The sequence below is a fragment of the Bos grunniens genome, chromosome 18, assembly GCF_055505025.1.
Source record: "Bos grunniens cultivar Pamir isolate PY7600 chromosome 18, Bosgru_T2T1.0, whole genome shotgun sequence".
NCBI classification, from domain to species: Eukaryota; Metazoa; Chordata; class Mammalia; order Artiodactyla; family Bovidae; genus Bos; species Bos grunniens.
The window spans coordinates 17,070,386-17,214,564 of NC_141182.1; the positions used below are offsets into that span (position 1 = coordinate 17,070,386).

Below are 144,179 nucleotides of genomic sequence, written 5' to 3' on the forward strand. Positions count from 1 at the left end.
ATAGAATTCTCCAGGACAAAATACTAGAGTGGGTAGCCAATTCTCTTCTCCAGGGAATCTTCCCAATGCAGGGATCAAACCCAGGCCTCCCACTTTCCAGGCAGATTCTTTACCAGTTGAGCCACCAGTAAAACCCAAGCTTCCTGGTGCAAGCGTCTTTTAATATCATGGCCGCAGTCATTGTCCACAGTGATTTTGGAGCCCAAGAAAATAAAGTCTGTCACCATTTCCATTATTTTCCATTTATTTGCCATGAAGTGATGGGATCATATGCCATGATCTTAGGTTTTTGAATGTTGAGTTTTAAGTTTTTCACTCTCTTTTTCATTCACAAAGTGCTTTTTCACTCTCTTTTTTCACCTTCATCAAGAGGCTTTAATTCTTCTTGGCTTTCTGCCGTAAGAGTGGTGTCATCTGCATACCTGAGGTTATTGATATTTCTTTCAGCAATCTTGATTCCAGCTTGTGCTTCTTCCAGCCCAGTGTTTTCTCATGATGTATGCTGCATATACGTTAAATTAGCAGGGTGACAATATACAGCCTTGACGTACTCCTTTCCCAATTTGGAACTAGTCCCTTGCTTCATGTCTGGTTCTAACTGTTGCTTCTTGACCTGCTGTATTGCTGTATCTCACTGTCCACACTGTTCACTGAAGCCAGGGCAGGCAAGGCATGAGCTTAAGAGGCTGGGAGACTCAAGGAGCCATAGGAGCTGCAGGCACGTTTATTCTCTCCTGGCTGACACAGCAGCCATAGCAGCAAACACGCTGTGTTCTCTCCTTTCCTGGCTGACGCAACAAACACAGCTATAATAAAGCAGTAATTCCCATGGCTTTATGGGTGGAGCTGGTACAGGGGTACCACACAAAGTAGCCCACAACCAAGTGAGTACCTCGTGACACACATACGCAGTGCTACAAATGATCTCAGCTGTTACATAGTCATTATTTACAAAACGTGGGGCAAGAAAGCCTGAACATGCCATCTTGGCCAATTTCCTCTCTCCCCACACCTGTGTACAAGTTTCCCTGTATGTTGTTATCTGTTCTCTGCGTAAGGTGGTCTGGTATTCCCACCTCTTTCATAATTTTCCAGTTTGTTGTGATCCACAGAGTCAAAGGCTTTAGTGCAGTAAATAAAGCAGAACTAGATGTTTTTCTGGAATTCTCTTTTTCTATGACCCAATAGATGCTGGCAATTTGATCTCTGGTTCCTCTGCCTTTTCTAAATCCAGCTTCTACATCTGGAATTTCTCAGTTCACATACTGTTGACACATAGCTTGAAGGATTTTGAGCATTACTTTGCTCGCATGTGAAATGAGTGCAATTGTGTGGCAGTTTGTACATTCTTTGGCATTGCCTTTCTTTGGGATTGGAATGAAAACTGACCTTTTCCAGTCCTGTGGCCACTGCTGAGTTTTCCAAATTTGCTGACATATTGAGTCAATATGTCATTATAATAGCATCATCTTTTAGGATTTGAAATAGCTGAGCTGGAATTCCATCACCTCCACCAGCTTTGTTCGTAGTGATGCTTCCTAAGACCCACTTGACTTCACTCCAGAATATCTGGCTTTAGGTGAGTGATCACACCGTCATGGTTATCTGGGTCATAAGATCTTTGTACAGCTCTTCTGTGTATTCTTGCCACCTCTTCTTAATATCTTCCTCCCCTGTTAGGTCCATACTATTTCTGTCCTTTATTGTGCCTATCTTTGCATGAAATGTTCTCTTGGTATCTCTAATATTATTCAGTCCTAAAAAGTAATGAAATATATATGTCACAACATAGATGAAACTTGAAAACATTTTGCCAAGTGAAAGAAGCCAGATAATAAAATATTATATATTGTGTGATTCTATTTCTATGAAATGTCCAGATGAATCAAATCCATAGACACATAAAGGAGATTATTATTTGTCAGCAGTTGGGGAGTGGAGCAATTGGGAATGACTGCTAATGAATAATTTTTGGGGGGAGTGGATAAAAATGTTCTAGAATCAGATAGTGGTGATGGTCACGCAACATTTCATATATACAAAAAAAACCCCACCTAATTGTACTCTTTGAAACAGTGAATTTTGTTACATGTGAATTGTGTGTCAATAGAAAACAAAACAAAAACAAGAACAGAAAAAGCTGTGTAAGTGAAGTATTGGAGATATGGAAGGATTCATGGAAAGGCAGACTTCAAAGTAATTTTTTATTAGGAGCATGAGCAAGAAACAATTGCTTTTCATTATTAGACCTTCTGTATCTTTTTTTTTTTTTCCCTTAACATGTTTGTGTTACTTTGGTACAAGAAAATTTAAAGGAAAAAAGTGGCATAAGAATATTTCTTTCTTTATAGACTTGGCTAAGCTAGTGACTCTAGTAAGGAAGAATTTTCTCTCATTTCCAGGCAGGGTGCCAATTTACATCCCTTTCCTTTCCCTCTGGTCTCTGCCAATATGGTGTCAGACACTGAAAACTAGCTTCAAATTAAGAAAGCGTCTAAGGAAAATAAAAAGCACATTCTTAACTAAAATCACACACTTGTAATTCTTCAGGTCCATGACTATCACGATGTTTTTCACAATGGAGAAAAAGTGAATCTCTAACTCAAAAATAAACTCCACATCTCTTGCTTTACACAAAAATTTTAAAAAGAGCATGTTGAATAGCAAAAACCTATCACCCCAATCCAGAGCTCAGTTCCAAACCAGTAAGGACCAGTGTACGTGGACATTAAAGACAGACCTCTGCAGATGTCAAAGCAAAAATGCAGGCTCCTCCTGGGCGATCTATTTTCCTGAAGAAGGTACTTTGCCCCTGCAAATAACTATGGAAGTTGTATAATCCAAGGCTTTTAATCAATTGATCCTTAATGAATTCACAGCCTGAACTTCTTACAAGCTGCAATTCTAGAAGGAAAAAAAAAGACACACTTTCATAAGATACCCTATGATTTCAGCAGCTGATTGAATGCTTGATGGCTGGGAGTGACCATGGAGTGGGAGGGTGTGTTTCTCCTCACCCCTCACCCCTGATTCTGTCTCCCTGTGACTTCTGCCACATCCATAAGTAGAACCTAAAGCAAATGGATTCAGATGTAGATTTAGTTTCTCCTGGCTACTTCTGGTGTTTGCCCAACCCAGAAGCACAAACGACTCCCTGCTTAGAGTGAGGAGCAAAAATCTCTGGCTTCTAACATGGATGAAGACTCCCCTGAAGTCAGTCTGTGCCATTTTAAATCTTCAGGCCCAGCAAGATTTTTTTTTTTTTCATTCAACCTGCTTTTTATATCACAGTCTCACATTTTCTCTCTACTTTCTTTAAACATCCTGACTCTCATGTGCCTTTGCCACCCCCACCCACCCAAGGGAATTTTTCATATTCTCAAGGAGTTACAGGGGATAGACCGAGGAACTCGGATGCTGTCAATCGGTCCCTCATCTGCCAACCTCACTGCCTGCCTTGGTCTTATTTTCATCACACACCACAGCAAGCAGGCCCAGATTGGAGGATTCTGGTCTATTTTAGTCACTAACCCATATAATGCTTCCCGAGGGCATCGCCATTTGAGTCTAGAAAGCCTATATGAGGCACAGGAAAAATGATGGTAGAATGTCCCATGGTGTGGTTAATAGTCGGGCAGAATTTGGCTCCCATTTCGCACAGCAGCCCTCATAATGAGGAAGAGGGTAACCCCCCTACACACACACCTGGAATGAGTGTCAGGTTGGCTGCGGACAGCACCAGGCTCACCTGCTAGCTTCGTAACAACTGTGAAAACAAGCCTCTCTTTCCCAACGAAAGTGAAAAAGAAAGTGAAAGTCGCTCAGTCGTGTCTGACTCTGCGACCTCATGGACTATAGAGTCCATGGAATTCTCCAGGCCAGAATACTGGTGTAGGTAGCCTTTCCCTTCTCCAGGGGCTCTTCCCAAGCCAGGGACCAATCTAGGTCTCCCGCATTGCAGGTGGATTCTTTACCAGCTGAGCCACAAGGGAAGCCCTACAGAAGCCCTCTTTCCCAATAGTTTCAAAATCGAATCCCCTTGGCTTAGTTCAAGTCATATGAACTAATCACTGTGGCCAAGTCAGAGGATCTTGATTGGCCGTACCCAGGTCACGTGCCTGGAATACAAGAACTGACTGAGTGGGAGGGAAACCAGGGTTGAGTTATCAAAAAGGGTGGGGATGAATGTCAGACTAGAACATTGGCTTTATATATATCTACTTAAAAAACAAGGAGAAGAACTGAGGACATGCTGGGAACATGAAAGACATTCATGGTCCCTAGACAGATGTATCTTTGGGAACAGTCTCTATATACCTTTTTGTAACATGGTCTTTTTCACATATTTATTGAACATTGAGTGTACGTAGTAATCTAAGCCTAGCAAGAAGTGTTGCACAGAATTGGTCTCTTCCCAGGAAGCCATTTTCAGGAGTCTCTCTACCTTCACCTCACATCTCTGAGGCTGACAAGTTGGGGAGGCTGGAACAAGAGCCTTTCACACCCTTTCACCTCTTTGTGGGAGGTAGCAGGTCCCCTTCTGGTGACCTTCCCTCCTGTTCCCCATCCCAGGTTGGCTGGGAATGGTTTAAGGGGGACCTTTCCCATTTACATTTTAATCACAAGACCTGAGAAAGCTAACTCGTGGAATTTCAGACATCAGAACTGCCATGGAGGAAACCTGATCATTTGATGTCAGGCAGCCCTGAGTTTGAGTCTTAGCTTTGCCACTTTTTAAAAGTTTGTGTCTTTGGGAGAAATGTTTAATCTCACCAAGCCTCCAGTTATTCTGAGGATTAATTTAAAAGAATGGCTGTATTTCAAATACTCATCAGGAGATTTGGTTTAGACTCGGCACCCAGTAAGAATGATGTTATTTTCTCATTAATAGTATTTATTTACAGTGGAGTACACTGGGATCTGAACCTGCTTTGCTGATTGACCTCTGCCAAGTCCCTGCCCGTCTCTGGGCAATGAGGCTTGAGCTAGATGTGTTGCCTCCTCTGAGAACCTGGGACTGCCACGTGCAGGGCGTGATGGAAGCCCAATGCCAGAGGCTGGCATGGTGCACCTGTGTGTGTGTGTGTGTTTTCGGGGATAATGAGTATACGTGGGTCCTTTTGCACTGGGTGGATGGAGCTGTTACTCCCAGAAACCCCCAAATCCGTGTAGACAGAGAGCCATGGCAATCACTTCAGTGTTTGGGAAAACCTGGGAGGCAGGCAGGGAGATCAGTGTGTAGAAGACAAAGGTTGAGTTGCCAGTGAGTGCTGGTTGCTCCCTTTCCTTCCCTGGGCTGCTGGGAAGGTGCAAGGCGGCTAGGTGGGTCAGGGTGAGCCCTTAGCAACTCTATCTCCGTGGAAAAGGGAATGGCAGGCTCAGGCCTCCTGCAGGGTGCTGGCAGGCAGCCAGGCCTCTCCCTTGATGTTCCACAGCTAAATTGGGTCCAGCTGTTGCCCTGGAATCTGATATTAACAAATGTGTTCCTAGGGCAGCCCTGAGCTTGCAGCCCAGTTTTGGTAGTTTTAGAGGACCCTGGGCCCACTGGACCCCATGTGGGTCATTCCTTCTGTGGGCAGTGTTCCCCAGCTGGGCTGGTATATGGCCAGGTTATCATATTCATCAAGTATCTGGTCAAGATGATGGGCTGGTCTCTTTCAAAGGTGATTGAATCTCACTTCTTCATCTTGGGAGTCAGCTCCAGACCAGCTTGATTTCTTATTTCTTTTTTTTAAAATTCCACTATCTTTATAATCTTATATATATTACATATATAATACGTATTTTTTCTTAATTTTTATTTATTTATTTTTGGCCACACTGGGTCTTCGTTGTTGGTCAGTCTTTCTCTAGTTGCAGAGATTGGGGGCTACCCTCTAGTTGCAGTGCTCGGGCTTCTCACTGTGATGGCTTCTCTTGTTTCAGAACACAAGATCTAGGTGTACCAGCTCAGTAGTTGTGGCCACAGGCTTTGTTGCTCTGTGGCATGTGGGATGTTCTCAAACCAAAGATCAAACCCATGTCTCCCACACTGGCAGATGGATTCTAAACCACTGGACCACCAGAGGAGTGCAACTAGCTTGATCTCATGTGTCATTCAATGTGCTTTCTTTCACGCAAGGCTCTCTCTCCACCAAGCTTGGGAGCATCAGGCTGCTTAGAGCCAGGGGTTTGGAGTGGGAGTGTGTGTGAATCCAGGAGCCCTGAGGTGATCAGGGTTGACACTCCATTGCATGCCTAGGTTGTGAGCTCTACTGGGCATCCTTCTTCTTTCTCACTCCCTCGAATCCTCCCTCCCTTTTTTATTTCCTGCCTTCCTTCCAGGCCATTATGTGCCAGTACCTAAGTCAATACTCATAGTGCTCCTGCAGGGTAGGTTGTATTATCTGCTCAGAGCTACTGTTGAATAACCTGATGGAGGGCATGATGGCAGAGGCTGGTGGGTCCACAGTTTAAACCCAGGTCTGGCTGACTCCAGGTAGGTGTTTCTTCTACTCTTCTTGATGTGCTTCTCAAGCTCCGGTCTGGCAGCGGGGATAACAAGATGACTCAGATCCCTGCCCCAGGGCACTGGCAGTGCAGGGAACAGTGAATAACCATGAGATAGAGAAGGGGGCAAAGCAGGGCCAGAGATCATGGTGCAGGTTCAAACCCAGGGCCGTTTACACATCCATGTGACTGAAGCCACTTCTGGGCTGCCCTCGGCGTTGATGGCTCTCTGAAGGGGAGCAGGACATGATAGCTCAGTGCAATGTGAGGTTCCAGGTTGGCTGTTGGATCAGGAGAAAAATGTTTCAAAGGACATGAATTAGGGCAATTAATGGTTTTCCCAGTAGTCATGTATGGATGTGGGAGTTGGACCATAAAGAAAGCTGAGCGCCGAAGAATGGATGCTTTTGAACTGTGGTGATGGAGAAGACTCTTGAGAGTACCTTGGACTGCAAGGAGATCCAACCAGTCCATTCTAAAGGAGATCAGTCCTGGGTGTTCATTAGAAGGACTGATGTTGAAGCTGAAATTCCAATACTTTGGCCACCTGATGCGAAAAGCTGACTCATTTGAAAAGACCCTGATGCTGGGAAAGATTGAGGGCAGGAGGAGAAGGGGATGACAGAGAATGAGATGGCTGGATGGCATCACCGACTCGATGGACATGAGTTTGGGTAGGCTCCGGGAGTTGGTGATGGACAGGGAGGCCTGGTGTGCTGTGGTTCCTGGGGTCGCAAAGAAGTCAGACACGACTGAGTGACTGAACTGAACTGAATGACATTTAAATTTGGACTATAGTTTCAATGATTGTAAAGTTTCAATATCAAATTCCCTTAATTAATATTTAAATTGTGATTACATAAGAGAATTTCCGCTCTTAGGAGATACAGCTGAAGCATTTCACGATGGTGGGTCATGATGGCTCTAACCTCCTCTCCAATGGTTCAGCACATACTAGTAGTAAGTATACACATGTAGAGATAAAGCAAAGAGGCAAAATGTTAACAATTGGTGAATTTAGATGAAAGATATACAGGTATTCACTGTACTGTTCTTGCCACTTTTCTGTAGATTTGAAATTCTTCCAGATGAAAAGTTAAAGAAAAGAAGGGGGAATAGTGAGAGGAGGCAGCAAAGGAGAAGAGCAGCAGGGAGAGGGCCGGCTCCTGGCAGCCAAGAGGGGACGTGAGTCCACAAAGGCAGCAAAGGCTGCAGGTAGGTGGGAAGGTGGGGGGCAACTGAAGAGCAAACTGAGGGGCTGCGGAAAGGACGCTGCAGTCTCGGAGATTAGAGAATGTAGGAGAACCGGAGGCACCAGGAGTCGTGAGCATGTTCTCAAGGGTTTCTCCAGAGATGGGATGGTGGATGGCTGGGCAGGCAGGATTGGGCAAAGAACTTCTTAGATTGGGAGAGTCTTAAGCCATTTGTTCAGGAGAGGCTAAAGGGCTGATGGGGAGAGAAGTGATGAAGAGCCAAAGGAGTCCACATTTTATTGCCTTCAGAGCTTTTATCAGTATGGAATTATTTCATCTTAAGATATGTATTATCTTCCTGTGTAAGCCTCATGAAACGTAAGCTCCTTGAAGGCAACCCGTTCACGTTATCTATCATTTGCCCCTTATGTTAATCTTCACTGCTGTATCCCTTGCACACGTCAGGGGCTCAGTGTTTTTGAATAAATGAATGACAGGGTGTGTTTGTGTCTGCAGTTACCATAGCAAGGACCACACTGGGAGTTTAAACAGCAGGAACACAGTCCACTCCTGGAGGCTGGAAGCCTGAGGTCAAGTCTGAGTCGGAGGGCTGGTTCCTTCTAAGGCCAGTGAGGAAGCACTGCTCCGGGCCTCTCTCCTTGCCTCACAGATTGGCGTCTTCTTCCTGTGAATCTTCAAAGCCCCTTTCCTCTATGTGTGTTCTCCTCTGGGTCCAAATCTCCCCTTTATATAACGCCACCAGTCATATTGGATTGCTACTGCTGCTAAGTCGCTTCAATCGTGTCCGACTCTGTGCGACCCCATAGACAGCAGCCCACCAGGCTCTGCTGACCCTGGGATTCTCCAGGCAAGAACACTGGGGTGGGTTGCCATTTCCTTCTCCATTGCGTGAAAGTGAAAAGTGAAAGTGAAGTCGCTCAGTCGCAACTGACTCATGGACTGTAGCCCACCAGGCTCCTCCATCCATGGGATTTTCTATGCAAGAGTACTGGAGTGGCTTGCCATTGCATATTGGATTAGGACCACCCTAATGACTTTGTCTTAATTCACTTTCTCTGCTACCACCCTATTCCCAAATAAGGTCACACTCTGAGGTACTGGTGGTTGGGACATCACTATATCAGTTATGTATTAGTTGCTCAGTCATGTCTGACTCTTTGGGACCCCATGGACTGTAGCCAGCCAGGCTTCTCTGTCCGTGGAATTCCCCAGGCAAGAATACTGGAGTGGGTTGCCATTACCTTCTCCAGGGGATCTTCCTGACCCAGGGAATGAGCTGGGACCTCCCATATTGCAGGCAGATTCTTTTACTGTCTGAGCCACCAGGGGAGGCCAAACAACGAACAGAGGATGGTTATGGGAGGATGCAATTTAGCCTGTAAAGGGAAACGGGAAGGACGGGGGAGGGAGGTGGAAGTGCGTTAGGGTGAGAGGACAGGGGGAAGGCGGGGCCTGGAGGGGAAGCCAGGGAAGCTGGGGGTGAGGCTGGGGCACCCACCTGAGCCTTAAAAGAAAAGACGTTTTTGTTGTGTGTGGCTCCAGAAAGTTGAACTAAAGCCGAAGGGAGAATGTTTGGGTTCAATTAAAGGGAAACCTGTAAGTTAAGAGGTGTGTATGTGAGCTCAGTCGTGTCCGACTCTTTGCTATTCCAAGGACTGTAGCCCACCAGGCTCTTCTGCTCATGGAATTTTCCAGGCAAGAATACTGGAGCAGCTTGCCACTTCCTTCTCCAGGGATGTTCCCGACCCAAGAATCAAACCTGTGTCTCTTATGTCTCCTGCGTTGGCAGGTGGGTTCTTTACCACTAGCGCCATCTGGGAAGCCCAAGTTAAGAGACTGGACCCCGCAAAAGCAGAGGCAGGTGCTCTGAGAGTGGGAAGCGAGCACCCCATCTCTAGGAAGGAGGAGGGATTGGTGGCACACCGGGGCCAGGGAGGCTGGCATTCCAGCCTGCAGGCAGTGGATTGACTTGTTCACGCCTCAGTACTGTGCGCACTGCTTTGCGCCAGGCTTGGGCTGTGCTGAGGGAGCAGCTGCAGACTGACACCCCTAGGCTCTCCGGGGTCTGGGGAGAGGTGACTGCAAAGGTCCTTTCTGGTTCCTTTGCTGCTGAGGTGTGGCTGGTAACGCTGACCACACTTGGGCAGCCCTGCAGGGAGCAGAGGGACAGGAGCACCAAACTAATGAGGCTCCACTCATATATGCCTTGCCCATGAATGCCACCTGGTGGGCCGCTTGCCAATTGCCCCTCAGACCACACCCCAGTGCCCCAACACTGACCCTGGGTGGATCAGGACACCTGGACTCTGTCCAGGTGCGTTGATAAGGCTGGTCTGGGCCACTGTGAGCCTGGGTTTCCTCATCTGTATACATGACACCAGTGGTTGTAAGTTAATGTGCATAGGGGGCTGTGTAATAGAGAAAGCCTGGAACTGAGTCAGGTCATATCTGGATTCTGAATCTCCATTTTCTCATTTCTCAACCTTGTGACTGCACGAGTCACTTAGCGTCAGTAAGCCCGTATCTCATCTGTGAAATGGGCATGTATTGGCCTGCTCCAGGGCTACTCACAATAGCTACTTGACCTCAGTGCTGGGCTCTGGGGCAGCTTTTCTAGTGATTCATTTTGTTATTAATAAGAACCCTTTGTAAGCTCTGAAGGGCTGCACGCATGCCATCCATCGTTATTAATAATCAACTTAAGGTCATGAACTTGAGTCGCTTGGGAAGGAAGTGTTGGGGGCAGATGTTGCCCTGGGGGATCTCCAGTCTGGCAGCATCCTTTTTCCTCTTCTCTGCTGGTCTGAGAAATCAGCTGGTACCAGGAGCGTCAGTAGGAACCAGACAAGCTCCTTCTCTTAAAGGAAGTCCCAGTTCTTGGTTTTCCTCTACCTACTAGATGTTGCCTCTTCCAGAGGGGCTCAACCCCCACCCCATAGCCTCAGCCTCATCATGAGAAAACCTTGAGGCAAATCCCAGCTGATGGACATTGTATAATAAGTATGGCCAGTTCTCAGAACTCTCAAGTTAATTGAAAACAAGGGAAGTCTTGAGAAACTATCATAGCCAAGAGGAACCTAAGGAAACATGGCAGGTAAATCCTGGATGGGATCCTAGAATGAAATAGGAGTTGGGGAAAACTAGGGGGGGAATCTGAGGGAAGTATAGGCTTTAGTTAATCATGCGTTGGCTCATTAGTTGTAACAAATGTGTGAAACATACAAGTTAGATATTAACGATAATAGGAGCAATTGCTTGTGGGAGTGTATAGACTGAATATTTGTGTCCTCCCCAGATGGGATGATATTAGAAGGTGGGGCCTTTGTGGGGATTAGGTCATGGGGGTGGAGCCCTCCTGAAGAGGATTAGTGCCTCATAAGAAGACACAGCTTGTTTATGGTCTCTGCTCTTCTCCAGCTCCAGTACTCTTGCCTGGAGAATCTCATGGGCGGAGGAGCCTGGAAGGCTGCAGTCCATGGGGTCTTGAAGAGTCAGACACGACTGAGCGACTTCACTTTCACTTTTCACTTTCATGCATTGGAGAAGGAAATGGCAACCCACTCCAGTGTTCTTGCCTGGAGAATCCCAGGGACAGGGGAGCCTGGTAGGCTGCCGTCTATGGGGTTGCACAGATTCAGCTACGACTGAAGCGACTTAGCAGCAGCAGCAGCAGCTCTGCTACAAGGGGAAGACAGCTGTCTGCAACCTGGAAGAGGGCCCTCATCAAGACACTGGATCTGCCAGTACCTTGATCTCAAACTCTTCAGCCTCTAGAACTGTAAGATATAAATGTTTATTGATTAAGCTACTGGTCTATGATATTTTTGTTATACCATCCCAAACCAAGACAGGGGCAATATATAGGAACTATCTGGATTATCATTACAGACTTTCTGAATATCTAAATCCATTTTTGAACAATTTATTTAAAAAAAAATGCTGGTTTTTAAAAGAATAAGATTGTCACCAGAATGGTAATTATCTCAGGGAGGGTGGGTATTAAGAGATTTTTATTTTCTTCCTTATTCTTTTGGGTTTTTTTTTTTTTTTGTATTTTTTATACTAAATTTTTAAAACTTAAAGAAAGAAAGGGAGGGAGGGAGAAAGAGAGCAAGGGAAGCAGAGAGGGAGAGAAAGAGAGGAGGGGGGAAGGAAGAAAGAAAGGGAAGGAGGGGGCAGATGAAGGAAGACAGAAGGGAGGAAGGAAATCTAAAGTTAATGCAGTGGCAAACACCAGCCAGCTCATCCATCAGCTGTCTCAGGTGAGAGGCAGGGAGGCCCGGGTCCCTTCCTGCCAGATGAGTCCTCAGAGGTTCAGAGGTGCCTCAGCTGTCCTGATCTTGGGCTCTCACCCCAGGGCAGGTGTGTTCAGGGGCCTGATGAAGCCTTAACTCAGCATGTCCATCCTAACTACAGCAGTATCCTGGGCGTTCTCCTTCACCTTGCCTGGGAAAGCTGCACCCCCGGTGCCCAGAGGGCTGGGGGTCCAGCCAGTGCAGGTAGATGACTCAGGAGTGCTGAGAGGACCAAACGCTCCATCAGTCTGGCCCCGGGGCTTTTCAAGTTTTCCTAAATCCCTCTCCCAGCCAGTGACTCACCCTCAACCCCCACCTACTAGACAGGCAGCTCAGAGCTGCATCACTGACTGTGAGCAGGGAGGGGGCATCTGGCCTCTGAGGTCCAGACAAGCCAGCTCACAGCCCCACCATGCTCTGGGGAGTCCAGTGTTCTCGAGTTTGGGGCAGATTCCCAGAGGCCTCACTTTCTTGTGGTTGGTTTTGGCCTTGGCTGTCCCTTCTGTCTGCTGTCTCTCTTCTGCACTTTGGGGACCTCAGAGAAGCCCTTTGTCAGTTTCTGTGCGAAAAGATAAAAGGACAATCTCACCCAGGGCTCAGGAGTGAGAGCTTGTCCGAGGCATCAAGAGAAAGGGTCACACAGGGGCCACAGCCCAAGCCCTTAAAGTGACCAAGGGCCTTCCTGGCCCTCTCCCCGCTCCTCCCCTTCGCCTCCTCCAGGCCTGTCCTCTTCATGCTCTGATGTCTTCCCCTCACTCTGCTGGGCTGGGGCTCTCCTGCACCCCAGTTCTCCTGTTACCGTCCCATCCTCGCAAAACACACTGCAGACAGCCTGGCTGCTGCTGCGCGCGCACCACGCACCCCTTCCCAGGGACTGTCCTCCGTATTGCTTTGAGGAGCAACGCTGCATCTGCAGTGGCTGGTGTGGCCTGGCCCTGCCTCGCCTCACGTCGGGCGGTCCCAGCTCTGCCCGTGGCCTCCCTGTCCCTCTTCTATGGCCCCTCCTGCCGCACGGTGTTTCTTTATGCTGCAACCATCTTCAATTCTCCACTTGCTGGTGAATCCTCTCATCCTGCAGATTGCTGCTTCCGTGTGGTTCCCTCAGAAATCGTGCATCGTCCACCCTCTGGGCACATCTGTACCTCTCACTTCTGTGTGTGCTTTTCTCATTGTTTCTGGCCTCCGCCAGACCGGAAGCTTCAGGAAGGAAGGGGCTGCATGCAGTTCTACTTTGTTTTATCCCCAAGTCCTAAGTCTGGTGTGTAAATGGCTCTCATGTCAACTAGGATTGGGTTTAACAGTGAGTGACAGAAAACCCAGAATAATAGTGACTTAAAGAAATATACACTCATTCTTGTCTCATGTGATCAAAAGCTGCTGGTAAGGAGTCCCATTGCTTACACCATGATTGTGGAATGGTGACCCCATGTTGGTCAGGAACCCAGGCACCTTCTACCTTGACTTCAGTGCCATGGTCCATGATGGCCACTCTAGCTATCACGGCCAAATTCTAGCCAGCAAGGAGGAGGGAATGCAAATTATGCTCTTTTGTCAGGCTTCTCAGAAGTTTCATACACCACTTCCACTTACCTTCCTAAGTCTCATCACCACACATGCCAGGGAAATGTAATCTATGCCAGGCAGCTGTGTTCCCAGCTAAAAGAGGGGTTCTGTCTAGGGAGAATAACTAGCAGAATCTGCCATGCTGCTGCTGCTGCTGCTAAGTTGCTTCTGTCGTGTCCGACTCTGTGCGACCCCAGTAAATACTTATTGAATGGGGGAATCATTTGATACAGCAGTCCTCTAAGGTAGATATTATTCCCATTTTATAGATGAGTGCACCGAGGCTCAGAGAGGTTAGGGCAACCTTCTAAAGGTAGTAAGTGGGTGGCCCTGGTGTCCTGGGACATTGGAACCAGGTTCAGATTACCTGCTGCCTTCCTGTGGCCCCCTGGACTTTGTCTTACTCACTCTAGGCCCGTTTTCCCATCTATACATTGAGCCTGTGGGTCTCTGGGCTTCTGTGTTGCCACAACAAATCTGAGGTCTCATACATGGGAAGAGCCAGAACCTTGCAGTCCACAGCATGGGGCTCCATCCACGGGCTGGCAGAAGTCTAGACTAGCTCCGTGAGAGCCCGGCCTCCATTCCTCCCTCTGAGGGCTCTGACCCCCCAAGGAGGACCTGCTCCTGACCTCAGCCTCCCCCACCAGGATCCTAAGGCCCCCATGAGCCTTCATCATCCTGTCAACGTTTGCTTCCTACAGCCAACTAGGATACGAAACTCCCCACCAAAGCAGGACCCCAGACGCTGGATCTGGGGGGCCCATTTCTGCCGCTTGCCTAGAGGCTGCCCATGAGTCAGTGGCTGCTGGGAACACTGACTGGTTTCTCGGTGTTTGGTCCCAACAAGCTTTCTTCCACCCGGGCCTGCCTGCTCTCCCCTAGCCTGCCTTTGACATGAGCTGCAGACTGGGGTAAAACACTTCCTTTCTCCACCACCCCAACACATCCACCAAAAAATGCTTTTGCATAATCCACAAGGTATTTGGCCTCCAGGTGCAAGCTTGTCTTGCTGACAGTCTCCCCAGAACACCAGTGAGTTCATCCCCAAACAGTGCTTTCCCACCCTTGCCGCTGTGTATGTGACATCGCCTCCCAAACACGTTTAAACTCCTCTGTTCCATGAGGACTCAATTCATCTCTCATCATTTATCCACCCATCCACTCATGAACTAATTGTTGATTGACTACTATTAATACATACCACATCAGGCTAAATGTAGAGAGTTCAATGATGAAAAAATAAATCCTCATGGCCTAAAGGGAAAGATGGACATTATATATAATAACCTCAATGAATGTTTGATTACAGCAGGAGCTACACCCACTAAAGGAAGGAAACACAGTTCTATGCACTCATTTCTATCACAAAGAATTTTTTAAAATATTTATTTATTTATTTTGGCTGTGTCAGGTCTTAGTTGGGCTTCCCTAGTAGCTCAGCTGGTAAAGAATCTGCCTGAAATACGGGAGGTCCCAGTTCAATTCCTGGGCTCTGAAGAACCCCTGGAGAAGGGATAGGCTACCCACTCCAGTATTCTTGGGTTTCCCTCGTGGTTCAAATGATAAAGGATCCACCCGCAGTGTGGGAGACCTAGGTTCAAAAGATCTCTTGGAGGAGGGTATGGCAGCCCACTCCAGTACTCTTGCCTGGAGAATCCCCTGGACAGAGGAGTGTGGCAGGCTATGGGGTTGCAAAGAGGTGGACATGACTGAGCGACAGCATAGCACAGCGGGTCTTAGTTGCGGTGCACAGGATCTTCGTTGTGGCAGGCGGGCTCCAGAGCGCATGGGCTCTGTTAGTTTGAGGCACATGGATTCTCATGCTGAGGCATGGGCTCAGAAGTTGTGGTACATGGACTTAGTTACCCTGCCACATGGGGAACCTTAGTTCCCCAACCAGAGACTGAACCCATGTCCCTTGCATTGCACAGTGGATTCTTAAGCACTGGACCACCAGGGAAGTCCCTCTGCCACAAAGATTTATTGAAGGCCTTCTTCAGTCAGGCTTTGTTCCATGACAGTGTATCAGAAAATCCCAAACTAGGTTGGGGTCCAATCTGAGTTATTCTGGAGGCTGAGTCAGAGCTAATTAGGAAAGTTAGGAGGGAGCCTGGGGTGGGTGAGTGTGTGTGCAGAGTACTTTAAACTGAGAATGTACAGGTCCTAGAACTTAGTACCTCCCAGAGGAAGGCAGTGGAGCCCAAGGATGGAGAGTGGAATGGGACTGGGCGTGGTGCTTGTTCTGTGTACCACCTGCCGGTCCATCTCTCTGGTTAGATGTAACCTCCCCAGCAAGTGCTCTTCCCTTTTACCCTTGAGGCCCCAAAGATTCACCTGCATGGCCTGTCCATAAGCAGGGAGGAGTTGCTGGAGGGCAGGCATTGGAAAATTCTGAAAGAGATGGCAATACCAGACCACCTTACCTGCCTCCTGAGAAACCTGTATGCATTTCAAGAAGCAACAGTTAGAATCAGACATGGAACAATGAACTGGTTCAAAATTGGGAAAGGAGTACATCAAAGCCATATATTGTCACCCTGCTTATTTAACTTATATGCAGAGGATATCATGCAAAATACCAGGCTAGATGAAGCTCAAGCTGGAATCAAGATTGCTGGGAGAAATATCAATAACCTCAGATATACAGAGGACACCACTCTAGTGGCAGAAAGTGAAGAGGAACTAAAGAGCCTCTTGTTGAAGGTAAAAAAGAAGAGTGAAAAGGCTGGCTTAAAGCTCAACATTCAAAAACTAAGATAATGTCATCTGGTCCCAATCGCTTCATGGCAAATAAATGGGGAAACAACAGAAACAGTGACAGACTTTATTTTCTTGGACTCCACCTGCAGAGGGTGTCTGCAGCCATGAAATGAAAAGATGCTTGCTCCTTGGAAGAAAAGCTATGACAAACCTAGAGAGGATGTTAAAAAGCAGAGACATTACTTTGCCAACAAAGGTCAGTCTAGTTAAAACTATGTTTTTTCCAGTAGTCATGAATGGATGTTAGAGTTGGACCCTAAAGAAGTCTGAATACCAAGGAATTGATGCTTTCAAATTGTGATGCTGGAGAAGACTGTTGAGAGTCCCTTGGATGGCAAAGAGATCAAACCAGTCAATCCTAAAGAAAATGAACCCTGAATATTCAATGGAAGGACTGATGCTGAAGCTGAAGCTCCAATATTTTGGCCACCTGATGTGAAGAACTGCCTCATTGAAAAAGATCCTGATGCTGGTAAAGATTGAGGGCAGGAGGAGAAGGGGGTGACAGAGGATGAGATTGTTGGATGGCAGCATTGACTCAATAGACATGAATTTGAGCAAACTCTAGGAGATGGTGAAGGACAGGGAGCCTGGTGTGATGGGCTCTCAAAGAGTTGGACATGACTGAGTGACTGAACATAACAAAGGCATTGGAAAGCAGAGGAAGGAACTTTGGGTTTCTAGTCTGGCACAGAAGGAGCTTGGAAGTTGCCACTATGTCCTAACAACAAGTTAAAAAACTAAACAAACTGAAAAATCAGCAACTCTTCTTAAGACCATCAGAGAAGTGAGGTTGCAAAACTGGAGACTCAGACAGGTTGGATACAGAGAATTACAACTTATTAGAGCAGAAATGTCTGCAAGAACCAGTGTCAAGGAAAGGAAACCTGAACTGTAATTAGTGAATTGTTGGAGGCTCAATGTGAACAACTCTGAGGGTTAAAAACTCCAGGGGGACCCTGTCATGGGGGATCTACCACGCTTTTGTGAATTTTATCTCCAGGAGCTCTATCAGGGTCTCACAGTGAATGTTGGAGATAAAAAATCCCCTGTGCTCCTGGCAGGGGGAAGGGAAAAGACATCATTTTGAAACATACCACAGCACTCTGTTCTCAACAGGCAAGGAGACTCTATTTGCCAGACCCTGAATTGGGGGTTTTATTAGAGCCTAATCAACCTAATCAATGTATCCAGGAGATAGTGGAGGAAAGAGGAGCCTGGTATGCTACAGTTCATAGTGTTGCAAAGAGTTGGACATGACATAGCAACTGAACAGCAACCACCAACCTGGGAGAAGGGAAATACCTGTCTCAGGCCCACTCTAGCCTTCCATTCGGAGGAAACGAAACACACAACTCCAGCCCCTTCCAGCCATTGTGCCACCTAAGCAGGGGGTGGGGGACAAATGAGAAGCACTGATAGTTCATAATTCAGGGCGCAGGGTCGCCAAAAGACCAAGATTTAATCACAGGACTACAGAATACTTTCCTCCTACATCTCACCGCTACTTTACTAAAGGCCTATTTACCACAGTTCCTTTTACCCAGTATATCATGTCTGCCTTTCAACAAAGAAAATACAAGACACATTAACAGGCAGGAACCACAGTTTGAAGATACTGACAAGCATCAGAACCAGAGTCAGATATGGCAGGAATGTTAGAATTACTAGAACAGGGATTTAAAAAAAAACTATGGTAAATATGGGAAAAGTAGACAACATGCAAGAACAGGTGGGTAAAGTAAGCAGAAACATGTAGTTTTTAAGAAAGAACCAAAAAGAAATGCTAGAAATTAAAAAAAAAAAAAGTAACAGAAATGCTAAATGCCTTTGATGGGCTCATTAGCTAAGGAAAGAATCTCTGAGCTCGAAAGCATGATAATGGAAACTTTCAAAATTAAAAAGCAAAGAGAAAAAAGACGTAAAAAAAACCCACAGAACAAAATATCCAAGAATTGTGGAACAACTTAAAAAGTGCAATGGGACTAGCAGGAAAAGAAAGAGACAGGAACAGAAGCAATATATGAACAATAATGACCCAGACTTTTCCAAAATTAATGTTAGACAATAAACCATGGATCCAATAAGCTCCCAAAACAGCAAGCATGATAAATGCCAAAACAAAACAACACAAAAAAATTACACCTAGGCTTATCATATTTAATCTTAAGATAATCAAAGACAAACACAAACTCTTGAAAGACACCAGAGGGAAAAAATCCTGCTTACAGAGGAGCAATGATAAGAATTACATCTGACTTCTCTCCATGCAATCTAAAAGAAAGTAGAGTTAAATATTTAAAGTGTTGAGAGAGAAAAGACTCCAACCTAGAATTCTGTGTCCTGCAAAATTATTCTTCAAAAGTGAAAAAGAGATTAAGACTTTCTCAGATAAATAAAAATTGAGGAAACTAGTTATCATAGAACTGTCTTAAATATTAAAAGAAGTTTGTCATAAGAAGGAAAATGACATAGGTCAGAAGTTCTGACTTACATAAATCAAGAGCATTAGAGAATGAGAAAGTGAAAGTGAAGTTGCTCAGTCGTGTCCAGCTCTTTGGGATCCCATGGACTGTAGTCTACCAGGCTTCTCTGTCCATGGGATTTTCCAGGCAAGAGTACTGAAGTGGGTTGCTATTTCCTTCTCTGGGGGATCTTCCTTACCCAGGGATCGAACCCAGGTCTCCTGCATTGCAGGCAGACGCTTTACCCTCTGAGCCAGAATGAGAAGGTGGATGTAAAAAAAACTTACTATTTAATTGATCTAAGAGGCAACAACTTGCTCAAAATAATAATAACAACAATGCATTTGAATATATATATATATATATACACACACACACACATTATATATTTTTGACAGCACTGGGGCTTCTCTGATGGCTCAGTGGTAAAGAATCTGCCTGCACTGCAGGAGACCCACTCCAGTATTCCTGCCTAGACAATCCCATGGACAGAGGAGCCTGGCCAGCTGCAGTCCATGGGGTCGCAAAGAGTTGGACATGACTGAGTGACTAAGCAGAAGCAGCAGGACAGCAATGATACAAGGGATGGGAGAGAGAAATAAAAACATTATAATGCCCTTGCAGTACCTTAGGTGAGGTGGTGTAGTGTTGTGGGCTTGGATTAATTGTAATTAATTGTAAACATATATTGCAAGCCCTAGGCCAACCATTAAAAAAAGAAGTATAATTCATACGCTAAGGAGAAAAAATAGAACTATATAAAATGCTCAATTAAAACCACAAAAGGTAGAAAAAGTATAGAAGACAAAGATAGAAACAAAGAGCAAGAGCAACAGATAGAAATCAGTAATAAATATGGTAGATATTAATCCAATTACATCAGTAATCACTTTAAATATCAATGACTTAAATATAATAAATCAATTAAAAGAGATTATCAGAGTGAAGTAAAAAAACAAGACCCAACTATATGTTGTCTACAACAAACCCACATTAAATATAAAAATACATGTAAATTATAAGTAAATGAATGGAGAAAGTTATACCCTTCTAAAAGGTGCTTACTCCTTGGAAGGAAAGTTATGACCAACCTAGACAACATATTAAAAAGCAGAGACATTACTTTGCCAACAAAGGTCCATCTAGTCAAGGCTATGGTTTTTCCAGTAGTCATGTATGGATGTGAGTGTTGCATTGTAAAGAAAGCTGAGTGCCAAAGAATTGATGCTTTTGAACTGTGGTGTTGGAGAAGACTCTTGAGAGTCCCTTGGACTCCAAGGAGATCCAACCAGTCCATCTGAAAGGAAATCAGTCCTCGGTGTTCTTTGGAAGGACTAATGTTGAAGCTGAAACTCCAACACTTTGGCCACCTGATGCAAAGAGCTGACTCATTTGAAAAGACCCTGATGCTGGGAAAGATTGAGGGCAGGAGGAGAGGGGGACGACAGAGGATGAGATGGTTGGATGGCATCACCGACTCAATGGACATGAGTTTGGGTAGACTCTGGGAGTTGGTGATGGACAGGAAGGCCTGGCATGCTGCCGTCCATGGGGTTGCAAAGAGTTGGACACGACAGAGTGAAAAAACTGAACAGTAATCAAAAGAAAGAGTAACTATATTAATTTCTGAAGGAGCACACTTCAGAGCAAGGAAAATTATCATGGATAGAGAGGGGTACCACATAATGATAAAGAGGTCAGTTCTCCAAGAAGACACAGCTATCTTCTGGTATATGAATCTAACAACAGATTATTGAAACATGTGAGGCAAAAACTAATAGAATTACAAGGAGCAAAGGATTATCCACTACTATAGTTGGAGACATTATCACTCCCTAAGAGAAATGTGCAGATTCAGCAGGAGGAAAATCAGTAAGGACATAGTTGGACTCAACAGCACCATCAGTCAACTGGATATAATTGACATCTATAGACTAATGCACCCAACAACAGCAGATTTTACATTTTTCTCAAGGTCACATGAAACATTAATCAAGATAGACCACATTCTGGGCCATAAAATACAACTTAACAAATTTAAAGGAGTATAAATCATGCAATGTCTGTTCTCAGACCATAATAGAATTAAACTAGAAATGAATAACAGAAAGATAGTTGGAAAATCCCAAAGTATTTGGAGATTTAACAACACACTTCTAAATAGCACATGGGTCGAAAAGGAAATCTCAAGAGGAATTTTAAAACATTTTGGACTAAATGAAAATGAAACCACAATTTATCAAAATGTATGGGAAGTAGCAAAGGTAGCGGAGAAGGCAATGGCACCCCACTCCAGTGTTCTTGCCTGGAGAATCCCAGGGACGGGGAGCCTGGTGGGCTGCCGTCCATGGGGTCGCTAAGAGTCGGACACGACTGAGCGACTTCACTTTCACGTTTCACTTTCATGCATTGGAGAAGGAAATGGCAACCCACTCCAGTGTTCTTGCCTGGAGAATCCCAGGGACGGGGGAGCCTGGTGGACTGCCGTCTATGGGGTCGCACAGAGTCGGACATGACTGAAGCAACTTAGCAGTAGCAGCAGCAGCAAAGGTAGTATTTAGAGGAAAATTTATAGCATTGGATGTATGTTTTAGAAAAGAATAAAGATTTAAAATCAATAAGATAATCGTCCGACTCTTTGCAACCCTATGGACTGTAGCCCATCAGGCTCCTGTGTCCATGGGATTCTCCAAAGGCAAGCTCCTGTGTCCACGGGATTCTCCAGAGGCAAGAATACTGAAGTGGGTTGCCATGCCCTCCTCCAGGGGATCTTCCCAACCCAGGGATTGAATCTACATCTCTTATGTCTCCTGTCTTGGCAGGCAAGTTCTTTATAATTAATGGTCCCTGGGGACCCCCACAAGTCATTATACACTTGTCCAAACCCATGGAATGTCCAACAGCAAGAGTGAACTATGGATTTTGGGTGATAATTTAGGGTCACTGATTGTAATATATGTACCTCTCTGGTGGGGGCATAGGTAGGTGTGTAGGGAAAGGGAGTATATGGGAAATCTCTGTGCTTCCTGCTCAATTTTGCCTTGAACATAAGCTGCTCTAAGACATGAAGCTTATTCATTGATAGAAGAAGGAGGAGGGGTCGGGGAGAGCGAAAAGGTGCAGGAGGAGAGACAGGCAGTACTGTCCCATCTCAGGGCACTAGCAGCAGCCACCCCAACTCCCTGGACTATGGGGGCCACCTCATTCATCCAGCCAACGCTGAATGAGACTGAAGTGCCAGCCCTGGGACAGATCAACATGGATCAGCTCCAGTGTGCTGTAGCGGCTCTCAGTCCTGGCTGTACACTCTAGTCGCCTGAAGAGCTTTGAAGCTGCCCAGGCCCAGGCCACACTCCTGAACAACTGGATCAGAATCTCTGGGGGTGGGATCTGAGCATCAGTATTTAAAGTTCCTCAGGTGTAATTGGGCTTCCCTGGTGGCTAAGATGGTAAAGCGTCTGCCTGCAATGCAGGAGACCCGGGTTCAATCCCTGGGTTGGGAAGATTCCCTGGAGAAGGAAATGGCAACCCACTCCAGTATTCTTGCCTGGAAAACTCCATGGACGGAAGAGCCTGGGAGGCTATAGTCCATGGGGTTGCAAAGAGCTGGACACGACTGAGTGACTTCACTTTCACTTTCAGGTGTAAGGACACAAATGAGCTTATTTACAGAACACAGACAGGAAACAGGCTTCAAAAACAAACGCACACAAATGAGCTTATTTACAGAACACAGACAGGAAACAGGCTTCAAAAACAAATGCGGTTACCAAAGGGGAAACATGGGGGTGGGGTGGGGATAAACTAGGAGTTTGGGGTTAACATACACACGTTACTATATATAAAATGGGGCTTCCCAGGTGGCTAAGTGGTAAAGAATCCACCTGCCAATGCAAGAGATGCAGGAGACTCGGGTTTGACCCCTGGGTCAGGACCTCTCCATTATTTTTGCCCGGAGAATCCCATGGACAGAAGAGCCTGGTGGGCTATAGTACATGGCGTTGCAAAGAGTCGGACATAATTGCATGACTGAGCACGCACTCATGCATATAGAAAATGGATAATCAACAAGGACCTACTGTATAGCACAGGAGCCTCTACTCAATACTCTGTAATAATCTATATAGGAAAAGAATCTCAAAAGGGATATATGTAGATATATAACTGAATCAGTTTGCTCTACACTTGAAACTAACACAACATTGTAAATCGATTATATTCCAATATAAAGTAAAAACTAAATTTAAAAAAAGAGATAGAAAAGTAATAGGGACCTGGCAGGAGACTGGTTTCCAAATTTGAGGAAGGGAAGTTAGGAACAGAGTTTCGTGGTGTGCAGGGAATGAAGTGGGAGTCCGTTCCCCCACCACCAGCCTTCCCCGGGGGCAGGAGGGCAGGGCCCAGTAGCAGAGGGAACCAGACCGCATAGTGGAAAAGCCACCTGGAAGCCAGCAGGGCCTGGTGGCTGCAGATTATCTGGCTGACAGCTCTTCCTGGAGCCTGTCCTAACCTACAGGGGGTGCTGCTTTCTCCAAAGGAGGCACCTGGCCACCATAATAGCCAAGCTGGGGTGCAGAGGGCTAGGACTTAGCTGAGGCTCAGGGGTGGGTTGAAGTGAGGAAAGGCTGTGCAGAAGAGAGACAGAAAGGGAGCCTGGCCTTTGGGGGTCAGACAGACCTGAATTGAATTCCCATTGTGTCTTCCTGGGAGAAACACTTAACCCCCTGAGCCGGGTGAAACAGGAATTCATAAGACATAAGTGGTCATCACTTTGTTGATCATCAGACACATGAGAGGCACTTGAGACATGAGGGTCTGTTATTTGGTCCCAGGAGAGGGTCTGAGGGTGCTGGCATTGCCCTGAAAGCCAGGAGCACTTCCAAGATCCCCAGTTGGAAAGACACCAGGGCTCCAGGCAGAAGCACTGGGTGGGAGGGTGAGTTTTGGTTGAGGGTGGAGTGGGAGTTACCTAGAGGGGCGATCAGTCCATTAAAGGAGAGGTGACAAGGATGAATGAAAGGTCAAGGGGAGAGAGGAGCCTTGGGCTCTAAACTGTTCAGAACCTCGGAGCAGCTCAGGGCTCTGGGAAATCAGTCCTAACAGTAAGGCTTGGCTAGGAGTCCAGAGCAGAACTCCAGCTCAGGGCCCGCCATGCTGAAGACAGACCCGGCCCTGGGAGGGTAGCCCCCGGCTCCTGGCTCTGATCTAAGCTGCCCTTCGTCTTAGGCAGGGAAATATTCAAGTGACCTCTGCTGCCAGGCTTCACCCAGCTTCAGGGATGCTGTTGCCGGCCTGACTCCCACCAGCTTGGAGCCCTGACTCCCCACTCCAGAGCAGCCTGGCTGGATGCAGGTCTTCTGGGATCCCTAGGGCCTCCAGGGAAGGCCGCCTTGTCTGGCATCCAGGGAGGTGACTTGCAGGGGCAACCAGGTGGCTGGAAAGAGCCTGTTGGATTTTGTTTTGTTTTGGGATCGCGTGTGGGAAGACAAGAAATGGCAGCCTTTTTTGGGGAGGCGAACTCTCCCTGGGCAGTGGCTGTCTGAGCTTTGGGAGCCCCTGGGGGTGCTGTCTGCAGCCCTGCCCAGCAGGCCTGGGGGAGGGGCTCCCTTTGATGCCATGGCCTCTGCATGTGGCTCTATTGTCCTGGAATCTCAGAGCAGCAGGGCTGGAGGGGATCTCTGAGATCAGATGGGCCAACAATTCCCTCCACCCTTGGAAAACCTGAGGGCCCACCATGCTGTCCTCTAAGGGCAAAGCAGCAGGAGGATTTATGTAAACATGTAGCCTGGGGTCTGCTCTCCACTGCTGTCTACACTGGAGGATGTCTAAGCATCCCCAGAATGCAAAGGTTGGGTCCATGACTCACCTGAAGCCCAGGGGAGGAAATGAGTGGCTGTCTGATTTCCAAGCAGAGCTCCTCAGAGAGGCTTTGTGGATGAATAGGGGGCTCTTTGGCAGGACTGTGCCAGACGGTCGGCCAAGGAGGGGAGGGGCTGGGCTGTGGGCTTTGAAGGAGGAAGAGGGAGGGTCCCCAGAATGGGAAGCCAGACTTCTGGAGGATGGCGTATTCCCCTCATCCTGGAGAACCAGCTCCAGGAAGCTGCTGGTCCTCTGTGGCCCTACTGCGGGGCCGCACTGTTTTTGGCATGCAGACCTGGGTCTAGAGATGTGGGTCTGTCTTTGAATGGCCCTCATCTTCCTAAACCAGGGCCCCCAGCAAGGAACACCCCAGCTGGGTAGTGGGACCTTGTCCCCGTGGATCCAGATGGCAACATTCTGCAGTTTTTGCACAACCAGAGGCAGGGGAAGACACCTTGAATCATGGCAGATAATCTGGTCTCTGCAACCTTAGCAAATGGGGCCCCAAAAGGATTTAATTTTATTTAGAAAGACCAAGAGATGTCATCACGAAGTGCCAAGAAATACAGTATTCCTTTTACCCAGAGGGCCTTGGGGGATTTGCACCTGTCAAAGAGATTTTACCAGGTTCTTCACCAGATCCAGGTCAGGGGGTTTCTCGGGGCTGCTGTTAGCTCATGCTTAGCTTAGGTTCCCTTCTGGGATCTCCCTCTTTGCCTGGCACTACCTTGGTGTCCCACCCCCTGCCTTCTCCGGGGGTCTTTTTCACACCCCTGGGTGGGCTCAGTCCTCACTCCACTACCTCTAGGCAGGTGGTTCTCAGACCAAGGGGCACGGATGCTTCTGTCTCCTGTCACCCAGTCTTGCCCCATCCAGCCCATCTCCACTCTGCAGCAGATGAAGCCTGTTGGAACATTTGTTTGATTGGGTCACTCCCTGGCTTCACAGTGCCCTCAGGCTCAGAGCCCAAGCCCACACACCCGACCCCAGATCCCCGTGTTCTCTGCCCCACCCACCTTCCTGGCCTCACTTTCTGACCCCGCACACCCTTGTTCTAGGAGCACAGGGCTTCTCCTTGGTGCTCACATGCATTCGACTCCTTTCTACCTCAGAGTGGTCCCTATGCTCTCCCTCTGCCTGGAGTGTTCCTTCCTGGAATCTGGCTGACTCCAGAGCATCCTGCAAGGCTTGCTTCTGGGATGTATTGACTATTTTCCAAAGAAGGCTGCGTCTATATATCATATACATACATATATATATTAATATTATATATATATAAAATAGGCTTCCCTGATGGCTCAGCTGGTAAAGAATCTGCCTTATATGCAGGAGACATAGGTTCAATCCCTTGGTTGGGAAGATTTCCTGGAGGAGGAAAATGGCAACCCACTCCAGTATTCTTGCCTGGAAAGCCCCATGGACAGGAAGCCAGGCAGGCTGCCATTAAAAGGGTTGCAAAGAGTCAGACTGAATAACTAGGCATGAGCATGCTCTATGTATTATATATACCCATCCCTCAGGTTCTTACCAGATGCCACCGATGCTTCTTTTCCAAGGGGTCAGAGTCTCTGTCTTCTGCACTTGGACCTGGCTCCATCTTTATAACTGCTTCAACCAGAAGAAAATGTCAAAGTGACACTATATGATTTCTGAAGATCCTTTCAAAGCCATGCGGTTTCCTCCTGGCTCTTTCTCTCTTGGGCTGTTTGTTCTTAGAACTCAGGTATCATGCTGTGAGGAAGCCCAGGCCTCAGAGAAAGACCACAGGAGTGTCCTAACCAACAAGACAGGCTCACATAGGAGTGAGTGAGCGTTCAGGTAATTCCAGCACCCAGGCTTCAAGTCCTCCAGCTGAGTCCCCAGGCATCATAGAGATAGGCCACCCCCACTGGGTCCTTTCTTTCTACATTTCTGATCCAAAGAAACCATGAAAGATAGTAAAAGATCATTGCTGTTTAAGCCACTGCATTTGAGGGTAATTTGCTATGTAGTAACAGATGCATTGGCCAACTCCGTGGTCCTGCCTCCCCGTCACGTGCACACAGCAGCGCTGTCATGATGGCTATTTGCATGTTTTTGTGAGCGATGCTTCATTTTCCCACTGGAACGTAAGCTCCACGAGGCCAGAACCCTGTCTGCTTTGTCTGTTTTGTCCCCGCAGTGGGCACAGTGCTTGTCTCTGTGTTCACAACATGAGGCTTGAACGAAGCTGGTGAGAGGCAGGGGCTTGCTCCAGCAACCTCTGGGCAGAATGCCGATGCTTCCAGGAATCTCCTGGGCACCGGCAGGTGACAGTGAGTGAGGAGGTGCCCCAGGATGGCTGGGGACCAGTGGGTGGCAGCAGACGGCAGACCCTGATGGCCACTGGAGCTGAGGGACTTCAGGCTCTGGTCCTCTTGGCAGCTCCCCCTCATGGCTGAGGATCCTTTGGTCTCTTCCCAGGGCACTGCACACAACTTGCTGATTCCTGCAGGGGCCTTGGTGCCCCCTCACCCTGGAGTGCTCTGTCCCTCTGCACGCTCCCACAGCCCATGGCTGTTACAGCCTGGCCCAACCTACATGTGTCTCCTCCAGGAAGCCTCCCACCATGGAGTCCCTTATATTTTGGATCACCCTTGTCGCTTGTCACAGGATGGTTCATGCACCCAGTGGCCCCTGGTCAACACTAAGGGGAGGCCGGGTAAAGTCCTCAGACCATTGTGGGGTACACAACAAGAAAATAGCCTCCCCCAGCATCTTCCCTTGAGACCTTTTCCCAGTCTCCTCTCCTCGGTTGGACCTTGCATCCCCCTATCACCATGGCAACCTGCATCTCATGACAAGCAACAACAGCATCGCAGGAGGTCTGGGAGTCACAGGCCTTTGCCTCCATCTGTCCTCAGAGGTTTCTGCCCCATCTCTTACCTCCAAGGTCTTCCGAATGGTTGGATGCCTGCCTGACATCTTGTTTAGGACCAGGGAGAGCACGGTGACCCCTTCTCCTGCATAGTCCCCGTTTTCTTTCTTCTACTTTCCTAGCTTGATGAAGGCCACAGGAAAAAACAAACTGAGATTTACTTTTTGTGATCGTTGCGACAGCTTTTGTGTCCTTTGGACATTCGAGGAGGAGTCATGGTCCCCACCCCACCCTGCTGCCACCCACTGCCCATCAGGAAGCCAGCTAATCCTTCTATTCTGTTCTTTCAAGGCTGTGCTTATACAGACTTGACTGAATCACCAGCCTGGGAGAGAGGGAGGCAGAGTGTTCTGAGAACCCTAGGGGGTTTGTCCATGAATGAAAAAACACAGGAGGGTGTTTGTTGCGGGGCTGTGTCAGGGACTGATCTGGGTAGATTACCCAAAGCAGTGTAAAACTCAGCCCCTCTTAAATGGGGAGCCCAGCACCCTCTACCTAACTTTGGTTCCACAGGACCCTCTTGCTCTTCCCTCCACAAATGGTGACTCTTGCTTGGCTCCTGAGCCGGTTCTCTTCAGTTACTTGAGTCCTCCCATCTCCCGGGCCCTGCATCGCTCTTGCACACAGACGTGCTGCTGAATTCACTCCGCCCAGAGGCCCCTGGGAGCCGGCTGGCGGTGGTGACTCAGGGCAGCCTATTTCCCCAGAGCATCTTCTTAGAAAGGGATGGCCCTGCCCATCCCGGGTAGCTTTCTGCACCACCCCCGCCCCAGCTTCTAACACCTGTCTCTGGGTCGCTTCCCAGCCTTTTCAGCGGGGCTTCCAGCAGCTGCAGCTCGCCTGAGCTTGCAGCGCAGCAGGAGTAAGGGCATGGGAGGGCACCAGAGGACCATGGGATCTCTGGTCTGTGTCCCTCTCCAGGGAACCTCAGAACCATGGCACAAAGGGACTTAGGCACAGAAATGTGTCTTTCTAATGAGACAGTCACAGCATCTGCATCATCCAGTGTCCCTCCCGCGGCCCCACTGGGAGGTGGCAGTGGTTGGCTGAGCTCAGGGGTGGAAACTGAAAGAACTAGGGTGGCACTGAGCCAGGACTGTGCATCCATAGGTTGGTCAGTCACCTACGACGCGGCAAAGAACTCTGACCTGTCGGGGTGGTGTTAGCGAAACCGATCAGATTTGGACTACATTAGAGAAAGCAGTAGGACTGGGCAGCTGGGAGCAAGAGGAGACCAGAGATGCCCCCAGAGAGATCCCAGGGCTGAAGCTGCTGCTATTCACGTGACACCTGGGCAGCTCTGGACCTTGAGTCCTAGTGGGTCACAACTGCACTTCCCTCCATCACTGCCTCTGTCCTGCCCCGTGGCTCCTACCTTGTCCACTGTCTGGCCAGTGTTCAGTGTTTGTTTTATCTGGAAGTTTTATGCTTTTGCATTGAGAGTTGATTTTTGTATATGATATGAGATTTAGGTAGAGGTTTTATTTTTAAAAATTCATTTATCATTGTTGCTGCATGGGCTTTCTCTGGTTGCGGGGAGCAGGGGCTACTCTTTGTTGTGTGAGAGCTTCTCACTGTGGTGGTTTCTCTTGTTGCAGAGCACAGGTTCTAGGCACACAGCTTCAGCAGTTGCAGCGTGTGGCCTCAGTAGTTATGGTCACGGGCTTAGCTATTCCCAGACATGCTGGATCTTCCCAGACCAGGGATGGAACCCATGTCTTCAGCATTGGCAGGTAGATTTTTAACCACTGGACCACCAGGGAAGTCCAGAGGTTTTATTTTTTGGCTTATGGATTTTCTGTGTTGCATCATAAATTATCACAAATTTAGAGGCTTAAAACAAAACACATTTATTATCTCACAGTTTCTGCGGGTCAGGAGTCTGAGCTCAACTTAGCTGGGTCATCGTAGGGTCTCATTGGGCTATGTTCTCATCTGGAGGCTTGACTGGAAAGAATATGCTTCCAAGCTCATCCAAATTGTTGGGGGAATTCATCTTGCTGGTGACTTTCAGCTCCTAGAGGCCACCTAGTTCCTAGAAGTCTCTCTCCTGCAGTTCCTTGCTTTGCAGGCTTTCCAAACACAGCTGCCTACTCCATCAAGTCATCAGGGAGAGCCTCTGGAGCAAGTGGGCAGCAAGATGGAACCTCATACAACATGATGTAGCCATGGGAATGACATCCCATCACTTTGCCATATTCCATTGGTTAGAAGCAAGTCACAGGTCCCACCTACACTCAAGAGGAGGGGTTTACACAAAGCTGTGAACATGAGAAGGCAGGAGTCATGAGGGGCCACCTAAGACTCCATCTGTCACACTGTCATATCATTTAATGAAAACATGATCCTTTCTTCATTGAATTCTGTTTGAACTTTTGTCCAAAATCAGTTGATCGTATTTGTGTGAGTCTAGTTCTGGACACTCTTCTATTCCACTGATCTACCCATCTGTCCTTTGGCCAGAAACATAATGTCCTGAGACTGTAGATTTCTACTAAATCTGGAAATCAGGTAGTGAGATTCTTCCAACTTGGTTGTTCTTTTCCAAGATTGTTTTTGGATATTCTAGGTTCTTTTGCTTTTCAACATAAGTTTTAACCTCAGTTTGCAAATTTTTTACCAAAAAAATCCTGCTGGAAGTTTGATTGCAGCTGCTCTGAAGTGATTTATAGAAGTGATAAATCTATAAAAGTGATTTTAAAATGTGACAAGAGTTGAAAACTGATTTGAGTTCACATTGAAAAAACTCCAGATTTCTAGGTTTTCTTGAAACACAAAAATAGGAAAATGGGACCACACCAGGCCTGTAACAACTGCCGCACGGCAACGGTCGCCGCTGCTTTGTCCAATGCTCTGCTCCAGCAGTGCTGCTGCCCGCCTGGCCCCTTCGGCCCTGGGGTCTGTGGTTCCTGCGTTAAGTTCTGGCTTTGGGGAAAGATGCCCTCTTCAGTACTCTGCATCTGGTTAATATCTTGCAGTCGTTCAGAACTCAGCTCTAAACTCAGGGTTCCTGAGTGACTCTTCTGGACCTGAACAGGGGGAGGACTCGAGGCTGGTGATCTGGGAGTTCCCTGTGCTTTCTCAGTCCTCGGTCCAGGGCTGAGGGGCTTGTTGGTATGATTCACGCAGCTCAAGGTCTCTCTCTCACAGAGCTCCCAGAGGGCAGGGACCACGTCTTCTGGTCACTGCTGTACCTTCAGTGCCTGCCATGGTGTCTGCATGGGGAGAGCTCAGTGAGCGTCCAATTCAAGGACAGATGAGCCCTTCTCCTGGGCTGTAGCTAATGCAACTTTAAGCTGCTCCTCACGTCCCTGCTTCCCCTGCACCCCCACCCTCTTGGTCTCACTTGATGACATTGTGCCTGTGAAAATGGCCCACCAGGATCCTCGTGTCTCCAGCCTGCAAACTGTTAACTTCTAACAAGACAAACTGGACTCCCAGCCTGCGGCCTCCCTGCCTGACCTAAAGGTTTTAGCTGCTTTTCCTTCTTTTCTTTTCCTGTTTTAATTAATTTTTAAATTAAGGCAATATTTATGTACATTAAAACGTAAAAATCTTAATTGTTCAGTCAGTGTTTTGACAGTAGTATACACCTATATACCCACCACTCAAAACAAGATATAAAACAGTTCCAGGGGACTTCCCTGGTGGTCCAGTGGCTTAGACTCCGAGCTCCCAATACAGGAGGCCCAGGTGCCATCCCTGGTCAGATCCTGCATGCCATAACTAAGATCTGGGGCAGCCAAATAAATATTAATATTAAAAAAAAAAGAGTTCCATTGCCCCAGAAAGTTCCCTCAGGGCTTCCCTTCACCACTACTTTCTGATGGCTACTCCCATAGAGTAGTTTTGCCTGTTCTAGAACTTTCTATATGTAATTCATGCAGCATGTACACTCCATCTGGCTTTTCTCACTCAGTGTAATGACTGTGGGATTCATACATCCTGCTGCATCACCTGTACAGCCAGAATGGTATTGTCTGAGTATCTGCTGAGTAATATTCCATCGTCTGGATGTTCCACAACTGGTTTGTCATGTCACCTCTTGGACGCTTGAACTGCTTCCTGTTTGGGTGATTAGGAATAAGGCTGCTATAGATGTTCTTATACAAGCCTTTTTGTGGACATATGTGTTCACTCTCTTCAGTAAATACCTGGGAGTGGAATTGCTGGACCATAAGGTAGACATTGATCTAACTTTTAAGAAACTTCTGCTTGCTTTCTAAAGAAGTCTCAGTTTATTCTTTCTGCTCTTGGCCTCCTGTTCTCTGGACGAGAAAAACAGATCCCAAGAATCAGCAAAGATCAGAGCTGGAGGAGTTTTCAGAGGTCAGCTCCCCACTGCTCACCCTGAAGTGGGGGAGGGGTGAAGTTTGTCCAAGGAAGCCTGGTGAGACCTGAAGAGCCAGAACTGGACTGATGCTTACATGTTAAGTCGCTTCAGTCATATCCAGCTCTTTGCAAAGCTATGCACTGTAGCCCTCCAGGTTCCTCTTTCTCTGTCCATGGGATTCTCCAGGCAAGAATACTAAAGTGGGTTGCCATGTTCTCCTCCAGAGGATCTTCTGGACCCAGGGGTCAAACCCAGGTCTCCTTAATCTCCTGCACTGGCATGTGGGTTCTTTACCACTAGCGCTGCCTGGGACTGGTAGCTCCTGAAAAATTTGCTCCTATTTTCAGCCAGGTTGAGCGCATCTGTTCTTGGAACCAGGTTTCTTGAGAGAAATATATGAATAGAATTGCAAGCTCAAGCTCCGGCCTACTACTCACATAACACTCACCCAGAAGGAGTAATGGGAGATGCAGCCAGGTAAGAGACCCAAGTCACAGCTCCAGCAGGACAGACGCCATACCGCCTTGTGCACAGGTGTGCTCTCCCTGCAGTGCATGTAGGACCTGCTGAGTACACAGGACTAGCTGCCAGACGCCAATGTGCTGAGGGACAGGGGCCTTCCTGGGAGACTTCCTGGAAGAGTGGGCATGGAGCTGATGCCTGGAGAACTATCCCTCCCAAATCTTGCAGCAATCTTACTTCCATGGGTCTGTCTCACAGAAGACCAGTCCAGTAGCAGGGTGGGGGCTCACTTGTTTTACATCTGGGGATATTGATACTCCAAGAGGCAAAGGGACAAGCCCAAGGGAGTTCACAGAAGAGCTGGAACCAGAACTGGTGGTGGTGGTGGTGGTGGTGGAGTTCCTTGACCTGAGAGGAGATGGGCTTGGGGGTGGCAGGGGACTTCTGCCTTCATAGACACCGAGAGCAGCCTGCATGGACCTGGAAGTGTGAATTTCCGCTCTGGACAGCTGGTTGCAATTACCAAGGGCAGGACGACAGGCAGGCGAGGGGCGCCCTGCCTTCAGAGAAGGGTGACGGAAGGCAGGGTGCTGAAAAAATGTCCTGGAATGCAAGCCAGCTGGATGGCTCTTCCTTGAATGTTCCAGCTTTTAAAAAAATGAAACTTTGCTACTTTTCTCTGGTCCACACCAATTGGGCATGTGATTCTGAAGACCTCATACAATTTTTAAAAACAAGAAAAAAGTGCTTTTTCTTGGAAAGCAATGGACAAGTGTTTTTCTGTAGATTCACTTGCCAGAGGGGACTCCTGGGTACTCCTGAGCTCAGCTGGCTGGAAAAGCCCCAGAGTCCATGGGGCCCCAACCAGCTCCAGGGCACGAGAGTGCACAGGAATCCTGGAAGCCGCCTTTCTGCTCTCTCTCCCCTTCTTTTTAAGGGTCCTGGTCTACCTTGTACAGAAGGAAGAGGGTGATGCCTTCTTAAAGCCCACTGGAAGTCAAGGTCGTGGTTACCTTGGTGGGATGGGGAGGGCACTCGGGGCTCCTGGGAGCTCACATGTTCTGTTTTTTGTCTGGATGCTGGTGGCATGGTATGATGGGTTTGGGAACACTCAGCAAACTGCCTGTTTATGACTTGTGTGCTTATCTATATGTCAACCACACTTCAAACAGTTAAAAAAGAAAAAAGAAAAAAAAAACAAAAACAAGGCCTGAGTTAAATCAATAAATGTTAGCTTCATTTAAAAGAAATAATAAAGTTTCAACATGAAAAAAATCAGATTTAAAGTATTTTATTAACAAAAGCTTATCTGAAATCACTTGGTTTGCAAATTTTGCAATGAAACTGCTTTATGAATTACAGTGATCTCTTTCTTGAGCTTTTTATTTCCCTCATGAATTATACTGAATTTAGCAAAACATGCTGCTTGGCACATAATAAAAACCCAATAACTTAATAAACAAATGAATTTGGTTAAAACAAAAAGTTTAAATAAAGGACAAAGGAATTAAGTCTGTTTGATTAATATAAGGCAGACAACAGGCATTATCTTGCAAAGTGGAGATGACCAAAACCAAGGCATGCAGGAGTTAGGGAGGTTATACACTGTCGTGATTAGGAACGAATCTCTGCCCCTAGAAAAGCCAAATTGCCCTTTTCCCAGAGAGGAGCCAAAGTGCCTTTCTTATACCAGGGAAGGCCCTGCAACTCTGCAGTCACAGGCGACTGGACAAAACAGCCCTCGGTCCCCGCTCTTCAGGGAAGCGACAAATGGAGGGCTCGAGGTGTTGCTGCCCAGCCGTCTTGGGGGAAGATCTAGGCGTGAGCATTTGGTGAAAGGCCACCACATGCTGCTAACAGGTGGGGCTCCCGGGGTGTCTCCTGGGAGCCCAGTGGGGATTCCTTGGGTGGAGCCCATCTCCAGTGACCCTCTCTACCCACCGCAGGAGCAGAGCTGGGTCAGCCAGAAACTTAGGCCAACTTTCCGTTCCAAGAGCCAGGAAAGGCTGGGGCAAGGGATGTCTGCAAGGTGCGGGAACAGGCTTGGGAAAGGCTTTTCCAAAGAGTGGACTGTGTACCCCAGCTGGCCCCAAATTCAGAGAAATAAGAAGGCAGAACACATCCCTTAGGACAAATCAAGCCCTCTTCCCTGACGTCTCCAGCCTCCCCTATGGTCTTCCTCTCTAGCTGCTGTTCCCCTGCCCTGAGCGCTCTCCATCCACAGCCCCACCCCCTCCACCAGGCTGACCCCCATCCACCACACTCACACTTCTGTCTCTGGTCTCCTCGCCCAGGTAGGCGGTCAGCCCCCTATCATTGCCCATCCCAGCAGAAAAATCGTACTCAGAAGGGACTAGAGACTGACATCAGTGAGTGGATGCATGGACACCCCACTGTGGCTTCCGGAATCATTCACTGGACAGTCATTCACTGGACAGTTATTCACAGGCGTGTGGACACAAGGGTTCAAGTCTGGGCCCTGCAGGTCTCGTCTCAGAACAGCCCTGCCTCCGTTTTCACATCTGTAGGATAGGGGAATCATTCTTGCCTGCCCCACTGGGGAGCTGTAGAGACCCACCCAAGTAGGAAGATGGTGAACAGCTGTGGGTGGGACTGTGAAGGACACTTGGAAAGACCAGACAAATGGGGTCTGGGTTCAGTCTGGATGGGGCCGTGGGAAGGGAGAGGGTCGAGGCTCATGTCGTCAAGTCACTTCCTGTTGGGAGGGCTCTCAACCCCAGGCCTCAGACTTTCCTGGGAGTCACCTTGACAGTGATGGCGGATATGGAGGCCCCAAGGTGGGTGAAGCTGGGACAGTAATTCTGACAGTAATTCTCAGGTGGCAGTGGCAGACGGCTTCGAGCTGGGTGCTGAGACTTCCGAGGCAGGAAGCCCCCTGATGCCACCAGCGCTGTGGCAGATGAGGGCCTCTTCCCACCAGCTGGCTTATGCCATCAGCCAGTCACCTTCCACTGTCCCCACACAGCACAACTTCCATCTGCTGGTGATGCTCAGTGCTCATGTTCAGGCCCTGGGCCAAGACAGCTGGAAGTGTCAGACGACTAGAAACACTCTGAAGGAAGACACCACCTCTCCCAGCGGGGCAGCAGACTAGATCTGGATGAAAGCTTGCTTCACCTAGTGCCTGGGGGCTGCTGGAGCCCAAGCCCGCTGGCCTCTGCTTGTTGAAATAGGAGGTCTTCATGTGGTGGACTCCTCCTGTCTTCAAGGCATGCACTGACCCCGCTGGGCTCCAAGGCCCTGTCAGCACGTGTGGAGCAGTGACAGGGGTCTACAGGGTGGGTAACGGGTGGCAGGAAGCCCCTTGCTTGGTAGAAAAGAGGCTGATGTGCTAGGAGGTCACCAGGAGCTCCACTCTGTCCTCGTTCAAAACCGTCCCCAGGTTTAAGTAGAGCCGGGAAGTGAGGACACACAGCTGAGCTGGTGGTGGGAGAAATGGCCAAGCCAGCTCCAGCCACTGGTCACAGGAGAGAGGGCCCCATCCCCCTGCTCCCTCTGCTCTCCTGCTCCGAGTGTTGCCTCTGCGGGAACGAGGATTTGTAAAATACCGGAAGTTGGATGAGACGTTGAGGACGAGCCCTTGCTGGAGCCACATGAGGTAAGGAAGGTGGGTGTCAGGAAAGGGAAGAACTGTCAGGGGCCAGGCCCTTGTCTTGGGATTTCATCCTGGTGGGACCAACTCTTCATGGGATGTCGGTTCTCAGTCAGGGGCTCGCTGGGATCCCTGGGCTTCTGTTCACTGATCTCCCCAGTCCGGGTGAAGCCTGGGCGCCAGCGTATTTATGGCCCTTCCTCCAGGTGGCTCTGATGCACATCAGGATTGAAAACCACCCATTGTGAGGGTGGCGCCCTCACTTTCATTCAGAGATGAGGGGACTGGCCTCATCTGAGAGGGTGAGTAACTCCCTCTAGATCACACAGCAAGAAGGGCCAGAGCCAGGGCCCACACACCTTCACTGCTAGGGCTGGGGGAGCATGGGGTACTTTGGAAAGGGCCCTTCTGGCCTCCTCCCCTCCCCCAGCACTGCCCCAGGCACGCAGCGGCTGCTCGGGACAGCTGGGTGACGGGGGAGAGGGGCTGGCAAGCAGAGCAGAGGATTTGGTGCTGGGGTTCCAGCCCTCCACCCACCACTTACCACTGGGCCTCAGGTTCCTTAGCCTTAAAATGGGAGTAAGCGGCAGGGCCCTGACCACCTCAGTGGGAAGGGGCTGCAAGGTGGGGGTGGGACCTGCTGTCGCCGTCGAGGGACCCTCTGGTCTGGGAGGTCGTGTGATCCAGTGTCCGCAGCTTCTCCCGGCCAGCCGCAGGAGGCCCTCTCCTTCCTGCAGCCTTTTTTGGTGGCTGAAACCCTAGACTGATCCCGGAGCCAGACAGGCGGGCAGACAAGCGCATTCTTTTCAGGGGAGGCCCCCTCCCCCTCTCTCTGAGAGCCGCGAGGGGAGAGGGCAGGGCCTGCCCAGGCCTGACCCCAGACTGGGTTTCAGGCTTCGAGGCCAAGTCGGGCTTGCTGGGGACCAGTGGAGGGAGTGGGAAGGAAAGCCCCAGAGGCCACCGTCTGCGGCGCGGAGTCTTGTGGGAGGAGGTGGCAGGGGGGTGATTCCAGAAGCCCTGGGGCTCGGGTGCTGCAGCTCCAGGGCTTATTCTGCGCGCTGATGACCAGTTTCTGGGCAAACCCCCTGCCTGCCCAGGCTCCGTTTCCCCGATGACTGTCACCAGCCCTGGAACCACATATGACACGAGACTGGAACCCGAGCTATAAAAAAGGCTGCTTTCAGTTTCAAAAACCATCAAAGGTCATTCTACTGCTCTGCGTCCCCGTAAAGGAAAAGAAAGGAGGGTATGACGCACACAGAGGCGTACTCCAGACAGCGCTTCTACAGTGCTGGTCAACTTAAGAAAAAAAACAAAAAACAATGTGTTCCCAGCACCTCCCACAGGAACCAGGCTGGACAAGGGCCCCATGTCTCAGGAATGGGGGAGGCAGCTTCCTTCCACAGCCTCCCTCTGGCCAGCGGGCTGACCACCTTGACCCAGGTCACAAGCCCTCTACTCTGGTCACTGGATGGAGGGAGGCAGTCCATCTCGGGTGCCATTCTGGTGGCCAAGTCACCTTGGCGGAGTCTGCCTCTTGGGGAGGTGAAATGGCCTGTAGGAATTCAAGTCCTGCATCCTGGGCATACACACACATGCTTTGAGACACACAGATGAGTCTGAAATGGCCTGCAGGAATTCAAGTCCTGCATCCTGGACACACAGACACATCACACACACACACACACACTTGCTTTGAGACACACACACGAGCCTCCAAGATGGAGACTTCAAAGGAGCGTGGGAGGGGCGGATGAGTCAGGACGCAGCCTGGAGGGGCTGTGTCAGCCAGGGGATCAGCGCTCCCTCACTCTGTGGCCAAGCAGTAGTTCTGCTGGCATCCTCCTGGGTCCCTCCCTGCCGAGACCCCACCAGGCACTCAAGGGCATCGAGCGTTATCAGAGGACTGACGTCCTGCCCGGGGGACAGCAGGACCTCTGCGGCCCTGAGGAGGGTCTGGACCACACTCAGGATGAGTTGGCAAGAACAGAGAACATTCAGCATCCGGAAGACAAGGTCTCTGCCTCTGGGATGGCCTACAGGGTGTGAAGTGTCCGCCGGGCTGCGGGGCAGAGCCGGTCGTGACTGTCACTGAGGTGGTTCTGTCAGGCGCTGCTCTAGGCCCGTTTCTTCCTCGCGGCAGCCCTGGACTAGCAGGGCTGGCCTTGTCACGGCTGTCTTACCAGTGAGGGCATGGCAGAATGTGGAAGGCCTAACTCCCAAGCAGCCGGCCTGGCCTCTGTCCAGATAGGGGACAGAGCAAGGAAATCTACATGAAGGCGTTTGTGAGACACAACCGCAAGAGGATGAAGATGCCCGGGAGGAGCCAGTCTGTGTTGAGTGTGGGGGTGGAGTCTCCTGAGATTCCTTGAAAACTGACCAGGGGGACACTTCTGCAGCACCGATGCACTGGTCTTGCTGTGTGTGGTCAGTCGCTCAGTTGTGTCTGACTCTTTGTGACCCCCATGGACGGTTGCCCGCCAGGTTCCTATATCCATGGAATTTTCAGGCAAGAATATTGGAGTGGGTGGCCATTTCCTCCTCCAGGGTGTCTTCCCAACACACGATCAAACTCGGGTCTCCTGCTTGGCAAGTGGATTCTTTACCACTGAGCCACCTGGGGAGCACTGGTCTTTGGGATCTCCCTAAAGATGTGATGAGCCTCCCTTATTTAATCTGCCAAGTGTATGGACACTGATATGTATTTCACTTAAGAGTCTTTGATTTCAAGGGATATAAACCCAACATAAAGAAAAAGTGAAGTGTGTCAGGGTAACAGGCTTCTGGGGAAGAGTGTGAGTGCCATCATGTTTCCATGACAACAGGAATCACACTGTCATGCTTCCGCTTCTCTCCACCCTGCCTCCCACCCAGGGCAGAAAACAGCCTACATCAGATCTGAGCATGACACATCTTAGCCCCCACCACCAGAGGGGGCAATCACAAGGCGTACTCTGACTGGCCTAGATTGGCCACCGTGTGGGCAGCAAGTCAGAGCACACTGCTTGGCTCAGCCGGGGGCAGGTGCCCATTCCCGGACCTGGTGGTGTTAGAGACTTGACAAGAAGGAAAAATGAAGAGTAGTGGGTTCCAGGGAGCAACTGCAGAGAATCTGATACTTGAAGGCCTTGCTGGCTGCTAGATGCCGCTGTCAAGAAGGCACCATCCTCCAGTTCAACTGAGCAGACTTTATTGAGCACCTATTAAGTGCAAGGCACTGCGCTAGGTGCCGTGGGAAACACAGAGAGTGAACACAGAAAGCCCTGCCCACGAGGAGCTCACAGTCTAGAAAGAGAGGTAAGACAGAGCACACAATCAGCCGCAGCGACACCAACCAGAGCGGCAAGTGCCGAAAGCAAGACAAGTGCTGTGGGGTCACAAGACACCATGAGGCTGCTTCTGCTCAGAAGCTTTAGGCAAGGGTACAGAGGACCCAGGGCCGGGCCTTTGAGGGGGAAGCCATCTGGGAGAAAGGGCATTTTTAGCAGAGAAGAGATTCACTCGGAGTGGGAGCCCACAGGTAACTGAGGAAATTGTGCGGCTGCAGTGAGTGGACAGATGGGCTATACAGAGTGGGCCATCATGTACAACTGGGAGGTAGACTGCCAAGGATACTAAGCTCAGGAAGGTCTAAACTTGATACTCTGGTCAAGAGAGCCACTGGTCACTGCAAGAACAGGGGTGTGCAGAAGCGTATCTTCAGAAGATAAATCTAGCAGCTGTGCAGTCTCAAGGGGGTAGTTAGAGGCGGGAAAGCTGTGAGGTGGGCTGACAGGTCAGAGGCTGATGCCCACAGGGAGGCCATAAGCACAAGATGCGGGGTGGGGGGCAATGGCCAAAAAGGGACAACGGTGGATGCGGGGACCTTGTGGCAGAGTGGGTGGGAAAAGACAAGAGAACAGATGCAGGCAGAGGGTCTGGGGGGCAGTGGGTCTGGGGATGTCTCAGGGCTTCTAGGTAGACCTAAATATGCACTCATAAGGGGCAGGGCTGGAGCTGGGAGTCACTTCAGCAAAGAGGGGGCGGTTCGAGTCAAGGAAGTGTGCTGATCTCTAAGGGTGAGTGTGTCTCAAAATGTGGTCCATGGACCACCTGTGTGGGAACCATCCAGGGAATTTGCTGAAATGGCAGATTTCCACGCTTTGCGCCAGAGCTACTAAATAAACCTCTGGGTAGTGCCCAGTCATCTGTATTAAGAACTGCCCTCCCCATCATGCGTCCCATAGCTGGTCTGAAGTTTGGAAACCACCTGTTGAGCTGGTCTTTCTGCTGAACTGGCCTTTAAGTAAAAGAAGGAAAAGGAATGAAGACTGTTTAGGAGTGAGGGAAATCTCAGAAAATAGGGAAAGTAAGGGTCAACAGATGCAAAGAGTCGGACACGACTGAGTGACTGAACTGAACTACTCCTTGGAAGGAAACTTATGACCAACCTAGACAGCATATTCAAAAGCAGAGACATTACTTTGCCAACAAAGGTCCATCTAGTCAAGGCTATGGTTTTTCCTGTGGTCATGTATGGATGTGAGAGTTGGACTGTAAAGAAAGCTGAGCACCGAAGAATTGATGCTTTTGAACTGTGGTGTTGGAGAGGACTCTTGAGAATCCCTTAGACTGCAAGGAGATCCAACCAGTCCATTCTAAAGGAGATCAGTCCTGGGTGTTCTTTGGAAGGAATGATGCTAAAGCTGATACTCCAGTACTTTGGCCATCTCTTCAGTTGACTCATTGGAAAAGACCCTGATGCTAGAAGGGATTGGGGGCAGGAGGAGAAGGGGACGACAGAGGATGAGATGGCTGGAGGGCATCACCGACTCGATGGACATGAGTTTGAATGAACTCTGGGAGTTGGTGATGGACAGGGAGGCCTGGTGTGCTGTGATTCATGGGGTCGCAAAGAATCAGACAGGACTGAGCGACTGAACTGAACTGAACTGAAGGGTCAACAATGTCATGCTATGGTTACTGAATGTGGACATGCAGATTCAGGATTGGGAAAAGGTTTCCGAATTTGGAAACTGACTGGTCTCCAATGACTTCCCTCGATTCATCCCATGTGATGGGGTGGAGGCCAAGTTTGCAGACACAGAAGTGAAAAGTGGGAAGGGGAAGGAAGGTAGCAATGAACAGAGATCCTTAGGGAAATCAGGTTGTTTTAATCTCAGGATGTGAAATATGTAGGGAATAATGAGAGAGGTAGATAACGAAGAAATGGGGTAGTCAGAGTAACTAACCAAACAAACTATAGCTGGGAGATGAGAGGAGATGGGCTAAGGGACACAGGATGGAAGAGGACAGGTGGGGACATAGAGGGTTGCTGGGGAGGTAGAGGTGGGGAGAAATTCCTTAAGGAAGGCTGTGTCTCAGACATGTGTGGGAGGCAGGCTGGGCCTGAGGTGGGAGTGGTGCCAAGGCCCAACTCCAGGGGGCCCAGTGCCATTTGCCATGGTGGGGGGAAGGGCATGAGACTCAGTGGGGGTGGGGGTTCAGAGCATCATGGATTCTATGTGTGGATCATATTCCACAAATGCCACAATAAGCCTAAGCAATAAAGCAAGATTATCCCTCCTCCTACTGACACCAAAAGCTACAACAGGTCAGCGGAGTCCCTGGTGACAGTCACACCCTGCTAAGCCTGCCAGAACAATGCTGACCCTTCATCCAGGACGGCCGAGCCTTCTTACTGTTTTTCTAGCCACTGGACTGTAGGGTCTCAAACGCTGGCTACTTGACAGAAAGACCAAACCAGTCTTTCTGCTCCCAGGTGGCAGTCTGGGGTGTGGGGAAGAATGTAGGCCCAGAGATCATTCAGCATCACTGCCTACTTATTCTTTTCTGGACAACTTCTCCGAGTCTACTGAAGGAGGGTGGCACCCTCTGCCCTGCCTCCTGCTTCACAGGAATGCCATGGAATACAGGATGCAGAGTCACCTGGAGGAGTTACAGGAAACACTGCTACAGACAGTCCCCAAGGTGGTTCCAAAAACCTACCAGGGGAGGTAGACCGGGAGTATCAACACTGAGCCTAGTATTAAGAGGAGTCTGAGAACAAGTCATGACTTCTTGAAATAATGGTTTGAGAATTGAGCTTTAAAATATTAAATTTAACTATACTTGACAGATTTCAGAAAGAACTGTGGATTCTGTTTCATGTTATAATTTACCAAGGTAAGTCAGTAATGCTTTTCTGAAACTCTTCCCACTTACCTTCCGCACTCTTCCTTCCTGCACCCAAGAAAGAGGAAAGGGCTGGTGGAGCTCTCAGAGACAATACTAAGATCACAGAGGCTTATGTAATTCAAAGGTCAGGTCACTTCTAGAGCCTAGAAAACTCCTGACCTCTAGGCCTAGCCAGCTCTACTCAGCATCAGTGGCGCCTCAGCCCCCCTCCCAGGAAGACCAGTGGGTAAGTCCTGGCAATCAAGGCATGCCCCTTGGGTCCTTCTCTGAACAGCAGCAGTGCTGGATTGGCACGGCCACTTGACCTGGAAGGTAAAGTCACTGTGAGGGGGACCAGGCCTCACACCTCTGCTGTTGTTTTTTAAAACCATCATTTGTGAAGCTGAGGCACAGGAACTGTGACTGAAGTTGCCTTCTGTCCTCCACGTGCACAGCTGGATGACTTGGGTATCCTACCCCCAGCTGACGACCAGCTCCACACCAGAATGCATCTTAAAGGCATCCAAGAGAAAAAGTGACTGAAGTCCGAATCTGGCCACCTGAGGACTCTGGACTCATTCCTGGAGGGATGCAGGATCATATGTGCCTAGAGGGAGCACTGGGGGGAGCCAGCCAGGTCTGCTCATGGCTAACTAAGTCCCTTCACCATGAAGAACGAACTGGTACTGAGTCCTCTGGAATTGTTTCTGGGGGCCACAAGAGATGTGATCTACAAGGCAGATGTGAAACTGATTGTGAGCAGCCTGGGGAAAGAGCAAGTATTAAATACAAAGCCCTTTGAAGGTCCAGAGAACAAGAAAGATGTTAACAGTTAATTATCCAGAAAAAGAATTTTCACTGACACAGAATTTAGGCAACACTGAAAACACAATACTAAGATATCAATTCTGAGACAGACCCATAGGAAGGGCAGCTTAGGAGAACACTAAAGAGATTAACACAGGAAAAATAAATACAGGGCTCTGGGCCCCCACAGAAGCTACTAATGCTATTTATTGGCTTGGGTCATTCTTGAGAATAGAAAACCAGTTTTTTGGCAAAGCTGCACAAACTTCACATGGGGCATCTCCCAAGGCTGTGGACACCAAACTACTGTAATAATGACGCTCTTCACTGAACTTCCTCACGTCCCACTAGCATCTTCAGAAGCTGAGATGGGACTTCTAGAGCCAGTCAGGGACTGAGTGCTGCGTGTCCCAGCCATGCACGAGGGATCCAGTTCACAGCTGTGGACTTGGGCGCGTCCAGACAGAGGGCACTTGGAGCCTCAGTTCCCTCTTCTGCCCGGTGGGAAGGGAGGAAGGGCTGGACTACGTGGGCTCTAAAGGTTCTCCCAGCCGGATACTCCGTGCGTCTAGCTCTGCCCTGGTCATTAACGATGGCTAGGCACAAGGTGCCACCTAGTGGCATCACCTGTCCACTCTCACAAATGGCTCCAATCAAAGACCCCAGAGGAGCAAAATTAACTCACACGGACTCTAATTCCAGGGGCGAGGGTAGAGGAGGCTAGGAGGGTGAGCACACTTCATGTCAGTGGACGTGACATAGTCATCTCAAGAAAATATACTTTAAGAGTTCTTGCTTTCCCTAAGAAAGCAACTTTTTTTTTTTTTTAAGAAAGGCTAATCATATCCATTTGTCAATATTTTCAGCATTAAGGAAAATAGTTTAAAAAACATAAAAATGTAAGTGCACTCAAGAGTAACTGCTATTAAACAGTTCTGAACAGGCAGAAAATGTAGACTTTCCTTTTACAGAAAATGTTAAATCCGTAATAGCAGCATAATGTATATATATAAAAAAGCTGGTTTTGAAAACCCAGATTTTTTTTATACACAAAACATCTGTGTTTTTTTTTCTCCTATACACTACAACAGCATTTCCACTGGGAAATTGGTTTTTTCACATTATGTCACTTCCTGCTGGCACATGCAGATACTAGCTTGAGTGTGTGTCTTCAGCCCAGAGCCCCAGTTCCCAACAGCCTTCAGTCCAATACCATGGCGGAGAGTGCGTTCAGGTCTTTCATGTATGGATGAGCTGCCAAGATCTGGTCGATTTTCAGTTTTTGCTCCGAGTCAGGGAAGATCTTCAGAAGGGCTTCCCTCAGCTCGTTGGTTTCTGCAGGAGATCTCTGTGCTGGCATGGGCAGATTCTGCTGGATGTTGGAAAGGTTGGGCAAAAGTGGGAAGCGGGGTTGCTGAGGAAGCCAGTGGCTGGGTGGGGTGCCCTGAATCCGGGTCGGAGGCTGGTGGCTGGTGCTGGCTGCCTGGGCGCCAGGGACTCTGAAGCTGGGGTCAAACATGCCCACATTTGGCAGGGCGTTGAGTAGGGGCTGCATATCTCTGTGAATGGAAGCAAGCCCTGGTGAGCTAGGTTAGGAGACAAACAAGAAATCTGTCTAAAAATATCTGCTTCTGACTCCAAAACTCAAGGAGCTACTCCCTGGCCTCTGAAGGCAAGAGAAGACTGCAAGCCATGGCAGGGAGGGCAACCACCCACAGACAGGCCTGTGGGGATGCCGCTAACACCAATTCCAGCCCAGTCATGACAGGGAATGCTGGCTCTTTATGAGCCACTCCATTTCCTGGCCTGCTGCTGTGAGGACTGACCCCATCCAGCTGCTTGGCTCTGAACCAGGGTGTACCAGGAAGCTTTCAAAAGATCTGGACTCAGGACCATACTCTCTTGCAGATTCAGATTCTCTGTGGGGCCAGGCTGATGGGGATCTTTGGGCAGAGAGGCTGCCTCCCCAGCCCCTCAAGTCTGAGTGAGATGTTGGTGTCCACAACTTGAATGCACATGAGTGTGTCTAGGGCATCTCTACCATTAAAAAGCCCCCCACCTGATTCTGCTTGCAGTAGAGAAATGGGGCTGCTGAACACTTTTCCCAACTTCAAAAGCTCAGTCCCTCCGTTGGAGGCGGGGGGTGGGGGGGGGCGGGGGCGGAGCGGTGCGGCAGAGGGTGCAATGACTAACTTTGTATTCAATGCGTCTTATGTGAGTAGGCAAGACTGACCCTGCTGCCAGGCTGCTGAGGCTGGAGAAGGAGACAGAACTCTCCTTCCATTAAGTTTGACCCATGGACCCTGATGCTTGCACACAGGTCTGAGGTCTTAAAGCCTAGCAGAGAATTTCCAAGTTAAGACTTTGGAAGAAAAAATAGGATGTATGGCCATTCAGCAGGTGTTCAAAATGGCTGCCATTCTCTTGGTGGAGGTAGGTAGAGAAGCAGGACCTGTGGGAACGGAGTGTGTAATACAACACAAAGGCTCAAAAGAGAAATGATTCACAAGACCTGGGAGTGAAATCATGCCAGTCTCGTGTGCTGAAGACACTTCTGTGTGAGCCACCTGCCCTTTCCAATCCAAACCCAGAATCCCCCAAAGGCCCTGTCATAAACGGAGAGGATCAGCTCTGAAGTCTCACTGTCTTGAAACGCTGGGGGAGCTGTCTCTCACTTCTTTCAGCTTACACCCCTTTCAGCTGAGAAATACACAGAAATGTAGCTTATTTCACTTTTTAAAAAGAGAAAAGGCCTATCACTGGGGAATACGATCTGTCCACTTAAGAATGGACAATGTCCATTCTTGAGAATTCTGAAAATGGAAACATGTCTTTAAACACAAACAAAAAAACCCCAATCTACAAGAAAGAAAACCTAAGCTATCAAATTAATTTCAGACAAACATAGAATACTTGCTTCTCTACTCAGTGAGGTAGATAGCAACAGTTTCCCAGGTAGTGACTCCTGAATAGTAAATAAATTCATATAAGCATAAAACATTCAAAGTAAATGACTTGGCAAAATGAACTGAAAAAGATACTCTCACACACACAAAGAACCTAATTAGCATTCACTAGTAAGTGACCACTAGCAAAATCTGCTCTGTCTTCTTTGGCCTACAGAAAGTCTGGCTCTCCATCCTCTCTTCTGGGATTAAAACCAAATGGACCACAAATGAAGATTTGGTCTCTGGAAGACATTCCACCTGTATTTCACCAGCACTAAATTTACGGCTAGTTTTTAAAATAAAATACCATTTATAATACTCAGGGAGAGAGTGCACTTGCACTTGAAGCACAAACAACTGAAACAAATTTGTAAACACAAGACAATCTGGAAAAGGAAACAAATACCTAAGGAAGACTTCCTTCCGAAGAAATTCTTCTAATCGAGGTCCACTTCTTCCCAGAGGGTCATCAGGAACCATAAATATGTCCCCCACAAAGGTATACTGGAGCAATCTACAACAGGGAGAATAATTACAGTGTGGGAGAAAAAAGTAAATTAAAAGACTGCTTAACCGAATCCATCTGCAACGCAAGAGAGCCCGGTTCAATTCCTGAGTCGGGAAGACCCCTAGAGAAGGGATAGGCTGCCCATCCCTTCTTGGGGTGTTCTTCTATCAGTATTCCCTTCTGTCAGTATTCTTGGGCTTCCCTTGTGGCTCAGCTAGTGAAGCATCTGCCTGCAACGTGGGAGACCTGGGTTTGATCCCTGGGCTGGGAAGATCCCCTGGAGAAGGGAAAAGCTACCCGCTCCAGTATTCTGGCCTGGAGAATTCCATGGACTGTATATGTATAGTGCATGGGGTCACAAAGAGCTGGACGTGACTGAGACTTTCACTTAACCACTAAAGCAAAGAAAACCAAACACACCCCAGTGAAACCACTTTCTCTTTTGCATACAAATACAACAGAGTAAGAAACTTTTACCTACTGGCCCTCTTATTTCTTACCAAGACTTTCAGATTTTTATCTGGGCTTGGGAAGCAGCTTCTTTTCCTAATATAATGTTCAATATAACTTTGAAAAACAAGATGGAAAGACTGTCACCTTAGGATACAATGGGTGCTCAACAAAGGTTTAATTTTTCAATAAATGAGCTCATGAGCAAACCTACTGATGTTCTTTTAAAAAAGGGAATTAGTGTATGAAGAAATACTGAAGGTCAGTTGAATATGATTTATCAAGTCTAGAAAAATGTTTTAAAAAAAGTCCAAATGCCTGATTTGCTGCCTGGATCTTGGTTTCTGCCTTGCTTTATGACTTCTGAAGGCAATGGGTTGGTGTGTGACTGATTCTTCACTGCACTTAAACCTTCTATGCATACACAGATGAATGTCTGATAAATACTGACAATGAGCTCAGGGCACAAATCCAACAGAAACATGTGCTAGAAGATTAATGGCTTGTTAACTGTGCCCAGAAGGTCAAAGACCAATTCTTACTTCAGCTATCACCAAAGTTTCTTAACAGCATATGGGTCAAATGCATATAGTAACTAACTTTCACCTGGGTATCATATTCTAAAACCCTCTTATGATTCAAAAAACATAAATATCAGACAAGAGGCAACCATGAAACCCCCTAGACAGGTAAGTATGTAGTTACACTGGTTATATACCAGTTATACACAATCTCAAGGTATGTCTTTTAGATTTCCGGCATTTATGACTCATCCCTGGCACTACCATAAGACTACTGGTTTTTGGTAAGTACTTGTCAGATGATGCTTGTTTACAGAAAGTCCTGGAAGCCTGTGCTCACTGATCTTAATGTAGCTGAACACACTCAGGGTGTCATCACAAACAGAAAACTTTGTTATTTTGGATATTCAATGTGCTTTCAATTCAGATGACTAAACTTTGATGGTAAAATGCTCAAGAAAAGTATCAGATATTAAAAACTAGAAATATTCTTTCCTTTCCCCAAAGTGAAAACCCAGTCAGCATACTGATTTTGGGACTATCCTCTTGCTGAAATCACAGCTGTTATCAAACTTAGCCTTCATATTTCACTGTTGAGTAAAGCCTGGGGGAGGCCCAATGACTTGCTCAAGTGTCCCTCGGCATCAGGCCATGGTCAAACTAGGTAGTCATTTCTGCTCCATCACACAGTTAACAGAGCTAACTGGACCACAAAGATACGCCTCTTGCCAGGGGACATTGGTCTACAGAAGACACCTGTGGGCACCAGAGCACGTTCACACATCACTTGCTGGTGTTGCTGCTCTGTGCTCAGTCCTCCCGCTTCCTGACAGGGGCCAGCTACCCTGTGGATTGGAAGCATAGTCTTATGATACCTTTGGTCTCCTGAACTGCTTCCAAGGTGGACAAAAAACAAACAGTAAACAACAAAAAACATCTCTGACCAAAGACAAAGAAAAAAGTATTACCTTTTTGTAATTATTTCTCTCCAGGAGACTGACTCGGTCACAAATTCTCTGAAGTTATCATTTGTTACAATTATGCCACCAGTTTTGTCCGCTAAGTGTAGTAGAAACCTATGGTAATATAAGAGTGGTTAAAACAGGCAAGCAGGCAGCCCTGGTTCAGAGTAGCTTTACTATAAAAAACAAAAGCATTTCCTCTTCACAGAAAAATAAAACAATTTAACCAAGGCTGGGATGCAGAAAAGTTAAGCCCCTGTCAAGTGAACATCAACTTGAAATACTGAACACCTGAAATTACTAGAATGATTATAAATGAAGGCCTGGTTTTCATAAAATCTTTTTAAAAAATAATCTTAAGCATAATTTATACATTTTTCTAGACAAGTTGTATTATCAATAGAGTGGTAATATGATAATGCATGAGGACTAGAGAAGGAATGAATCAGAATTGATGCCTGTGAAATCACTATTCAGTTTTCAGTTGCTAAGCTATGGTACTTTGGTTCTAAGATTAGCCTTGCCACAGTCAGCCTTCCATTTTTTTTTTTTAGCCTAATGCACATTTTCTGCCCTGACTTAAGAGATGTCCAGAACTGCCATTAGGTTTAGTCCAAGTTATAGATCCATGCAAATGCAAATTATGAGAAGATATATGGTGATCATATGGGCTTCCCTGGTGGCTCAGAGGTTAAAGCGTCTACCTGCAATGTGGGAGACCTGGGTTCGATCCCTGGGTTGGGAAGATCCCCTGGAGAAGGAAATGGCAACCCATTCCAGTATGCCTTCCTGGAGAAGCCCATGGACGGAGAAGCTTGGTGGGCTACAGTCCACGGGGTCGCAAAGAGTCAGACACGACTGAGTGACTTCAATTTCACTTTTCACTTTCATATGGTGATCAAAAAGTGTAACAAGTAAACATTACAGAGAATTCTATTTCATTATTCGAGATTATTCATGTTCAAACCCTCTCAATGAGAGATCTGTGAGGACAATATGAGTTTCATCCCCTAGTCAGGATGACCACATTTGTCTGAGGCAATGCAGATAATGAAACAATAAATAAGTGAAATCACTGAATTAAAGGTGCAAAACAACTGCTTTTATTATCAGTAGGGGGTACTTAAAAGGAGATCAAAAAAGCCTCATTAGTTTCAGAAATCTTAGGAACCTTGATAAGTAAATATGATTTAGCATGAGTATCTTAAATTATTTCTAATTGGCATGAACAGTGAGGAGTAATGTTTGTCCACAAGTATTAACGAAAATAGGCAGTAAAGCTTCTGGGCGTGTACTGTGAATCAGGACACATGTTCACATCCGCTAAAAACCCAGAGAGCCATATAAATTAAGTGAAAACATAGTTGACATACTTGTGTATGCATTCAAATTCTGTAGGTGTGAGAAGGAAGCTGCTGCGTTAAAACCATCTGAAGGCGCTTCGTGAGCCTGGCAGTCCAACCTGCCTTTTCACGTGAGCTCTCCAGGGTCCCTGCCCAGAATCTCTGGAGCAAGGGTAGTCCCTCCACCCCAATCTCCCAATACTTTCTCACCTACGCCCCTACCCCCAGGTGCTTCCTCCTGCATTCTTTCATGCCATCTCGGATTCTCCCCAGATCTGCTCTCTCATACCAGCCTGGTGAAGGGCAAGGGGTTGTCAGTGAGGAGGCCCTTTGGACCTTTTGCTGAATGTCTGTTCACTCCAAGTTCTCTTCCCCTGCCAAGCTCCTCTTTTCATCTCTCACCCATCTGACCATCATTCACTACCTTGGGTTACAAGCTAAGCACTGTCTTCAACGTGAGGGAGCACTGCGGTAGAACAATGAGGCAAAAGCACCAGGGAGCTGTAAGTGCTGGAGGTCAGATGAAAAAGGGTGAGGGCAGGAGAGTAAAGAGCAGGAGGCCAGCACTTCAGTTCCCAGACACTCGTCTCAGCACCTGCTCTCTGAGCAGTGTACCAACCTAAGAAACGCAGCTTATTCCTTTAACATGAGGGGCAGCTGAGACCATCTTCTATTATATGGAAGAAATACTGAGGGCTCAGGCATCACAATGACAGACTAAGTCACCAGCCAGATATAACCAGGAGGAGACAGAGGAAGTGTAAAAAGCACTCTTGAGGCTGCCACACTAAGACAAGACAAACATTACTTCTAGGAAGTATTTAAAAAGACTACAACTCAATATGGGCTTTTTACTTACAGATTCTCAGCCATGTTTTATTAAAAAAGTTTTTTAACTCAATAGCTTCTTTGGTAATGTCCCTGAGTGTATTAGTATAACCTTAAAGACTATGAATGTTAAAATTCTCAAACTCGGGTCAAGCATGTCCTTTTAAGAGGTAGATTCAGGTGCCTGATGAACTGTCTGGTGGAGCAGGTGGCTGGCTCCTCACCACCCCACACCCACTTTAGAAAGGAAAACAGCCTTTCATACCTGTCATCATGAGAAGCAATTCTTTCTCCAAAGACCATCCGTGCAGGAGTTAAAGATAATATTCCAAGCTCCTGGAGCTGGGTTAAGAAGTGCTGTTCTGTTTATGGAATAAGTTGAATACACATTCAGAAAAAGGCTATCTACCCAGATGTTTGAATAAATGAAAGCATCCCAAATGTTTCACTTGGAGACTTGTGGGTAACTTTTTTTCTATTGACTCACAAAGATTGCATTTTATGAACTTACTGGGAAGGGGGGAAAATCAAGGAAGACATATTCCAAAACAAATGTAATGTAAAAATTGACTTTAGCTATTTTTTAAACTTAAAAATGTTCAACTTATCTGCTTCGTAAGAAGAATAAACCATAAACCTATACATAAAGGATCTTACTATTAAGAACTTTTTCTCCGCTACATTACAAGCAACAGAGGACAAACAGAGTGAGGGCCAAGTCCCTGAGAGAGGGCAGAGGTTGGAATAGAAGAGGGATGCCAGAGAGGCAGACAGACTGTTCTGTCCTGATCACAAGAAAGGTCTGCTTGGTCCCTATTCCAAGAGTCTGTCAAATCTCCCTCTGATTGCTACCCTATCTAAACTCTTCTCTGTTATTGGTACAAATATTTACTGATTTTCATGGGAGTGGGTCATGACAGAGAATAAAAGAGGGCCAAAGCCACAAACGAGTAATAGGCAAAATAGCAGCTACAGGCTCAGGGTAATCACTACTGCATTCCCTATGATGGTACTCACCACTGACTTAGGCTGAAATGTCCTAACACAGTGCTTTATGGCTCTAGAAATGCAAGCACATAAGGCTTACAAGACTCTTTCAGGGATCCTACTGCAAAATGACTGAAATGAGTAGTTCTGCCTCATTCTCAAGGACCCTCTGCTAGGACAAATACACTTCCCCTGAGGAGGGAAGTTGGGATACCTGGGAAGTGTCCTTTTACCATTTCTACCTCAACAGCGACTAAGTTGTATTACTTCCTGCTGAATGTGCTGGGTGGGTCCTGTTCTCACCCTTCCTCCTCCCAGTCTACCTTTATTTCCAGGTAGTCTGATGCATCAAGCTGCTTGGCACAGCCCTTTCACCAATCTTCCTATTAAGACCCAAGAAAAGAAAAACCTTAACTTTCTCTGGATATTTCAGGATCCACAATAAGTTCAAATCTTTCGTGTGTGGCCTGCAGGTCAGCCATGCAGTACCACACAGTGAACATAAATGACTTATATTAAGCTATTAAACAAACTGTTAAAAAGACATCCTATGGGAGGGTTCCAAATTTATCAAATGATCATTTTCAAAAATACTATTTAAAGAGGAAGAAACCTAGCCTCGTAGAAAGACATATTTAATCAACTTTTTAGAAAGTCAAAGAAAATTTTTGTGATATATAATGAAGACTAACATAACTTTTTATATAAACATCCATTAAACTTTCCATCCCTCCCCCAAGTATGTCTTATGCTATAAAACTCTCAACTGATTTTTTTTTTAAACTGGATGCAACAAATTTAGTTTTGTTTTTAAAGCTGCTGCCTATGGCACATGGCACTATTCTAAGTAGTGTGTGTTGCAATTAAGAGCCAACTGATTACCTAATTATTAGTAAACTGGAAAAATCAGTTTGTCTCACCTGTGACATTAGGATCCCGCCTTGTTCTCCACTGTGGAACAAATACAGTGATGTTTCTGTTGCCGAGCTTCCAAAAATATTCAACCGCAATTGCAATTCCACGACAAGAAAAGAACTTTTTCAGACCATGGCTATATGAAAATAAGTAAAATTTATTTCAGTTGAAAGCATGTTTAAAGCATGTTAAGTTTTACCAGGATAAAGTGAAAAAGTAAAATCCACAAACAACAAAAACAATTAGGACAATATTTCCTTTAATAGTTTGCTGCTTTGCAAAGCCAAGAGAAACCACGACAGGAGATGTGACTCAACAGCTTCGTGATTTCGGTTGTATTTTATTTAGTTGATTTGAGTGTGCTTCTGTGGTAGAGGGCAGTTTGAGCTTCGGGGCTATACTTGTTTACTACACCTTTTATGTTTGGTTTAGATGAAGAGCCCATTCTAGAGAGTCCTAGTCCACTGGCCTCCAAGAATCTTTGATGAATGTTAGAAGGAATTTGTGGCCGCAGCAGAAGCAGCTATGATCAGAACGATCCCATGACATGTTCTCACCACCACAGCTTCCAGGGGTTTCAAATACATCTGCCTCCATCCAGGAGGGCTGCATCCCCTCTCTGGACAACTGGGAAGCCAACTCAGTTTACAGCTTCCAGGAAACGAGCTGATGGCAAGGCTCACATGGAACTACCTGGGGGCCATGGCACGTGCTTCTCGTGACGGAAGCAGACAGCAAGGGGAAAGTAATTAAATAAGGGACAGTACTGAACATGAGTGAGCGCCAGACATGCCGCACCACAGAACTGCCAACTCTAAGAGAGGGGCTGGAGCTACATTCCATGTTTACCAGAACATGGTGGCCAGATCGGGCCCTTACTTTGTAACTCATGGTACAGAGGATTAAAAACTGTTTCCCCACCCCAAAACCAATTTCAAAACAAATGAAGAAAAATATTTTAAAATTATTCTCCAGCAGTTAAGGAAAAGCAGAGGTTTTAACCCTTTCAACTAGCCCCAGCGGTATGGTCCCCAGCTAAATCTACGTTTTCATGGAGCAAGAATGGGCTGGACCTGTAACAAGCATCTAACATCCAGAAGAGTGGCTCAGAAATGCCTCCTTTTAGAGGCTAAAACCCACTCTTCTCAGTCAATCATAAATCAGACTCCACAGGCATCAGCTCCACTCCAGGAAATGTACACAAGTAAACAAACCCATTCTTGATGAAATAACTTAGCAGTGGCTTGTTTATCTAAAAGCGTTTAAATATGGCAGGAATGTAGCAATATGACACTTGTTACTGGAAAATTGGCTTGAGGCAGGTAGTTTTTGTACAGAGGGTCTTAGTCTTGAGAGACATGCACTAAAAAAGCTTATTAAGTGCCTTCTTAGCTAATTCATCAGACACAAATGTATATGAACTCTTTTTCCTCTTTTCCTTAAATGTTTCTGTTGACAGCAACAGCAGAAACTAAGTGGAAATAAAGTCTCAGTCCATTCCTTTGGGTCCTGGTGGTTCAGATGGTAAAGAATCTACCTGCAATGCAAGAGACCTGGGTTTAATCCCTGGGACAGGAAGATCCCTGGAGAAGGGATAGCTACCACTCCAGTATTCTTGCATGGAGAATTTCATGGACAGAGGAGTCTGGTGGGCTACAATCCACAGGGTCATGACGAGTTAGACACGATCAAGCGACTAAAGCTTTTGAAGGAAAAGGAGGGAAATGACAGTAGATAAAATTCTACTGCCCTGGAACTCCTCCCAAGCTTAGAGGGGGAAAGTGGAATTTCTAGAAACATTAGCACGAAAACAAAATTCCAGGGGCTTCCCTGGTGGCTAAGTGGTAAAGAATTCACCTGACGAAGCAGAAGACACGGGTTTGATCACTGGTCTGGGAAGATCCCACAAGCCTAGGGGCAACTAGGCTCTTGACCCTGTGCTCTAGAGCCTGGAAGCCGCAACTACTGAGCCCACGTGCCAAAACTGTTGAAGCCTGTGTGCTCGAGAGCCTGTGCTCTAACGCAACAAGAAAAGCTACCATGACGAGAAGCCTGCACACTGCAATTAGAGAGCAGCCCCTGCTGTCCACAGCTAGAGAAAAGCCTGCGCAGCAAAGCCTATCAGCACAGATTAAAAAATAAATGAAAAAAAAAAAAATTCAAAGGGTTAGTTATCCTCAGTGATTAGAGCAAAACATTTTTAATACCCTGAAAAATTTCTAGAGCTGATTCAGGAATAAATAGCAGTTCAAACTTCCGGTAAAGAACATATGGACTAATTCAGAAGACAAAACAACAGAAATAAAATCAAGTAGAGCCAAATTATTGAATTTAAAATAATAAGGTCCCACTTTTATTTTCATATTATAATCAAGCAAAAAATGTGCTGTCTCCTAGCCTCTCTGTAATCACAGAAAAGCAACTTGCTGACAGGTAAACACAGACCAAATGTCTTTTTTGACTCAGAGACAAAGGGTACACATATAATAATACCTCTCTACCCTGGTGAAGGCCAAAGCTCTAGGGCTCCCAGATGCAAATAGAGAATTAACAGATATTAAGCCTGAGAAGCCAGATGTGCAGGCTCTCAAGGGAGATTTAAACTTCTGTTTCCATATACTTGGAGACAAGTTACACCATTGTGTTGTTTTCCTCTTCTGTATTGTAGCAGACACTCAACTAGAAAGAAAAGGATTCAAAGCAGAGAGGAGATGGGTGATAAATACCTGATAAAACAGATTAAAATGCAGGGCCATCACAGAACCAGGCAGGGCAGTGTGCGGAAACAGAGAAAAACCCTTTCTGAGTTACCCAGGAAAGAGGAATTCTTTTCTGTAGCCTCCATTTAATAACAAGAGCCATGGAACCCTGATATATAAGACTACCATGAAAAAATGGTTACAATATATAGGCAAGTGAACGGACAAACCTCATCTACATGGAAAATGATCTATTCAGATAAGTCAGGTGCTCTTTGCTGAAGTTTCAGACTGACAGAGACCAAATGTTATCTGGCCACTGCGGTGATGTCTAGCCATACACCACATACAATTTCCATTTACTCATCGTTTGACTCATTCATGGTGACAAAGGGGAAAAACCAAGTAGAGATATGCATAATCAGCAGCATTAAATGGGGTATTTCGGAATTTCTCACGGTGTGTTAGAAACTGCAGACATCACACTGGCCTGGCAAATAAATGAGGCTTTGCAGAAACCCAGGGATGAGTGGGCTTGAGTGGCTTTAAGAAAGGGTTCAAACCTATTGCTCAAATACTCAAGTTTCCTTTTTAACTACTTCCCCAACTAGCTGGGTCAAGCTAGTGAGGTTTACTCAGCAGTGCTTAAGCAACTCAGGAGTAATGTATCCAATGGCTCTAAGGTCTAAAAATTTAATCTCAACTTCTGTGGGAAGAGGTGGGGTGTACGATGGCTCTGGAGAACTGTATCATGGGTCAAAATTTTGTAGCTGCATAATCTTGGACAAGACTTTCAAGCCATTTCATGTTATGTATATTACAGATAATTTTTACCTCACAAAACTGGTGTAAAGGTTATGTTTTCAAAGATAAAGTCAGTACCTGATATATAACAAGTGTTTCAGTTTTAAGATTCCAAATATTTGTTGAAATGTAATCCAAATTGATTTACTACAGCAACTGGAAGACCAAGCTATAAATAGGTGGTGAAAAGTCATTTAAATAATCCTAATCTTCATTAAGTCTTTAATTCATTCATTCATTCAACACATTGTCACCGAGTGGTTACTATGTGCCAGGCACCATGGAACTTGGGGATAGTTCAGTGAGCCGAATACACATGAATCACTTTTATGGAATTTATAGTCTGTAATTCCCATTTAAACTGAAGCAGCTGATTTAGAATGATAATTTTTTTTCTGACTCAAAAAAATTGAGGTGAAATTCACACAATGTAAAATAATCATTTTAAAGTGAATTTAGTATATTCACAATGTTGTGTGACCATTTGTATCTTGTTCCAAAACATTTCCATCACTCCAAAAAAAACCCCTGTACCCATTAAACAGTTTCTTCCCAGAATAAGAGTTAATTTTAATTACTGACATTTTGAGATCAATCTCCATCAAATTAAGTATAAGTCTGTCTGCCTAGGATAATATATCCTTTGTAAAAGAGTTGCTTTTAATTGAGACATCTATGAATTCAAAGTAAATTAAAATCCTCTCAATCAGCCTGTAGTTTCCCTTAGTGCACTAATCCAGTGGTTTTCAAAAGAAATGGCACTGTACTGAACGAGGTTAGGAATTATGTAACAGTGTTTTGGGGTGTCACAATGGCTTGGGGGCATTATGGGCAAAGTAGGAGGGACCAGATATGCAAAAACATCCTGTTCTGTACAGCCAGTGTGACTATAAATTTCAACAGTAACTCCTCTGAGAAGTACACTAGTTACTACAAAAAGGCTTTTTAAAAGTATCATTATCATTGTTCATTCTATCTTAATTTGCATTTCTTAGTCTTTGAACACCAATTTGGGAAATCTCTCCACATACAGAAAAATGAAAAAGGATTAATATTACTCATAATCGTGACCTAAATTTTATATCATCATTAGGCTCAAGAAATTGTAACAATGAGGAACTGCTGTAGGGCTTGGGCTGTGAGTAATTGAAATTGTACTTTACATTTTTACTTAGATAATGCCATACAGTTGTGGGCCATTTGCTGGGTTCCCCCCAAAAGAACTGCCAAAAGACAAAGTGAGATGGCAATAAACAGCATTATTTGGAAATGAAGACAACCAGATTACATATTTTTACTGCCTATATTCACTTTTACATGTGAAGTGCTGGCATTTTCTTTTCTTATTTTTGAAAGCAAAGAACAGCACCATTCAAAAAATAAAAATCAAGAGAATCTTTATATTTAAAAAATAGATACTAAAATATTAAAATATTTATAGATGGAAATGAGATATCTGAAAATTCCTTCAAAATGGGTGAAAGGCAGCAGGTGGGGCACAGATGAAACAAAGTGAAAGGACAGAACGAGACAGGCCTGAGCTGATAATCACTGAAGCTAGGAGACGGCACATGCGAATCTCAAATGAATGTGAATTCCAACATGTGTGGAATTCATCATATCATCTTCTTGTGAATTTCTCTGAAAATTGTAACAAAAAATAACAAGTATGTAATAAATGCATAATTTAATAATAGTTTTCAATTCATTTTTCAATTTTATCAAGTATTCCTGAAAAATCAGGGGATTAATTGATGTTTTAGAACTCCTAGGAAAGAGGTCATACAAGCATCCAGCAATTCAGGAAAGTACATATGACCCTTAAACAACACAAGTTTGAACACAGGGTCCACTTAAACATGGACCTTTTTTCAAGAGTAAATACTACAGTACTAAAAGATACAGAACAGCTTTATGGAGGGCTGACAATAAAGTTAATTCTGACCATGCAGGGGGTCAACGGCTCCCAACCCCACATCATTAGAGGGCCAACTGTATTTCAACTTCTCCTTCATTCCATGTCCAGGTGCCCCTTTTCTTGAATTGCAGCTACTTAAAATGCTAATCCCTTGGACTACAAAAAGATCCAACCAGTCCATCCTAAAGGAGATCAGTCCTGAGTGTTCATTCGAAGGACTGATGTTGAAGCTGAAACTCCAATACTTTGACCACCTGATGTGAAGAGCTGACTCATTTGAAAAGACCCTGATGCTGGGAGAGACTGAAGGTGGGGGAGAAGGGAACGACAGAGTATGAGATGGTTGAATGGCATCACCAACTCAATAGACATGAGCTTGAGTAAGCTCCAGGAGTTGGTGATGGACAGGGAGGCCTGGCGTGCTGTGGTTCGTGGGGTCACAAAGAGTCAGACACGACTGAGCGACTGAACTGAACTGAACTAAAGACATCTTCAAAATCAGTAGAGTGACTGGTTTTGAAAACCAGAGAGAGATTTTTACCTAGCAGTTGTTGAAACAGCATGATAAAGATGTCCTTTATCTCAGGGCAAAAACTTGTATCAAGTGAAACCAAGCAGGCTGAAACCCATCTGAGGTCAAACAGCTGGTTCCCAGTGGGCGGAAACTCTGACCCCTACATTCTCCTTATATCACACTGCCCCTTAGAGTTCTAAGACAGGCTAAATAGAAATGATCATTTAACTTCTTTAACTATACAAACTTTCAGTAAGAGCAGAGGCCCATAAAGAAACACAAACTGAAGAATTCCTTTGAAAGGAAACTGCTGTCACTCTTATCAACAAAAGTATAACAGAAGTACATCATGCCTATTATCACTGCACATTCTAGGGTAAAGACCTGGCATGTTGTACAGAAAAAGAAAAAGAAATCTCATTTTTGTTTTAAGCTTCATCCTTGTATTCAGAACCCAGTGGTGTTAAGACAGCATTAAGAACCTGAGGATTTAAGTCTCTATACTGCTTATCACTGGGAAATGCAATGTGAAAAGCCAAATTTTCTGTCATTCCCTGTCCTCAGAAATATAGGCTCAGCAGAGTGAAGAAAGAGTCTACAATGCCAGAGAATGGGGTCAACTACACACAGGATAGTTCCTATAAACACTGCAATTCTGAGACACGGCCAAGAGCCCTATTGAAAGCTATAATTTGAAGAGAGTGGACTTACGTAATCGCAACATTGCTTCCATCTATAACAATGTGCTTCAAATCCGTCCTCCCTGGTTCATTTTTTAATTCCAGCTTGTAGGGCACTTTCAGAGTATCTCGAAATCTTTGAACCCCCGTAACTGAGCAATCAATATGCTCAGAAGGTCCCGCCAACCTAGCATCAGTAACTGAAGGTAACAGCTGGGAGAGCGGCATCGGTGGAGAAAGGGGTGGACAGCCGGGCTTAGACTGAGGAGAGCTACAACACCTCGAGCGGTTTTCACAGGCAGACTTCATACTATTTGGAAGCAAAGGTTCTGCTTGCTGCTGCAAACCATTTTCAGGAAAAACCGGAATTCTGGGCTGGTGACTTGAAGCTCCTCTTGAAACAAAACTGACAACTTCTTTGGGACTTGAAGGGACAACAGCGGGTAAAGGGCCATCGGTCTCAAGGTCTATGTTACAAATGTAGTTCTGATTTGAACTCCAGATTTCTTGTTTCTGTTCTACTGGCACTGTTCTGAAAGTATTAATTTTGCAATTTGAGGTACATGGTTTTGATTCAACTCTGAATGGTAACTGAGAAAAATTTTCCACCGTATTTTGCTGTGTGTGAGTTTGTGTTTTCTTTGGAGTGGAATCTGCTGTAAGCTCATTTATGCTGCTACAGACACCTTTATTTTTGGTTCTGCTGGTCTCTGGATACACAGTACCAGGTGAAAGTTCTCTGTCTCCTTGGAATCTTTTATTTTCTTTTTCAATTTCCTCCAAGAGTAATAACGGTTCAGTAGATGGCCCATACTCCCTAATGACCTTTTCAACAATTTCTTGGGAATAGCCCATGGTTTTAAAAAAGTTCACGAGAATGTTGTACTCCATTTCCTCAGTAGTGTCTTTTACGTCTGGACTTAAATTTTCGGCTTCAGTAGAAGAATCAGAGACGTCAATGATTACACTTCCAGCTAATGTCTTACCATCATGTAGAAGCTCTCCCTCTTCAACATTTTCCAAAGAAAACTGTTTCTTGGTATGCCTTTCTTCAGAATCAGAAAACCTCCTCTTGTGACAAACTCTGTCTTTGGAAAGTGCCTCTTCATCTGGGGTTACACCATTTATTGGAACAAAAAGTACATCTTGTGAACTAGAAAAGACTGTGTCCATTTGTTTTGTGAGCTCAGAAACGGGAGTCCCCGCTTTATTTCTTGCATCTTCCTGCACAACAATTTCATCTCTGGAAATAGTCAGCCCTGTGGCAGCATTCTGTGTAAACTCTGCTTGTGCAGAATCTCTAATTTCAACAACATCATCATCTCCTGTTTCAAATAGATTCTCCTCACCTTGGGTGAGTGCCAAGAGTTCTTTTTTCAAGGAAGTGGGTAAAATTAACAAATCCATTGTGTAACTGTCTGCACGGGCTTCAACGAATTGTTTAAATTCCCTTTTTACCTCTGATTCTTTCTGGCTGTTGGGTAGGTTCTCATTATTCTCAAAGAGCTTTACAAACTGCTGAATGTGACTCCGAGCCATGACCACAGCTTCGGCACTTCCCCTGATGCCAAGGAGACCGATGTCGAGAATGCAGAGATCGGCACAGGTGTCCTGAATCAAGCTCTTCAGAAACAGGCTCTGTGCCCCAACAAAAATGCAGTGCATGGCCTTGGGATAACATTCTCTTTCTTCTAGTTCAGGTTCACAGATTCCTTTAATATATTCCTGTAAAGAGAAGATAAGAAATTAGATCAATTTATAAAACCACTTTACAGCACATATTATGTTACATACAAAATACAAATACCAAACCTTACAAAAGTCAAAAGCCTGCTAATATCTTTGAAAAAAATACCATGTTTTTAAAATAAAAGATATAAGCTGTTTAATTGTTTTCAGAGGAACTGAAAACTCTGCATTTAAGCGTAAAAGGCAGGTATTTGTAACATTTTCAATAGTGTATCTTGCAATGCAATCTTTAGGAGTTTGCCCAGCTGCACAGTTGATAATGACCAAGACTGGATTTATTTACACCTATAAAGAATAAACATCTTTGCTTGCTACAAGCTGTCATTTATTACTACTATGACATAATTCAGAAAGGAGTTAAGTCAAAGGATTTACTCTAAAACAAACCTTGGCTTTTTCTTTGCGACTATTGTTTCCAGATAAAACAGACTGATTTTTGAAGGCATTTAAAACAAGATCAGTTTAACAACAAAAATTTTTCTAGCTGGCTGGAACAATGTATATACCCTATGTAATTTTATGTCTGTTTTCTGTCATTATTAGATGTAGATCTAAATATAAAGAACCAGAGAATGCTGACTAGTACCACCATTCTCAGATATAAAGCTATAGTTTCTAGTGAAATCTGGTACTGAAAGAGGCCTGTACGAGGTAAGAAAGGGAACTGGATTCTTGAGCAATTTGGTTGCCAGTGGAGGGAGAAGTGTGAATCAAGTAAACATGTGAGCCCTCAGACCCACAGTGGAACACAGTTATTAGTAACTTGGGCACTGGAGTCAGTTCCCAGGCTCAAATTGCAGCCATACAACTGGTGACCTTGCTCAAGTTACCTAACCCCTCTCAGCCTGGTTTCTTCAACTATGAAAGAAAGAGAGAGAGAGAGACTAGTGCAATTTCAGAGGTCTGTGAAGAAATTCAATTTAATAATGAATGTAAAGTTCTAACAACAGGGTGTCATAAGTGCTTTCCAAACAGTAAAAACACTGTTACTTTAAATTACCAGTGAAAGCTTTCTGGACAGACAGCCTGGGGATACCCAATCTAAACTTTAAACTAAAATTAGATTGGTGTTATCCAAAATGATGCCATTTAAAAGTTCAATCTATGTAGTTATGAGGCTTTACAAACCCGCACCTACCATGTATACGTGTTACCACGGCCACATAACTTCTACTATAATTTATATACAAATGTGTACATATTCCATGCTTAAACAATTAGAATACAAAATTCCTGATGAGGAGATGAAACATAAGGAATACAAGGAAAACAACAAGGGGAAAAGCTCGACCCAAGTAGTATAATGTTCAGTCATGAGTTCTTTACTTCCTTAGGCTCCTTTGGATAAGCCTGGAATATTTGTGGGCTTGTTAGTAAAGAATAAAAATAGCTGATGCTGGACAGAGGAGCCTTAAAAAAAAAAAAGAACAATTTATTAGAGCTACTTTTGTGAGAGCTGGACTATAAAGAAAGCTCAGTGCTGAAGTATTGATGCTTTTGAAGTGTGGCGCTGGAAAAGATTCTTGAGAGTCCCTTGGACTGCAAGGAGATCAAACCAGTCCATCCTAAAGGAGATCAGTCCTGAATATTCATTGGAAGGACTGATGCTGAAGCTGAAGCTCCACTACTTTGGCTACCTGATGTGAAGAGCTGACTCCTTGGAAAAGACTCTGATGCTGGGAAAGATTGAAGGCGGGAGGAGAAGGGGACGACAGAAGATGAGATGGTTGGATGGCATGACCGACTCAATGGACATGAGTTTGAGTAAACCCCGGGAGTTGGCGATGGACAGGGAGGCCTGGCGTCCTGAAGTCCATGAGGTTGCAAGGAGTCGGACACAACTGAGTGACTGAACTGACTTTTGTACCATGGTAATTGTGTTAAACACAAAATACAGTTATCAACTGTCCTTTTTCCCTAGATGTACAAGCAGTGTTAAATATTAATGTGAGCGTCTTTTTAAGATTTCCAAATGGGCAACATTTTACTATCACTTGTTTGAACTTATGTTGCATGTAGACTGCGGTCTGAAGTTTTTATTTTGAAATTGCAAAGATAACTTTATTTTGAAATTGCAGAGGAAGTTGTAAAGATAGTACATACAAGTTCTGTGTACTCTTTACCCAGTTTCCTCCAATTATTACATAATACATATTAATAACTGCAGTACAAAATCAAAACCAGGACATTTACATTTATACAGTGAGTGCATATAGTTCTATGCCATTTTATCACAAGTATTGCTGTTCAGTCACTCAGTTATGTCTGACTCTTTGCAATCCCATAGACTGCAGCACGCCAGGCTTCCCTGTCCTTCACTATCTCCCAGAGTTTGCTCAAACTCATGTCCATTGAGTCAGTGATGTCATTTAACCATCTCATCCCCTGTCATCACCTTCTCCTCCTGCCTTTAACCTTTCCCAGCATCAGGGTTTTTCCCCCTATTGGGTCAGCTCTTCACATCAGGTGGCCAAAGTATTGGAGCTTCAGCTTCAGCATCAGTCCTTCCAATGAATATTTGAGACTGACTTCCTTTAGGTTTGATCTCCTTGCAGTCCAAGGGACTGTCAAGAGTCTTCTCCAACACCACAGTTTGAAAGCATCAATTCTTTGGCACTCAGCCTTCTTTATGGTCCAACTCTCATATCCATACATGACTAGTAGAAAAACCATAGCTTTGACTATACGGACCTTTGTCAGCTAAGTAATGTCTCTGCTTTTTAATACACTGTCTAGGTTTGTCACAGCTTTTCCTCCAAGGAATAAGCGTCTTTTAATTCACAAGTATAGATTTCATGAAAACACCACTTCAATCAAGATACAGAATTATCACTACAAAGATTTCCTTCATGTTATCCTTTCATAATCACACTGTACTGTACTTCCATCTACTATCCCTACCCTTGGCAACCATTAATCTGTGATTTTGAGAATAAAGACTTACACCATATGTGACTTTTGAGACTGGCTTTTTTCACTCAATGTAACACTTTAAAATCCATCCAAGTTGGTGCATGTACCACCAGTTCATTTCTTGTTACCACTGAGTACTACTCTACAACATGGATTATTTACTTGGTTGCATCGAGTCTCAGCCGTGGGACATGGGATCGTCATGTCACGTGGGATCTTTTGCTTCAGGCGGCACACAGACTCTTCTAGTTGGCGTATGCAGGGCTTAGCTGCTCTGTGGACCTCCCCTGCATTGCAAGGCAGATTCTTAACTAACGGACCACCAGGGAAGTCCTCTTAACTAGTTTTCTAATCATCTGTCTATTGAGGGACATTTCAGTTACTCCTATTTGGGGCTATTACAAATAAAGATGCTCTGAACAATCATGTACAGGTTTTAATGTGGACCTACATTTTCATTTCTCTGAAATAAACGCCCAGGAGTGCAACTGTTGGGTGGTATGGTAAGTACATGTTTAGTTTTACAAGGAACTGCCAAAGTATGTTCCAGAACGACTAAACCATTTTATGTTCCTATTAGCAATGTATAAAAGATCCACTTTCTCTGCATCCTTCCCAGAATTTGATATTGCCACTAGCTTTTATTTTAAAAATGCTAGTAAGAGTTTTTCCCATGTAGTTCAGTTAGTAAAGAATCTGCCTGCAACGCAGGCAAGCTGGGTTCGATCTCTGGATCGGGAAGATTCCCTTGAGGAGGGCATGGCAACCCACTCCAGTATTCTCACCTGGAGAATCCCATGGACAGAGGAGCCTGGCAGTCTACAGTCCATGGGGTCCCAAAGAGTCGGACACAACTTAGCAACTAGACCAAACCAGTAAGAGTGCAGTGTATCTCATCATGGTCTTTGCCATTTCCCTAGTGGCAAGTGATGTTGAACATTTTGCATATTCTGTTTACCATCTACAGTCCCTCTTGGGTGAAGTGTTTGCTCATTTCTTTTAGTTCACTTTCTAAAAATGGACTGTGTAGATTTTACTATTGAACTTTGAAAGTTCTTCATGTATTCTAGACATGAATATTTTGTGAAGTACGAGGCTGGCATTTTTCTCTCCTATAGCTTGTGTTTCATCCTCTTAACAGGATCTTTTGTGACGGGAAACATTTTTCATATTAATGAAGTCCGTTTATTGGTTTTTTCCGTTACCAAGCCTTAGGTCCCAAAGACTTCTTGTGTGTTAGCATCTGAAGGTTTTACATTTAAATCTAGAATCCATTTAGAGTTAATTTTAGTATCAAATGCAAGGTTTAAGCCAAGGTTCATGTTTTTGGTTGTGGATATCTAGCTGCTCTAGCATCATTTCCTGAGAAGACTATCTTTTCTCTGTTAAGTTGCTTTTGTGTGTTCGTCAAATATCAGCTGGCCATACTTGTGTGGGGCTATTTCTGGGTTCCCAATTCTGTTCCATCAACTTATGAATTTATCCCTTCACCAACATCGCACCAATACCACACAGTATCAACTACTGTAATTATACAATGTCTTCAAATTGGGTAGTGACTGCTCCCACATTTTTCTTCTTTTAAAAGTTATTTTCAGCTATTCTACTTCCTTTGCCTTTCCATATCAAATTTTAACTTAATCTTATTTAGCAATTATGTTCAATTTGCACTTTGAGGATAAATTACATCTGTAGACTCTTGCATGAACATGCTGTCTCTTCATTTCTCTAGATCTTTGCTTTCTTTCATCAGTGTTTCGTAGTTTTGAGCATACAAGTCCTATACATGTTTTGTGAGGTTTACACCCAAGCTTTTCATGTTTTTGAGTAACTGAACATGGCACTGCATTTTAATTTTGGTTGCTATGTGTTCACTGCTAATAAACAGGACCATATATCCTGTGACCCTGCTGATCCGATTTCTAATTCCAGGAGTTTTCTATATTCCCTGGGGTTTTCCAGTTAGACAGTTACATCATTTAGATTTTTTTTTTTCTCATCTATATGCCTTTTACTTTCCTACCTTGCTGTCCTAGCTAGAACTTTCAGCACTGTGCCAAAGAGCAGTAATGAGAGGTGGCGTGCTTCTTTTGATCACAATCTATAAAGAAAACATGCAGTCTTTCACCACTAAGTTAGATTTTTGTACATATTCTTTATCATATTAAGGACTGTTGCTGTTCAGTTGCTAAGTTGTGTCTGACACTCTCTGATCCCATGGACTGCAGCACACCAGGCTTCCCTGTCCTTCACTGTCTTCCAGTTTGCATAAATTCACGTCCATTGAGCTGGTGATGCCATTTAACCATTTCATTCTCTGCCGTCCTCTTCTCCTTTTGCCTTCAATCTTTCCTATAGTCAGGGTCTTTTCCAATGTCAGCTCTTTGAAGCAGGTGGCCAAAATACTAGAGCTTCAGCATCAGACCTTCCAATGAGAATTCAGGGTTGATTTCCTTTAGGATTGACTGATTTGATCTCCTTGCAGTCCAAGGGACTCTCAAGAGTCTTCTCCAGCACCACAATTCAAAAGTGTCAATTCTTCGGCACTCAGCCTTCTTTATGGTGTTCCGTACGCGACTACTGGAAAAACCACAGCTTTGACTAGAGGGACTTGTGTTGGCAAAGTGATGTCCCTGCTTTTTAAAACACTGTCTACATTTGTCATAGCTTTCCTTCCAACAATCAAGTGCCTTTTAATTCCATGGCTGTAGTCACCATCCACAGTGATTTTGGGGCCTAAGAAAGGAAAATCTGTCACTATTTGTACTTTTCACCCCATCTATTTGCCATGAAGTGATGGGACCAGATGGTACCATCTTATTTTTCTGAATGTTGAGTTTTAAACCAGTTTTTTCACTCTCCTCTTTTGCCCTCATCAGGAGGCACTTTAGTTTCTCTTCACTTTCTGCCATTAGAGTAGTACCATCTGCATATGCGAGGTTGCTGATATTTCTCCCAGCAATAGTGATTCCACCTTGTGGTTCATCCAGCCCAGCATGTTGTGTGATATACTCTGCATAGAAGTTAAATAAGCAGGGTAATAATTACAGCTTTGTTGTACATCTTTCCCAATTTGGAACCAGTCAGTTGTTCCATGTAGGGTTCTAACTGTTGCTTCTTGACCTGCATCAAGTTTCAAAGGAGGCAGGTAAGGTGATCTGGGATTCCATCTCTTTCAGAATTTTCCACAGTTTGTTGTGATCCACAGAGTCAAAAACTTTAGGGGAGTCAATGAAGCAGATGTTTCTCTGCAATTCCCTTGCTTTCTCTATGATCCAGCGAATGTTGGTAATTTGATCTCTGATTCCTCTGCCTTTTCTAAATCCAGCCTATACATCTGGAAGTTCTCAGTTCATGTATTGTTGAAGCCTAGCTTGAAGGATTTTGAGCATAACCTTACTAGCATGCGAAGTGAGCGCAACTCTACAATAGAACATTCTTTGGCATTGCCCTTCTTTGGGATTGGAATGAAAACTGTCCTTTTCCATTTCTGTGGCCACTGCTGAGTTTTCCAAATTTGCTGGTATGTTGAGTGCAGCAATTTAACAGAATCATCTTTTTGGATTAGAAATAGCTCATCTGGAATTCCATTATCTCCACTAGCTTTGTTTGTAATTATGCTTCCTAAGGCCCTCTTGACGTCATACTCCAGGTCTGGCTCTATCTGACCAACCACACCATCATGGTTATCCTAGTCATTAAGACCTTTCTTGTATAGTTTCTCTGTGTATTCTTGCCACCTCTTCTTTTTCTTGGGGACAGTTTTAGTCATCACCTCCTGTATAATGCTACAAACCTCTGTCCATAGTTCTCAGGCACTCTGTCTACTAGACCTAATCCACTGAATCTATTCATCACCTCCACTGTATAATCTGGGGTGCCATCTGCTCCTGGGCAGCAGATTGGTCCTAAAGCAGCGAGCGGCAGTGAAGAGGTGAGGTGCCCTCTGCTGCTGGGGAGCAGAATGGCCCAAGGTGGCCAGCAGCAGTTGTGGGGCTGGGGAGCCCTCTGCTCCTGGGCGTCCTCCAATATTGGCTCCAGCCTTCTCGGGATCCCTTCCCAGCGACTCCAGCAGGGCCTCTGCCTCGGCCCCTAGGTGGCACACTGACCAACACTGAATGGCCAGTGAAGGTTTACACACTCAATAAGGCAGTGGGACAACCAGTGTGCCAGGCATGCCATCTAGCTACGTGGAGTAGCTAAAAGGCATGTCCCTGCTAGTCAGGGCCTGATAAAACGTGGTCCACTGGAGAAGGGAATGGCAACCACTTCAGTATTCTTGCCTTAAAACCCTATGAAGAGCATGAAAAGGCAAAAAGATACGACACTGAAAGATGAACTCCCCAGGTTGGTAGGTGTCCAATATGCTACTGGACGAACCTGCTGGGGAAGAGCAAGAAAACAGCTCCAAAAACAATTAAGAGGCTGAGCCAAAGCGATGACAATGCCCAGCTGTGGATGTGTTTGGTGGTGAAAGTAAAAGTTTGATGTAAAGAACCTAGAATGTTAGGTCCATGAATCAAGGTAAATTGGAAGTGGTCAAACAGAATACGGCAAGAGTGAACATCAATATTTTATGAATCAGTGAACTAAAATGGACAGGAATGAGCAAATTTAATTCAGATAACTATTATATCTATTACTGTGCATAAGAATCACTTAGAAGAAATGAACTAACTCTTATAATCAACAAAAAGAGTCCAAAATGCAGTTCCTGGATGCAATCTCAAAAACAACAGAATGATCTCAGTTCATTTCCAATGCAAACCATTCAACATCACAGTAATCCAAGTCTATCCCCTAACCAGCAATGCCAAAGAAGCTGAAGTTGAACAATTCTCTGAGACCTACAAGACCTCCTAGATCTAGCACCAAAAAAAAAAGATATCCTTTTCATCATGGAGGACTGGAATACAAAAGTAGGAAGTCAAGAGACACCTGGAATAACAGGCATATTTGGCCTTGGAGTTACAAAATGAAGCAGGTCAAAGGCTAACAGTTTTGCCAACAGAACGCACCGGTCATAGCAAACACCCTCTTCCAATAACACAAGAGATGATTCTACACATGGACATCACCAGATGATCAATACCAAAATCAGACTGATTATATTTTTTGCAGCCAAAGATGGAGAAGCTCTATACAGTCAGCAAAAATAAGACCTGAAGTTGATTGTGGCTCAGATTATCAGCTCCCTATTGCAAAATTTAGGCTCAAATTGAAGAAGTAGGGAAAACCACTAGGCCATTCAGGTATGGCCTAAATCAAATCCCTTATGATTATTCAGTGGAGGTAACAAATAGATTCAAGGGACTAGACGTGGTAGACAGAGTGCTGAAGAATTATGGATGGAGGTTTGTACCACTGTACAGGAGGTGGTGACTAAAACCATCCCAATAAAAAGAAATGCAAGAAGGTCAAGTGGTTTTCTAAGGAGGCCTTACAAATAGTTGAGAAAAGAAGAAAAGTGAAAGGCAAAGGAGAAAGGGAAAGATATACTCAATTGAATGCAGAGTTCCAGAGAATAGCAAAAAGAGATAAAAAAAGACTTCTGTGAACAAAGCAAAGAAATAGAGGGAAACAATAGAATGGGAAAGACTAGAGATCTCTTCAAGAAAACTGGAGATACTCAGGAAACAGTTCATGCAAAGATCAGCACAATAAAGGACAGAAATATGGCAAGGACCTGAGAAAGGCAAAAGACATTAAGAAAAGGTGGCAAGAATACACAGAAGAAACTGTACAAAAAAGATCTTAACGAACCAGATAACCACAATGGTGTGATCACTCACCTAGAGCCAGACATCCTGGAATGTGAAGTCAAGTGGGCCTTAGGAAGCCTCACAAAGAACAAAGCTCATGGAGATGATGGAATTCCAGCTGAGCTATTTCTAATCCCAAAAGATGATGCTGTTAATGTGCTGCACTCAATATATCAAAAAATTTGGAAAACTCCGCAGTGGCCACAGGACTAGAAAAGGTCAGCTTTCATTCAAATCCCAAAGAAGGACAATGCCAAAGATTGTTCAAACTACCGCACAACTGTGCTCATTCCACATGCTAGAAGGTAATGCTCAAAATCCTTCAAGCTAGGCTTCAACAATACATGAACCAAGAACTTCCAGATGTACGAGTTGGATTTAGAAAAGGCAGGGTAAGCAGATCAAACTCCCAATACCACTGGATCACAGAAAAAGCAAGGAAATTCCAAACAAAATCTACTTTCGCCTCACTGACTATGCTACAGTCTTTGACTCTGTGGATTGCAACAAACTGTGGAAAATTCTGAAAGAGATGGGAATACCAAACCACCTTACCTGCCCCCTGAGAAACCTGTATGCAGGTCAAAAAGCAACAGTTAGAACTGGACATGGAACAATGAATTCATTCAAAATCGAGAGGAGTACATCAAGACTGTATATTGTCACCCTGCTTACTTAACTTCTATGTAGATACATCATGCAAATGCAGGACTGAATGAAGCACAAACTGGAATCAAGATTGCTGGGAGAAAGATCAACAACCTCAGATACAGAGATGATACCACATTAATGGCAGAAAGTGAGGAGGAACTAAAGAGCCTCTTGATGAAGGTAAAAGATGAGTGTGCAAAAGCTGGCTTAAAACTCAACATTCAAAAAACTAGGTCATGTCATCTAGTCCCATCACTTCATGGCAAACATATTGGGGAAAAGAGAAAACAGTAACAGCTTTCATTTTCTTGGGCTCCAAAATGACTGCGGACAGTGACTGCAGACACAAAAGACGCTTGTTCCTTGGAAGAAAAGCTATGACAAACCTGGTGGCTTCCCTGGTAGCTCAGTGGGTAAAGTGTCTGCCTGCCATGTGGGAGACCCAGGTTCAATCTCCGGGTAGGGAAGTTTCCCTGGAGAAGGAAATGGCAAGCCACTCCACTACTTTTGCCTGGAAAATTCCATGGACAGAGGAGCCTGGTAAACTACAGTCCATGGGATTGCAAATAGTCGCACACGACTGAGCAACTTCTCTTGACAAACTTAGATAGTGTATTAAAAAGCAGAGACATCACTCTGCCAACAAAGACCTGTGTAGTCAAAGCTATGGTTTTTCCAGTAGTCATGTACAGATTTGAGAGCTGGACTGTAAGGAAGGTTGAGTGCCAAAGAACTGATGCTTTTGAATTGTGGTGCTGGAGAATACTCTCGACAGTCCCTTGGACAGCAAGGTGACCAAACCAGTCAATCCCAAAGAAAATCAACCCTGAATATTCACAGGAAAGACTGATGCTGAAGCTGAAGCTCTAATACTACGGACACCTGATGCTAAGAGATGACTCATTGGAAAAGATCCTGATTCTGGGAAAGACTGAGTGCAAGAGGAGAAGGGAGTGACAGAAGATGAAATGGTTGGTTGGCATCACCAACTCAATGGATATGAGTTTGAGCAAACTCAGGGAGACAATGAAGGACAGAGAAGCCTTGTGTGCCGCAGTTCATGGGGTTGCAAAAAGTCAGACACCACTTAGCAACTGAACAACAGCTACTGTATAATCATAAAGGATTTGTTTTAGGCTGAGTGGCCTAGTAGCTTTCACCACTTTCTTCAATTTAAGCCTGAATTTTGCAGTAAGGAGCTGATGAGCTGAGCCACAGTCAGCTCCATGTCTTGTTTTAGCTGACTGTATAAAACTTTTTCATCTTTGGCTACAAAGAACATAATCAATCTGATTTCAGTACTGACTATTTGGTGATGGTGAAGTCATCTCTAAAAGGATCTCCTGTGTTGCTGGGAAAGGGTTTTTGCTACAACCAATGTGTTCTCTTGACAAAACTCTGTTAGCTTTTGCCCTGCTGCATTTTGTACTCCAAGGCCTGGTATCTCTTGACTTCCTATTTTTGCATTCCAATTCCCTATGATATGAAAAGGACATCTTTTTTTAGTGTTAGTTCTAGGAGGTCTTGTAGGTATTTATAGAACTAGTCAACTTCAGCTTCCTCGGCATTAGTGGTTGGGGAATAGACTTGGATTACTGTGATGAATGGTTTGCCTTGGAAATGAACCGAGATTATTCTGTCACTTTTGAGATTTGTACCCAAGTACTGCATTTTGGACTCTCCTGTTGACTAGGTAGGCTACTCCTTTTCTGCTAAGGGATTCTTGCCCACAGTAGTAGATATAATGGTATCCTATATTCCTACTTGGCTATGAGTATGAACATGAAACTCAAGTGTTGAAACTTGTTAAATGCTTTACTAAATGCACCAATGTAATCATGTCCTGATTTACTTTTTCAGCCTGTTAGCATGATAGATTGCATTAACTGATTTTTCAATACTGAACCAGCCTTGCATCGTGGGATAATCACCATTGGGTCATTGATGTATAATTCTTTTGTAGGTTGATGGATTCTGCTTGCTATTATTTTGTACCACCTTTGTTTGGGTATTGAGAAAACACAGACTGCAAATGAATATAGGAGTCTTCACTCCCCTTGTATTTTCTGCACAAGATTGCATAGAGTTGATGTTAACTCTTAAAAACACCTTGCAGATTTCTCTGCTACAACTTGGGCCCAGTAATGTTTTTTATGAGAATTTTTATATTACTAATTCAATTTCCCTAATAGCTGTAAGTCTATTCAAATGATCTATTATCATATTGGGTAAGTTATGGTAGTTTATACTTTTTTAGGAATTGGCTGATTTCATCTAAGTTGTCAAATTTATGCATGTAAAGTTATAGGATTTCCTTATCTCTGATGTTTGCAGGGACTGTAGTTGACATTTTGCTATCAGTAATTTACGTCTTCTTCGGTATTGCTGAAGTCTGTCAGTTTCATTGATTTTTCCCCCAAGAACAAGCTTGTTATTTAATCAAGTTTATCTATTATTTTCAACTTCATTGATCTCCACTCTTTATTTCATTCCATTTGCTTACTTTGGGTTTATTCTACTCATCTTTTTCCAGTTCCTAGAGGTGAAAGTTAAGATTACTGATTTGAGACTTTTCTTCTTTTCTAATTATGTGTTGTATTTCCTTCATCATTGCTTTAGCTACACAGACCTTGTTTCCATAGTGCAGTGGTTATCACATTTGCCTCACATGAAAGGTCCCCGGTTTGAAACTGGGTGGAAACAGACTTTCTCTTTGGGATTCCCTGGTGGCTCAGAAGGTACAGAATCTGCCTGCAATGCAGGAGACCTGGGTTTGATCCCTGGGTTGGGAAGATCCTCTGGAGAAGGGAGTGGCTACCCCCTCCAGTAATCTGGACTGGAGAATTCCATGGACAGAGGAACCTGGCAGGCTACAATCCATGGGGTCGCAAAGCATGGGACACGACTGACCGACTTTCACTTTAGCTACCTCTCACAAATTTTGATATATATTATTTTCATTTTCTCTTCAGTTCAATGTATTTTAAAATTTCTCTTCAAATGATTCAATATTTGCTGCTGCTGCTAAGTCACTTCAGTTGTGTCCGACTCTGTGCAACCCCATGGACTGCAGCCTACCAGGCTCCTCTGTCCATGGGATTTCCAGGCAAGAGTACTGGAGTGGGGTGCCATTGCCTTCTCCATATCCAATATTTAGAGGTCTGTTATTGAGTTTTTAAGTATCTGGATATTTTCTCATTATCTTTCTGTTATTCTAGTTTGATTCCTTTGTGATCAGAGAACAGACTCCATATGATTTGGTTCTTTCAAATTTGTTAGTTGTTTTATGCCCAGATTAGGTCTATCTTGATATACATTCTGTAGGCCTTGAAAAGAACATGTACTGTGCTGTTGCTGGGCAGAATGCTCTATAAACACTGATTAGAACCTTGCTGGTTAACGGTGTTGCGTTCTCCTATATTCTTGCTGATTTTCCGTCTATTGGTTTTATCATTTGTTGAGAAACATGTTGAAGCCTCCAACTATAACTGTGAATATGTCAATTTCTCCTTTCAGTTCTACCAGTTTTTCATCTTTATTTTGCAGTTATATTATTAGGAATATACACATTTAGCACTGCTATGTATTCTCAGTGAACTGACTCTTCACTCTGAAGGGTATTTTGCCTGAATATTTTATCTGTGTATTGCCACTCCAGCTTTCTTTTGATTAATGTTTACACAGTATATTTTACCTTCCTTTTAATTTTAACTCACCTGTATCAATGAAACAAGTTTATCCAAGACACCACATAATTTGGTTGCTTTTTAAATCCATTCTGACAATCTCTTTTTAAATTGGTATGTTTAGACTATTTAATTTTAATGAAATTATTGGTAAGTTTGGATTTAAGCCTACCATTAGTTTTTTTTCAGCCTGTTCTCTATTTTTAATTCCTTTTCCCCTCTCTGGACTTCTTGTGCCTTATACAAACATTTTTTAGTACTACAATTTAATTTATTGCATTCTTTTTTACTGTATCTCTTTACATAGTTTTTATAATAGTTATGTCAACTACAATATACACTTAATTTTCACAGTCCACTTAAAATCAACATGCTACCACTTCAAGAAGAATGTATAAGCCTTACACCCATACTGTTTTTTATTTCCTGTATCTCTATGTGTTTTGACATCTTGGGAGGCCTTTCAGACATGGGGAGAGATTCCCCCACCTCCAGCCAGGGTTAGTTGATTCCTTGGAGTTGTGGGCAGCCTGCTTAGAGCTTCCTTTTCATATACACAGGCCCATTTTCCTTATCTAATTCATATACCAAGCCTTGTAACAATCCAAGGCCAGGTACCAAACAACTAAGGACAGCTGCTATGCCCCAAAGCCAAGAGGAGTTATCCAGACTCGCCAGTCCTGCTGTCTTCCCCTCACTCCTGCTTCCGCATGTGTGCTCAGTTGCGTGGTTGTACCAACTCTGTGACTCCATGAGCTGTAGCCTGCCAGGTTCCTCTGTCCATGGGACTTCCCAGGCAAGAATACAGAAGTGGGTTGCCATTTCCTTCTCCAGAGGATCTTTTTGACCCAGGGATCAAACCTGCATCTCCTACATTGGCAGGCAGGTTCTTTACCACTGTGGCACCTGGGATTCTGTCTCCTGGATATTGTCACCCTGCTTATTTAACTTACATGCAGAGTACATCATGTGAAATGCTGGGCTGGATGGCTCACAAGCTGGAATCAAGATTGCCAGGAGAAATATCAACAACCTCAGATATAAATGATACCACTCTAATGGCAGAAAGTGAAGAGGAACTCAAGAGCCTCTTATAAGGGTGGAAAAAGCTGGCTTAAAACTCAACATTCAAAAAAACAAAGATCATGGCATACGGTCCCATCATTTCATGGCAAATAGATGGGGAAAAAGTGGAAACAGTGATGGATTTTATTTTCCTGGGCTCCAAAATCACTGAGAATGGTGACTGCGGTAATGAAATTAAAAGATACTTGCTCCTTGGAAGAAAGGCTATGACAAACCTAGACACTGTATTAAAAAGCAGAGACATCACTTTGTTGACTAAGGTCCATATAGCCAAAGCTTCGGTTTTCCACTAGTCGTGTATGGATATGAGAGTTGGACCATAAAAGCTGAGTGCCAACAAATCGATGCTTTAGAACTGTGGTGTTGGAGAAGACTCTTGACAGTCCCTTGGACTGCAAGGAGATCAAACCAGTCAATCCTAAAGGAAATCAATCCCAAATATTCATTGGAAGGACTGATGCTGAAGCTGAAGCTCCAATACTTTGGCCACCTGATGTGAAAAGCTGACTCAATAGGGAAAAAAAACCCTGATGCTGGGAGAGACTGAAGGCAGGAGGAGAGGGTGACCACAGAGGATGAGATGGTTTAATGGCATCACCAACTCAATGGACATGAGTTTGAGTAAAGTCCAGGAGATAGTGAAGGACAGGGAAGACTGGCATGCTGGAGTTGCATGGAGTCGCAAAGAGTCAGACACGGCTTAGCAACTGAACAACAGCAGCAACCAAAAATGCCTAGCAAGGGGGAGACATGCTCTCTTTTCTTGGAAAATGTAAGTAATCAAAATCTTCTTTTAACAGCATTGACTTCTCCATGCCATCACTCTGTCACCTCCCTAACTCAAACTCCTACAGGAACTCATCATATGAGTTCCTTTACCCTTGGTCTACCCTCCTTGTTCTCTTGTATGTTATAGCCATCTCATAAATTACACAAGTATAAAGCTGAAATCCTATCAGACAATGTCATAAATTTCACTTTCAACCACTAACTCAAAGAACTCAAGGGGAGACAGTAATCTATTATATTTACCAGATACAGTGTTATCATTTCTGTCTGAAAAGCTTCCTTTAGCAATTCTTTTGTAGCAGGCTACTGGCAATGATTTCTTAGTTTTTTCCTCAGCCAAGAATGCTTTATCATGTTTTATTTTACTTTCATTCTCAAAGAATAATTTCACTGAACAGAGAATTCTTGGTCCTTTTCTTTCACCACTTAAACAATAATGTGCTACTTCTCTGGCCTCCTTGGTTTCTGATCATTTACTCACTATAGTTGTTCCCTGAACTTTTTTGTCTCGATGCTTTTTTGATTTTTAATATGTCTTCAGTTTTCAGCAGTGTGGTTATGGCATGTCTGGGTGTGGAATTCTTTGAGTTTATTATGCTTGCATTCACAACTTCTTGAATCATTATGTTTACATCTTCTGCCAAATTTGGGAAGTGTTCAGCTATTATTTCTCCAAATATTTTTTTTAGAACCACACTTTGTCCTCTACTCATCTTGTTCAGATTACAAAGTTCACGGAACTCCTCTGTCATCTCCACTTAAAATCTAAGTTCATCCAGAGAGGTGCTATTTAGGTTATTGTAGCTTTCAGTTCTAACCTTTTCATTTGGTTCTTCTTTATGTCTTCTACTTCTTTGCTGAAACTATTTTTCTAATAGCTTTAAGAGTACTTGTGATTAGCCTGTTGAAGCATTTTTATAATACATGTTTTAAATTCTTTGTTAAATAATTTCAACACCTGTGTTGTCTTGGCACTGATGTCCTCTGTCTTTTCTCATGCTGCTGCTGTTGCTAAGTCGCTTCAGTCATGTCCAACTCTGTGTGACCTCATAGACGGCAGCCCACCAGGCTCCCTTGTCCCTGGGATTCTCCAGGCAAGAACACTGGAGTGGGTTGCCATTTCCTTCTCCAATGCATGAAAGTGAAAAGTGAAAGTGAAGTTGCTCAGTCGTGTCCGACTCTTTGCGACTCCATGGACTGCAGCCTACCAGGCTCCTTCGTCCATGGGATTTTCCAGGCAAGAGTACTGAAGTGGGTTCCCATTGCCTTCTCCACTTTTCTCATGAGAGCTGACATTTTCGTGGTTCTTCATATGCCAAGTAATTTTGTATTGTATCCATTTTCAATACTGAGTTCTAGCTCATTTAAATAAATCTGTGATGGAAGTCAGTACTTCTGTTCTAGCAGGTATTCAATCTAGTTAGACTCAGGCTGCAAGAGGTACCCAGTCTTCTGTGAGCTGTGGTTCCAGTATCAGTTCATTTTTTAAAGCCTTTGCAGTGCTCTTTGTATCTGTCCCACAGGTGTGGTACCCAGTGGCCAATCGGGGACCTGGCTGGTGGTTTTCCTATTAGTTCAGTACTCGAAAGTCTTTGCTGTGCTGACAGGGAGTAGATCCACGCATGTGTGTAGCTTGGGGATGAGCCTGGGAGATCACAAACAACTATTAGGGAGTCATTTTTCTGAGCTCCTCCCTCTCTGCCATCTTTCTAGTGCTTTCTGGTTCCCTGGGCTCCTCTTTTCAGTCTTCCAGTCAGAAAGCTAGGGCTTTGGTTACCCCATTTGGTTGCACTTCTGCAACTGTGCCTGGGTCCAGCCAAAGGACAGAGAGGGAGAAAAAGCAACAGGACTGGCCCTATCCTCTCAGGACGACAACCCCACCAATCAGAGGGGAAGGTTCTCCTCCCCCAGAATTCTGGCTTCTGCAAGCTACTGCCACCATCATGGATGTTCAGAACCTGGTATCCAATAGAATGAAGAAAAACATTGGAGTATCTATGATATAGACCTTCACATATCATAGATACTCTATTTACTGTCCCTTGAGTTCAAACTGGAGGGCTTCTCCTGGTGCTCTTTTTGTGCCCTAGTGCCCATTTCCGCTTCCAGGTTAGGCTGTACTGAGTCCAGGCTGAGGCATGACAGAGGGGTAAAACTGGTACACTCACCAATGGTTTGGTTGTACTGTGAACCATGGTCTTCTTTCCTGCTCTGCCTGCTGTTTACTTTTCAGAGTTCTCAAGCAGCTGCTCAGTGCATTTTGTCCAAGTTTTATCACTGTATCAGTTATGAGTGGCAGGGTGGAGTCTTACTCAGAACTGGAGTTGCTCCCTGCTGCCTGCTAATATGTAAATGCTGCTGCCTATTTAGCATAAGTAAGGTTGAATTCACAGGCGTCAAATATGCTGAGACTACTATGCAGCTACTGGATAAGAAAAAGTTGGTTACATCCACTCAGCAACAGTGAATCAACCTGGAGAGAAGTTTCTTCTCCAGATAACAGACTTCTAAAACAAATACCCTCTTAAACAAGGGCTGATTCTCTACTTGATCTAAAAAGGCCGCTTATCAACAGATTCTGCCCAGACACAAAGCTTCCAATCGGTTTTTCAGATTTAATATTAAATATTAAAAAACAAAAAACCTGTCAGAAGAAAGTTTGGCAAACATGAAGACTGAAACCAATAAAGTAGAACACAAAATGGAGAGAAAGTAGGTAATTCAGGGTAGAAAAGAAAACTTCAACAAAATTTTAATTAGTGCTTTCAAACAGATGTAAGATCATAATGAATTCACAAAACAGGAATCAAATGTTTTTAAAAAAAAAAGAAAAGAAAAATCATCAGAATAAGAGCATTAGCAAATTAAGAATATGATGGCCAGGGACTTTCCTGGTGGTCTAGTGGTTAAGAATCCACCTTCTAAAGCAGGGGACGTGGGTTGATCCCTGGTGGGGGAACTAAGACCCCACATGCTGAGGGGCAACTAAACCTGTGTCACGACTGGAGAGCCCACATGCTGCAGCTACTGAGCCTGTGCGCCTAGAGCCTGTGTGTCAGAGAAAACCCAGTGCAGCCAATTAAATAGTCAAATGTTTTTAAAAAGAGTGTAATGGTCAAAATATTAACAGAGTCAATAGAAGAACTGAAAGGCAAAGTGGAAGAGAACCCTCCAAAAGTATCAGAAAAAAATGAGAGAAAAGAAACTTTAAAGGTCTATCAAGGATATCCTAAATCTGAACAACTGGCATTCCAAAAAGACAGGGTGACACTTAATAAAGAAATAACACAAATCATTTCCTTGAACTGAACTATAGAAGACCCCAGGCAAAATTAGTCAAAAAATTACATTAGGTCTTGTTTGGAAGCCAATGCACCCAAACCCCACTTTGAAAGGGTCCAAAGAGTATCCAAACATGATGAGTTTTTAAAGGTTCACTAGAGAAAAACCCTGGGTGCCGGGTGGGAACAGGACATGCATAAGAGAATGACCATCAGAATGTCAAATTCTCAATAGCAATTCTGGAAAATCAGGGGGAAAAGGTTAACAGTGCATTCAAAACTCTAAGGAAAAATGATTTTCAGTCTATAATGTCCACATTACATACCAAATATAAAGCAGAATAAAAACATTTCTAGCATGCTACAGGCTGAAAAAATTACTCCCACAGATTCTTTTCTTGAGAAACTATTTTAAGATGAAGGCCACCAAAAACATGGGAGATGGAGTAATTAGTAAATTCCATCCAAGAGTAGAATAGAAGTCCACAGATTACAGCCGTGCAGCAGATAAGATGTGCAACCAGCTGACTGGAGGAGGGAAAAGGGCTCTAGGGGTGTTCTCCTGGAAAAAGAGACTCAAAGAATAGTTGCTATAAAGGAATATTTATAAACTATTAGAGATGCGCTTAAAGCAAATTTCCTAAGTAGATGAGAAAGGGACAGATAAAAATCCTAAGAAAAAGGCTAAATCAGAAAGAGAACATAATGTAATATATATAGAACTTGCCCTTGCAATGAGTAGTATTCATATATCATAATTATATAAGCTTGCTTTAAGTGAAAAAAAAAAAAAGAAAAAAAAAAGTTGGTGTCTTAGTCTGTTTGAGCTGCTGTAACAAATACCACAGATTGGGTGGCTTATAAACAACGGAAATCTATTTCTCTCAGTTCTGGAGGAGGCTGGAAGTCCAACATCAGGGCGCCACCACGGTCAGGTGAGGGCCCTCTTTCAGACTGTGGACTTCGTGTCCTCATGTGGCGAAGGGCAGTGGAGCTCTCTCAGGCCTATTGTCTAATGGTATTAATCTCATCCATGGGGGTTCTGTCCTCATGACCCAATCACCCGCCAAAAGCCTCTCTCCTATCATCATAGCGGGCATTAGAATTTCAACATTCATTAATTTTGAGGAGACACAAATATTCAGACCAGAGCAACTGAGCAAATGGATCTGGTTTTTGCTTCATCATTTTTCTTAAAGAAAGTGAATAATGTCCAATACTGATAAGAAATAGCAGTATATTATTCATAATTATTTAGGTAAACATCAGAGCAAATAGCTAAAAACAGTAGATGCCATTAGGAAGTTGGGAGTAGGGAAGAAACAAAGAGACTGCTATTCTTCACCATAAAAACTTTCAGTAATATCTGATTTATTTTACCCATGTGCAAATATTATTTTATTACCCTCCCTTCTTCCTATTTCAAAAATTTAAAAGTGGATGTATAACATGCTCAGATGCTGTATGACAAGATTACAGAGGGCCTCAGGAGGGCTCCTGTTGTGTAAGCGCTAGGAAGGCTGGCAGAGACATGCCAATACAAGTAGAGCTGTCTGACATTATCCCCAAATAACCAAAACTATTAATGCAAGACTAACTGCATGGGCTTGAGGAAGAACTGTGCTAGGAGCTAATGTGATAGCTTCACCTACCCAAAACTCCTTTCTGTTTGGGTGTTTCCCAAGAGGAATGAGTAGCTATCCTTGAGATTCAGACTCAATTTTTTTTTCATAAATAATTTACTCTTGGGAAATTACTAAGTAGCAACAATTGATTTTTATACTCCAGGAGTGAGAAATAATGTATACAGGCATACAGTGTTATCACATTCTAGACGTTTGGCCATCAGCTGTATTGATAAGAAAGACTCTGTGGATCCAAGCAGTCATCATTTCCATTTGACTGTATTTGGCATCCGAATATCTCAGTGTTAGTCAAAAACTGTTTTCTTCCATCCTGTAGTGTTAATACTGTTTTACTTTACTCAGGCTTTTAAGGAAAAAGGGGGGGGGGGGAGGAAGAGTATATAATATAATAATATATACAATAGTAACTTCCCTTGCATATGGCAAAATGGATTTCTATTATTCTACTTTCTACAAGTTCAGTTCTTCTTAACTCGATCATAACAATTCATGGATCGGAGAAGCTCCTGGCAACCCCTGCTACTCACAACAGCTAAAAACAGAAAGGATCAAAGTGGCTGTTCCAGAGTATGTGTGCCCTGGGGAAACGGTTCTTGGCACCACTGTTCACCAGCTACCATCTCTTATTATGGGCACACACTTGAAGGACTTTATCAGCTTGTCTCCCAAATCACATACGGTTGAATAAAAGTATAAAAGGAACAGCATAGGGTGCTACCTGCAGAGCACGCAACAGCGAATAATTGACAGCACAGGTGCAAAAATAAGGAAGACACAACGGTTGAAAAACGTAGCAACGTGGGATCATCTGTCATGAGTGCAGAGCTGACACACTCTGGCAGGTGCCAGGAGTGTAACTGTACCCTGGCACAATATAACAGAAGATACACAAGTCAACCACACATCAGTGAGGAAGGAGAAACTATGCAGGCAACGAAGCTTTAATATACTACAGGCAGAGCTCTAAAATCGTTCCAATCAGCAGTTCTCTACTTTGGCTGTACACTTAAGGATTCTAAAGATTTCTTGTAACTCAGGATGCTCCTGCATAAATGGTGCTGTATGTTATCTGTAAGAGAAAAGAAGGGAGGAAGAGTAATATTTTTAGACACTGACACATGATTCCTACAGAATATATGTAAATTAGAAGCATTAAAATGCCTTGAGGAAAACAAACATTTAATACAAATACGTACAAATCTCTAATGGGTCATGATGGAGAGTTCTGACAAAATGTGGTCCACTGGAGAAGGGAATGGCAAACTATTTCAGCATTCTGGCCTGGAAAATTCCATGGACTGTATAGTCCATGGGGTCACAAAAAGTTGGACATGACTGACTGACTTTCACTTTCTTCTAACAACACAAGAGATAATTCTACACATGGACACCACCAGATGGTCAATATCAAAATCAGACTGATTATATTCTTTGCAGTCGAAGATGGAGAAGCCCCATACAGTCAGCAAACATAAGACCAGGAGCTGATTGTGGCTCAGATCATAAACTCCTTATTGCAAAATTCAGACTTAAACTGAAGAAAGCAGGGAAAAACATCAGACCATTCAGGTATGAGCTAAATCAAATCCCATATAATTATACAGTGGAAGTGACAAATAGATTCAAGGGATTAGATCTGATAGAGTGCTTGAAGAACTGTGGACAGAGGTTCGTGACACCGTACAGGAGGCAGTGATCAAGACCCCAAGAAAAAGAAATGCAAAGAGGCAAAATGGTTGTCTGAGGAGGCCTTACAAACAGCTGAGAAAAGAAGAGAAGGTAAAAGCAAAAGAGAAAAGGAAAGCTATACCCATCTGAATGCACAGTTCCAAAAAATAGCAAGGAGAGATAAGAAAGCCTTCCTGAGTGATCGATGCAAAGAAACAGAGGAAAACAATAGAATGGGAAAGACTAGAGATCTCTTCAAGAAAAGCAGAGATACCAAGGGAACATTTCATGCAAAGATGGGCACAATAAAGGACAGAAACGGTATGGACCTAACAGAAGCAGAAGATATTAAGAAAAGGTGGCAAGAATACACAGAAGAACTATACAAAAAAAGATCTTAATGACCCAGATAACCAAGACGGTGTGATCACCAAGATGGTGTGATCACTCATCTAGAGCCAGATATCCTGGAGTCTGAAGTCAAGTGGGCCTTAGGAAGCATCATTACAAACAAAGCTAGATGGAATTCTAGCTGAGGTATTTCAAGTCCTAAAAGATGATGCTGTTAAAGTGCTGTACTCAGTATGCCAACAAATTTGGAAAACTCAGCAGTGGTCACAGGACTGGAAAAGTTCAGTTTTCATTCCAATCCCAAAGAAAGTCAATGCCAAAGAATGTTCAAACTACCACACAACTGCATTCATCTCACACGCTAGCAAAGTAATGCTCACAATTCTCCAAGCGAGGCTTCAACAGTATGTTAACCGCGAACTTCCAGATGTTCAAGCTGGATTTAGAAAAGGCAGAGGAACCAGAGATCAAATTGCCAGAGATCAAACTGATCTGCTGGATCACTGAAAAAGCAAGAGAGTTCCAGAAAAACATCTACTTCTGCTTTATTGACTACGCCAAAGCTTCTGACTGTGTGCATCACAACAAACTGTGGAAAACTCTTAAAGAGATAGGAATACCAGACTACTTTACCTACCTCCTGAGAAATCTGCACACAGGTCCAGAAACAAGTTAGAACTGGACATGGACAATGGACTGGCTCAAAACTGGGAAAGGTGTACGTCAAGGCTGTATACTGTCACCCTGCTTATTCAACCTATATGCAGAGTACATCATGCAAAATGCCAGGGTGGAAGAAGCACAAGCTGGAATCAAGATTGCCGGGAGAATCATCAATAACCTCAGATATGCAGATGACACCACCCTTACGGCAGAAAGCAAAGAGGAACTAAAGAGCCTCTTGATGAAAGTTAAAGAGGAGTGAAAAAGTCGTCTTAAAACTCAACTCAAAAAACTAGGATCATGGCATCCAGTCCCATCACTTTATGGCAAACAATTGGGGAAATAATGGAAACAGTGAGACTTTATTTTCTTGGGCTCCAAAATCATTGCAGATGGTGACTGCAGCCATGAAATTAAAAGATACTTGCTCCGTGGAAGAAAAGCTATGACAAACCTAGACAGTGCAGTCCATCTAGTTAGCCAAAGCTATTGTTTTTCCAGTAGTCATGTATGGATGTGAGAGTTGGACCATAAAGAAAGCTTAGCACTGAAGAACTGATGCTTTTGCACTATGGTGTTGGAGAAGACTCAAGAGTCCCTCGGACTGCAAGGAGATCAAACCAGTCAATCCTAAAGGAAATCAATCCTGAATATTCATTGGAAGGACTGATGCTGAAGCTGAGGCTCCAATACTTCAGCCACCTGATATGAAGAGCTGACTCACTGGAAAAGACCCTGATGCTGGGAAAGATTGAAGGCAGGAGGAGAAGGGGACGAGAGAGGATGAGATGGTTGGATGGCATCAGGACTCGATGGACATGAGTTTAATCAAGCTCTGCAAAGTGGTGATGGACAGGGAAGCCTGGTGTGCTACAATCCATGGGTAGCAAAGAGTCCAAACACGACTGAACAACTGAACTGACTGACAAATCTGTAACAGGTTAAGGTAACATTTTAACCTGTTAAGATAACATGTCTCTATCTGATGAGCAACATTAATAATACTGCTAGAGAATTAAAATAACCATTTTAACCATTTTTCCCAGTGCATTTCCAACATTTGCTTTCCATTCCATCTTTCTTCTCAATTTGATTTCTGAAATGTCTACAAGTTCTTCCCCAGGAGGAGCACCTGAATTGCCCTGCAAAGACTTCCTTGCATGCTCACTCTGAGTGTACTTCTAGGGACAGTGCTAGGAGCCACATTCACCCTAGTGCTCACCCCCATTACAACTGTAAGTCTCTCAAATGCTACAGCTTCCAAAACTGTCAGTTCTCCTGAGCAATTTAATCTTCACTCTTAACCAAGTAAGCTCTTTGGGTCTCCAATGTCATTTCTGTCACTATCCTTACTCTTAGTAAATGAGCCGGGAATGTATGAATTCCTTTGACTGCCTCTCTGCTTTCATCTAAACATTCTACCTTTCATAAACCCTTCTCCTTTTTTCTCCTTCAAAGTCATGCCATTTTCTTAGACCTTGATTCGTCACTCCCCCTTCATCTACCCACCCATGTCCCTCTGTCTACAAACCAGCGTGGGTCTCCTTGATCCTAAAAAAAACCCACTTCCTTCAGCCCAACTGCGCATACATAGAACCACTCTGTCTTTTCCTCTTCACACTTTCTGAAAAAGTATCCCAAACCCCATTCCCCATCAACCCCTTGAAATCTGGATTCTGCCCCCATTCAAACTGAAACCACTTTCCTGAATGACTAAAGCCTATCATTCTGACTATCCCCCCAAATCCTTTGCTGCCTTTCCCTACTGTACCTTAAATGCAGATATTACATAAGGTTCTGTCTTGGGCCTCTCCCTCAATTATACTCTAATAGGCTCTTTTATGTTCCAAAGATAACTTTTACTTCTCTGGCAGTAACTCCAAATGTCCATCTCTAGCCTTTAATACTGTCAGGCTGCAGACTATCCCCTGGGCATTTCTACCTATTCAGTTTCACACATGAATCTAGTCTGTAGGAATCTGATTTTACAATCTGATCATGTGGCAACCTGTCAGGAGGTAACAGGGAGCCACTTTTTGTGGCATGACAGACTACAGGAATATCTGGTTTTAGCTTTTTGTTCTTCTGTTTGTGCAAGAACATGTTTCAGGCCCACTGACAGAATAGCTCTTATGAAACCTGCACCAGTTTTGTGGTTTTGGATTACTTTGTGACCTGTGGCTAAGATCAGGGAACCAAAGCTAAAAGTTTTCTGTGTCTCTAAACAAGCTGGAATCAAGATTGCCGGGAGAAATATCAATAACCTCAGATATGCAGATGACACCACCCTTATGGCAGAAAGTGAAGAGGAACTCAAAAGCCTCTTGATGGAAGTGAAAGAGGAGAGTGAAAAAGTTGGCTTAAAGCTCAACATTCAGAAAACGAAGATCATGGCATCTGGTCCCATCACTTCATGGGAAATAGATGGGGAAACAGTAAACAGTGTCAGACTTTATTTTTTTGGGCTCCAAAATCACTGCAGATGGTGACTGCAGCCATGAAATTAAAAGACACCTACTCCTTGGAAGAAAAGTTATGTCCAACCTAGATAGCATATTCAAAAGCAGAGACATTACTTTGCCAACAAAGGTTTGTCTAGTCAAGGCTATGGTTTTTCCATTGGTCACGTATGGATGTGAGAGTTGGACTGTGAAGAAGGCTGAGCGCCAAAGAGTTGATGCTTTTGAAGTGTGGTGTTGGAGAAGACTCTTGAGAGTCCCTTGGACTGCAAGGAGATCCAACCAGTCCATTCTGAAGGAGATCAGCCCTGGGTGTTCTTTGGAAGGAATGATGCTAAAGCTGAAACTCCAGTACTTTGGCCACCTCATGCAAAGAGCTGACTCATTGGAAAAGACTCTGATGCTGGGAGGGATTGGAGGCAGGAGGAGAAGGTGACGACAGAGGATGAGATAGCTGGATGGCATCACTGACTCGATGGACGTGAGTCTGAGTGAACTCCGGGAGTAGGTGATGGACAGGGAGGCCTGGCATGCTGCGATTCATGGGGTCGCAAAGAGTCAGACACGACTTAGCGACTGAACTGAACTGAAACGAGAAAAAGCATTTATTTCTTCATGGTGTGAATGTGAAATATATTCCTATCTCCAGGAGTTATTAATAAAGTAGATAATAAAGATTCCTAAAGAACTTCTGTTCAAGTTGGTTTATAGAAAACAACAAGCTTTCACATAAATCTATATTACTCCTAGAAAATAAAGAAACTAAACATCTGAACTTATAATGAGTTAACTTCTTAACGACAAAAACAACCTAAAATGCACAGAAGCTGAAACTCCAAAGGCATTTGTTTTTAGAATATAAATTCATGTTTAAGAAAAACAAACCCTGGTGGTCCAGTGATTAGGACTCAGCACTTTCACTGCCACGGTCTGGGTTCAGTCCCTGGAAGAAAACTAAGATAATCCAGGTCATACGGCATGGCTAAAAAAAAATCCTTATACAAATCTATCTGATTTGATCATTTTAATGCTAACTTAAAAACAGATGTCCTTTCTCTGATTTTACCAGTGCAGAGTACAATGCATGCATAAGATTTTCTTTTTCCTTTCATGAAAAGACTGATTATGCAGAAGAAAAATGTACATATTCAACTACACTGAATTATAACTTTTTTATATATATCAGAAGTTATATGTTGCTCAGTACTTGTCAGTTTAAGCATACTTTCCAATATCCTTACTTAACTTTAAGTCCCTGGTTGGACTAACAGTAAATGGTTCCCTAATGGACATTCTTTGGATACATGGCTAATTTCCAAGTGAGAGACGCCAAGCATAGTTTAAACACACACACTACATGTTTTCTTTTTAATATAAGCACAATGTCATTATTGTACCCAACAAGATGAATAATAATTCCTTAGTATCATCTAATACCCAGTCTGTATTTAATGTCTTTTTCCAGTTGTTCTGCTCTAATTAGTCTGATTTTTTCCCACCATAATTACACAATTAAGTCTTGCCTTGCCTAGTACGTCACACATATAGAATTAGCATGCACTTGTTTTGTGTGAGACTGTTCTCACTTGGCATAATATTTCTGAGATTCATGCATGTTACTGAATGTCTGAGTAATTTGTTCTTTTCTGTGACTTTGTAGCATACCACTCTGAAAGTCTTCTACACCTAAACTATCTTTGCTGTTTCGCAAAGGTCACTAGGCAATCAATCACAGAGATTTCTCTTTCACCTCATAAGGATGCTAAAACCATTCCTTTCTTTGGGGCGCTCGGAATTTCTTAAATTGCGAACATTTATTAACTGTGTCAAATCAAAAGGGAAACTTGGTCCACTTTTACTGAGTCTCCTCACCTTTCATGGCAATGTAGTTATTTGCACAGGACTGTGAAGAATCTGTCCTTCCTTCTACTAGGGCAAAATCAGACAAATTCATCATGCAACCCAGGCCATAACTACAAGGTCATATTTAAGAATAAATTTCATTTAATCAGGTATGGCAAGGTTACCATTAAAACACAAGGACTGTGGCATACATGCAATATAAAAACAAAAATCCCTTCCTGGTAAGCCAGAAATTCTAGCATATTTTGGGAATCTTGAGGAGAGAAGAAATCATCCAAATGTATAAAGGCTACAGGTGAAATACGCAGAAACGATTTTCTTGATTTTTTTTTGGTAAGGTTTGCTTCCTAGTTTTAAAACAGAAGAGCCAAAAGGGGCAATTAAAAACAAAAACAAATGATAAGTGCTCGGCTACTGAAAAGGCAACCTAAGGCTCCTTATGAAATTTCCAGAGAGGATAATTCTCTAGTCTTAGCTGTTGCCAATATCTCCTGCCATACTCTACATACAATCAGGCTAGTCTGTAAGTATATGCATTCACGTGTGTGATTAAAAGTAATCCTTGAGGCTATTTATGACTAAAAGGGGCACAAATAACACAAATTACAGAAACTCTGGAATTAAGATAAAAGAATAGCTGCAAGCTCTTTCAATGTCATACCAGAGAGCTATCTAGCAGTTCTGTCCAGTCAAGGGTCATTTAATAGCTGGAGCAGCACCATCCAACAGAACTTCCTGTAGTGACACATGTTCGATACCTGCACTGTCCACATCGGTATTCCACTAGCTATGTATGGCCATTGAGCACCTGAAATACAATGAGGAAATGAATATTTAACTTCATTCATTAGACAGCCAGATGTGGTAACGGCCACATATTGGACAGTGTAAATCCAGACTTCAAAGTATTTTTGTACAGGCCCAAAGAATTGTTTCTAACTTTTAAAGGGTTGTAAAAAGCAAAAACAAAGAAAAATATGAGACAGAGACCCTGTCTGGTTCACAAAGTCTGAAAATTTATTATCTGGCTCTTTATGGAAAAAGTTTGCCCATGTATGTATGCTCTAGGAGTATGTGTTTTTTTGACATACTATCATATTGAAAAAAGCAAGAACACATTAACTTGCAGATTTTTGTCCAATAAAGGCACAGATGATTTCTGAGATAACCTCCAAAATCACAGTTTCACTATCCTGTACAATATGAACAAGTTTTGTATCCAGTCTAGCAGTCTTATTCCAACATTCTTTTTTCAGTACCTCTGATCATATCTTCTGATTCTTGAACCAGTTCTCCTATGCAGCTAGCTACCTCACAGACAAGTTAAATAAATGTTTGATGTGTGCTCACTTTGTATCTTTAGAAATTACACTTAAAAAAAAATGAAACTAAAGTGCTCACTTAAAAAATTCCTATTCATGAAAACAAAACTAAAAAACACACTGGGGATTCAGGGCATATTTTAAGAAGTAGATGACATGATGCAGCAGTCCTTCCTATTGTCTACCACTATCCATGTTCTGCTTCTTTAACAACAGAATCCAGATTTTGTTCAGGGCAGTAATGTATCTAGTTAAAACTGAACATTTCCTAGCTCCTTTTCCATATTGGCCATATGACATCATCCTGGCCAAAAGACATAAGGAAAAGTCTGCTAGGATGTTGTTGAAAGCTATTGTGTCTTCTTTCTTCCTTCTTGAAACAGAGACGTGGTGGCTGGAGCTGCACAGTTATTTTGTGACCATAAGGGAAAGGCCAAAAGAACTGCAGAGGCCTTGACCCTGATAGCTCCTAACTACTACTCAGCTTGAACTATTGTTTAAGGTTTCTTGTTGTGTGAAAGAAAACTAAACCATTTTGTATAGATTTCTGTCACTTCAGCCAAATCTTGATCTATCTATCAGCCTATTAGAGATAATACCATCAGCATTAACCTAAACTATCTTAATTTTAAAAATGCCCTAAAAATACGGTTAATAATGAAACACATTGTGAACTAAACACGCAGGTTCAAGAATGGATATGGATCCTAGGTGACTGGTAGACAGCTTCGAAGAAAAGGTGCCATAATCACAACTGACTTTTACACAGAAAATTCAGATGTGAATCCACACAGCTCTTACTCATCAATTAAGATAACTAATTCTATTAGCACTAAAACTGAACACAATTTTCTCTAAGTTGAAAGGAAACTCTTAAATTAACAAAAGAAATTATTCTGGACTTCCCTGGTGGTGCAGTGGATAGGAATCTCCTCCAAGGCAGAGGACACAGGTTTGATCCCTGGTCTGGGAAGATTCCACATGCCAAGAAGCAACTAAGCCTGTGCACCACTAAGCCAGCGAGTCACAAATACTGAAGCCTGAGCACCCAGAGTCTGTATTCCACGAGAAGCCACCGCAATGAGAAGCCGGCACATCACAGCGACAAGGAAGAGAAGCCACCACTCACTGCAACTAGAGAAAGCGCATACAAAGTAACCAAGACCCAGTGCAGCCAAAAAAAGAGAAATAATTTGGTTTCTTTAAACAAAAGGATTTTCCTATGTTGTTTCCATAAGACATAACTGATTTTTTAAAAAGCAGATCTTTAATTACTGTAAGGATCTTCCCCCATAACTGTTTTTGAAATGCAAGATTTCTAACTTCACCGAACAAAATATCCCTGATTTAATTAAAACCCTACAATACTCTAGCTGGTAAACAAATCAGGAAGAGGAAACTACAGTCATAAGCAATCACTTTGACCCTAGTACGAGCAGTGAGAGTATCCCTTATTTCAACATTCTGGTATAACCCCAAAATATTAACCATTAAAAAGAGAATGAACAAATCACTTTTTCTTAAGAAGATGATTTTCACAACCATAGTCAGTTAAAAATGATCATTCCAGGAAATGCAAAAAGGCCTCCTTTTCTGGTAAAATCGAAACAAAATCTGTCATACCCACTATTACATCTATGGATTATTTCCTCCATGAACAAATCTACTGTTCAAGAATCTGTTCATGAAACCAGATACCAAATTCTTCTAACAAAAAAGGAAATTAAACAACACAGGGTGCATTTTAACCCTCTGAAGTCAGTGAAGTAATATACACCACTTCTACTGGAATTGCATTTTCTTTACCCTTATCTTTCTCCTCTCTTACTCCACAAATATGTGAGCAAAAACTCAGGTGAAGACAATCACCAACTCTTCATAAGACTCTCTCTTTTTTTCCTCCCAAATTAAAAGCAGGTTGGATGTTAAGCTTATTTTACCACAGCTTCTCAGGTGTATTGAGTAATAATTTCAGTGTTTAAGATTGGTAAGTCCTCCAAATTACCCTCCTTATAAGTCCTCCAGATTGATGGTTTTGGTAGGTCACTGGCTATGCTTCATGGTGGCTATTCATCGCCATGAAGTAATGCCTAAAATAACACCAACTGATGGGCAGCTGTAGGTAGCAAATTCAGTACCATAAAGGCTCATGGAGAAGTCATACAACAAGCAGCCATGCTGTTTACTTCCAATCACTGCTGTGTTAACCTCCAGGACAGGCTCCTAAGCTCACGAACTAACTCTAGCACCCAACTCCCTGCTACGGACCTCAGTGCCCTCAGCACTGCATTATCTCTAGATGTCACACTCTATCATCCTTTAGCCTTTCATTTCTTTCTCTAAGTTAAAAAGAATGCTTTCGATTTACCCGTGGCCACTGAGGCACCACCCCTTGGTCCTCAGAATCATCCTCAGAAATCTTCCATATCCAAGATTCTGATCTCTGAGCTGCCTCTCTAACGACCACCTCTAGAATTCTTCGACATTGACTGAACTTGTCCTCTGCCTGCAGGATCCCCTGAGTCTAGGAGGGGACTCAGTTGAAGGTCCTGTCCCTTCCTTGATTCTTACAGTTCTTTATGTCCTTTCTGCCTTCACCTCCCCCCTTTCTGGTCTGAATGTCTCAAGCTATTAGTCCACTGATAGTAGAAGATAAGTCTTACATTATTCTTGGACTGTCCTAGATGATCATTCAGAAACACTTCTTGGGCCCCCATTTGCTATGCTATGCTAAGTCACTTCAGTCGTGTCCAACTCTGTGCGACCCGATAGACGGCAGCCCACCAGGCTCCCCCATCCCTGGGATTCTCCAGGCAAGAACACAGGAGTGGGCTGCCATTTCCTTCTCCAATACATGAAAGTGAAAAGTGAAAGTGAAGTCGCTCAGTCGTGTCCGACTCTTAGCGACCCCATGGACTGCAGCCTACCAGGCTCCTCCATCCATGGGATTTTCCAGGCAAGAGTACTGGAGTGGGGTGCCATTGCCTTCTCCTGGGCCCCATTTAGCCTTCCTCAATTGCACCTTAGACTCCTGCAGTCTTTATGTGCTGGCTTCATCAACATTCTGAGTGCCAGAAATCATCACCTACTTGAGAATTTCTAGATCAAGTGATACAATAAATTCAAACCATCTAATTTTCTCTGGTCCTTACTTCAATTCCAGTACTTTTTTTGTTCCTTTCCAATGCACTTCCAACAGTTCCACTGCATCTACGCTAACTTACTGTACTGTCTTCAGGTTCTTACCCTCCCTCTTTGGGTGTAAACTGGCATCCTATTTTACTAAGACAGTACTGCTGCTGCCACTGCTAAGTCACTTCAGTCGTGTCCGACTCTGTGACCCCATAGACGGCAGCCCACCAGGCTCCTCTGTCCCTGGGATTCTCCAGGCAAGAACACTGGAGTGAGTTGCCATTTCCTCCTCCAATGCATGAAAGTGAAAAATGAAAGTGAAGTCTAAGCCTTCAAATGCCCTCTTTCTCAAATGGAAAAAAATGTGTATCTTTATTCATCTTGTCTCCTACTATCTAAAGCAGAGGTCCTAAAAATGTAATCCAAAAGCTGAACCTGGTCCACTGACATGTTATCCAAGATTGATTTTTATTTTTATTTTTCAGAATATGTACTTTAAAAATATAGTGGTGTAGAACTTTTATTGAGCTGTAATTCACAGCATGTATGGTTTTCAAAACATAGATTAGTTGTCTCTTAAAACAGACTTCCCATTATGAAATGCAGACATCTGGCTTCCTTTGGGTGAGCAGATCAGACATCACCAGGCCCACACTGTGCACGAGCACCCTGGTTCACCAGTTCCTTCCTACCAACCAGCCACTTCCCCATGCAGTCTCCTCACCTGGTCCCAGGGGCTCTTTGATCTAAAGGAAGGATCTAACTCTTTGCACTCTCGGGAGCTGAGATCTCTTCAGCCTCATCTCTCCCCACCAATGCCAGACTCCAAGGACCCCATCCCTGCTTTGCATCTTTGATTTCTTTGTAAATTGGGCAGCTCGTATCAGTGCCTCCACTTCCTCTCTGAAAGTCAATCTCCTTTGTTTCCATGATGTCTGCCACCTTGGACCTCAGTCCCCTCCCACTGGTCCCTTATGCACAATGCCCCTTCTGGTTTCCCTCTCACCTTCAGACACTGCTTCTCTAGCCCCTGTAGTACTGTCACACTGCTATAAAAGCTGCTAAACTCTTGTCCACCAGCAAGTGGTACTAAGCAGCATAAAACAAGTAGTACAAACACTGACGATGCAGGCAATGCTTAGAAATGTAAATCTGACGGCCTCACACCGCCTTGGGCAGAGCAACCCTTCCTTTCCCCTATTAATGTAACACACTGCACATCAACTCTTTAATAATGTTTCCAACTTTATCTCCCATATTAGGCTTATTAGGCTGTGGGTTCCTTGAGGTCAAGAGGCAACCTAACATACTTCTTGGCACCGAAGTTTTAAGTATGGGAAAGCTGATCCCACCAACCTACAGATCAAACAATGTATCTGCCATCCATCCTTTCTGCACTGGGGCTTCAAATCTCTCCCTCAGTCCCTACATACACTTAGTTGCCAGTCCTAGTGAAACCTCCTCACCTATTCATGCCTAGTTCTAAATTGGAACAATGTTCCCTCCACAGTTGGGTCTTAACTGTCTTCAAATACAGAGTTTCAAGCAAATCCTTCCTTTCCCTAAATCCTCACTGACTCCCTACTGATAAGGCCCACTGGCCTGCATTTGGGTCCCTGGAGGGTTCACCTCTCACCTTGACACTTCCTAACCAAACACTCCATGTTTTTCTGGCTTCTAGGTCCTTGCATGCAACCATTTCTACCTGGGAATGTCCTGGTTCTTCAAAGACCAGCTCAAGTGCTACTTCCTCCAACAAATTCCCCTTTGACAAAAGTGGTCACTCCTAGAGCATGTGCCTTTATTAAAAAAAAAAAAAAAACTTCCCAGAACATTATCACTTTCTACCAGAGGCCACACCTCACCTCTCCATGGAGCCCTAACTAAACCTCCACATTCTCCTCTACCTGAGCATTTGCTGAAGAGTAGTGAATTAACATTTTTAAAGCAGGAAAACAACATGAACCATTTGATGAGACCCAGAAAGTTGCAATTAATCAGAGACTCTACTTCCCTGGTGGCTCAGTGGTAAAAAAAAAAAAATCTGCTTGCAAATGCAAGGAGATGCAGGAGACATGGGTTCTAAGCCCTGGGTCGGGAAAAGCCCCAAGGAGAAGGAAATGGCAACCCACCCCAGTATTCTTGCCTGGAGAATCCCATGGACAGAGGAGCCTGGTAGACTACAGTCCATACAGTCTCAAAGAGACAGACAGAACTAAGCACATACACATATCAGCTAAAAAAGCTTCAAAAAGTCCTTCCCCTGAATCTGCCTTCCCCTAAATCTTTTCCTCCACAGCTTAACTTAAAATATTGTAGATGTTGAAGTTTGTTCTCCTATTCTTAAATTTTTTTGGCTGCACTGCATAACATGCAGTATCTTAGCTCCCTGGCAAGGAATGAGCCCATGCCCCTGCCTGCAGTGGACACACAGTGCTAACTACTGAGACGCCAGGGAAGTCCCTCGTTCTTAGTTTTTAGAAATGAAGCAAATTTTTTAAAAATCAAATCTTCTCTTCTCAAAAGAAGGTAAAGCAAACTCCAAAACGAATTAACGAGAACAAAGCCTTTCAGAACGGCATTCAACTCTTACCCATAACTCTCAAGGGGGAAAAAAAAAAGTATTTCTTACAAGTGGGAAGGCTGGATTATGCACAACACACATAACAAAGATAAACGGGCAGGTGACACATACTACCAAGATAAGGTAAGACACACCTTTTCCAATTAGCTTATGCTGAGTTGCACAGCAGGGACAGGCAAGAGGACTGGAGCTGGGAGGGTCTGGCAGGGCTTTTCTGCAGAGCAAAAGCAGTACTTTCCAGTGAGCCATGAGTGAAGCTGAACTTGGAGCAGGCAGAGTACACAATAAAAGCAGTGTAGCAGTCAAACTACAGCTGAGTTTTAAGCTGAGAGATGCTAAGGCAGAAAACTGCAAAAATAAAGTAGGCTTGGATTAATAAGTGTTTTGTAAATCAGAAAAGTTTAGAGTGAAATGAGCTAGGCAATAGGAGACTTCTTGTGGGAAGATTAGTCTCATGCAAGTTGTAGCGGGGAGAGAGGGAAGGCAATGAAATAGAAAGGGCACATACCAAGAAAGAAGGTCTTAATTGCTGCAAAAGTAATGGAAAAGAAAGGAATGAATGCATGGAAGAGACTTCAGAAGTCATAATAGGACTTAGTCATGTCAAACTTTTCAGCCCTGGTGAGTGGGAAGAAACTGAGTAGCTGGAGGAGAAAATCAGGAGAGGACTGGGAAGAAGTTAAACCAGCTGTCTGAAATCAGTAAAGTAATTTAAAAAAAATCAAGAACAGCAAAGTAAACTTGATTCAACATCTGCACTGCTTTAAGCTTGGAGAAGAATCACAGTTAAACGTCCTATCTTCTCTAAACACATTAAAAGCAAGCAACCAGGTTTTTTTTTTTTTCTTTAAGCTAAGAAAAGTCAAGAGTTACAGCTAATCAGATTCTTCAAGGGCATTGTGAAATTTCTGAAGGAGGACATGAACAAAGGATCCCCCCACCCCCAGTGCTCATCATTTCGAAGATGGTATCAAGAACAAGGTCTCTGGAGACAAACTGCCTCTGTCCGAGTTGTGACTCTCCCACTTACTTGATGGGAAAAACTGGAGAAACTTGGCTGGTGGGGGTGGGATAAGGGTGAGGGGAGGATGTACTCTTGCAGTATTTTGGCTTGCGGAGGGAAGGGAGTAGCTGAAGATGTCTAAAGTAGGTATAAGTCTGAAATGCTGATTTAGAGAGAAGGTGAGTCACCTCTCCGAAAGTTTCAGTTTCCCCAGCTGTTACAGACAGGAAGATAATAAAATCTACCTCACTGGATTTTTTTTTTTAAGGGCTGCAACTGATAATCCTTCTGAGGTATTACACATAACGTCTGATGTGCTATAACCATTCGACAAATGTTAGTGGCACACAAAATACGAGGAATCATGCTATTTTTAGCACCATTATTAAACATTCCCTTCTCTTTTTGATGTTCTCTGAGTACTGCACTACTACGATGGTTTTGTCAGATTCTCAAAGGGACTGACATCCCTCGAAGGGTCAGAATCCCTGTAGCGGAGGCCTGGGAAGAGAAAAGTGGCTGAGGTGGTGGGCCCGGAGGTCGCGCGCCCAGCCAGCAGGCCCTACGCACCAGCCCGCGGGCTGAACAACAGGCAACACTCTCAACGCCTTCACTCCGGGCCAGCCTCTGCACATCGCCTAGGCGAATCCTCGCCACAGCCCTTCGAGTCAGGTGCTTTCGTCAACGCCAGTTTACACACAGGGAAACTGAGGCGCCTGGGATGAAACCGCTAACCAAGGTCACATGGTTCGAGAGCCGAAGCTCGGAACGGCGCTCTCAGAACAGCGCCTGGCTACGGTCGCGCGGGGAAGAAGGGGGTGGGGCGCCCAAGGAACCCCCGATTAACCCAAGGCCGCGCGCGCGGCAGGGGGCCGGGCCCGGGAAGGCGATCTCGCGGGGGCGGCGGCCGGACTCACCTTGGCGCTGTGCACCGCCTCCTGCGCCCCGCGGAGCTGCAGCCAGATGCGCGCGGGCAGCGGTTCCTCAGCTCCGAGCGCGCCGAGCACGGCCAGGCTCACGCCGAAGAGGCCCTCGATGCGGCCCCGGCTCCTCTCCAGCAGCGCCGCCTTCTCGGCCGGCGCCGTGAACTCGTCCAGCACGGCCCGGGCCGCCATGGCGGGCGCGGCCTCCCGCGGCGGCGCCGGGGGCCGGCGGCGGCGACGCCCCCTCAGCGTGCTGCCGCTGCACCCGAGCCCGTCAGGCGGCGTCGGCCGTTTCGGCCGCCTAGCCCCGGCCCGCGCCCCGCCACCTGGCCGAAAGGCCAGCTACACCATCCCGCTGCGGCCGCCGCAACTGGGCAACTGAGGGCAGATAGCCCCTTCGCCGCCGCCGCCGCCGCCGCCGCCGCCGCCGCCGCCGCCGCCGCCGCGGGCCGGGCCCCGCCGCCGCGCATGCGCCCCGCCCGCCGCCGTCATTGAGAGTCGCCACCCCCTGGGGGTGGGGGTGGGCGTGGGGGCGGAGGCGATAGAAGTGGACGTCACGCTCAGTCGCCATGTTTGTTGTTGGCATAAGGATGGCGCTCGAGAGGGCCCCGGGTGGTCTTTGGTGAGAGCACTGAGGCTTTTGAGTGGCCTGGTGGCTGGTGAATTAATGGTTTCTCAGATGGGGAAATTGGAGCCCCGAGACAGTACGGGAGACTGACCCAGTGTCACGCTAGGGATTTGGCTTGCTGTCAGACATTTTTAAGCCCAACCTAGGGCTCTAGCAAATTGAGTTATCCAGCTTCTCATGAGTTGATAGATGGTTCTCTCTTCCTCCCTCCTCCTCTCACTCTCCTCTCTCCTCCTCTCCTTCCCCCTCCTCCCCGCTTCCTTTGTTTTCCCTCTTTCCGTTGTTATTTCAGTAAAAATGGTAACAGGAAGAGAAGAAAGTGGGGATAATGTGTATGGAGAATTGAAAAAGGAATAATTAAGGAAAAGTCAAAACAGTGTTTTCTTTTGGGAGGGGAGGAGGAAGTGTTATAAGGAGAGGTACAAGACCTGGGGGATTAGGGGCTCCTGTGTGATTTTTTAATGTGGGACGTGGGCAAGAACACTCTAAACCCTCTTGGGCTTTAGATACCTGGGTTGCTCCCAGGTGGAAGATAAAGTGGTTTCCTTTCTCTGTCCTAAATGTTGTCATATAATAGAGACTTCGGGACTGTGAGCGTATTGCTTGTCTAACCCCACATTTTCTCAGATGTCAATGTGCATAGCAACAGTACTTCTGCTGTTACGAAAATCAATATAGTACCTAAGTGAGCATGCATTATTAGCTATTATTATTGTTAAATTAGCAATATATTTAGGGCTCTATTTTCACAGAAAAGCTTTGTGTGGATTATGCAGCCATATTGAATTAGTGAGCCTGGGGGCCCCCTTGCTCTGTATGGATTACCCCTTGAGGAGAAAGAAGGGGATCTAAACATGTTGCCGTTGGAAAGGCCAAAGGGGAAAGATCTTGGTGAGAGGGATTACCCAAGGTAAAACCTCTCAAGAATCCTGGCTGCTGGGGTTTTCCATATGCCTCAGAAGTTCAGACAGGTGTGGCCCCCTGGTACCCCACCGAAGGATGACTCAGCACAGGGAGGAGAGCCACTAGGCTTAACAGACGCACAACTTCCTGCTCCCCTGGGCTTTCCCTAGGTATCCGCACAGCCCGCCACCTTCATCCATCAGGTGGATGACCTGAGATTGGCTGAGGCAGGTCAGGTGGAGAGCAGTGGCCTCCCAAATAGACTGCACTCAGAGCTGGAGTCAGCACAGCGTGTTATTTCCTGTCTTCTCAGTGTCCTCACCTTAAATGGAGTTGCTATTGTTCAGTGATCTGAAAGGGCTTTCCCCGGGTGGTTCCTGTTTGCTCCCAACGACTTCCCTGCTGGTGAGTCTTAATTGCTTGTTAGGACTGAGAGAGACATTGCTTTGAAAAGCATACTACAGCTTCTTCCCTTTCCCCCACCAAAACTCACCCTGAAACAGCTTAAGTAGTGCATACACACAACCATAAAAGAAAGTTGGGCATTTGGACTCCGTTCAGAAGTCATTCGGTTCGTGTATCAGCAGAGATACAGCTTTGGTTGTTTTTTTTTTTTTTTCCCCCTGGTTAGAAGACTTGCCAGTTCCCATCCTGGTCAGCATTTCCCTTTAGGGAACTCTCAAGGTTTCCTGAGTATAGGGAACAAGGAGAGAGAGAAATCCCCTTTTAAGAAACTCCCTTGCTTCCTGCGGTTTCTGAACCACAACTTCCATCTCTTGGTCAGCCTCGACTACCTGGCTGGTTTCTCTCACCCATGACAACTGGCACCAGGGAAGAGACCTTCATGGAGTCTCTATTCTACATTACAGATGCTGTAGCAGTTTTTCTCTAGTTTCCATAGCAACCAATGAGAGGGTGTTGAGGGAATCACTTCTTTCCCTTTGCCACGTTATCACGGGAGGGGAGGCAGTGTATTCCACTTTTCTCCAGCAGGATTGACTGTGGAAGAACAGACGCAGTGCCGCTTGCCCATGCTCCACCGGGGCAGGAGCAGAACTTGTCAGACCCCACCAATGGCCAACTTTCCGAGAAGGATCTCGGCTCCCAGAGAGGGTGTGTCTGCTGTCTGTGGTTGCTCACTATGTCAGTGACTGGGTGAAGTATTGTCACCTCAGCCACATCCTCCAGTCCAGCTTTGTCAGTAGTAAAGACGACTCTTTGATCTCTACCTGACACCTGCTTTTATTTCTCAGTTCTGAACGCAAGAGGGGTAGAAAGAGTGTTTATTGGTTTCCAAAAACTCCAGCAGTGGTTGCTATTTTTATCGTGCTTATTTTAAAGATGAGGAAAGAAAAGCTAGAGAGATTCTGGAATGTTCCACAGAGCTGGTAAGTGAAGTGGTAGGAATAGGCATTTGAATCTAGGCAGTCTGACTCTGTACTGTGTGCTGTTATGTGCAATGGGCCCCCTTTTCTGCCCTTATGCAAAAGTAATGAGAAATGAAGTATTTCCTGCCATATCAGTAGACAAGGATATCACCGTCTTCAGTGATTGCAGCCACCACTGATGGTGAGCCCTGAGGGAACTCAAGAAGGAAAGAATACCTGCCACCTAGAAGCCATCAGACCTACAGTGAGCCCTGAGGAAATTCAGGATGTGAAAACAGGATACTGACCCCAGATAGGTGAGGTGCATGTCAAAGAAATGATTCCAGTGAGCCTCGACTCTTGCATCTTCCTTTAATTAACAATCTTTTGATGTTCACATTACCTGCCCTTTGTTGCAGAACTTCTATATAACTTGGTTCCTGCCTTCGCCTCCTCAGAGCAGTTCTCTCAGGGCTACTTGAGATGCTGCCTGTCCTAAATATTCCTGCCAAATGAAACTTAACCCTCAGCTTTTAGGTTGTAAATATTTTTCACTTTGACAGTAAGCATGAGAAGACAATAGAATCTCATGTGTGTGTGTTAGTTGCTCAGTCATGTCTGATTCTTTGTGACCCCACTGACTGTAGCCTGCCAGGCTCCCCTGTCCATGGAATTCTCCAAGCAAGAATATTGAAGTGGGATGCCATTCCCTTCTCCAGGGGATCATCCCAACCCAAGGATTGAACTTGGGTCTCTGCATTGCAGGCAGATTCTCTACTGTCTGAGCTACCAGGGAAGCCCACCAACCCCCTAATGTTTCGATCCTTCTTACGTCGGGATGCTGTCAAAATAGACAGACTTACACCTGTCATATTGCTTGGTTCACCCACTAATCTGATAAACAGACTCAAGATGACAGGTCTTGCTGGGTTCTTTACTTTGGTGTAATAACACCCAGGACTTGAGAGTAAGAAACAGGAATACAACTGTGCTTAGCCACACACAAATTTTAATACATTGGCAAATTGTTCAGTGTTTCTGATTTCCCTTGTCGCTAGTTCAAGTCATGTCATCTCTCCCATTGACAGTTGTAGGGTCTCCTTCACAATTCTTCCTGGCCTGTCTCTAAATTTCAGGAGCGATGACTGTTATAAGATTGGGAGAAATTATTTACAAGTATTGATGCTGTGTCTAGAGTTCTCTTCTCGAATAGCAAATTTCGTCAGTTAATCTCATGCTTAAGACCTTACAAGAGCTTTGCAATATGCTCAGAGTGAAATTCAAATTTTTTACCTTGATTTGCAGCACTTGCAAGATCCATCTGCTTGCTCCTCTGCTCCTCTCTCCACTTGGCCTAGCTTACACTTCCTGGGGGTATTTGCACAAGCCATTACTTCCTCCAGCATTTTTTCCCACCAAGTTAACTCCTGCCCATCCATCAGATCTCAGTTCTGGAGTGATTTGTTCCATAATTCATTCACTGGTCTCTCTGATGAGTCAAGTCCCCTGGTCCCAGACTCCCGGGTCACTGTGGCCCTCTCACAGCACTAGGACCAGTTTTTACATGTATTTGTGTGACATGATTGGCCCATGCCCATCTCCAGGTGTCATCAGACCTTCAGTTTCTTGGGGGCAGTGATTTGAGACTGGATTGAGCTGGAGGTAGTCCAGGAATGGTGAGTAGCCCTTCATGGCTGGAGTGTGCTGTGAGGCAGGGGGCACCCACAGGTAAAATAAGGCTGTGCTGTGCTGTGCTTAGTCGCTGAGTCATTCAGTTGCATCCAACTCTTTGTGACCCCATGACTGTAGCCCACCAGGCTCCTCTGTCCATGGGATTCTCCAGGCAAGAATACTGGAGTGGGTTGCCAATGCCCTCCTCCAGGGGATCTTCCTAGGGATCAAACCCATGTCTCCTGTGGCTCCTGCATTGCAAGCGGATTCCTTATCGCTGAGCCAGCGGGGAAGCCATGGGTTTAGGAGGGAGATGACAGTGGCTTGGACCAGGAACACTGGAATGGAGACAGAGAAGGGGAATTTGAGTGGGATTTTGGTGGTGGAATCTTGGCATTAAAATGAAAGGATTTCAGGACTTCCCTGGTTGTCCAGGGGCTAAGACTCCAGTTCCCAATGCAGGGGCCTGTGTTTGATCCCTGCTCATGGAACTAGATCCCACATGCCGCAACTGAGAGTTTGTATGCCAAAGCCAGAGGATTCCAAAAGTGAAGTGAAGCTCGCTCAGTCGTGTCCAACTCTTTGCGACCCCATGGGTTATACAGTCCATGGAATTGTCCAGCCCAGGATACTGGAGTGGGTAGCCTTTTCCTTCTCCAGGGGATCTTCCCAACCCAGGGATTGAACCCAGGTCTCCCGCATTGCAGGCAGATTCTTTACTGGCTGAGCCACAAGGGAAGTTCCCAAAAGATTCCAAGTGCCACAATAAAGATTGAAGATCCCCTGTGCCAAATCTAAGACCCAGTGCAACCAAATAATCAGTTCAGTTCAGTTGCTCAGTCATGTCTGACTCTTTGCAACCCCATGGACTGCAGCACACCAGTCTTCCTTGTCCATCACCAACTCCCAGAGCTTGCCCAAACTCATGTCCACTGAGTCGGTGATGCCATCCAACCATCTCATCCTCTGTTGTCCCCTTCTCCTGCCTTCAGTCTTTCCCAGCATCAGGGTCTTTTCCAATGAGTCAGTTCATCGCATCAGGTGGCCAAAGCTTCAGCTTCAGCATCAATCCTTCCAATAAATAGATAAAAATAAATATATTTTTAAAGTGCAAGGGGCTCTTTCCTGCTTCTGCTACTTCTCATCATGTACTTTTCTGCCTCTATAACTCCTTTGCATTTTTATTTTCTGTGCTATTGAAGCTCCCTTAACATCAATTTAATGTGCTACAACTGCTACAATATTGAGGAGGAGTTATTTATAAAACTCAGTCATCTTAAGTGGGAACACAATTTCTGGACCATATGCTACTACAAATATTGCCTGCCAGCTCCCAGATGCTCCTAATTCACAGTATTTTCCCATCATTCTTTACAGCAGGGTTTCTCAACAATGACACAGTCAATATTTGGGGCAGTTAATTCTTTGTTGCGGGGGCCTATCCTTTGAATTATTAGATGTTTGGTAGCATCCCTGGCCTCACTCACTGGATGCCAGTAGCACCATCCCACCTCACTTGTGACCACAACAAAAGTGTCTCCAGATATATTGCCTGAGGAAGAGTGTGTGTGTTGGGGGGTGGGGGGGAGTGCTAATCCCATAAGTACCTCTAATGAGAATGACTGGGCTATACAACAAGTTCAGGGAAAGCCCTGTCTCTGGGGCTGAGCTAATGGAAATTCAGATTCCATCTCCTCCTGCCTTCTGCATACTCCCTGTGGGACACACACACACACACACACACACACACACACACACACACACACACACACACACATCGAGTGTAATGAAAGCTCGCTGAGTTCCTTTTAATTTGGTCTCCTGTCTGTATCAAATGTGGAACAGCAGAGTTCAAGAGAGTTCTGGTCAGTCATGTGTCCACCAGGCAAGTGGCTGAGCAACTCAGCTCCTATCATTGCATCTCCTCAACCTGTCTGTAGAACATGTTCTTGCCAGGACTACCTGCCTTTAAATACAAGCTTAAATCGCACTTCTTTCGTGAATTCTTATTGGCCTGTTCAACTTCCTGTAGTTGGTGAGGGCAGTTGAATGACTGTTTAATTCATTCATTCCGCAAATATTTACTGAGCTCCTACAATGTGTCAGGCATTGTTCTGAGTCCTGGGATTACAGCAATCAACAAAGCAACATGTCTGCTCTCATGAACTTAGTAGAAGGGAAGAGACAATGAATGAATGAATTATTGAATGATACTGTGTGGGGAAGTAACTGTAGGAGTTTGGCGGGCTCAATATTCCATCTCCCATCTGTGGTAAGCAGTCTTCAATTCTGGCTCTTCCCTCACTGTATGTATAGACTGCTCTTCACATCAAGACTCTGGGCTGGCTCTGTGACTGCACTGACCCATAGAATTCAGTAGGAGTGATAATCCAGGGCTTCTAGGACCAGTTCTTAAGAGTGTTGGCAGACTTCCTTGGTGGCGCAGTGGATAGGAATCTGCCTGCAAATGAAGGGGGCACAGGTTTGATCCCTGGGCCAGGAAGATTCCACATGCTGTGGGACAACTAAGCCCATGCACCGCAACAAGAGAAGCCACCACAATAGGAAGCTCAAGCACTGCAACGAAGAAGAGCCCCTACTCACTGCAACTAGAGAAAGCCCGCTTAGAGCCACAAAGACACAGTGTAACCAAAACTAAAAACAAATAAATACGTTAAAAAAAAAAAAAAAAGATTGTCGACTTCTACTTCCTTCCTATTTGAACACTTGCTTGTGGAACAGCCCTTCTTAGAATTTGGTTACCATGCTGAGAGGAAGCCCAAGCAGCTATATGGAGGAAAGCCAAGACCCTCCCCCACAGCCCCGCTTCCAGGCCCAGCAGACAGCTCCAGATGAGTTCCAGCTACTGGCTAGTGCCAAATACCAACCATGCAAGTGAGGCCATTTTGGACTTCCCAGCTGGTCCATCATTCCAACTGACAACCTGGGAAGCAAAAGAACTATCTGGTCAACCCACAGACTCATGAAAAATAGTACATTCTTAATTTAAGCTCCTGAGTTTGGGGTGATTTGTTGTGCAGTGATAGGTAAAACAAACACATCTAAATCCAACCAATTGGCAGGTCAACATAAAAGCAATAGATACTTAAGCTTATAACTAGCAATGTTGACTGAAGGCTATGTCTAGATGTTGCTTTACTCATGAACTACAGAGTCCAGTGGCTGGCGCGGCTGGATGCCCTCGAGCCTACTCTTCTTCTCCCTCCATCCAGGGCAGGTGGGAAGCCTCTTTTGTGAGACTGAGACCAGAGAAGAGGGCTTGCTTCCTGCAGAAAGGCTGGCTCCCCAAGAAGGGGGCAGAGCCGGGCCTCCTCAGTGTCTTCCCCCAAACTCATCCGTCAGGCAACTCAATCCTTCCGTGGGGAACAGGGAGTGACGGGTAGGGCGACAAGCCAAGAGAGATAGTCTGCTGGTCTCCCTCCACATGGAAGTATAAAAAATGGAGAAAAAGAGTTTCCCGACAGTGACAAGGATTCTGCAAAGGAGAAGCTGTGTTTGTGCTATTTACACAGCTATGGTTTTTCTAGTAGTCATGTACGGATGTGAGATTTGGACCATAAAGAAGGCTGAGTGCCAAAGAATTGATACTTTTGAACTGTGATGCTAAAGAATACTCTTGAGAGTCCCTTGGATAGCAATGAGATCAAATCAGTCAATCCTAAAGGAAATCAGTCCTGAATATTCATTGGAAGGACTGATGCTGAAGCTGAAGCTCCACTACTTTGGCCATCTGATGTGAAGAACCCACTCATTGGAAAAGACCCTGATGGTGGGAAAGATCGAAGGCAGGAGGAGAAGGGGACAACAGAGGATGAGATGGTTGGATGGCATCACCGACTCAATGGACATGAGTTTGAGCAAACTCAGGGAGAAAGCGAAGGACAGGGAAGACTGGCGTGTTGCAGTTCATGGGGTCGCAAAGAGTTGGACACGACTTGGTGACAGAACAACAACAACACACAGGCTGGACAGGGAAGGCCTCTTGGAGAGGCTGACATTTGAGCAGAAATATGGATGGGGGTGCCATGGGGACATCTGGAGAAGAGCTTCAGATATCTATCTTCTAGACAGAGATAGTGGTTAGTGTGTTTGCAGAGCAACAAGAAGACCCGTGTGCCTGAAGCTGGGGAGTAAAGGTGAGAAGAGAAGGTGGGCGGTGGCTGGTGCATGGGGGGCCAAGTGAACCGGGGAAGGATGTTGGATTTTATTTTACATGAGATGGAAAGTCTTCGGAGAATGATCAATATTCCTTGATAAATGAGGTCTCCAAATCACAGAGGCAAGGGCTTCAGCATCCTGGTAATTAGATTTTCCATTTGTGAGAGGCATGGTTGAGCCCGGGAAGTGGGAGGTAGGAGGGGCTGTAGGGTTCAAGTGCTGGGGAGGCCACCAAGTTGGGGGTTGGATGGGGAGCCTCTGGGTGCTCAACCTTAATCAGGTTTAACACCTGGCTGATTAGGCTTTCGGAACAAAATGGCCCAACAAAAGGTGTTTGCTCTGTGGGACCTCTGGTCTGAGCTATATGGGCAGTGGAATTTCAGACAACAAACTTCACATGAGTGCCTGTAATGTTCAGGGTGTTCTACAGGGTGGGAGGGAGGAGGCAGCGATGACTAAAGTGGGCTCTGCTTGTCTTCCTGGAGAAGGAGAGGGAAGTTGATGTCTCCGTAGTGGAAGGGAGGATGCTGTCACCACCATGAGGGAGTGCTGAGGGGCGCTCAGAGGATGCAGACCACATATGAGGAGGGGATTGGCCGAAATTGCTGTGGCGTGGAAGATACACTACACAAACTTATGTGTATATTATATATGCTATTTTTCCAAATACTTCTTGCATGCTTAACCCTACGTGAGGAACTGAGCTGTGCACTCAGCACTTAAAATAGTAGGTGTTCTGGAAATTGTTGATTGGCTGACTCTACACAAACAATTCTATTTAGCCCCCACAAACAACTCTAAGAATCAGGCATCATGCCCATTTACAGATGAGGAATCTGAGACTTAGTTAGGTGAAGGAACTTGTCTGGTTTCCATCATGAGGAACGGATAGAGACAGAACTGGCAGAGCAGGTCTGGAATATTGGAGACTTCTCTGCAGAAGCAGAAGGGTGGAGGCCTGCCTTCATTCCACTCTAACACTCTGGCTGGGCGACTCTAAGGATCTCCTTACCCTGAGATGTTATCTTGCTTTCCATAAGAACTCCAGGGTGGGGCAGGCTCACAGGAAGCCAGGCCTCCACCCTTTTCCTCCAGCTTTCCAGAGTAAAAAATAACTTGCAGTTTCTGGAAATATGTGTGCACTGCAGGAAGGACATGGGCTATCCATCAAGGCTCTCTTTGTTCTGCATCCGGGTAAAAAGTGTAGCTTCCTCTCTCTCCAGCTCCCCCTGCCTCCTTCTCCCCCATCCCTACTTCTGTCTCCTCTCATTCAGAATTCCTGGGAGAGCTTGTGCTGGAATCTCAGTTTTTCCTAAAGTGTGGAAAACATGATGCTGCTGCTATGGCAAAAAATTTTCATTGGGGAACAGCCAGACCTCTAAGTAATCATAATTGTTAAGTATTTATTTTTACAGTCCTGTTTTGGCAAGAAATATTGGGCTTCTAGTTATTATAGCAATAAAATGTTTCCTGTATAATTATATTTAACTTTAAAAAGTGAGTTGATTTTAAGACGGATGATAACCAGATAATAACTTGGGTGATGTGAAGATAACGGCCAGAATCACGAAGAGGGATGTAAAGGGCTGGATGTGGGAAATGCTCATCTTAGTTCAGAACCCAGCACACCTTCCGGTAAGCAGAGATGGGCGAATAGTGGAAATCTTTGAGCCCAGTCGGTGGGTCGTATAGCCAGCTCCAGAACTGGAATCTGGGCTCTGCCCTTCCTCTTGGGGGCCCAGCTGAGCCTCCCTGCCCTGTGCTGAGTTCCCCTTTTCTGCAATGAGGAGGTTGGCACCCTTCCAGCCGACGCCTCCTTCTTTCCCTCTCCTGCCAGCTCTAGAGCTTAGACCAGGAGACGGTGTAACGGGAACCGACTTCACGGTTCACATGCCCACTGGCTTCCTTTATAAGGTCCCTCCGCACCGGGCAACTCTGCTCTCTCTAGGAAAGGCTGGTACTCAAGGTCTTCTAAAGCCCAGGGCGCCACCTGCTGTCTCTATGGCGCAGTGCAACCGCCAATTTCGAGCGCCCTTCCTGCGGAGGCAGAGGATGAAAATCCCAGGGAAATTCCGAGGCGCAGATCTTTTGGGAGCAGGTGGCAAGGCCGAAAGGGAATGCAAAGTAAACAGATCCGGGTGATAGGCAAAAAAGCCTCCCACGGCGGGACGGGCCTCGGAGGGAACCGAAGAAAAGTGGGCGGCAGCAGCAGCAGCAGCAGCCCCGTCCCGCCGTACTTTTCTCTGACATAAACGCTTACACCTGGCACCCGCAGGCAAGCAAGGGGGCACTGGGTCTGTTCCCCACCACATCCACCGTGTGGAGAGAGAAGCTGGGGAGCTGCACCAGAAGCTCAGTAAGTGGATGATGAATGAATTTAATTGGGACAGTGCATTCTTTTTGCTACTTTAAGTGGAGAGGAAGGCGATGCATTACAGAAACGGCAACCCCCCTCTCCACCCCCCCAACCCCCACCCCGGCAACACGCACTGAAATCGTTCCCCAAAGCTCTCTTTCTTAGCAGCCTCAGCTAGCAGGCTGGAACTTCTCTGCATCCAGAGTGACATCTCCATTTCAGTCCGCCTGGGCCTCCCACCTCTTGCCCCCCTCCCCCCAACCCCACCCCCAGCACCCCACCACCTCCACTTAGTGGTAACTTGAGCAAACAGCTCAAAGTCCAGTTAGGTTTTGCAGCTGTAGGCCGGGATGCCCCCAGGAGCACTGGCTTTCCACCTTAGGCGTTCTCTCGCTTTGGTCTGAGTTGTGGTGGGGATGGGAGGGTTTGGCATTTCGATGGAATGAGGGTGGGGGGCGGCGGACGTTAGAATTGGAGTGTTCTGGTCTCACCCGTAGATTATGGGGCAGTGGGTTTGGGTCCCGGAAGTCACCCCTGCAATGATTCTTTGCAGTGTCCTCCAAAGTTTGCACACCACTGCACTGGCCTGAAAGGCACCTCTTTGTCCAGGCTTCTTCCAGGTATGGTGAAAAAATAACTGATTGTGGATGGGAAACTTCCTACGAGGTAGTACACCAGGACATTATGAGAATTTTTATTTAAAACTCACCACTGCCCTTTGAAGGGGCTTCCCAGGTGGCTCGGTGATAAAGAATCCGCCTGTCAGTGCAGGAGATGCGTGTTTGACTCCTGTGTGGGGAAGATCCCCTGGAGAAGGAAATGTCAACCCACTTCAATATTCTTGCTTAGAGATTCCCCATGGACAGAGGAGCCTGGTGGGCTGCAGTCCACGGGGTCACAAAAGAGTCTGACACGGCTTAGTAACTAAACAACAACTGCCCTTTATGTGGGCACCTTCTTTCTGTACATTTTAAAGAAAGAGGAGATCTAAAGCTTAGAGGATTACTTGATTTGCCCCAGACCAGTAAATGGCAGGGGGAGGCTTGGAATTCAGTTCATTTTAATTTCAAGGCACATGTTCTTTTCCCTCAACTTGTCCCAATACAGTGATTTTCTTTATTCATATTATTTGGGTATAATGATTTTAAAGTTAGTTTTTAAAACAGGCAATACAGGTATGTGGTTCAACAATGTTTTAAAAGATTTATTTATTCCTGTGTCTATGGCCGTGCTGAGTTTTCAGTGCTGCACCGGCTTTTCTCTGGTTGCAGTGAGAGGCCTCCTCAGGCTGCTCACTAGTTGTGGTGTGCGGGCTTCTCGTTTGTTGCGGAGCACGGGCTCTAGGGTGCATGGGCCTCAGTGGCTGCAGCTCCTGGGGCTCTAGAGCGCAGGCTCAGTAGTTGTGGCACTCAAGCTTACTTGCTCCAAGGCTTGTGGGGTCTTCCGAGACCGGGGATCGAACCCATGCCGCCTGCACTGGCAGGAGGATTTTAACCACTGGGCCACCAGGGAAGCCGTCAGCAATTTTCTGAAGCATTAATACTAAAACGTATTCAGCACATTGCAAAGCAATGTCAATACACTTAACAGTCCTAACCACTGTGCTTGGAAATTTTAAGATGGTGAATTTTATATGTGTTTTTTTATCTATTCCTTTTTATGTATTTATTTTTTAATATGTGTTTTTTTTAAAACCACAATTTTTAAAAAGAAGCATTCTGTGGAAGGATTCTCTCTTGCCATTGTCCCCTGTTGTCTAGTGACCCCTCACCATGGGTAAGCATTGCTGTCAGTTTCATATAAATCTTTCCTTTTTAAAGCACACAGGAGTAAATACAAATACACCCTATTCCTTTCCTTTTTGCACAAAGAATAACAAACTATACATACCAATCTGCATCTTGTTATTGTCCTGGGACACTATGTCTTGGAGATCTTCGTAAATCAGAACAGCAAGGCCCTTCATTCCTTTTTAAAATTAATTAATAATGAAAAATTTTAAATTAAGGTATAACCAACATATTATAGTAGCTTCAGGTGTACAACATAATGATTCAACATCTGTATACATTAACTACAGTAAGTCTATAAGTTAGTTACAATAAGTCTAGTTAACATCCGTCACCTTACAGAGATTTCTTGTGATGAGGACTTTTAATATTAATTCTCTTAGCAACTTTCATATATGTTCAGTACAGTATTAACTAGAGTTGCCATGCTGTACATTATACCCCTGTGAAAAGTGAAAGCATTAAATGTTCAGTTGTGCTGATTCTTTTTGACCCCAAGGACTGTAGCCCACCTGGGATTCTCCAGACAAGAATACTGGAGTGGGTTGCCATTCCCTTCTCCAGGGGATCTTCCTGACCCAGTAATCAAACCCGGGAATCCCACATTACAGGCAGATACTGTCTGAGCTACCAGGGAAGCCCCATATCCCCACGACATCTATTTTATAACTGGAAGTTTGTACCTTTTAACCCCCTCTGCCTGTATTTTCCACCCTCCCACTCCCTGCTCTGCAGATATGGGTGTGGTTTTTGTTTCTGTGTTAGATTTCACATATAAGTGAGATCATATGATGTTTGTCTTTCTGACTTACTTCCCTTAACCTAATACCCTCAAGGTCCACCCACGTCAAATGGCAGGATTTCCTTCTTTTTTTTTAATGACTGAATAGTGTTCCATTGTGTACATACAAATTCACATCTCCTTTATCCATTCATCCATGGACACCTGAGTTGTTTCCACATCTTGGCTATTGTATAATAAATAATGCCGCACCTCCTTGCCTTTGTTAGCTGCTCAGAGTTGCTCATTGTACAATGGTTGCACTCACCACTCCCCTGCCGATGGGCGTTAAGGTTATTTCCAGTTTCTTGAAGACACAAGAAACTAATAACCCAAAGGAGCCCATTCAGCTTACCCAGAGTTTAAACCATGACATCAGAATAAAATGTACTGTTTAGACTCACCCTTGAAAATGGACAGGCCCACGTTCAAGCCTTGATCCCTTCCCTCAGTAAATCCCAGGTTGGTTTTCCTCCAGTACTGGAATGGATCACGTGATATAGGGTATCAGCTGTGCCTTTAGGGACCTTGTGGTCCAAACCAAGTGTCTTCACACGGTGCAGTCACCCCACACCATGAGAAGCTTATGCCACAGAGGCTCCTGCAGATTCACAGGCCCCATCTCAGGCTCTCTCTGGGCTTGTTGTGAGGCAGGAACTAGACGGGTCCTAGGCTGCGCACCAGAATTCATCCCCTGTGGACAGATTGTCTAAAATAGCAGGAGGGAGGAAAAGCTCAGCCCTGCCCAGATAAGAGGTAAAAGACCACATATTCTTCATTCTCAAAGTCAAGGAGACCTTCCTGACCACAAAAGTGCAGAAAGGCTCCTTGAAGATCAAAAAGGGAGGAGGCGCCACCCCATAGTAGGTGATGCCAATCTACTCATAGGCCTCTTTCCTAGAATCCGTCTTGGCCAAGAGATGCCCATGCACACATGGGAGGAGCCTGCGTGTGTTAGTCGCTCAATCGTGTCTGACTCTTTGCAACCCCATGGATTGTATAATCCACCAGGCTCCTCTGTCCTTGGGATTCTCCAGGCAAGAATACTGGAGTGGGTTGCTATTCCCTTCTCCAGGAGATCTTCCCGAACCAGGAATCGAACCTGGGTCTTCTGCATCGTGGGCAGATTCCTTACAGTCTGAACCACCAGGGATAGACCAAATACAGGCTCAGGACCAGGCAAAGCAAGATGATTGGCCAGAGGAAACTGGAAGAAATGCCCATACAAGTGATTCAAACTATCACAAGGGTGCGGCAAGTCTCTTTCTCTGAGCCCACCCCTGTGAGTCTACCCACGGGTACGCTTTTTCCTCCTAATAAACACTTGTTTCACTACTTTCCATCTCTACGTGGAATTTCATCTCTACACAGCTGATGGGTCATGGTCTTGTCCGTGGCCGTGGATCCCTGGTGTTCTCGTGGTTAGGATGCAATGCTCTCCCTGCCTTGGCCTGACTTCAATCTCTGGCCAGGAATCGAATCCTGCTTTAAGCCACTGCAGGCCAAGGCTGCCAGAGATTAGCTGGGTGGGGTGGTGGGGGGAGTCACCCAAGGTATTAAAGGTTTTTTGTAGGGGGAGGATGCACGCAAGTGAATTCATATACACTGCTCGCAGACGTGCTGGGGTGCCACCTCTTTCAGTGCCACATGGGGTCACTCCATGAGTGCTCTGATGGCCCTTCCACTAGCACTTTCTTCCACTGCTCCCGCTGAACTGTGAGCTCCTAAAGACCTGAAGTGGAGACTCTGTTGTCCCTGCTGTTCTCTCAGCTTTGGAGGAGCCACCTGGGCACAGGCGACATTGAGCCCTGATCATGTCCCGGGTGCCTGCTCAGCACCTTATTCAAGCGCCTCACTTTGTCCTTGTAACAACTCCCTGAAATAGGTGCTATCGTTAGCCTCAGTTTTGAAATGAAGAAAATGAGGCACAGAGAGGTCAGGCCACCTGGCAAAGCCACCCAGCTCCTAAGCGGTAGAGCTGAGGTTGTGAGTCTGGGGAGTTTGGCTCCGGAATCCGTGCTCTGCACTGCTCTGCTGCCTCTGTGGCCTCTCCTGTTTGTCCTGGAAAGTGAAGGAGGAAAGCTGGGCCACGTTTAAACTTTGCTTTAGCAAAAGTGTATTGCGAGCCTCGGATCTGGGGCTAATTAGCTCTTATGACTCTGGGAGAGTTACCATTTTTGTTTCTCATCCATAAAGGAGGGACAGTAGTACTGATTGCATGGTGCTACTGTGAGGCCTTGAAGAATCAGTACCCATCAAGAGCTTACACACAGTAAGAGCTCAGAGTGTATGCTGCTCTCTTCTCCAGGCAAAGGGCCAGGTCCTTTAGGGTCTTGGTACTCAAGGTTCAGCAGTGCAAGGACCAGCAACGTAGGCATCCCCTGAGAGCTTGTTGTTGTTCAGTTGCTCAGTCGTGTCTGACTCTTTATGACCCTGTGGACTGCAGCACACGAGGCCTCCCTGTCCTTCTGCGTCTCCCGACGCTTGCTCAAACTCATGTCCATTGAGTCGGTGATGCCATCCAACCATCTCATCCTCTGTCATCCCCTTCTCCTCTTGCCCTCAATCTTTCCCAGCATCAGGGTCTTTTCTAATGAGTCAGCTCTTCACATCAGGAGGCCAAAGTATTGGAGTTTCAGCATCAGCATCAGTCCTTCCAAAGAATATTCAGGACTGATCTCCTTTAGGATGGACTGGTTTGATCTCCCTGAAGTCCAAGGGACTCTCAAGAGTTTTCTCCAACACCACAGTTCAAAAGCGTCAATTCCTCAGCACTCAGCCTTCTTTAGGGTCCAACTCTCACATGCATACATGACTATTGGAAAAACCATAGCTTTGACTAGATGGACCTTTGTTGGCAAGGGAATGGCTCTGCTTTTTAATATGCTGTCTAGATTTGTCATTGCTTTTCTTCCAAGTAGCAAGTGTCTTTTAATTTCATGGCTGCAGTCACTATCTGCAGTGACTTTGGAGCCCAGGAAAACAGTCTGTCACTGATGGGCTTGTTAGAAATGCAGAATTCCAGGTCCCCATTCCCAGACTAGCTGAATCAGAACCTGCATTTTAGCAAGGTCCCCAGGAGATTTGCATATGCATTAATGTTTGTGAGAGGGGCTTCCCTCCTGGTCCAGTGGGGACCTGCTCCGGATGTAGGGGACCTGAGTCCGATCCCTCGTCAAGGAACTAGATCCTGCATGCTGAACTAAGTCATATGCCGCAACTAAAGATTCCACAAGGAAGATCTTGCATGGCACGACAAAGATCCATGTGCCATGGCTAAGACTCAACCCGCAGCCAAATAAATAAATAAAGGTAAATATTAAAAGGAAAAAAGAAGAAGAAAAGTCTGAGAGTCTGCTCTGCGGCAGTGTCTTTCAGTTGCCCTTTTCAGCCACCCTTTCGGTCACCCTTTTCCCTCAGACTCCTTCCAGGCCAGACTCCTGACCCCTCACCACGGGGTGTGTGTGTTTGGTGGGGGGCGGCTGGACCATCTAGTTTTACCAGCTCCTTCAGCCTTTTCTGAAGCTTGGGGACCAGCCAGTCTTGGGAACATAGTTGTAAGAGCCAGCAGAGATAAATGAATGAAGCAGTTTCTTCATTTTTGATGTGAGCAGATTCTTCACTTTTGGCTGTAGTACCCAGACTTTTTCATCTTTTTCTGTGTGTCTTTCATCCTTGCCCAATCTGGCATTTTGAGAAATTAAGCTTTAACTGTGACTCAGGAAAGAACGGAGGCCAGAGACAAGAGTGCCACCCTGTGGCAAGAGCCTGGCATTACCGCTCAGAATGCCACTGGGGAGAATGAAGTCTGTCTGTGATAACAGGATAGTTGATAGCTACATCCTACTGAGCCTTTCGTATATGTCATACTCTGCGCCAAGTCCTCCTCATGGATTAGCTTATTTGAAGCAGGTACTGTTGCAACAGGTAATGTTGCAGGGCTGCGGGAGCAGAGATGAAGAGGGATGAAGCGATTTGCTCAGGCTCCCTGGGAGGTGAAGGCCGGATCTAGGAGGGAACTCAGGGTAGCCTGGCTCCAGAGCAAACAATTCTTACAGTTGTTTGTTTGTTTTTTTTGAATGCTTATGTATTTATTTGTGTAGGGTCTTGGTTGTGGCACACAGGATCTTCAATCTTCTTTGCAGCATGCAGGATCTTTTTTTTTTTTTTTCCTTCAGTTGTCACACATGATCTTTAGTTGAGACATGTGGGATCAAGTTCTCTGGCCAGGGATTGAACCCTGGCCCCCTGCAGTGGTAGCATGGAATCTTAGCCTCTGGACCCCTAGGGAAGTCCCCAGTTCTAACAGTTTTTGATATATTCCCTCTGTAGCAAGAGAAGGAGGCCTTTCCGGTGTAGACCCCCACATTTTAGACTGTTGTTAGACCTGTGCTATTCTATTTACTGGAGCCATACCATGAGCACTGGGCCAGGAGTCAGAGACCTGGGTTCTGGCATGAGTGCCCTTCTCTCCTACCCAGGAAGTCGCAGGCAAGTCATTCACCTGATCTTTCTGAGTTTGTAGGACAGTGGGTAATACTATTTGAGCTGTTGACCTCATAGAATCTCTCCCTGTTCCACAGGAAGGCGGCATCCACACACTAAGGCGAGAGGCCTCGGGAGAAATCAGCACCGCCAACAACTTGATCTCAGACTTACAGAACTGTGAGGAAACGCACGTCTGTTGTTTAAGCCTTCCAGGCTGTGGTAATTGGTTATGGCAGCCCTAGCAGACTAATATAAGCCCCCAAAGCAAAAACCTCAGTCTAGACAGAGCATGTACAGTGGAAGCTCTATTTGAAAAATGAGAAAATGTGTTATTAACACATATACCCATGATTTCGTGGTTATTATTGTTTAGAGTACACTAAGTTAAAAACTAATAAACTGGAGACTTCTCTGTCCAAATGGCTAGGACTCTGTGTTCCCAAGGCAGATGGCCTGGGTTTGACTCCTGGTCAGAGAATTAAATCACACATGCTGCAACTAAAGATCCTTGCATGCTGCAACTAAGACCTGGTGTGGTCAAATAAATTGATATTTAAAAAATAATAAATTGATATGAAGTTGATTTAAAGAAAATTAGGTTAGTTGGAGTCCAAAGTCAAGTGGGTCTTATGAAGCACCACTATGAACAAAGCTAGTGGAGGTGATAGCATTCCAGCTGAGCTATTTCTCATCCTAAAAGATGATGATGTAAAAGTGCTGCATTCAATATATCAGCAAATTTGGTGGCTCAGACAGTAAAGAGTCTGCTTGCAATGTGGGAGACTGGGGTTTGATCCCTGGGTTGGGAAGATCCCCTGGAGAAGGAAGTGGCAACCCACTCCAGTATTCTTGCCTGGAAAATCCCATGGATAGAGGAGCCTGGTGGGCTACAGTCCATGGGGTTGCAAGGAGTGAGACGTGACTGAGCAACTTCACTTTGTTCTAGCAGTGGCTTCAGGACTGGAAAAGGTCAGTTTTCATTCCAATCCCAAAGAAAGGTAGTGCCAAAGAGTGTTCAAACTACCACACAATTGCACTTATTTCACATGCCAGCAAAGCAATGCTCAAAATTCTCCAAGCTAGGCTTCCACAGTACGTGAACCAAGAACTTCCAGATGTTTAAGCTGGATTTAGAAAAGGCAGAGGAACCAGAGATTCAATTGCCAACTTCCGTTGGATCACAGAAAAAGCAAGAGAATTCCAGAAAAACATCTGCTTCTGCTTCATTAACTACACTAAAACCTTTGACTGTGTGGATCATAACAAACTGTGGAAAATTCTTCAAGAGATGGGAATACCAGACCACCTTAACTGCCTCCTGAGAAATCTGTATGCAGGTCAAAAAACAACAGTTAGAACTCTTTATGGAACAATGGACTGGTTCGAAATTGGGAAAGGAGTATGTCAAAGCTGTATCTTGTCATCCTGCCTATTTAACTTATATGCAGAGTACATCATGCAAAATGCAAGGCTGGGTGAAGCACAAGCTGGAATCAAGATTGCCAGGAAAAATATCAATAACCTCAGATATGCAGATGATACCACCCATCTAGTCAAGGCTATGGTTTTTCCAGTGGTCATGTATGGATGTGAGAGTTGGACTGTGAAGAAATCTGAGCGCCGAAGAATTGATGCTTTTGAATTGTGGTGTTGGAGAAGACTCTTGAGAGTCCCTTGGACTGCAAGGAGATCCAACCAGTCTATTCTAAAGGAGATCAGTCCTGGGTGTTCTTTGGAAGGATTGATACTAAAGCTGAAACTCCAATACTTTAGCCACCTCATGCGAAGAGTTGACTCACTGGAAAAGACTCTGATGCTGGGAGGGATTGGGGGCAGGAGGAGAAGGGGATGACAGAGGATGAGATGGCTGGATGGCATCACCGACTCGATGGACATGAGTTTGAGTGAACTCCGGGAGTTGGTGATGGACAGGGAGGCCTGGCGTGCTGCAGTTCATGGGGGTTGCAAAGAGTTGTACATGACTGAGTGACTGAACTGACTGACCACCCTTATGGCAGAAAGCAAAGAGGAACTAAAGAGCCTCTTGATGAAGGTGAAAGAGGAGAGTGAAAAAATTGGCTTAAAACTCAGCATTCAGAAAACTAAGTTCATGGCATCTGGTCCCATCACTTCATGGCAAATAAATGGGAAAACCATGGAAACAGTGGCAGACTTTATTTTCTTGGGCTCCAAAATCAGTGCAGATAGTGACTATAGCTATGAAATTAAAAGATGCTTACTCCTTGGAAGAAAAGCTATGACAAACTTAGACAGCGTATTACAAAGCAGAGCCATTCCTTTGCCAACAAATGTCCATCTAGTCAAAGCTATGGTTTTTCCAGTGGTCATGTATGGATGTGAGAGTTGGACCCTAAAGAAGGCTGAATGCCAAAGAATTGATGCTTTTGAAGTGTGGTGTTGGAGAAGACTCTTGAGAGTCCTTTGGACTGCAAGGAGATCAAACCAGTGAATGCTAAAGGAAATCAACCCTGAATATTCTTTGGAAGGACTGATGCTAATGTTGAAGCTCCAATACTTTGGCCACCTGATGCGAAGAGCTGACTCATTAGAAAAGACCCTGATGCTGGGAAAGATTGAAGGCAGGAGGAGAAGGGGACAACAGAGGATGAGATGGTTGAATGGTATCACCAATTCAATGGACAAGTTTCAGCAAGCTCTGGGAGATGGTGAAGGACAGGGAAGCCTGGCATGCTGCAGTCCATGGCGTCGCAAAGGACTGAGCGACTAAGTGCAATACAAGGGAATATGCAATAGCAGTTCAGCAGGATAAGGAAGGTATATTCACATGACTGCCGCCAGGGAAACGCTGAGCTGAGGACTGGCTGTTTCTTTGAGAGGCTTAGTGTTGAGTTGTGCCCTCCCCCACAAAGGGCTACATCTCTGCTTATGGGTCTGAATGAAATTGAATATTAAAATGATTGAATACAATGAATGTATCGAAGCTGCTTCAAACTGCCAATTCTACCATAGACTGGATTATACAGAAAAGAGGAAACAGGGCCAAAGAAAAGGACTTGGAGTGTTAGAAAGGGAATTCCTGTGAAATAAGGTGCCTGCTCCATGTGCAGGCACACGCATCGAGGGAGGAGAAAACTGTCCTGTCAAGATCCGTTGAGGAAATAAGCTAAGAGAAAATGCAGGAGGAGTGGGGCAAAATGCCAATCTCTTACAATTGCTTGTGCTAGTCACTTAGTCATGTCTGACTCTTTGGGACCCCATGGACTGCAGCCCACCAGGCTTCTCTGTCCGTGGGATTCTCCAGGCAAGAATACTATAGCGGGTCACCATTCCCGTCTCCAGGGAATCTTCCTGACCCAGAGACTGAACTTGGATCTCCCACATTGCAAGCAGATTCTGTACCATTCGAGCCACTAGGCTCTTCACAATTGACAAAGGGCCCACAGGTCTGTTTTCTTTATTTTTTAAAAGAATTGACTTATTTATTTAATTTATTTGATTGTGCCAGGTCTTAACTGAAGCATGTGGAATCCAATTCTCTGACCAGGGATCAAACCCCAGCCCCCTGCATTGGGAGCGAAGAGTCTTAGCCACTGGCCCATCACAGAGGTCCCAGGCCTGTTTTCTTGACTGGATTCATCGGTATTAATCCCCTGAATTAAGAACTGTGAGTTCTGTGGTTAAGCTGGATGAGATGGGAACACAGAGCACTGTGCTCTCCTGCACCTCCCTTCTCAGTCCCCTTGGTCCAGCTCCAGCCTCGTCACTCCAGCAAGCTGCCCTCTCCAAGTCACCAGGGCTTTTACAGACGAGAATCCAAGGGCCACAGAGTAAAGCGCCTTCCTTGACTAAGGCTGCCCAGCTGGGGGTGGGTGGTGGGTGGTTAATGCTGAGGGGCTTTTGGTTCCTCACTCTAGGTCTTGTTACAACCTAGTATTTTCCTTTCTTTACATATTTGCAAGACTATTTTTTTTTCTTTTTTTTTTTGGCTGTGCCACTGGAATTATATGACTTTAACTCCAGGGATTGAACCCATGCCCTCAGTTGTGAAAGTACAGAGTCCTAACCACTGGACTGTTAGAGAATTGGCTGCAGGACTATCATATGGATGAGACACTCCTCTGTCTGGGTGTCTGGAAAATCTGGACTCATTGGGAGAAAAGGCCAGCAGAGGGTGGAGCTGGCAGGAGAAGGTAGGGCCAGAGGCAAGTTTCAACTCTCTTATCTCAGCAAGGAAATTCTCCTGACTTCCTTATTTCAGTGGCATCATGCTTTAAGTCTCCAGGCCTGAGATATTTTTAAAGCCAGCTTTATTGAGGTATACTATTTGTACAATAACATGCATCCCTTCTCTGTGTGCAGTTCCACGGGCGTTGGCCGCTGTTTACACCCAGGCGTTCACTGCCACCATACTCAGATATAGAACACTGACATCACCCCACACCTCCTTGTGTTCACGGATCTCCTTTCCGCTACTGAAGATGTGATTTGCCATTTCTAGAGCTTCTGTAAGGAGAATCCTGCATAACGTACTCTTTCATGGCTGGCTTTCCTCTCCCAGCATGTTTTGAGACTCATATAGATCCTGTGTGTTCATTTTGTTTCTGACTGGATTCCGTTGTATTTTTCTAATTTGTTTATTCATTTATTTCTTGGTAGGCATTTAGGTTGTTTCCGGTTTTTAGACAATATGAGTGAAGCTGTCATGAACATTCCTTGTTTAAGATTTTGCGTGGGCACGCACTTCCGTTTCTCTTAGGTAGGTACCGAGGAGACATATGATAACAGGTAGCCTTTAAGGAAAATGCCAAACTACATTCCAAGGAGATTTTTTTGCATTTCCATTAGCAATGTATAAGAATCTTGGGTTGCTCCATATCCATACTGTTGATGCGTAATGTCGGTCTTCCCTCCCCCCATTCCGCCCTGCTTTTATTTATTTGGTTTTGGCCATGCTGCACTGGCATGTGACATCTTAGTTCCCAGACCAGGAATTGACCCTGCCCCCACCTCCACCTCTCCCCGCCCCCCGGCCCCGGCACCCCGGCCCCCTCCCCTGCCCATCCCCTGCCAGTGGAAGTTCAGAAGTCCCCAGTCTTTTTAGTATTAGCTATTTTATTGAATGTGCACTGATATCTTTGATTTTAATTTGGACTTTCTTGATGACTAATGATACTGAGTATCTTTTTGTGGGCTTATTGGTTATTTTTATGTCTTCTTTTGTGGTGTGTCTACTCACATTTTTTTTTTTTTTGGCTCAGTTTTTATTGGGCATTGTTTTTTTATTGAGTTGTAGGAATTTTAAAAAATATTCAGTTCAGTCACTCTGTCGTGTCTGTCTCTCTGCGACCCCATGAATCGCAGCATGCCAGGCCTCCCTGTCCATCACCAACTCCCGGAGTCCACCCAAACCCATGTCCATTGAGTCAGTTGGTGATGCCATCCAACCATCTCATCCTCTGTCATCCCCTTCTCCTCCTGCCCTCAATCTTTCCCAGCATCAGGGTCTTTTCCAGTGAGTCAGCTCTTCGTATCAGATGGCCAAAGTATTGGAGTTTCAGCTTTAGCATCAGTCCTTCCAATGAACACCCAGAACTGATCTCCTTTAGAATGGACTGGTTGGATCTCCTTGCAGTCCAAGGGATTCTCAAGAGTCTTCTCCAACACCGCAGTTCAAAAGCATCCATTCTTCAGCACTCAGCTTTCTTCACAGTCCAACTCCTTATCCATACATGACCACTGGAAAAACCATAGCCTTGACTAGACGGACCTTTGTTGGCAAAGTAATGTCTCTGCTTTTCAATATGCTATCTAGGTTGGTCATAACTTTCCTTCCAAGGAGTAAGCGTCTTTTAATTTCATGGCTGCAGTCACCATCTGCAGTGATTCTGGAGCCCCCAAAAATAAAGTCTGACACTGTTTCCACTGTCGCCCCATCTATTTCCCATGAAGTGATGGGACCAGATGCCATGATCTTTAAAACATTATCTGGACACTAATCCTTTTTCAAATATATATACTGTATTTTCTCTCACTCTGTGGCTTGCACTTTCATTTAAAAAAATATCTTTAGAAGAGCAGGAGTGAAAATATTTCTTTTCTTTTGCCAAGTGGATTCTCAAGATTTTATTTTCACATTTTCTTGTGGTGTTTAAGAAGCGGGAAGGCTATTTATTTTGTCACTTAACATGCCCTGGTCCCCAGTCTTCCTCTGGCCAAGTCCCCTTTGCTGTAAGTGTCTCACGGCACTGTGTGGGAGGGAGCCATCTGTCCCCCTGACTCTCTCCCGATCAGTAATGCCAGCTAGGAAGTGCCTTGGCCCAGACATCTTGGCTGCAGAGGAGAGGGACCAAAGATGAGTCCTGGGTCAGCAGGGTAGGCTCCTTCCCTGCTGGGGCCCTACCTTTGCAACATCTGACACTGTGAATCAAAATAGAAACATCCTCTTCTTTTTCTCCTAGCACTTGTGCTGATTTTGTAATCTTATCTTGGTGGGTTTGTGTATCTGTCTTTCCCTGCTTGACTGTCTCTGAGGGCAGGGACCTTGTCTATTTTTATTTTTATTTATTTGGCTGTACCAGGTCTTAGTTGAAACATGTGCGATCTTCTCTCTTCATTGTGGTATATGGACTCTCTAGTGCAGCATGTGGGATCTAGTTCTCTGACCAGGGATCAAACTCTGGCCCCCTGCATTGGGAATGCAAAGTCTTAGACACTGGACAACCAGGGAAGCCCTCCTTGTCTGTTTTAACGTCCAAGAATTTGCAGAATAGTAGTGAGTTTCACAGCCCTACTTGCCTAGCACTGTGGTAAGCAGGCTGACAGTTCCCATTCTCAAAGTCCACAAGGAGTTCTGACTTGCGACTGAGAAGGGTCCCTCGTTTTTCTCTGTCCTTAGACCAGGGCACACATGCTTGTCATTTATAAGCAGGAGTCAGGGAGAACCCCACCTCTTGGCCATGTGCCTGGGGTCCTTTCCTTGGGAAACACTGATTTTCATCTTTCCCCTTTTCCCCTTGTGGATCCCCTGCTGGTCTGTTAGGTGATGAAGGGTCTCATCACACTTATTTGCTCTTTCCCCGTCCTCTGTCTCCACTCTTCTTTTCGTCTTTCTTCTGGGGTCTTTTCCTGCCTGCTGCAACTCCTTGCTTCCCTCTTTCTAGCTATAAGATGTGAGGAAGACCTCAAAGACCCACCAGCAGACAAATTCATTTGTGAAGAAAATAAATTTAAGCATGGATGACTATATGTACAAATTCCAAAAGGATTATTCATTCTTCTCAAAGCAACCAATTAAACGGCAGTCCTTGCCTGTATTATTAACTTCCTTAAAATTTATTGCCATCTGTTACAGTGCAAATGTCAGCCTCAAATTTCACATCAAGTGCACAGGGCTGAGACTTAGACATTCTGGGTGGGTTAATCTCAAGTAATTCCAAAGAACTTCAGAAATGGAAAGTGAAGGCACATCTAAGGAATTTTTGCATAACCCTGGAGGAGTTTTTAATTTTGATGAAGTTTAATTTTATCTTTTTTTTTCTTTTAAGATTTGTGCATTTTGTATCCTATTGAAAAAAATTTTGCCAACTTATTTCAAAATTATCCATGTCTTCTTTTAGAGCTAATGATCTATTTCAGGTTAATTTTTTGTGAATTTTGTGTGGTTGCCTTTTCGTTTTGTTGATTGTTTCTTTTGTTTACAGGAACTTTTTAGTTTGATGTAGTTCCACTTGTTTATTTTTGCTTTTGTTTGCTGTGCATTTGGTGCCATATCCAATAAATCATTGATAAGACCCATATCAAGGAGATTTTCCCCTGTATTCTTCTAGGAGTTTTGTGGTTTCAGGTCTTACATTTAAGGCTTTAAATTATTTTGGATTACTTTTTGTGTATTATAAGAGTCCAATTACATTCTTTTGCATGTGGGTATCTAGTTTTTTTTTTTTTTTTTAACATCATTTACTGCATAGACTATTTCCCCCTATTGTTGTTCTTGGCCCCTTGGTCATAAATTTGTTGACCATATATGTGTGAGTTTATTTCTGGGCTCTCTATTTTGTTTCACTGATTTGTGTGACTACTTTTATGTGAGTACCACACTGTTTTGATTAGTATAGCTTTGTAATATAGTTTTGAAATCAGGCTGTGTGATACTTTCAGGTTTGTTCTGCTTTCTATAGATTGCTTTGTCTATTCAGGGTCTTTTATGGTGTTCTCATGCATTTGGGGATTTTTTTTGTGTGTGTGAAAAATGCCCTTGGAATTTTGATAGGGATTGCATAGACTGTAGATTGCTTTGGGTGGTATGGACATTTTATCAATATTAATTCTTCCAATTCATGAACATAGAATATTTTTCTATTTATTGTGTCTTCTTCAGTTTCTTTTATTAATGTCTTACAGTTTTCAGTGTATAGGTCTTTCACATCCTTGATTAAATTTATTCCAAATATTTATTCTTTGATGAAATTATAAATGGGATTATTTTCTTAATTCCTCTTTCTGATGGTTTGTTGTTAGTATATAGAAACACAACTGATTTTTTAATATTAATTTTGTATCATGCAACTTTACTGAATTCATTTATTAACTCCAACAATTTTTAAGTGAAGTCTTTAGGGTTTTCTGTGTCATATTATCTGCAAATAAATACAGTTTAATTTCTTCCTTTTTCATTTTGATGCCTTTTATTTATTTATTTTTATTTTTTATAGCTTACTTGTTCTGGCTAGGACTCACAGTACTATTTTGAATAAAAGTGGTGAGAGTGGGCAACCCCATTTTAGTCTTGATTTTAGAGGTAACATTTTGAACATTTTCATTATTGAGTGTGATGTTAGCTATGGGCTTATCATATTGGCCTTTAATATGTTAAGGCACGTTCATTCCATCTGTACTCAGTTTGTTGAGTTTTTTTTAATATCATAAATGGATATTGAATTTCATCAAATAGTTTTTGTGCATCTGTTGAGATGATCATGTGATTCTGCTTTCTTAGCATATTAGTTATATTTATTTTTCAATAATTTGTAGTGATTACCCTAGAGTTTGCAATATACATTTATAGTCAATCCAACTTTACTTTCAAATAGCAATTTATCACCTCACAGGTAGTGTAAGTACTTAAAATAATAATAAATTAATCTTAATTTCCCCCTTCCCTTCCTTGTATTATTGCTTTCATTCATTTCACTTGTGACTAAGCATACATAGCATGTATATGTTAAATATATGTAAGCATCCATAATTGAATGCATTTTTGCTATTATTATTTTGAATTTTTTTCATAAATCAATTAAATAAGAAAAATGATTTAAAAATTACCTTCACTAATCCCTTTTTTGATGTTCTTTCTTACTTTATGCAGATTTGAGTTTCTGACATATAGTATTTCCTTTTTCTCAAGAGAATTTCTTTTAATATTTCTTGGAAAGCATGTTGACTGTCAACAAATCCTCTTAATTTTTGTTTGTCTGAGAAAGTCTTTATTTTCCCTTCACTTTTGAAGAATAGTTTTGCAGTGTACAAAATTCTAGGTCTAGATTTTTTGTTTTCTGTCAACACTTAGTATTTCACTTCACTGTTTTCTTGGTTGCCTGCTTTCTGAGAAGTTGGATGTAATGATTATCTTCATAAGGTAAGATTCCCCCTCACCCCTAGGTTCTTTCTTTGATTTTCTGTAGTTTGAAAATGATATACTCATGTGTAGTTTTTTGTTTGTTGTTTTTGTTTTGGGCATGTACCCTGTTTGGTGTTCTCAGAGCTCTCTGGATCTATGGTTTGCTGTCTGACACTAATTTTAAGAAAGTCTCAATTACTGTTCTTTCAAATATTTCTTTTGTTCTTTTGTTCTCTTTCTCCTTCTTCTGGTATTCTCATTATATGTCATGCTACAACTTTTGTAGTTGTCCCACAGTCCCTGGATATTCTGTTCTTTTCGATCTTTGTTCTCTTTACTTTTCAGTTTTGAGGATTTCTATCGATATATCCTCAAGCTCAGAGATTCTTACCTCATCTGGATCCAGCCCACCAAAGGCATTTTTGTTAGTTTCTGTTAGTGTTTTTAGTATCTAGCATTTAAAATTTTTTTTCTTAGAATTTTCATCTTTTTGTTTACATGCCCATCTTTTCTTGCATGCTGTCTACTTTATCAATTATAGCCCTTAGCATATTAGTTATAGTTGATTAAAATTTCCAGTCTGATAATTCTGACAACCCTGTTATGTCTGGTTATCATACTTGCACTGTCTCTTCAAATTGTGTTTTTTACCTTTGAGTATACCTTAACCTTTTCTTGATGGCCAGACATGATGTACTGGATAAAAAAACTGCTGTGGTAGGTCTTTAGTAATACGGTGGTAAGGTATGAGAGGAGGAGGGAAAACATTCTGTAGTCCTACAATTATGTTCCAGTGTTTTAGTGAGACTATGTACCTGGACTGCTGCTGCTGAGTCACTTCAGTCGTGTCCGACTCTGTGCGACCCCATAGACTGCAGCCCACCAGGCTCCCCCATCCCTGGGATTCTCCAGGCAAGAACAGTGGAGTGGGTTGCCATTTCCTTCTCCAATGCATGAAAGTGAAAAGTGAAAGTGAAGTCGCTCGGCCGTGTCTGACTCTTAGCGACCCCACAGACTGCGGTCTACCAGGCTCCTCCGCCAACGGGATTTTCCAAGCAAGAGTACTGGATTGGGGTGCCATTGCCTTCTCCAGTACCTGGACTATGAATTCATAAATGTTTCTGAATTCTCCCCACCATCTTCACCCCTTATTTGGGAAAGAATGGCTCAAATGGTCTGGAGTTGGGTGTTTCTCTTCCTCCAGGTCCCTTGAGCTCTGCTAAACCCCAGCAGGTTCAACTCCGGCTAACTTGTTTCTCCTGAGGGAAGGTTTTATTAAGGCATCCCCTGCTGGAAGCATGAAAGAATTTCTCTCCATTATTTACTGTAAGAACCTGGTGGTTCTCCTGGAGGTAAAACTCACAAGTGTGGGAGCCCCTCTATGACTGGATCCTCCTGAAGTTTTTAACTCTAGAGTTGTCCACACAAGTCTCTAGCAATTAACTAATTATAGCAAAGGTTTTTGTTCCTGTCCCTGCACTTCTTCACACTGGTTCTCACCACAGTTTCCGTTTGTGAGTTTCTGCTGCAGTACACTTTGATTCTTTTTATCTGCCTATCTCTCTAATTTTGGGGACAGAGTTTAGCTTTGAACCCACCTCTCTTATGGATCCAAAGAGAGATGCTAATTTTTCAATTAGCACTGAAATTAATTGAAGTTTTTCATGAACATTGGAAGTCTCCTTTCTCAAATTTTTAGTGGGATATTTTGTGGTTGTTTTTGAGTTGTACTTCTTTATGTGTTCTGGGTTCTAACCTCTTATAAGGTATATGATTTGCACATATTTCCTCTCATTCCATGAGTTGCTTTTCCACTCTGTGGGTAGTGCCCTCTGATGCACAAAGTTTTTAATTTTGATGAAGTCCACCATATGTATTTTTTCTTTTGTTGTCAGTGCTTATAGCCAAGAAATCATTGCCAAATATCATGACACTTTACTCTTATGTAAAAACTCTAATAGGGGTTTTATAGTTTTAGCTCTTAAAGTTTGATTCACATTGAGTTCATTTTTGTTTATTGTGTAAGGTACGGACGCGTCCATCATTGTTCTTTTGCATGTGGATATTTGGATTTCCCAGGACCATTTATGAAGATGCAGTTATTTCCCCATTGTGTAGTCCTGGCTCCCTTTTTGAAATTAATTTGACCACACATATGAGGGTTTATTTCTGGGATCTCTGTTATATTCCGTTGGTCTGCTATTATGCCAGTACTACAGTTTTGAATACTATAGTTGTAATATGTATTGCAATCAGGAAGTGTGAGGTTTATAACTTTATTCTTTTTTTAAAGAATTTTAAAAAGATTGTTTTGACTACTTGGAGTTCCTTGAGATTTTGGATAGACATTTTCGTTTTTGCAAAAAAATTGTTAAGATTTTGATAGACTTTGCATTGAATCTGTAGATTTCTTTGGGTGGTAAGGATATTTTAACAATATTAAGTTTTCCTATCTTTGAACGTGCATTTTCATTTGTTTAAATATTTAATTTCTTTCAGCAGTGTTTTGTAGTTTTCAGTGTGTAAATAATTCACCTTTTTTGTTAAGTTTATTCCTAGTTATTTTATTCTTTTTGGTGCTATTTTAAGAGTCTCATGCTCTACCGACTGAGCTAGCCGGGCAACCATTTTGGTGCTATTTTAAAAGAGATTGTTTTATTAATTTTCCTTTCATATTGCCCATTGTTAGTCTATAGAAATGCAACTGATTTTGTATATTGATTTTGTGTCCTGCAGCTCTGTTGAATCTGTGTATAAGTTCAAACAGTGTAATATTAAGTATTAGGTATTAGTAATATTTAGAAGTAGTATTAGTGCGTAATATTTAGAATTTTCTAGAAAAAGCAAGAGAGTTCCAGAAAAACATATATTTCTGCTTTATTGACTATGCCAAAGCCTTTGACTGTGTGGATCACAATAAACTATGGAAAATTCTTCAAGAGATGGGAAAACCAGACCACCTGACCTGCCTCTTAAGAAATTTGTATGCAGGTCAGGAAGCAACAGTTAGAACTGGACATGGAACAAAAGACTGGTTCCAAATAGGAAAAGGAGTACGTCAAGGCTGTATATTGTCACCATGCTTATTTAACTTATATGCAGAGTACATCATGAGAAACGCTGGACTGGAAGAAGCACAAGCTGGAATCAAGATTGCCGGGAGAAATATCAATAACCTCAGATATGCAGATGACATCACCCTTATGGCAGAAAGTGAAGAGGAACTAAAAAGCCTCTTGATGAAAGTGAAAGAGGAGAGTGAAAAAGTTGGCTTAAAGCTCAACATTCAGAAAATGAAGATCATGGCATCTGGTCCCATCACTTCATGGGAAATAGATGGGGAAACAGTGGAAACAGTGCCAGACTTTATTTTTTGGGGCTCTAAAATCACTGCAGATGATGACTGCAGCCATGAACTTAAAAGACACTTACTCCTTGGAAGGAAAGTTATGACCAACCTAGATAGCATATTCAAAAGCAGAGACATTACTTTGCCAACAAAGGTCCGTCTAGTCAAGGCTATGGTTTTTCCATTGGTCATGTATGGATGTGAGAGTTGGACTGTGAAGAAAGCTGAGCACCGAAGAATTGATGCCTTTGAAGTGTGGTGTTGGAGAAGACTCTTGAGAGTCCCTTGGACTGCAAGGAGATCCAACCAGTCCATTCTGAAGGAGATCAGCCCTGGGTGTTCTTTGGAAGGAATGATGCTAAAGCTGAAACTGCAGTACTTTGGCCACCTCATTCGAAGAGTTGACTCATTGGAAAAGACTCTGATGCTGGGAGGGATTGGGGGCAGGAGGAGAAGGGGATGACAGAGGATGAGATGGCTGGATGGCATCACTGACTCGATGGACGTGAGTCTGAGTGAACTCTGGGCGTTGGTGATGGACAGGGAGGCCTGGCATGCTGTGATTCATGGGGTCACAAAGAGTCCGACACGACTGTGTGACTGAACTGAACTGAACTGAACTATAAGATTATGTCATCTGTGAACAGAGATAATTGTACTTTTCCCCTACTTCCTTTAGATGCCTTGTATTTCATTTCCTTATGTGATTGCTCTGGTTAATATTTCCAATACCTCTATAGTATTTCCAATACTATGTTGAATAGAAGTTATGAAAGTGGGAATCTTTGCTTTGTTTCTGTGTCTTAGAGGAAAATCTTTTCATCCTTCACCATTGAGTATGACATTCAGTTCAGTTCAGTTGCTCAGTCGTGTCCGACTCTCTGCGACCCCATGAATTGCAGCATGCCAGGCCTCCCTGTCCATCACCAACTCCCGGAGTTTACTCAAACTCACGTTCATCAAGTCGGTGATGCCATCCAGCCGTCTCATCCTCTGTCGTCCCCTTCTCCTCCTGCCCCCAATCCCTCCCAGCATCAGAGTCTTTTCCAATGAGTCAACTCTTTGCATGAGGTGGCCAAAGTCCTGGAGTTTCAGCTTTAGCATCATTCCTTCCAAAGAACACCCAGGGCTGATCTCCTTCAGAATGGACTGGTTGGATCTCCTTGCAGTCCAAGGGGCTCTCAAGAGTCTTCTCCAACATCACACTTCAAAAGCATCAATTATTCAGTGCTCAGTTTTCTTCACAGTCCAACTCTCACGTCCATACATGACCACTGGAAAAACCATAGCCTTGACTAGATGGACCTTTGTTGGCAAAGTAATGTCTCTGCTTTTGAATATGCTATCTAGGTTGGTCATAACTTTCCTTCCAAGGAGTAAGCATCTTTTAATTTCATGGCTGCAGTCACCATCTGCAGTGATTTTGGAGCCCCAAAAAATAAAGTCTGACACTGTTTCCACTGTTTCCCCGTCTATTTCCCATGAAGTGATGGGACCAGATGCCATGATCTTTGTTTTCTGAATGTTGAGCTTTAAGCCAACTTTTTCACTCTCCTCTTTCACTTTCATCAAGAGGCTTTTTAGTTCCTCTTCACTTTCTGCCATAAAAGTTGTATCATCTGCATATCTGAGGTTATTGATATTTCTCCCGGCAATGTTGATTCCAGCTTGTGCTTCTTCCAGCCCAGCGTTTCTCATGATGTACTCTGCATATGACATTAGCTGTATGTATATGACCTTTTTGATACTGAGGTAATTTTCTTCTATTCTGAGTTTGCTGAATTATTTTTTTTCCCATACAAGGGTTTGCCAAATGCTTTATCTGTCACTATTGAGAGGATTGTTGTGTGATAGTTTCCCCACTTCATTCATTGTTTTGCATATGTTAAACCATCTATGCATTTCAGGAATAAATCCCACTTGGTCATGTTTTATAATTTTTTCTAATCATTTTAACATGTTGATGAATTTGGTTTGCTAGTGTTTTGTTGAGGATTTTTCAGTTCAATTCAGTTCAGTCACTCAGTTGTGTCCAACTCTTTGTGACCCCATGAATCACAGCATGCCAGGCCTCCCTGTCCATCACCAACGCCCAGAGTTCACTCAGACTCACGTCCATCGAGTCAGTGATGCCATCCAGCCATCTCATCCTCTGTCATCCCCTTCTCCTCCTGCCCCCAATCCCTCCCAGCATCAGAGTCTTTTCCAATGAGTCAGCTCTTTGCATGAGGTGGCCAAAGTCCTGGAGTTTCAGCTTTAGCATCATTCCTTCCAAAGAACACCCAGGGCTGATCTCCTTCAGAATGGACTGGTTGGATCTCCTTGCAGTCCAAGGGACTCTCAAGAGTCTTCTCCAACATCACACTTCAAAAGCATCAATTCTTCGGTGCTCAGCTTTCTTCACAGTCCAACTCTCACATCCATACATGACCACAGGAAAAACCATAGCCTTGACTAGACGGACCTTTGTTGGCAAAGTAATGTCTCTGCTTTTGAATATGCTATCTAGGTTGGTCATAACTTTCCTTCCAAGGAGTAAGCATCTTTTAATTTCATGGCTGCAGTCACCATCTGCAGTGTTTTTGGGGCTCCAAAAAATAAAGTCTGACACTGTTTCCACTGTTTCCCCATCTATTTCCCATGAAGTGATGGGACCAGATGCCATGATCTTCATTTTCTGAATGTTGAGCTTTAAGCCAACTTTTTCACTCTCCTCTTTCACTTTCATCAAGAGGCTTTTTAGTTCCTCTTCACTTTCTGCCATCAGGGTGATGTCAGCTGCATATCTGAGGTTATTGATATTTCTCCCAGCAATCTTGATTCCACCTTGTGCTTCTTCCAGCCCAGCATTTCACATGATGTACTCTGCATATAAGTTAAATAAGCAGGGAGACAATATACAGCCTTGACATACTCCTTTTCCTATTTGGAACCAGTCTTTTGTTCCATGCCCAGTTCTAACTGTTGCTTCCCGACCTGCATACAAATTTCTCAAGAGGCAGGTCAGGTGGTCTAGTATTCCCATCTCTTTCGGTATTTTTCACAGTTTATTGTGATCCACACAGTCACAAGCTTTGGCATAGTTAATAAAGCAGAAATAGATGTTTTTCTTGAACTCTCTTGCTTTTTTGATGATCCAGCGGATGTTGGCAATTTGGTCTCTGGTTCCTCTGCCTTTTCTAAAACCAGCTTGAACAACTGGAAGTTCACGGTTTACGTATTGTGGAGGATTTTTATATCAGTATTTATAAAAGATACTATTTATTTATTTTTTCTGGTAGTGTCTTTGGCTTTGATATCATGGTAATGCTGGCCTCATAGAATGATTGAGGAAGTGTTCCCTTCTGTTAAATTTTTTGGTAGAATTTGAAAACAGTTGTTAGTTCTTTAAATATTTCATAGAACTCACCATTAAAGCCACTTGGCTCAGGGGTTTTATTTGCTGCTTCTGCTGCTGCTAAGTCCCTTCAGTTGTGTATAACTCTGTGCGACCCCATAGACAGCAGCCCACCAGGCTCCCCTGTCCCTGGGATTCTCCAGGCAAGAACACTGGAGTGGGTTGCCATTTCCTTCTCCAATGCATGAAAATGAAAAAATAAAGTGAAGTCTCTCAGTTGTGTCCGACTCCTAGCGACCCCATGGACTGCAGCCCACCAGGACCCTCCGTCCATGGGATTTTCCAGGCAAGAGTACTGGAGTGGGGTGCCATCGCCTTCAAGTTTTAAATTATACATTCAGGTTCCTTAGTAGGTGTAGATCTGTTTAGATTTTCTTGTTCTTTAATATTCAGCTTTGGTAGGGTGTGTGTTGCTAGGCCTTTGTCCTTTACATTGAGATTATTCATTTCTTGGTATACAGTTTTTTGCTTTTTCGTCATACTGTGTGGCGTGTGGGATCTTAGTTCCCTGATTAGGGATCAAACTCAAGCCCTCTGCAGTAAGAGCATGGAGTGTGAACTACTGGTGTATGAGTGTACTAAGTTGCTTCAGTCGTGTCTGACTCTGTGCGACCCTATGGGTGTAGCCTGCCAGGCTCCCCTAACTACTGGACCACCAGGGAATTCCCTGGTATACAATTTTTCATGTTACTCTTTTATAGTCGTTTTTGTTTCTGTAAAATTGATAGTAATGACTCCATTTTTACTTATGATTTTAGTAATTTGAGACCTCTCTCTTTGTTTCTGTTTAATCTAGCTAAAGAGTTGTCAATTTTGTTGATATTTTTGAAGAACCAGCTTTTGGTACCATTAATTTTCTTGTTGTTTTCCTGTTCTCTATTTTATTTATCTCGGTTTTGTTTATCCTTATTATTTCCTTTCTGCTTCTTTTGGCTTAATTTGCTCTTTTCTTTATTCATTCCTCAAGGTATAACTTGTATTCTTGATTTGAGATCCTTTTGTCTTTTGTACAGCCATAAAGATTCCCCTTAGTACTGGTTTCATCACATCCTGTGTTTTGGTATGTTGTGTTTTCACTTTCATTTGAATTGAGATATTTTCTAATTTGCCTTTTGATTTCCTCTTTAGGCCATTGGTTGTTTGCTACTGCTAAGTCCCTTCAGTCGTGTCCGACTCTGTGATCCCATAGACAGCAACCCACCAGCCTCCCCCATCCCTGGGATTCTCCAGGCAAGAACACTGGAGTGGGTTGCCGTTTCCTTCTCCAATGCATGAAAGTGAAAAGTGAAAGGGAAGTTGTTCAGTCATGTCTGACTCTTCGTGACCCCATGGACTGCAGCCTTTCAGGCTCCTCCGTCCATGGGATTTTCCAGGCAAGAGTACTGGAGTGGGGTGCCATCAAGAATGTGTTATTTAATTTCCACATATTTGTGAATTGTTTGGTTTTTCCTTTGCTATTGATTTCTAGATTCATTCCTCTGTAATTGGTAAAAATATCTGGTAGTATTTCAATCTTTTAAATTTTAAGACTTTTTGGCCATGAGATATTATCTGTTGTGGAGAATGCTCCATGTATACTTGAGAAAAATATATTTTCTTCCACTATTGGGTGGAGGATTCTGTATATGACTATTAGGTTCCATTGGTTTATAGTGCTGATTAAGTCCTCTATTTCTTTTTTCATTTTCTGTCAGCTGTTATACCCATTATTAAAAGTGGGGGTATTGAAATCTCTTCTATTGTAGAATGTCTATTTCTCCTTTCAGTTCATTTGAACTGAACATTTGCTTCCTATATTTTTGAGCTCTTATGTTTGGTAATTGTTATATCTTCTTGGGAAATTGACCCTTTTATCTGTAAATGATGTCCTTCCTTGATTCTTGTAACAATATTTAGACTTAAAGTCTATTTTGTCTGATATTAATGTGGTCATCACTACTCTCCTTTAGTTATTATTTGTATGAATTATCTTTTTCTATCTTTTTTACCTTCATTCTATGTATTCATTATGTCTAAAGTGAGTCTCTTGTAGATATCATGTAATTGGATCGTTTTTCAATCAGTTATTCATTCTATGACTTTTGGCTGAAGAGTGTAATTCATCTACATTTAAAGTAATTGCTGATAGGAAAGGACTTACTTTTGCCACTTTGTTATGCTTTCTGTATGTCTTACAACTTTCCATCCCTCTTTTTTTCATTATTGTTTTCTTTTGTGTTTAGTTTATTTGTTTTTTATTTTTTTCTGTTTTCTGGCCACAGTGCATGGCATGTGGGATCTTAATTCCCTGACCAGGGATCAAACTTGTGCCCCTGTAGTGGAAGCATGGTGTGTTAACCACTGAACCACCAAGGAAGCCCCTAGTTTATTTTTTTTATAATGAAACATTTGATTTTCTTATTTCCTTTGTGTATATTCTATAGATACATTCTTTGAATTACCGTGGAGATTACAAATAACATCCTAAATTTATAACAGTCAATTTTAAATTGGTACAAATTTAATTTCAGTTGCATACAAAGACTACTTCCTTACAGTTTTGCCTGCTACTTTATATATTATTGATGTCACAGATTATATCTTTGTATATTGTGTACCCATCACATATATTTATAATTTTTTAATGCATTTGTCTTTTAAGTCCTGTAGCAAATAAGAAGTGGGGCTCCAAATTCTTAAAGTAGAATCTTAGATAGTTAACTTTAAAGCATTTAAAACCATAAATTTTCTTCTCAGTATTGTCTTAGCTGTACCCTCCACATTTTCATATGTTGTGGTTTTATTTTCATTAGATCCAAAATTTTATTACTATTTTTATGTCTTTTTTTACTCATATGTTATTGAGAAATCTGTTCTTTAATTTTAAAACATTTTGGGAATTTTCCACATATTGTTATTGATTTCTGATTTAATTTCATTGTGATTAGAGAACATATTTTGTATAATGTCAATACATTTAAACTTAGTGAAATTTGTTTTATGACCTAGTACATGTTGCTTCTGTGCTGTGCTTAGTTGCTCAGTCATGTCCAACTCTTTGTGACCTCATGGGCTGTAACCCACCAGGCTTCTCTGTCCATGGGGATTCTCCAGGCAGAAATACTGGAGTGGGTTGCCATGCCTTCCTTCAGGGGATCTGCCAAACCCAGGGATCAGAACCAGGTCTCCCTCATTGTAGGTGGGTTCTTCACTATCTGAGACAACAGGAAAGCTCAAGAATACTGGAGTGGGTAGCCTATCCCTTCTCCAGAAGATCTTCCTGACCCAGGAATTGAACCAAAGTCTCTTGCATTGCAGGTGTATTCTTTACCGGCTGAGCTACCAGGAAAGCCCCTAGTACATATTCAGATCAGATCAGATCAGTTGCTCAGTCGTGTCCGACTCTCTGCGACTCCATGAATTGCAGCACGCCAGGCCTCCCTGTTCATCACCAACTCCCTGAGTTCACTGAGACTCATGTCCATCAAGTCAGTGATGCCATCCAGCCATCTCATCCTCTGCCGTCCCCTTCTCCTCTTGCCCCCAATCCCTCCCAGCATCAGAGTCTTTTCCAATGAGTCAACTCTTCGCATGAGGTGGCCAAAGTACTGGAGTTTCAGCTTTAGCATCATTCCTTCCAAAGAACACCCAGGGCTGATCTCCTTCAGAATGGACTGGTTGGATCTCCTTGCAGTCCAAGGGGCTCTCAAGAGTCTTCTCCAACACCACACTTCAAAGGCATCAATTCTTCGGCGCTCAGCTTTCTTCACAGTCCAACTCTCACATCCATAGATGACCACAGGAAAAACCATAGCCTTGACTAGACGAACCTTTTTTGGCAAAGTAATGTCTCTGCTTTTGAATATGCTATCTAGGTTGGTCATAACTTTCCTTCCAAGGGGTAAGCACCTTTTAATTTCATGGCTGCAGTCACCATCTGCAGTGATTTTGGAGCTCAGAAAAATAAAGTCTGACACTGTTTCCACTGTTTCCCCATCTATTTCCCATGAAGTGGTGGGACTGGATGCCATGATCTTCGTTTTCTGAACGTTGAGCTTTAAGCCAACTTTTTCACTCTCCTCTTTCACTTTCATCAAGAGGTTTTTTAGTTCCTCTTCACTTTCTGCCATAAGGGTGGTGTCATCTGCATATCTGAGGTTATTGATATTTCTCCCGGCAATCTTGATTCCAGCTTGTGCTTCTTCCAGTCCAGCGTTTCTCATGATGTACTCTGCATATAAGTTAAATAAACAGGGTGACAATATGCAGCCTTGACGAACTCCTTTTCCTATTTGAAATCAGTCTGTTGTTCCATGTCCAGTTCTAACTGTTGCTTCCTGACCTGCATACAAATTTCTCAAGAGGCAGATCAGGTGGTCTGGTATCCCCATCTCTTGAAGAATTTTCCACAGTTTATTGTGATCCACACAGTCAAAGGCTTTGGCATAGTCAATAAAGCAGAAATAGATGCTTTTCTGGAACTCTCTTGCTTTTTCCATGATCCAGCGGATGTTGGCAATTTGATCTCTGGTTCCTCTGCCTTTGCTAAAACTAGCTTGAACATCAGGAAGTTCACGGTTCACATATTGCTGAAGCCTGGCTTGGAGAATTTTGAGCATTACTTTTTCACACTAGCGTGTGAGATGAGTGCAATTGTATGCCAGCAAATTTGGAAAACTCAGCAGTGGCCACAGGACTGGAAGAGGTCAGTTTTCATTCCAATCCCAAAGAAAGGCAATGCCAAAGAATGCTCAAACTAGTACATGTTATCTTGTTGCAAATTCCATATGCTCCTGAAAAGACTGTATTCCACAGCTGTTGGGTGATTGTTGTTCAGTGGCTCAGTCCTGACTCTTTGTGACCCAGTGGATTGCAGCATGCCATGCTTTCCTGTCCTTCACTATCTCTCAAAGTTTGCTCAAATTCATGTCCACGGAGTCACTGATGCTATCTAACCATCTCATCCTCTGCCACTCTTTTCTCCTTTGCCTTCAATCTTTCCCAGCATTAGTGTCTTTTCCAGTCATTCGGCTCTTCACATCAGGTGGCCAAAGTATTGGCACTTCAGCTTCAACATCAGTGCTTCCAATGAATAACCAGGGTTGATTTCCTTTAGGATTGATTGGTTTGATGTCCTTGCAGTAGAAGGGACTCTCAAGAGTCTTCTCCAACACCACAGTTCAAAAGCATCAATTCTTCAGCACTCAGCTTTCTTTATAGTCCAACTCTCACATCCATACCTGACTACTGGAAAAGCCATAGCTTTGACTAGATGGACCTTTGTTGGCAAAGTGATGTCTCTGCTTTTTAATATGCTGTCTAGGTTGGTCATAACTTTTCTTCCAAGGAGCAAGCATCTTTTAATTTCATGGCTACAGTCACCATCTACAGTGATTTTGGAGCCTCCAAAAATAAAGTTGTCACTCTTTTCACTGTTTCCCCTTCTATTTGCCATGAAGTGATGAGACCAGATGCCATGATGTTCGTTTTCTGAATGTAAAGTTTTTTACAAAATTAATTTATTTTAATTGAGGGATAATTGCTTTACAATATTGTAGTGTTTTTTTTTTTTTTTTTTTTTTGCCATACATTGACATGAATCAGCCTTGGGTATACGTGTGTTCCCCATCCTGAACCCCCTCCCACCTCCCTCCCCATCCCATCCCTCTGGGTCATCCCAGTGCACCAGCCCTGAGCACCCTGTCTCATGCATTGAACCTGGACTGGTGATCTATTTCACATATGATAATATACATGTTTCAATGCTATTCTCTCAAATCATCCCACCTTCGCCTTCTCCCACAGAGTCCAAAAGACTGTTCTTTACTTTTGTGTCTCTTTTGCTGTCTCCCATATAGGGTTATCATTACCATCTTTCTAAATTCTATATATATGCATTAATATACTGTATTGGTGTTTTTCTTTCTGACTTACTTCACTCTGTATAAAAGGCTCCAGTTTTATCCACCTCATTAGAACTGATTCAAATGCATTCTTTTTTATAGCTGAGTAACAGTCCATTCTGTATATGTACCACAGCTTTCCTATCCATTTGTCTGCTGATAGACATCTAGGTTACTTCCATGTCCTGGCTATTTGTAAACAGTGCTGTGATGAACAGTGGGGTATGTGTGTCTCTTTCAATTCTAGTTTCCTTGGTGTGTATGCCCAGCAGTGGGATTGCTGGGTCATATGGTAGTTCTATTTCCAGTTTTTTAAGGAATCGCCACACTGTTCTCCATAGTGGCTGTACTAGTATGCATTCCCACCAACAGTGTAAGAGGGTTCCCTTTTCTCCGCACCCTCTCCAGCATTTATTGTTTGTAGACTTTGATAGCAGACATTCTGACTGGTGTGAAATGGTACCTCATTGTGGTTTTGATTTGCATTTCTCTGATAATGAGTGATGTTGAGCATCTTTTCATGTGTTTGTTAGCCATCTGTATGTCTTCTTTGGAGAAATGTCTATTTAGTTCTTTGGACCATTTTTGGATTGGGTCATTTATTTTTCTGAAATTAAGCTGCATGAGCTGCTTGTATATTTTTGAGATTAATTCTTTGTCAGTTGCTTAATTTGCTATTATTTTCACCCATTCTAAAGGCTATCTTTTTATCTTGCTTATAGTTTTCTTCATTGTGCAAAAGCTTTTAAGTTTAATTAGGTCCCCTTTGCTTATTTTTGCTTTTATTTCCATTACTCTGGGAGGTGGGCCATAGAGGATCCTGCTGTGATTTATGTCAGAGAGTGTTTTGCCTATGTTTTCCTCTAGGAGTTTTATAGTTTCTGGTCTTATGTTTAGATCTTTAATCCATTTTGAGTTTATTTTTGTGTATGGTGTTATAAAGTGTTCTAATTTCATTCTTTTACAGATGGTTGACCAGTTTTCTCAGCAGCACTTGTTAAAGAGATTGTCTTTTCTCCATTGTATATCCTTGCCTCCTTTGTCAAAGATAAGCTGTCCATAGGTGCGTGGATTTATCTCTGGGCTTTCTATTTTGTTCCATTGATCTATATTTCTGTCTTTGTGCCAGTACCATACTGTCTTGATGACTGTAGCTTTGTAGTATAGTCTGAAGTCAGGCAGGTTGATTCCTCCAGTTCCATTCTTCTTTCTCAAGATTGCTTTGGCTATTCAAGATTTTTTGTATTTCCCTACAAATTGTGAAATTCTTTGTTCTAGTTTGGAGAAAAATACTGTTGGTAGCTTGATAGGGATTGCATTGAATCTATAGATTGCTTTGGATAGTATACTCATTTTTACTATATTGATTCTTCCATGAACATTGTATATTTCTCCATCTATTAGTGTCCTCTTTGATTTCCTTCATCAGTGTTTTATAGTTTTCTATATATAGGTCTTTTGTTTCTTTAGGTAGATATATTCCTAAGTATTTTTTCTTTTTGTTGCAATGGTGAATGGAATTGTTTCCTTAATTTCTCTTTCTGTTTTCTCATTATTAGTGTATAGGAATACAAGGGATTTCTGTGTGTTAATTTTATATCCTGCAACTTTACTATATTCATTGATTAGCTCTAGTATTTTTCTGGTGGAGTCTTTAGGGTTTTCTATGTAGAGTATCATGTCATCTGCAAATAGTGAGAGTTTTACTTCTTCTCTTCCAATCTGAATTCCTCTTATTTCTTTTTCTGCTCTGATTGCTGTGGCCAAAACTTCCAAAACTATGTTGAATAGTAGTGGTGAGAGTGGGCACCCTTGTCTCATTCCTGACTTTAAGGGAATTGCTTTCAATTTTTCACCATTGAGGATAATGTTTGCTGTGGGTTTGTCATATATAGCTTTTATTATGTTGAGGTATGTTCCTTCTATTCCTGTTTTCTGGAGGGTTTTTATCATAAATGGATGTTGAATTTTGTCAAGGTTTTCTCTGCATCTATTGAGATAATCATATGGTTTTTCTCTTTCAATTTGTTATTGTGGTGTATTACTTTGATTGATTTGCAAATATTGAAGAAATCTTGCATCCCTGCGATGAAGCCCACTTAGTCATGATGTATGACCTTTTTAATATGTTGTTGGATTCTGTTTGCTAGAATTTTGTTAAGGATTTTTGCATCTATGTTCATCAGTGATATTGGCCCATAGTTTTCTTTTTTTGTGACATCTTTGTCTGGTTTTGGTATTAGGCTGATGGTGGCCTCATAGAACAAGTTTGGAAATTTACCTTCCTCTGCAATTTTCTGGAAGAGTTTGAGTAGGATAGTGTTAGCTCTTCTCTAAATTTTTGGTAGAATTCAGCTGTGAAGCCATCTGGTCCTGGGCTTTTATTTTTGGAAGATTTCTGATTATAGTTTTGATTTCCGTGGTTGTGATAGGTCTATTAAGATTTTCTATTTCTTCCTGGTTCAGTTTTGGAAATGTATACTTTTCTAAGAATTCGTCCATTTCTTCTAAGTTGTCCATTTTATTGGCATATAGTTGCTGATAGTAGTCTCTTATGATCCTTTGTATTTCTGTGTTGTCTGTTGTGATTTCTCCATTTTCATTTCTACTTTTGTTGATTTGATTCTTCTCCCTTTTTTTCTTGATGAGTATGGCTAATGGTTTGTCTATTTTATTTATCTTCTCAAAGAACCAGCTTTTAGTTTTGTTGATTTTTGCTATAGTCTCCTTTGTTTCTTTTTCATTTATTTTGCTCTAATTTTTATGATTTCTTTCCTTCTACTATCCCTGGGGTTCTTCATTTCTTCTTTTTCTAGTTGCTTTAGGTGTAGGGTTAGAGTATTTATTTGATTTTTCTCTTGTTTCTTGAGGTAAGCTTGTATTGCTATGAACCTTCCCCTTAGCACTGTTTTTACTGAATCCCATAGGTTTTGGGTTGTTGTGTTTTCATTTTCATTCGTTTCTATGCATATTTTGATTTATTCTTTGATTTCTTCTGTGATTTGTTGGATATTCAGAAGCATGTTTTTAGCTTGCATATGTTTGTATTTTTAATAGTTTTTTTCCCCCTGTAGTTGACATCTAATCTTACTGCATTGTGATCAGAAAAGAAGCTTGAAATGACTTCAATTTTTTGAATTTACCAAGGCTAAATTTATGGCCCAGGATGTGATCTATCCTGGAGAATGTTTTGTGTGCACTTGGAAAAAGGTGAAATACATTGTTTTGGAGTTAAATGTCCTACAGATACCAATTAGGTCTAACTTGTCCATTGTATAATTTAAAGTTTGTGTTTCCTTGCTAATTTTCTGTTTAATTGATCTATCCATAGGTGTGAGTGGGGTCTCCCACTATTAATGTGTTACTGTTAATTTCCCCTTTCATACTTCTTAGCATTTGCCTTACATATTATGATGCTTCTATGTAGGGTGCATATATATTTATAATTGTTATATCTTCTTCTTGGATTGATCCTTTGATCATTATGTAGTGTCCTCCTTTGTCTCTCTTCACAGCCTTTATTTCAAAGTCTATTTTATCTGATATGAGTATTGCTACTCCTGCTTTCTTTCAGTCTCCATTTGCATGAAGTATCTTTTTCCAGCCCTTCACTTTCAATCTGTATGTGTCCCTTGGTTTGAGATGGGGCTCTTGTTGACAGCATATATAGGGATCTTGTTTTTGTATCCTTTCAGCCAGTCTTTGTCTTTTGGTTGGGGCATTCAACCCATTTACATTTAAGGTAATTATTGATAAGTATGATCCTGTTGCCATTTACTTTGTTGTTTTTGGTTTGAGTTTATAAACCTTTTCTGTGTTTCCTGTCTAGAGAAGATCCTTTGATCTTCTAGATCTAGAGAAGATCTGTTGAAGAGCTGGTTTGGTGGTGCTGAATTCTCTCAGCTTTTGCTTGTTGGTAAAGCTTTTGATTTCTCCTTAATATTTGAATGAGATCCTTGCTGGGTATAGTAATCTGGGTTGTAGGTTTTTCTCTTTCACCACTTTAAGTATGTCCTGCCATTCCCTTCTGGACTGAAGAGTTTCTATTGAAAGATCAGCTGTTATCCTTATGGGAATCCCCTTGTGTGTTATTTGTTGCTTTTCCCTTGCTGCTTTTAAAATTTGCTCTTTGTGTTTAATCTTCATTAATTTGATTAAAATGTGTCTTAGGGTGTTTTGCCTTGTGTTTATCCTGTTTGGGACTCTCTGGGTTTCTTGGACTTGGGTGGCTATTTCCTTCCCCATTTTAGGGAAGTTTTCAACTATTATCTCCTCAAGTATTTTCTCATGACCTTTCTTTTTGTCTTCTTCTTCTGGGACTCCTATGATTCGAATGTTGGGGCATTTAACATTGTCTCAGAAGTCTCTGAGGTTGTGCTCATTTAATTCTTTTTTCTTTTTTTCTCTCTGCTCCATTTATTTCCACCATTCTATCTTCCACCTCACTTATCCTATCTTCTGCCTCAGTTATTCTTCTGTTGGTTCCCTCCAGAATGCTTTTGATCTCAATTATTGCATTATTCATTATTGATTGACTCTCTTTTTTATTTCTTCTAGGTCCTTGTTAAACATTTCTTGCATCTTCTCAGTCCTTGTCTCCAGACTATTTATCTGTAACTCCATTTTGTTTTCAAGGTTTGGATCATCTTTCATATCATTATTCTGAATTCTTTTTCAGGTAGACTCCCTATCTCCTCCTCTTTTGTTAGATTTGGTGGGCATTTATCATGTTCCTTTACCTGATGAATATTTCATCTTGTTTAGATTGCTGTGTTTGGGGTGGCATTTCTGTATGCTGGAAGTTTGTGGTTCTTCTTTACTGTGGAGGTTCCTCCCTGTGGGTGGGGTTGAATGAGTGACTTGTCAAGATTTCCTGGTTAGGGAAGCTTGTGTCAGTGTTCTGGTGGGTGGAGCTGGATCTCTTCTCTCTGGAGTGCAATGAAGTGTCCAGTAGTGAGTTTTGCGGTGTCTATGTGTGTATGTCTTTGGTGTGACTTTTGGCCGCCTGTGTTTTAATGCTCAGGGTTATCTTCCTGCGTTGTTGGAGAATTAGCTTGGTATGTCTTGCTCTGAAACTTCTTGGCTCTTGGAGCTTGGTTTCAGTGTAGGTATGGAGGCTTTTGGATGAGCTCTTTTTGATTAATATTCCGTGAAATCAGGAGTTCTCTGCTGTTCTCAAGTTTTGGAGTTAAGCCTCCTGCCTCTGGCTTTCAGTCTTATTCTTACAGTAGCCTCAAGGCTTCTCCATTCATACAGCACCAATGATAAAACATCTAGGTTAATGGTGAAAAGATTCTCCACAGTGAGGGACACCCAGAGAGTTTCACAGAGTTACATGGAGAAGAGAAGAGGGAGGAGGGAGATAGAGGTGACCAGGAGGAGAAGAGGTGGAATCAAAAGGGGAGAGAGAAATCTGGCCAGTAATCAATTCCCCGTGTACTCTCCACAGTCTGGAACACTCAGAGAGGTTCACGGAGTTACACAGAGAAGAGAAGAGGGATGAAGGAGATAGAGGTTACCAGGAGGAGAAGTTCAGTTCAGTTCAGTTGCTCAGTCGTGTCCGACTCTTTGCGACCCCATGAATCGCAGCATGCCAGGCCTCCCTGTACATCACCATCTCCTGGAGTTCACTCAGACTCACGTCCATCAAGTCAGTGATGCCAGCCATCTCATCTTCTGTCGTCCCCTGTTCCTCCTGCCCCCAATCCCTCCCAGCATCAGAGTCTTTTCCAATGAGTCAACTCTTCGCATGAGGTGGCCAGAGTACTGGAGTTTCAGCTTTAGCATCATTCCTTCTAAAGGACACCCAGGGCTTATCTCCTTTAGAATGGACTGGTTGGATCTCCTTGCAGTCCAAGGGACTCTCAAGAGTCTTCTCCAACACCACAGTTCAAAAGCATCAATTCTTTGCGCTCAGCTTTCTTCACAGTCCAACTCTCGCATCCATACATGACCACTGGAAAAATCATAGGAGGAGAAGAGGAGGAGTCAAAAGGAGACAGATCTAGCCAGCAATCCATTCCCTAAGTGTTCTTCACAGCCCGGAACACCCAAAGAGATTCACAGAGGTAGGTAGAAAAGAGAAGGGGGAGGGAGGAGATAGAGGTGATCTGGGGGAGAAAAAGGAGAGTCAAAAGGGGAGAGAGCAATCAAGCCAGTAATCACACTCCTAAGTAAAAATGGGTACTGAAGATTGGATTCTTAAAGGTACAGAATTCTAACAAATACCACAAAGCAAAGATTAAAAATCTACAGTAGAGGTTAGACTCTTGAAAATACAATATTAAAAAAAAAAGCAAAATCACATAATTATAAAAAATATATATATGAAATTTGCTTTAAAAATAGGGTCTTTTTTTTGGCAAGGTAATAGTAGGTTATAAAAATGAAAATTAAAGGAGTAATAAAGAACTTAAAAAAAATTTTTTTTAATGATAATAGCAAAATATACCCAGGAATTTCTCTGGAGCTGTTGCGGACAGTGTGAGGTCAGTTCAGTTTCAGATAGTTCCTTGTTCCAGCTTATACTTCTCAAGCTCTATAGGCTCCTTCCAATGTAGTCAGTGCTAACTACAGGGTTTTCATCTGTTGCACCTGTCACTTCTAAAGCGGTTCCCTCTTCTTTGTTTATTTTGGCTTCTTCTGTTTTGCAAGTCTCTTCAATGTCTAATATCCACCCTGACACAAGGGGGCAAAAGTGGTCACTTATTTAGGCTCACTTGTTCAGTTGTGCTGTGGAGGGGTGGGGAGAGGAACACTGTAAACTAATACCATGGCATGTGTGGGGAGTGCTCGCAGTGTCTGGGCCACACTGGGTTTGCCCCTGCTCATGATGTGTGTGCTTTCCCGGTCTACACTGGTCAGGCTTCCAGGTTGTTCTGCAGGGGAACTGTCCAAAGCAGGCCCTGTGTTTCATGCACTTCCCAGGTCTAAACTGCTGAGATTCAGGTTCTCGGGTACTCCACAAAGGCACAGACTCGGTTGGGTCTGTGTTTTGTGCCCTTCCCAGGTCCGAGCAGCTCATCCGACCAGGTGGTTGGTGAGTGCACTCTCCCAGGCATGCAGTGCCTCTTATCACCTCCCGGGTCCCGGCCACTTGGTTTCCTGGTGCGCAGCAAGAGCGCTGTCTCACATGTGCCATGTTTCTCTTCTGAGAAGCTGATCTCTGACTGTGACCCTCCTGGCAGATGTCAACCGTCCAGGGTCCAAAGAAGACTTGGTTAGCAACTGGGAGCTTGCTCGCAGTTTGGTTGAGGATGCCATCTCT

The 144,179-nt window shown here is 44.1% G+C and overlaps 1 protein-coding gene and 1 pseudogene across 2 annotated transcripts; both read right to left on the bottom strand.

Annotated features, from left to right (window-relative positions):
• Positions 1 to 39,125: 39,125 nt before the first annotated feature.
• Positions 39,126 to 96,974, bottom strand: N4BP1 (NEDD4 binding protein 1). 2 transcript variants are annotated; one of them, XM_086349480.1, is made up of 8 exons: positions 96,518 to 96,974; positions 95,106 to 95,126; positions 59,024 to 60,717; positions 52,383 to 52,513; positions 50,741 to 50,837; positions 48,311 to 48,418; positions 46,270 to 46,377; positions 39,126 to 44,474 (listed from the first exon to the last, which is right to left on the bottom strand). In XM_086349480.1, the coding sequence occupies exons 1-8, from the start codon at positions 96,713 to 96,715 to the stop codon at positions 44,117 to 44,119; spliced, it is 2,715 nt and encodes a 904-aa protein (XP_086205606.1). In that variant the 5' UTR covers positions 96,716 to 96,974; the 3' UTR covers positions 39,126 to 44,116. The 2 variants fall into 2 exon arrangements, with proteins under 2 accessions (XP_086205606.1, XP_086205608.1); XM_086349482.1 differs by lacking the exon at positions 95,106 to 95,126.
• A 46,604-nt stretch (positions 96,975 to 143,578) lies between these two features.
• The window catches only part of LOC147353167 (uncharacterized), a 13,911-nt pseudogene continuing 13,310 nt past the window's right edge, over positions 143,579 to 144,179 (bottom strand).

Coding starts and splice junctions, on each gene's coding strand:
- N4BP1 (XM_086349480.1), bottom strand. CDS start 96,715: ATGGCGGCCCGGGCCGTGCTGGACGAGTTCACGGCGCCGGCCGAGAAG. Junction 95,127..96,517: donor AGGCGGTGCACAGCGCCAAG/GTGAGTCCGGCC, acceptor TTACTTTTGCAG/CAATTAAGACCTTCTTTCTT. Junction 50,838..52,382: donor GCGGGATCCTAATGTCACAG/GTGAGACAAACT, acceptor TTCCATAAACAG/AACAGCACTTCTTAACCCAG.